Source organism: Pollachius pollachius (assembly GCF_949987615.1).
Source record: "Pollachius pollachius genome assembly, chromosome: 7".
In the NCBI taxonomy this organism is placed as follows: Eukaryota; Metazoa; Chordata; class Actinopteri; order Gadiformes; family Gadidae; genus Pollachius; species Pollachius pollachius.
In genome coordinates this window covers 24,323,095-24,444,990 of record NC_136940.1, presented here as the reverse complement: position 1 = coordinate 24,444,990, position 121,896 = coordinate 24,323,095, and the positions used below count along the sequence as shown (strand labels likewise).

The following is a 121,896-nucleotide window of genomic DNA, read 5'->3' as shown; positions in this document are numbered from 1 at the left end:
GAAGCCAATATGAAACTTTAACTTTGATTCTGAAGAAAGCATAAATTATATCAAAATTCAGTTTAGATATTATTGAAGATACGAGTGTGTAGATTTGTTATATTTTTTGAACGAAGGTAAATGGTTGAACAATGATTTAGTTACGATGTCTTAAGTGTCAGAGGCTGGCCAGACGGCTTTAATGGGACCAACTCAAAACGCAGCTGATATGAAACTAAAACTGTTATTCTGAATAAAGTATAAACGATATCGAAATTTCGTTTTGATATTATTGAAGTGTAGATTTGTCTTCGCTCGCTGTTTTTTTCCATCTTCACGGAAGTTAATGCGTCTTGGGTGTCTAGCCCTTTAGGCGGGAAACAGGTTAGCTATCAAAAAAATAAATGTTTTTGACTCAAGACATGTTGAGTCATTACAAGTCAAAGTCCGAGTCAAGTCTCAAGTCAATAGCAGTCAAGTCTAAGTCGAGTCGCAAGTTATGCGTAATTTTGTCAAGTCGAGTCTGAAGTCATCATGACTCGGGTCTGACTCGAGTCCAAGTCATGTGACTCGAGTCCACATCTCTGGTAGCAGAACATCAGAACACAAGGTACCGGTTCTCCAGCCCCACCGAGTCCACAGAGTGGTTCTATTTTGATCAGGAGCAGATTTAGCCGTGGCGTCTTTCGGAACCCTTGAAGACCCTTGACCTTTTCCTTTACCGTTGATTTGTCATTGCCATAAAGACATAACAGCTCTGTGTTTGGCGGACGTTATTATTTGTAAACTCTTACATATCCAAAAATTAAGTCAGACAACAATCAAACCAGACAACGGTAGATCATCTTTCTCTCAGCCACATGATATAGCCAAACTACCCAACAACCTTTCACGGCTTATAGTTACAATGTGTCTTGTACATGAGTACTATTTCACAATTGATAAAAGTACACATCTGAGCTCATCTATTTACAGCGTCCAACACGCAAATAACAATCGTTCTGTTTCGCGTCCCAGGTCCATTCTCGTGTCATCTCTGTCGCGTGGCATCGCTTTTAGAAACCTATCAAACAGACACCATGTGCTGATGCTAATAAGTCACGAATGTAAACCTTAGAAAGACTGCTTCGGAAACCACAATCTACATAAAATGTCCCACGACGTCGGATGCATAGAGTTCAGTTGTCCCGCCATAGAAAAGATCAGGCAAATGACCGGCAGTGACACTAACAGAGAGATCCATCCGGAGACCAGTGCTCGGTGGGGTAGAAGGAGAGGAGACATCAAAGTGGCCCCCGGTTCCTTCTCCTGGAACCTCCAGCCCAGCCTGACGTTTGTTCTTCATAATAATCGCTCAACACTGTTTTTCACCTTAATTCGACAAAAATGACCATTGCCGCTCCTTCTGCCAACAGGCGTACAAAATCGATTCCCCGGAAAGTATTTTCAAGTCAATAAACACATCGATTACTGTGTCCGTTTGGTAATGACATAAATATCCGCCTCATTTCCCTGCCCCTCCTTTGATTCATGCAGTGTTCCCACTCAACCTCTCTGGAACTCGTTTGTTCAAAGCTCTGCACCCGTTTAACAAAAGGGGTCGGGACGTCCCGTCGTACATAACATAAGCGCCCGATGTACAAACACCCTGCGTTTTCCATATGTACACATAAGCAGACACACACACACACACACTTCGATTTATCCAAGTACATACAGTAAGTAAGACCCTCTGCAATGAACCAGGCCAGGGGTGGTCTGTTCAACAGCCCTTAATGAGGGGGGTGGGGGGTTATCTCAACAGCACCTATATATATATACATATATAAAGTTAGGATGGGGAAGGGGGTCCGAGTTCACTTGTGCATTCCCTGTGACAAAATGGACAACCAATTTGCAGGTGGGAGGGCTTTGTGGTCATTACCCACACTGTATCCTCACTGGGACTGAGGGCGGCTTCGCCATGGCAATGCGAGATCACCAGCGAGATCCACTCACCCTCGCGGCGGGCGGGGATTTTATAAACGAGTTGTTTTTGGAATGTTTTGCCCGTAAGGGGAAGGGGAGTGGCGAGATTTGTCTTTTTGAAAGGCAATCTACTCCGTGGCCATCGTTCAGTGCAACTCTATACCCCTCTATCAAGCTGTTAGTCATGGGGTTTTTGTCAATGAAACAAGACCAACAAAAACATTACGATAAAATTCACAACTAGAAGACACTTGAGAATCATTAAAAAAAAAAAGTATTGGTTGACATCCTCCCCCTCTAATATCCCTATTATTCGATGACGTTCTGTAGTAATTAAATCGTAGTAATTAAATCATAGTACTTCAAAAGTAGGTAACAGGCAACAGCGGTAGCTACATGAGGTTCAACATCGAAACACCTTATCTCGTTTAGAGACATTAAAGACATGTAGAACCATATGAACTCCAAATACTCACAGGCTCACATACACATATACACAGTCACACACACACACACACACACTTGCTCTCTCTCCGACGTTGAGTCTCTACCAGGCTGATGAATCACAGTGCTGGGGGAAGGCTTGTCTTCATCAGGTGAGCAGTGGCAGGGAGACGGATACACAGGGGTGCACGAGACACAAGGCATAGCAGGCATCAGGCAGTCTGTTACAGGGTCGGACGGACGGACGCACAGGGACGGACAGAGAGACAGACAGGGCTGCGTCTTTCTTTCAAGTGCAATGCCTTGACCTCTATTGTAACTTTTTTTTTAAAATGTTTAATCTAAGTATAGAGAAACAGCATCTGCAGATTCGATCGTAAATCGATAAAATGACGTAGGTCATCTTGATTGGACGTAAACGAGACATTAACGATCATAGATAGATTCTATTTCAACGTGTTCTGTAATGTGTGATGCCTTGGCGCCCGATTGGACGGTTCGCCTGTCCGTCAGACAGGTCGGTCCTATTGTGCTTCGAGCGGGTGGGGTTTCAGTTCATTATCTATTGGCAGTGCTAGGACACCCCCCCCCCCACTGGAATGTACGTCACGGGGAGGCGGGATTTGGCAAACAATATGAAAGAAAGATCTACACACACCTTCCCGGAAGCATACAAAAAGAGGTGTGTGTTATTTGGAAATTGTTTTACAATGTTGGATTGGAATGGCTGTAAATTCTGTATCGATATATATTACTAAATGTCCTTCACTCTGTCATGGATGTCTTTTTTTTAACACGTTTTTGAAATGTGTTTGTGATTGATTGATGATATATCTATTACAATAAAAATACTTTTTTTGTGCGGTACGGACAACCAAATGCTTTGCATAACACAAAAACACAAAGCTGACTCACAGCAGACGAACGAACACGCCTTTGAACACGACCGTAGAGACGACGTCTCACACACACTCGGCGTGCTTCTCACGGCAGTGCCACATGGAGAGAGCGAGGGGCGGGGCTAGGGGGCGGGGTTTGGCCTTAGCTCCGCCCCTCCTCGACAGAGCGCTGGTCCGACTTGAGCTTGACGAACTCCTTGGCCACGTCGTCGTTGTTGCGCTGCGACAGGATGCGCAGCACGGTCAGGCCCGTCTCGTCCATGTGCACGCGGCGACCCAGCGGCAGCCAGCACGCCACGCTGCCCTTGGACGCCACGTCCCGCAGCTGCAGCACCGCCATGCCCACCGTGCGGTCCTCCCGCGCGAAGCAGTAGTCCTTCACACACACCTGCAGCTCGTACAGCTCCGGGCCCACCTCGCTGCTCAGGGCGCTGGGGGAGAGACAGACACGGACGGGGGACGCAGTGGGTCAATGTTCCCTATAGAGTTGTTCCGATACCAGTATTATCGGGTATCGGCGAGTATTGAAGTCACGTGACTCCTTTACTACACAGGCAGAGAACGTCACAAACACCGCAGTGTTCGCTAACAGTCGGAGGTGGAAAAGTCGGAATGGGAAACGCGTCATCTCCGACCTACGTGCGTTCGAGCTACCAAGTCAGAAAAACATGGGTGCAATGGACGCTTAACTACAAGAATACAAATGTATTATCATAATTATATGTTATAAATGTAAATGATACGTTTTGTCGTAAGTGAACCGACTATACATTGCTGTCATCGTAAGAGAACCCTTCACTAAGAACAAGTGCTATAGTAGTTAAAATGCCAGACGCTGTATCAGTATATACTCTGTATCGGCCGATACTCGTGTTCAGGAATCGGTATCGGGTAAAAAATGGTATCGGAACATCTCTAGTTCCCTTTGAGTTTTACTGATTAGCGGTTTTCTCTGCACCACATCGCTACGGGGCCCCCTATAGGCCAGGAGGTGCACTACGACCGGTCAGGGCAGCGGCCAACAGATGGATGCCCTCTCTGCCGTCGACTCACAAGGTGAAGGTCTCGTTGTACTTTGGAGCCCAGCTGTTGTTCTTGGACTTGGTGGCGTACTTCCTCTTCTTGTCACTGAGGTGGGGGCCGATGATGAAAACCTCCACAAAGGGCCGGAAGATTCCCTGGGTCTGCCAGCGCAGGTCGTTGGCCGCCACCACTGGGGAGGGGGGGGAGGGGAGAGAGAGAGAGAGAGAGAGAGAGAGAGAGAGAGAGAGAGAGAGAGAGAGAGAGAGAGAATCGAATTGAAACACATGAGGTTGAGAAGAAGTGTGATAGCTTTCTATTGACGCAAGCCGAGCTAGGATTCACACACATCTGTCCTCGACAGAGAAAGTCCTCCGTTTGAGGAGAGATCTCCACCACGGATAGAACAGAATCCATGGATTCTGTTCTAAGAAAGAAGAGGATCAGGTTCTCACTCGACATGAGAGAGTCTGACATAGCCAGAGGCGAAACACGATGTGTGGGTGTGGGGGCGTCTGTAGCCTCACGGTACACCTTCATGCGTACCTTTCACTGTGATCTTGTGTTCTCCAGTGTTGGGGTGCGTGAAGATCTCCACGTGGATGGAGACTTCCCCCACGGCGTCATCCACTCCGGAGCCTGAGGAGCGGCAGGTAGGGGGAAGGGTCAGAGAGTTACAGAGCCAAAGTCCCACCACAGACACCAGCAGCCCCAGTCTCCACCAGGCCCTCCTCTACAACCGATCCACTGGGGGGTACATATGAGGCCGCCCAACACCTCCATTTCAATGTCTGTGAGCTAGAGGTGGATCGGAGCGCGTCCATAGGCACCCTAGACCCATAAACAGGGCTTTGAGGGGGGTTTAGAGAAGCATGAGAGGAGGACTCTTGGTGGAAGGCTTGGGGATGTGCTGTGGTCTGTGTGAGGTGTGATGAGACTGAACAGCTCTGAGCGAGATGCCCGTTTATCAGTCACTCAATAAAAAGAGGATTCAAACGATGGATGAATTGTACATTATTTAGTTTTTTCCTGTGTTGTATTTAATACAATTTCCCTTCCACTCAGAGCTGTCGTCTTTGTTTTGATGCAGCGGTTTGCTAGTCGGAACCATGGAAGAGAAAGGATATCATTTCATGAGGTGCTCATCATCATCATCATCATGGTTCTTCCGGGATGGATCTCCTCAGAACATGCTCTGGAGGATCCAGGCAGGCAGGAAAGACATTCTTTGGTTAGGAAATGCACTTTAGGAATGGCATCAGGGACTGGGATGGGGAGCTAAGTGCAGACGTTGAATGTCTTCGGTCTCCGGGATGAGTTAAGGGACTGGTCCTACACCAGATGCTTAAGCTATGTTCGTTGGACGAGCAGATAAAATGAGCAGGTTTAGCAGTGAGAAACAAGCCCTCTGTCTCCTCCAACATAGCTTAACCCTTGGTGATCCAGGCATTGGGGGGTGGAGTTGTGTTGGTTGTGTTGGCAGTGTGACGATGGTAACATGCCAAAACCATCCCCTTGATAGGTCACTCTGGACGGGGGGGGGGGGGGGGGGGGGAGACAGGGTGAGATCTGGAGAGGGAACTCTGTCACTTCCCCCGATATGAAACTGGTGGTGAAAGAAATGCACGCACATTCTCTTAACGGAGATGCGATGACAGATGGATGTGCATTTTCTCTGTTTTAATTAGTCTTTCATCCAGTGTATCTCTGTGGGAGTGTGTGCGCATGTGTATGTTTGTGCGTTGGTGTGTGTGTAATGAACACGAGGGTGTGAGTGTGTGTGTGTGTGTGTGTGTGCGCGCACGACGCACACTGAAGCAGCCACCCACTAAGCAAGCCGTCTGAGGGCACCGCCAGGCACAGCCGAGCGTTCTTGGCACCGAGCGACGCACACGCGTCTCCCCGGGAGATCGCCGGGGGCTGACGGCCCCCCCCGTGCCAGGGGAGCCTTGGAGGGCAGCAGTCTCCATCTGGCCGCTCTATTCTATGGCCGGCGTTCATATAGCTCCTCGAGCACAGAGGGATTAGTTGGCCGAGAGAAGAGACGCAAGCAAAGGTTTGTTTTTCTCTCCGACAAAGATCGCTGCCAAAAGTGGAGATTTGAGAGTTTGGAGTTTGTGCACAAACAAGACATGACCAAACTTCAAAGTTTAGTACGCATGTGTAGGACTTTCGGTGTGCATGGATGAAGGCTTTCAAAAGCCACCTGGGATGATAATGGTATCATTTGAGGTGAATGGTGATTCAGTTGCAGAGGGTGGTGTTATCGATACCTTGATGTATCTCTCTCTCTCCCATAATTCGCTACGGTGTGCTGGGAAGACTTCTCCCTTGTGGTCGGTCGGATAGGATTTATTAACCTACAGCTTACGGCATTTGGCAGCAATAAGTGAGAGAGAGATTTGTAGGCGCTAAAATTGACTATCACTGCTTGCCTGATCTGCTCTTCTACTCAACAGAAGCTCTGCTCTGAAAGTGTTACAAGTTCTCTCTGTGCTGTTTGTGTCTCCTGGAGAATTATCTCCACACAATGTTGCACAACTTCCAATCCTGTGTATGCGTTTGTAAGTGTTTGGAGTATCCAGAGAGTCGTTGACATCGTCTGAGACGTCCTCCGAGTTTCTGCAGAGCGAGAAAAGATGAGTGTTTACTTGGACGCCCGTATTTAGCTTTCACAGCATCTAATGACTCAATTGAACTCCAAGAATATGTTAGAGAGAGCGCGAGAGAGACACAGAGGGAGAGAGAGCATGAGATAGAGACACAGCGGGAGAGAGTGATAGAGAGAAAGAGAGTGAGAGAGAGAGAGAGAGAGAGAGAGGGAGGAAGAAGTAGGACGTCATCGTTTTTGACACTCATCTCCAATGATAGATAGCCAAACCACCTGACCTCATACACTGTCTATGATTGGATGGCTCTGACGTGCACGGGGTGCACTAAACTGCCATTCCCTTTATTGCTGGAGGGAGTGCAATGCTGCACGTGGACAATGTGTGTGTGTGTGTGTGTGTGTGTGTGTGTGTGTGTGTGTGTGTGTGTGTGTGTGTGTGTGTACATGTTGGGGGGGGGTTTCAAACAGCAAGGACAAAGGCATTCATTCAATCTGGAGACTTTGCATGGGTCAGTCACATGATGTTTTCACTTCAGTGACACACACACACACACACACGCACACACACACACGCACAGCCCGTACCCTGGGGCCTTGTATGACCTCATACCATTAGTTGTGGGGTCTGCAAAACAGATGTGCACAGCTTTCTCTTTGTCCACATACACACACACACACACACACGTACATACACACATGCATACACACACACACACACACACACACACACACACATTCATTCACACACACATACACACATACAAACACACACATAGATTGTATGTATACTGTGCAGAAAGACACCAGTGTGTGCATTACCATGCCTGAATGAATAAGACAAAAGACAGAGAGAGAGAGAGAGAAAGATAATTAAATAGAGAGAGTGAGAGAAAGCAAGAGAGAGAGATAGAGTGAGAGGAAGTTGAGTGCAGTTGAGAAAGTTTTGAAAGGTGTGAAGTGAACGTGGAATCTACAGGGATATGCACGTCCTGAGATGAGTCTGAGCAGGCAGGGGGCGGTCTCAGGATGCACATGGTAGAGTGAGGGGGGTTTGGGGGGGCCGGGGGGGGGGGGGGAGCAGGCTCTAGCCCCGTGGAGCACTGGGGGGGTCAGTTCTCTGAACCTGGGGTCCAACATACCCTTCTCCGGGTACACATCCTCACTAGCAGTAAACCTCACCCCCTTGCCGTCGAACACTGGCCCGGGGCCAGGGAGCAAGGAGGTAAGGAAGGAAGGAAGGAAGGAAGGAAGGAAGGACAGAGAGAGATAATAAAATAGAGATTAGAGGGATGGGGCAGAAACAGAAGAAGTAGAGGAGACATAGATAAGATAAGATAAGCATTGTACTAAGAAGAAGCCTCTATTGGTTCTGGGGGCTTGGTGTATCACACACAGGTACAAACAACTCCAGCTTCTGATTTGTGTGCTGCAGAAGCCGGGAGGCTCTGGGATCCATCTTGGATCTATGTTTGAACAGTAGAGTGGGCTGCTCTCCTGTGGCTCTGGGGGGATTCATTTTACAGCAACACACAGCCTCCATGGCAGAGTTTGTCAAAGGACTATTTAGGGCTTGTACAACAGAGTGCATCATGGGATTCTTTGCTGGAGATACTCAGTCATGTTAAGGGGACTCAAGGGAGTTGTAGTCCTGTCAAATCCTGAACCAACATAAAAATATCGTAACCCAGGCCCGTGAAAACGTAGCTCTGCCACGTCTCGCTTGAGAGATGCTGCTGCAATTTCAAACACAAAAAACGTCTCCCCATAATGCCAAATCATTTCACGATGAATTGCTAAACAAAGCCCGAAAAACAACATTACTAGGAAGATTAACGAGCACTCCTTTACATTAACATTAACATTTAGGGCATTTAGCAGACGCTATTATCCAAAGCGACTTTCAATAATTACATTTGTCAGAAGAAAGAGAAACAAAATGTCGCTGTCGGTACAGTAAGGATGTTCATAGAACCAAGTGGCAAGCACTAACAATCGCTAGGTTGACCCATTCCCCGTACACAAGAAAGACAGCGAGGATAACACGCTACACAATGCTAGGCATTATTTTTAAGCGCAAGGACGCACGACATACAATTATTGCGTACATTTAGTTCCCAGTGCTCCTATGCTCCCAAAATGGCGGCGGCCATTGCGATCTGACGTTGTGTTTCGCCGGCTGAAAGTTCGGGAGTGAGGGACATGGGCGTACCTTGTGCGTTCTGGGACTGGACGAAGGTCCTGATGAGCTTGTCTGTGGCCTGCGTGTAGAGGGATAGGGCGTAGTGGAGAGACAGCAGGTCGGGACTCTTCTCCAGGAAGGTCTTCTTCAGACCCACGCCCCCCGCGTGGAAGTATTGCTGAGGAGGTCAACAAGAAAAAGGAACATCATGATCGCATGTTTAGAGAAGCATACTGCCTAGTGACTTTGTACCTGCTCCCTTCTAGCAAACATTTCAAGGTGTGGAAACAGATGGCATCACACGAGCACAAACACAAAGTGAAACTTGAAATCAGTAACGTGTGTACCTTTATGGTGTCCAAGGCGAGCTCAATCACAGCACACTGTTTGGGTGACAAGGCCTTGGCCTCCTCTCGGACCATGTGCTCCTGACGAGAGAAAGAGAGGGAGAGAGAGAGAGAGAGAGAGAGAGAGAGGTTCACAAAGACTGCCATGTTAAGCTGCATCTCATGCAGACTCTTGATAACATATAGGTGAAGGGTGAGAGCTGAAGTTAAGGGTGCTTCACCTTTAGCTTGGACAGCTGTCCCAACTCCTTGGCAGCATTGAAGATGAGCTGCGTACCCTAGAGGAGGAAAATGGGACCAGGGAGAAAGAGGGAGAGGCAGAAAGAGTGACGGAGAAAGATGGAGCGAACAGTTGTGAGGTGGAGGGGATGACAACGGGGAGAGGAAAAGGGAGGAAGAAGAGAGAATGAGACCGGGTAGTACAGAATAGGTATTTGAAGAAGAACAGACGAATCATTGTCTTCAGTAGACACAGGGTCGTCCTATACAGCCTAATAGGACACGCAGAGGACAGGTGCTACTCATGCAGTCCGAAACAACAGCTCAAGACTTGCCACGAACACTGGTGTTTGACTTGGTTGTGATTCCGGTATCTAGTGCGAGCAATCCTCACATGCACAGACTTGCATACACGGACCCAGAGTCGCAGGTAGAAGTTAGTTACTGAACTGAAGGTCAAGAGAGACATACAAAATGTTTACGCACAGGATTGGAAGTTGTGCAACGCGCACGCACACACACACACACCTATACATCTACACACACACACACACACACAGACACACACCTATACATCTACACACACACACACACACACACACAGAACCACACGTGGCAGGGCGCTGAAAGGAGTCAATGTGAGAAACACTTATTGCTATACCACTATACCACATAAATATATATAATGTATATATATATATATATATATATATATATATATAAAAGATAAATATATATATATAAATAAATACACCCCATCTTGTAGTTTTCTGTGTGTGTGTGTGTGTGTGTGTGTGTGTGTGTGTTTGTGTGTGTGTGTGTGTGTGGAGGCACACAACACACACGGGGGAGATTTCTCTTCTGGAGTCATACACTGTTCTCGACCAATAGGAGACGAGAGAGACGTCCACAGTGCCTCATGCTGGGGTTCAGACCCTATGGAGTCTGCAGCGGGTCACACTCTGCGTCTCACCCAGACTTCTGTGTTCGGGTCTGTACAGGACCACAACAATGCAATGCATTATGGGAGGGTTTGATTCCGCACCAAAGTGAAGTTAGTTTCGAATTGGAGAATGATTAATGCACACACTTTTTCTATGTTGTAAGTCCTTGCACTTCAAAATACGTGCAAGGACACATAGTACATAGTACTATGGTACTTAGTACTTAGCACTGTGTAGTTTCTTATCCTAGCTATCTTTGTTGTATACGGGGAATGGGTTAACCAAGCCGTTGTTAGTGCTTGGCACTTGGTTCTATGAACATCCTTACTGTACTGACAGCAGTATATCGTTTCTCTTTCTTCTGACAAATGGACTTATTGTCACGGCTTATTACTGGCGACAGAAGTAGCAATGAAACGCAGAGTGCAACCGACCCAAACGCTATAGAGACTCAGTCATGCCAACATATCATCTTTGTACGTTACTCTTTTACTTAACAGATCAGGCACAAGTAACACGAGGGGGGGGGGGGGGGGGGGTGAGAGAAATAGGCCGGGGATACAGATGTTGTTGTCTACCGAGTAGAGAGTTGAGGGCTTTGGGGGGGTTTCGTAGTGGGGGACGGAGACACAGAGAGACAGAGGTAGAGAGACAGGACACATGGAGCTGGAGGGATTTCATCCTTACATCGCTGTGAGACGCATTCTTCAACCTCCCCTGAAAAGAAAGCAACTTGTTAATACGTTTATGAGGTCATGGCTGCAGCCCTCTGATTGGCCAGTGTCTGAGCACCATCGGCTAAGTGGGATGGTGAAAATTACCGTGTGTATAAAGGCACACTATTATTAAATATTAATACGACTATGAATACACATTATGAATATGGGAGTTTGCTTCAACTACATTGAAGCAAACTCCCATCCTACATTCATATATATTTAAATGATCCTTTTAATTGGATCATTCTTGTATGTCATATCCCTGATTACTTAACACTACAATTGCTGCTACAGCAAAAGAGATCAATAATGTTTAAATAATACACATTTCCTTCTGAGCTAAACTAAGAGTGCAAGGTGTAGAAGAAAAACACAAATAAACTTGCTGTGTAAACTAATGACATTGTGTAGGGAAAGAGAAAACTACGGGAAACACAGAGTAAGTGTTTCAAAAGGGGTCTTCCACGACGCTGGAGAGTTTAAACCCAAGGTGGGTCTGACCAAAGCAAACCACCACCCACAATTTCTCCGGGATAGCCACATTGATCAACATATCCCGCGACATACTGTCATGAAATAATCATCATCATCATCATCATCACTGTAGACACAGCCAAACATGGAACCAAACTAGGACAGACCAACACCACAGGCCTGCAGAGGGACATACAGTACAGTACGGTGCAGTACGATGTGTACATGATACCCAGAGAGAGACCGGAGTCTCTCAGAGGCAAGCAACAAACCCACATAGGGAGTCACATTTCAAACAGGTGAGGGAGGTAAGGGGGAGAGGGGGGGGAGGGAGATCAGGACACCGAGAAACCAAGCAACCCAGGGGTCAGAGTCACCCCGCTCGAGGAGGCCACAATGCAAGGAGAAGAGGAAGAGGAGGTAGGAGGAGGAACGACAAGGCCAATAACGAGACGCCGGGTGAGGAAACCACTTCCTGGATCAGGAATGTGTTCAGGAAAAGAGAGCGAGAGAGAGCGAGGAGAGGCATCTGATTGGTGGGGAGGGTTGTCGGGGAGGAGGAGGAGGAGGAGGAGGAGGAGGGACCTATCCATACCAGTCAGGAATGCACCATGCTTCTGCCTCCATGTGGAGAGACAGAGGTGGAGGCAAACAGGGGGGTGTGGTGGGCGAGAGAGGGGAGGAGGGAGGAGGAGAGAGGAGATAAGAGTGGAGGAGGAGAACAGAGAAGGAAGAGGACAGAAGAGAGGAGGGAATAGGAGGAGAGAAGAGAGGACAAGAGGGACAGGACAGGCCCGTTTGGGTCAGGGTGTTCGGGGGGGGGGGGGTCATGTGGGATTGAACAGGGGAGATTTGCAGCCACATATAGCAGGGGACTGACCACTGTGGACGGACAGACAGACACACACGCAGGACTGCCGTACTTACAATCATCTGTGGAGGGAGAGCGGTGGGAGCAGGATGTGATAGTAACAACAACCAGAGAAAAGGGTCAGTCAAGCTGCAAAGAGCCCCACATCAGTCCAACGCTGAGCTAGAGAAGGGCCGCGGGCCCCTGGTGATTCATCAACTAGTGTATTGATCCTGGTGTTGAATAACATAGGGGCCAGTCGATCAGTTCTATCAGTAGCTATGCTCTTTTGCCCCCTGAATTTATGACTTTTCTACCCAATCTATAAAATAAACGTAAAAAGCAATAAATGTGGGTATGTGTAGGTATGTGCAGGATGTAAAATCGTATAACTGCTGCCAAATCGACGACTTGTGATGCAGATTATAACCAATGCAATTTCAATAAACCCACTTTATTTAAAGCTGACACTGAGTTACTGCTGCTAGTCATGCTAACCTCCAACTGAATTCCTGTTGACTTGTGAATGATATGAGGCTCTTTCCTTAATAACTAAACACACAAATAAAAACAGATATATCAAAAAAACTAAACAAAACAGGTGGCTGCTTTCCAAAATGTGTTCAACGTCAAATGAGCCCCAGTTATTTCATTGTTTACATCTTGGCAGAGTTTCGCTCGTCATGTATTTCGAGCGGAATAGCAGAGAGTACAGACATCTTGGAGAGCAGCCATGAGCTGGGGTTAGGATGGTATGGTGCACTGCCTCTTTCATTTTGTTCCTTGATTCTTTTTGTATCACGTAGGGAGTTGACCGAGGAAATGTATGCAGCAAGGCATTGTTTAGCATTTGGTCTCCGCCATGATAAGAACCCACATAAATCTCTGCATCATAAAATGTCTGCCATGGGTTCCACCTCCTCTGTCCTGTCTTCTTGCCGGTTTGAGATGTAGGAATGTGTAAGAATGTGCGTATGTGTGTGAATGTGTATGTTTATTTGTGTATGTGTGTATGTGTATTTATGTATTAGTGTGTGTATGTGTGTGTGTGTGTGTGTGTGTACACAGTTCTATAATGATTTAATGCTCCAATCATTACCGAGGCAGATCGAAAACCATCTCATCACATTAGTTTCCTGTCGAGTAACACAGCGACACTCCACCGTATAAAAGAGCAGAAAATCTGTCTTGAGTCATTGCCAATCCTGGAAACTGTGAGCAGTGCACGTTACGTGTGCATGTGTGCGTGCGTGCATGTGTGCGTGCGTGCGTGTGTGCGTGGGTGTACATTTCTGTATGTGTTTGTGAGTGTCAAAGCAAAAAGAGAACCCAATAAAGGCTAGATTCCAGTCTTTTCATGTGCCTGAGCTGGAACAGTCGTTCCACTTATTGATACGTACAAAATATCATGTGTCCCTTCGAGTGTGAAGCTACAGGGTGTGATGTTCAGCACGGCCAAGAGAGAGGCCGTGCCCTCACCGTCTGGTCTGTGAGCGGCGGCAGTACGATGGTCTTCTCCATGGTGTTCATCACCAGCTTCCAGAGCTCCTTCAGCACACGCTTCAGCACCGTCTTCTCACAGATCTTAGCGAACAGCGTGAGGCTGGAGGGCGGAGACAAAGGGGGAGAGGAGAGGAGAGGGGAGAGAGGAGGAGAGGGGAGGAGAGGAGAGAGGAGAGGAGGGGGGAGAGGAGAGGAGAGAGGAGGGGAGTGACGGGAGAGGAGGGGAGAGAGGAGGGGAGAGGAGGGGAGAGGAGAGGGGAGGAGAGGGGGGAGAGGAGATCGGAGAGGAGGGGAAGGAGGGGGGAGAGGAGAGGAGAGAGGTGGGGAGTAACGGGAGAGGAGGGGAGAGAGGAGAGGAGAGGAGAAGAGAGGAGGGGAGAGGGGGGGAGAGGAGGTGGGAGGAGAGAGGGAGGAAAGGAGGAGTACAGAGCAGAGGGCATAAAGATGGCTTGATTTCTCCTGCCAATATACAACTATAACAGCAGTGGCATTAAGATGCTCACACCCACACACACACACACGCACACGCACACACACACACACACACTCGACTCAGAGTGACACTAGAAGTGTTCTCCTCTCACTTGCTGTCCAGGAACTCCATGATGGGCTGCAGCACGTTGTCTGCGTCCTGGGCCACGCTGCTGGCGTTGCCCACGCTGGCTGTCCCCTTCACCTGCCCCAGGATGTCTCCCATCTGCTTCACATTCTCCTCGATGTGCGGCTGGAAGCTGCAGGGACAAACAGGACGTCTGGGACTGGGAGATCTACACCACGAGGTCTGACTCATCAGGCCTGTTCCAAAGCATAGGACGCTTCGAGGTTCGAGTTGTATTTGTCAAATGCACATTAACAGGGTGTGTGTGTGTGTACGTGTGTGTGTACATGTTAGGGTTGGGAGGGAGTGTTTCTGTCTGTCTGTCTGTCTGTCTGTCTCTGTGCGTGTGCGCGTGTGTGTGTACCTGACAGAGAACACTCTGCTGAGATCGTCCATGACGTTGTTCAGTTTAACCTGCAGATCTTTCAGGATGTCGCTCGCCTCCACACACAGCTGAAGAACACACACACAAACACACGCACATGCGCAAAAGCACACGTACACGCACGCACATACACACATGGTTTGTGGCTTGCCTATGAACTGTTAATTGGACCCCCCACACACGCAACCACATACACACACGCGCAAGCAAACACACACAAACACCCCCCCTCCACCCACACACACACACACACACACACACACACACACACACACACACACACTCCTTCCGCTCGGCTGTGCAGTGCCGACTGCAGGGGGGAGAGAGGGAGGAGATCCACTCACGTCTTTCCCTCCCATGGCTTCAAACATCTTCTCCAGCTGCACCCTCAGCTGCTGAATGTTGTTGATGAGGATGCAGGGCTGAGGAGAGAGGAGAACACAACACAGGAAGCCCTCAGTGGGGGGGGTCTCTCTCCTCCAGCCACCGGCTGAACAGAACCACCACCGGGGCGGGCGTAGCGGCCGGCACCGCCGCCACTCACCACTTTCTCCATGTTGACGTAGTTGGCGAAGCACTTGGAGATGATGTCAGCGTAGGACAGGAGGACGTTGCTGATGGTCTGCAGAGGGAGAGAGAGAGAGGGGGGGGGAGAGAGAGAGAGAGAGAGAGACAGAGAGAGAGAGAGAGATAGAGAGAGGGAGGGGAGAGAGAGAGAGAGAGAGAGGGGGGGGGAGAGAGAGAGAGACAGAGAGAGAAAGAGAGGGAGAGAGAGAGAGAAAGAAAGAGAAAGAGAGAGTAAGAGAAAGAGAGAGAAAGAAAGAGAGAGTGAGAGAGAGAGGGAGACAGAGAGAGAGGACCCATTTAATAAACAAAAAAACAAACTCATCTTCTTCTGAGTAAAGTAACCCTTCACTCACTCACTCACTCACACCATTGCGTCACCACCCGTGAAGCTGGTGATCCAGAAGGTTCTGCCTACCTTGGCGAACCTCTTCATGTAGTGTCCCACGATCTGCGGGTCGGGGCACTCCAGCTTGCGGATGATCTCGAAGCTCTGGTTGAGCTGGGAGAACACGTCCACCACGGAGCAGGAGAACAGTGCGTGCTCCGACGTCACCTGGAACTGCAGCGCAAAGGGGGGCGCAGAACACCGCTCAGGAACGCACAAAACACCGCTCAGCGTCGCACACAACACAAGCTCAGAAACGCACAAAACAGGGTTGCACAAAACAGCTGCTCAGTAAACACCCCAGGCATCTCGGACAGGAGATATATGGACATAATGTGGGGGGGGGGGGAGCTGAAAGCCAATGATTGTGATCATGGCCGACGATTTCCTTTTTCATGTGTTCATCATCTAGCCCTGTGACCGGCACCCTTCGGTGGTGCCGAGGTTACGCAACAGAAATGCAAATATAATTTACATCAAATTTAAACTTTCAAAAAATGTAGAATTTATATGATATTGTATCCGATTTTTTTAATCAGTTCATATTATGTTTTTTATTAGATGTCAGTATGGTTCCGTATCACTGCTGAACTTAAACTAATCCAGTAGATCCTAACAAGCTGACAGACTGACTGACAGACAGACAGACAGGCAGACAGACATGCCGTCTGCCAGCCTGACAAGAGGCAGCTTGAGTCCCCGGTATATTGTCTGCTGATTGGCTGGCGGCGGGCTGCCTCCGCTCTAATTGGCTGCAGTTGAGCCGGTACATGCTCCTCCAGGGTGTCTGAACATTGAAGACACCTGTCTGAGAGAAGGCCATTAATTCCCCAAACCCTGCTGTCGTCATGTTGTCTCTCTCCAGGAGTATGTTCCCAACCTGGGCACCAGAACTTTAAAAGTATCCCTCGCCCACGTTACTCCTCACACTTTTACTGCACCTGGTTAATCGGTGAAGATGCCTCGACAGAACCAGCCTTGTGAGCTAATTGCTAAGGAGACGTTTAGGAATAACAGTGAGGATGTACCCGGTAAAGGGAGAGGAGAAGGAGGAGACAAACCCTCAAAGGCGGGAAAACAGTGGGGTCGGAACAGAGAGGAGCAGAACAGACGAGCAGACCATAAGGGAGTAGGAATGAAACATGTTTTACCCCGTCCTTTTTGTCTCTCTCCAGAGCTCCGTGGAGGAAGTCTCGAGACACCTCTTCATTCTCATCCAACCACTGGATGACAAATGGCTCGAACCATCTACGGGGGGGGTCAGGAATAAAATTAGATATGTTTGATCAGTCTGCGTGTGTGCGTGCGAGTCTATGTGTGTGTTGGTGTGTGTGTGTGTGTGTGTTGGTGTGTGTGCATGCGTTGGTGTGTGACTGTGTCTGTGTGTGTATGTTTGTGTGCGTGTGAGCGTGGGTGCGTGCGTGCGTGTGAGCGTGCGTGCGTGTGTGTGTGTTGGGTGTACTCACGCAGGGTACTCGGGCACCCTGCTCTTGAAGAACGGCAGGTCCTTGCAGTACTCGTTGTACAGCCACTTTACTTTAAAGTGCAGGTTCATGTAATCGGCGCTCTTACACAGCCGGTTCTTCTCGTGCTCTGAGGGGAGGCAGACAAAGGGACACACGTCACCGCTGATTCTCTCCGGGTCCTGGGGGATATGCGAGGGATGCGAGGGAGCGAGGCTCCGTAGCGATTGAACTGGCCCTCACCCTCCATGGCGTACTTCATGTCCTGAGCGAACAGGTTCCACATCACCTCGGCGCTAATCTTCCCAACGTTGAGCTCCTGAGGAAACCTTCACATGGAAGAGACACACCGGACGCTGTTACAGAAGGGAGTCGATAGGACTGCTCTCCTGCCTAGGCGGAACCTTTGAGAGTCGTTTTAAAGGGTAAGTGGAGATAAGAATCCTACAGAGTTTCACAAGGTGAAAACAGACCTGTTCAAATGGGAGCCATCGTCAGCCAAGGTTTGCGTCAGATACAGCATATTTTGCACAGCATATTGATAATTTACATTAACATTTACAATTGGGGCATTTAGCAGACGCTTTTATCCAAAGAGACTTACAGTAAGTACATTTGTCCGAAGAAAGAGAAACAACAATATATCACTGTCAGTACAGTAAGGATGTTCATAGAAACAAGTGCCAAGCACTAACAATCACTAGGTTAACCCATTCCCAGTACGCAACAAAGATAGCTAGGATAAGCTACTACATAAACAAGCACTTTTATTTATTTTTAATCACATAGACAGTGTCTCTAGCAGACAGATAAAGCGTGAGCCGATAGAGAAGGCTCAATGAACATACTGGTTGAGACAAGGAGTGTAGGAGTTCTTGTCCTCCTCGATGATGGACACGATCAGGGTGATGAGTTTGGACCAGAAGTCCAGGTTCTTGATGCTGGGCCCTTGCTCCTCGGGGGGGACCACCCCCTGCTTGGCCTGGGGGGGGGGGGAGGGCAAAGAACATCAGGGTCCATGGAAACCATCGCCGTGACAACCGTCTCCCTGGTAGCATTTGTACACTGGGCCTAACGGAGTGAAACCCTTGGTGGTTGGTATGACTCCAATGGTCTCATCAGGACTCACACCGTCCTAAGAACAAGTGTTCCACCGGAGAACCAGACTCAAAGGAGCATCATGTGAGAACGAATGAAGAAGCACATTTTGCAGCTTTAATTCCAGGAAGCATCAGACACAATTGAAGACACTAAGTTAGGATAGTCCATGCATGATCCTCGAAATATCTCCACAAATGTCTGCTAAATTCAGAAGGTTTTTTTTTAGCACATTTTAACAGCTTTAATTCCAGGAAACATTAGACACCATTAATACACTACTAAATGTGCTAAAAGAAAACCGTCTGAATTTAGGAGACATTTAGCAGACATTTATGGAGATATTCTGAGGATAATATATTGACCATCCTAACTTAGTTGCCAATTCACGGCCAACTGCAGAACATTGGCTGAGGTTGACGCGGAACAGGGAACGACGATAACACAAAAATAAACTTAATCCGACAACGGCCAAGAACCAAAAATAGGTTTTATGGCACACTGGCCCACCGGTGTGGGAGTGGGTTGAGCCAGGGTAAAAGCACCTTGACATATTCTTTACAGAGCCTCGTTCAAGTTGTTCTCTGCAGACAGAGTGGTGTCTGCCAGGTGGAGTACTTGAAGCAGGGGCAAACAGGGACATTGGGACTGCAGGGGTTGAAACTGAAGGAGGGGATTCTGACTAGAGCATGTACATCAGGCGGCTGTGTTTACTGTGGGATGCATGGAGGCAAGCATGAATGGAACTGATATTTTAATGAGAGGCAGAAGAGATCAAACCAACATCCCCCGCTGGGGTTTTTGTGCAGACAGTGGAGTGAGGACATTATATAAAGAAACTCTGAGACTCAGACCCAGACAAATACACACACACACACACGCACACACACACACACACACACACACACAGTTCCCCAACGTTTCTCACCGGGTCTGTCTGGTACTCTCTGCTGTAAAGTTCGTGACAGTTGTTGAAGATGTACTCGTAGGTGGAGTTGAGACACGCTTTGACACAGTCCTTCACCACCTGACTGGCCCTGGGCGGCGACTGGAGCTCCTGGACCTGATCACAGACGACAGCAGGAGTCAGGATCAGGAATCTTCAGGGGGACTCATGCTCTATGGCCTATAGCGAAAGCCATGTAGATAACCGGTCAATCATTTCGGGAAATTTTAGTTATGCAAAAAGAAAATACGTGCTAAACTCAGTCACCAGGCAAGGACAAAGCTAGGTTTAGTAGTTAGTAGGTTTGAAGGTACTTTTTGATCCACACGTTCAAAGCAACTGCTGATTTCAGTCATCAGCATCATCAAAATGCATTGCCAAACACGAATCATGACCAAATCCAGAGGATCATCCCGCAGCGTTGAAATACCTTCTGCCTTCTGAATCCTGCTGGCCTGACCTTTGCTCAGGACTCGTGTCCTAAACACGTGTTCAAATCCGCCTCCGACAACTGCTAGTCGAAAACCACGGAACCTTGACGGGAATCGGGAGAACCCGATGCGAGAGGGAGGGGGAGAGTGAGGGGGAGAGGGAGGGGGGGGAGAGGGAGGGGGGGAGAGGGAGAGGGAGAGGGAGGGGGAGAGGGACAGGGAGAGGGGGAGAGGGAGAGGGGGAGGGGGGGAGAGGGAGAGGGAGGGGGAGAGGGACAGGGAGAGGGGGAGAGGGAGGGGGAGGGGGGGAGAGGAGAGGGAGGGGGAGAGGGGGAGGGAGAGGGAGAGGGGGAGAGGGAGGGGGGGGAGAGGGAGGGGGGGAGAGGGACAGGGAGAGGGGGAGAGGGAGGGGGAGGGGGAGAGGGAGGGGGAGGGGAGAGGGAGGGGGAGGGAGAGGGAGGGGGGGAGGGAGAGGGAGGGGGAGGTGGAGGGGGAGAGGGAGGGGGAGGGAGGGGGAGAGGGAGGGGGAGGGGGAGAGGGAGGGGGAGAGGGAGGGGGAGGGGGAGAGGGAGAGGGAGAGGGAGGGGGAGAGGGAGGGGGAGGGGGAGGGAGGGAGAGGGAGAGGGAGGGGAGAGGGAGGGGGAGGGGGACAGGGCTCGTACCTTCATCCTGAAGAAGGTGATGCTGGTGAGCAGGTCCACCGTGGACTTGAGGTCCTGCAGCCTCTCAGGACTGCTGGCGGGGAAGTTGTTCTGCGGCCAGAGAAGCGCAGAGTGTAAACCAATAGCGAGGCCTGTGTGCGTGAGGATGCACGTGTGTGCACGTGCCCCTTGAAGCCGTGACGGTGTGCACGTCTGTGTGTGTGTGTGTGTGTGTGTGTGTGTGTGTGTTTGTGTATTTGTGTGTGTGTGTGTGTGTGTGTGTGTGTGTGCAGGCGGGATCCTTGCGGTTTCTCTCGCCCCACACCCCCGGGCCTCCTTGGGATTGGGAGTGCCGTGCCCGCCCGTGTCGGCGGATGTGTCTGAGGAGGTGTGATCCTCGTTTGCACATCTGCCTGCTCGGCTGCGCCGCACCAAGAGAACGGTGCAGGGACAGACAGACCAACCGGACCTCAGAGGACGAGCAGAGGGTGAGACGTCTGCATCACGTGCGTCTGAACTCCCCACTGTGTGGTCGTGGTGGGGGCCGGGGTGTAATAAACACCAAGGGTTGACTTACTTCGCACTGAGTATCTCAGGGACTCATTGGAGATGGCAAAGTGCAAAAGGGACACACTAACAGTTTTCCTGGCAAACTGTTAGAGTCAAAGCCCCAGAGAGAAGCCGTGTTACAGGGCTGGTCTAGACCACGGTGTTATACTGAAGCAGGGGGAGAGTGCTTCCACCTGATTGCCTGCTGAGTCATTAGGAGCCCACAGGGGCCCCTGAAACGAACAGAGACCAGGGAGACTAAAGGCTTACAAGTGGCTCGCCTGACACGATGCGCACGCGCAAAGCGTGGAATCACTGCACTGGGACCTGGAGTTGTAGCAGAGCTAATTCATAAAGTCTTCATGCACTGTGGGTAATGGATAATGGATAATGGAAGGCCTTTTGGACCTTCATTAAAGGATTGTATTTCTAATGCTATTAAGGAATATGAATAGAACGGCCACAGCAAACAATTTGAAATATTCATTCAGTGTTCAGGGTTTTCTTACATCTAAAACAATATGAAACTGTCCTTTGTATAAAAATGTAATTAAAAAGAAATTGTTATTTATTTTGTAATCTAAAGAAATACCTTCACTCATGTAATGTTAACTCACAAATTGAGCTTATAGTTGAGCTATAGGCCCACACAAAGTAAAAGAAAAAGAGAGTTACCCGGTACATGGAAAGGTCAATCCTCAGAGAGTTATGGAGCTGGTCCAAGAGTTTGACAAATCTCTCTTTCTGTAAAAGGAGCAACAAACACGGTTAGAGACATCAGAAGGTAACCAATGGACTGCATTTATACAGCGTTTTTCTAACCATTGGCCACCCGAAGCGCTTTACCATATTGCCTCACATTCACCCATTCGTGCACACGTTCACACACCGACGGCGGTGTCAACCACACAAGGCGACAGCCAGCTCGTCAGGAGCAGTTGGGATGAGGTGTCTTTGCCAACAATTAGCAAATTAGCTGGCCAGTAAGTCAATACTATCCTACACTAGATAATATAACCATATGGTGCCAGAATGCAACTATATAACAGCTAAGAAGGCCACAGGGCTGATTAGAGAGAGTCCGCTGACGCTGCGTCAGATCATTCTCTGTATTTTAGGGTGTCTCACCCCGAAGTTGGAGGCAGCGAAGCGGTCTGAGGCGGAGACGTTGTTGGTGGCCTGGGTGGTGTGGGCGTAGTAGGCGTTGATGTTGGCCAGCAGGGTGCTCATGACCGCTGGTACGCCCGGACACATGTACTTAGAGGACAGGCAGGCGAAGTGGCTGCAGACAGACGGTCCACAGTTAACCTCAGACAGATGCACTCAAACATCATCCTTCAATCAATGAACATTTACACCTGCACTTTTTTAAAGGTGACGTATTATAGGACCAGGTGTGAGTGTGATTAGCCGTTACAAGCCGTTTTGAAAATCGGCCTCTTCTGACATCACAAAGGGGTGTGTCCACATAGATGATTGCTGGATAGATCTAACGCCTAATCACACTCACACCTGGGGGTATAACATGTCACCTTTAAGGAAAGCAGTAAATCAAGAGTGGCTCAATGTGACAGCGGCGTAATTTGATAATTTGTTAATTTACCAATGCTGTTCCTGATAAGGTCGAACCTCTAGACGTGAGCGACGTCACATTTCAACAGAGTTTCCGAGGGTCGATGGGTGGTGACTCACGTCATGGCCTGGTAGATGGACTCCACTCCGTAGCGCATGGCGAACTCGTCCACTATCTCCTGGGGCGTCTCCTCAAAGTACACCTTCCAGGCGTCGTCCCCTTTGGCGTCGGGGATCTTCACCACTCCGGTGTTCTGGATGTCCGTCACGTAGTGGAACAGGTTCTGGGAGACACAAGAGAGTTATCCTTTATTGTCTCTTTTTTGGGGGGGCAATTCTTTCATTGCTTTTGACCCATCCAGGAGCCGGTGAACACACACACACACACACACACAGAGGAGTGACCTCTTCAGAGGTCCACACACATGGGGGCACACACGGCACACACGGAGCAGTGGGCAGCCGCAGTGCCGCGCCCGGGGAGCATGTGGGGGTTTCAGGTGCCTTGCTCAAGCGCACCTCATCCGTGGATGAGGACGTAGGAGAGTGCTGCACAACTACTACTACCACCTCCACATTTTTGCCTACCGGTCGGGATTCAAACCGGCCACCCTCCGGTTACTGGTCCAACTCCTTAACCAGTAGGCCACGGATGAGAAGAGAGTTTTGTAGGACTGAGAGATTAATGTCCTGCAGACTATTCATTGTGTTCACATCCAATGCGATGTATCTGTATATGAGCCCCTTGGATCGCATACTGGTGGGGGATACCAAAAACAGACCACACTGCAACAGCACCAGGAGAGTAGTTATCAACGGACCAAGAACTGAATATTTTCTGAGCTGTGTTAGCTTATCTGTCCTTTATAAAAACTTTAAATTGTCTAAGGGCTTTGCCCTGGGAGTTGTCGTTCTCACAAAAGTCAACAACCCGCTTCCTCTCTAGAAGCACTCTGTTATAAAACAGTCAAGGGGACGGACTTGTTTGATGTGAAATTTTTCAAAGCGAGGGAGAGAGTGAGATAGAGGGAGAATGAGGGACAAATGGAGAGTGAATGAGCATACTTCGTGCAGGCAGGTGTATTGAACGTGATATGGAGCGACGGTCTCCTCTCCTTTGATCTCCACGTTGATGTGCATCCGTATGGCGCCCGACACCGCAGACTTATCCGTACGCTTGTCTGGGAAGAGCGCAGAGAAGCGTCAGAGCACCGAGCCTTTCATTTCTGGCTAAGCCGTCCAAACATTGCAGTAATGGTGTCAGGTAGATGAGCGTTGGCAGGAAGCTACTGTGTGTTCTGATATCGGTTCATATCCGTCCACCCATCCATCTATCATCCAGCCATCCATTCATCATCCATTCGTAAACCCATTCCTGAATCCATCTGTCCATCCGTCATCTATCCATTCATCTATTTATCTATCCATTCATCCATTCATCTATTCATTCATCCATCCATCCATCCATTTATCCATCGTCCTTCCATCCATTTCAGGAATGAAAGAACAGTATCTAGTTGTTTGGATGTTCCCAGCACAAAGAGAATCCCAAGTGTGTGTGTGAGTGCCAACGTAACCCGGATCTAACGGGACCACACCCACCTAGGTTGTACCAGACGTCCATCTCCCCGCTTAGCGTGCGGACCTCGATGATGGTCTGGCCCAGGAAGTCGTCCGACTCTCGCTTGAACTTCTGCTTCACGCGAGACTTGATGTCGTCGTCCTCGTCCCAAACGCGCACCTTGATGCGGTCTGAGGAGTTGTGGCACTCGCTGCAAAAGCCCAATCACACGCCGAATCAGTCCGGCGTCCCATTCTACACACACTGCATCAGTCCAGCATCACTCCCTAACATTATCCGACACACCAGCCGTATCAGTCCAGCATCACTACCTAACACAACAACCTACACACCCACCGTGTCTGTCCAGCATCAAGGGGCTAACAGAGAGCTACAAACAGCTACAAATCAGTCTTAACATAGGCCAACTCACACTTTATCAGTCCAGCAACACGTTCCTGACATAAAACTACACACACCTTAGCCTCACAACACAGAGAAACCTTTCTCAATTTGATTGCGTTTGGACTCACAAGTTGAAGTTCTCCTCCCAGACGGGGTTGAGGTTCCCGTAGATGGTCTTCGTCCTCTTCTTGGTCTTGCCCACCTGGACGGTGACGTAGGGGTCGCTGGAGCCGGTCTTGTCCTTCGCCTGGAGGCCCTGGGCACACAAAACTAACCCGGACGAGACACACGCACAGAAGAAGAAACTTAAGCTATTAATTAGTCTCTATTAAGATGCTGATTAAAAACTCAATTGAAGAGAGGTTTTTAAATGGTGCTTGAAGACGTTCGTTGAATTTGCCTCCTGGATTTCCCGAGGCATCCTAATCCCCGGTTTAGAGACATGGTTAAAACATGAGCATCACCAACTTTCATTTAGTTACTGATGGTAACCTGCCACAATGAACACATGAACCTCACCGATGAACACATGAGCCTCACCAATGAACACATGAGCCTCACCAATGAACCAATGAGCCTCACCAATGAACCAATGAACACATGAGCCTCACCAATGAACACATGAACCTCCCCAATGAACCAATGAACACATGAGCCTCACCAATGAACACATGAGCCTCACCAAAGAACACATAAACCTCATCAATGAACATGATCCTCACCAATGAACACATGAGCCTCACTAATGAACACATGAACCTCACAATGAACACATGAACCTCACCAATGAACACATGAACCACACCAATGAACACATGAACCTCACCAATGAACACATGAGCCTCACCAATGAACACATGAACCTCACCAATGAACACATGAACCTCACCAATGGACACATGAACCTCACCAATGAACACACGAACCACAACAATGAACACGATCCTCACCAATGAACACATGAGCCTCACCAATAAAAACATGAGCCTCCCCGATGAACACATGAACATATATATGGCTCACCCGTGATGCTGATCTTGGCCGACCACTTTGACGTGCCGTCCAGCACGCTCTGCTTGATCTGCTTCATGTGCGTGACGTGGGTCGCCTTGATGACGGCAAACACCTCCTGGATGAGCTCGAAGATCTCTGGCTTGTTCCTCTCGCGGATCTTCATGCGGTCCTTCAGAACCATGATGATGTTCTGCGTGCGGTCCTCCGCACCATGCTTGGAGCTCTTCTCCGCCGCCCCTGGTGGTGTGGAGGAGGAACATCTCCGCGTTTACGCCAGCACTTCGCACATCAGTACATCGGGTGCCGTACAGCCGTGGTTCTCAAAGCGGTTCTACTAGTGTACCCCATCTAAGATGCCATTTTAGCTGAGTACCCCCATCACCGGTACAACAGTTTTTTGGGAGAAGAACAAATAAAATTAACCTTAAAAATGCATGTGCATTCTATTTGGCGGTGTAAAAATGAAGATTAAAAGGATGCAAATACTGAGAATTTAATGAAAAAAATGGCCGTGCTATCCTTATTTTTTATAAATTTTTTGGTACCCCCTACAGTACTTCACAGTACTCCTAGGGGTAGGCATACCCCCATTTGAGAAGCACTGCCATGGAGTATGGCTTCCAAATTTGCCTTATAAACAAAACAAATCAAGCCCTGACAATAGCTGATCACAATGTCAGCGTAATCTAACCACATTTATCTCGGCACTGGTGATGATTCTGCGCAGAGGCCACGGGAGAGGTCAATAATTCATAAACCTGCCGGGAAAATACAGAGTCAAATAGATTACATAGAGGGAGGAGGGGCTGTCTAGGAAGACTAACTGCTTTTAATATCCTTCTAAGAGATACAGACCAAACAAAGAAGGAGACGTAGGCAGAGGATTACCTGCCGTGCCAAATGGCAGCGAGAGAGCGCAAAGATGGACTAGATACAGAGTCATTGCGATTTTAAATAAAGCTGCTGTCAGCCTGGAGCCTTCAAACAGCCACACAAAAACCCTTCTACTTTCCATTCTACATTCTTCATATATTCTGCATATATTAACTGTAAAGGATGTGTCCATGCAGGCAGGACATTCAAGAGGGTTCGGTGGGTTCTGCTCTCAGCCTGATGGTTCAGAACCACTGTTTGCTTTGCAAGATGCCCCCCCACACAACCCTCTCAAGCACTTATTGTATGTTGGACGTCCTGGCACTTAATGCCTGCCCTAATTGTATGTTGGACGTCCTGGCACTTAAAAACAGTACTTAGCATCATGTAGCATCTTATCCTAGCTATCTTTGTCGCATACGGGGAATGGGTTAACCTACCGATTGTTAGTGCTTGGCACTTGGTTCTATGTACATCCTTACTGTTCCGACAGCGATACATTGTTGTTTCTGCTTCTTCTGACAAATGTACATATTGTAAGTCGCTTTGGATAAAAGCGTCCTGCTAAACGCCCTGAATGTAAATGTAGCCTCCCTCTATCCGACAGAGGCCGGAGAGGAGGCGACGTGTCCCTTAGAGAGCCGCGTGGTGTCGTACTTTGGAGGCAATCGGCGTTGAGGAGGTCCTGGCACTTCTCGTGGCACTTGACGCCGCACTCGGTGCAGCGCATGCCCTGGCGCGCGATGCCCCACAGCAGCCCCTCGCACTCGTAGCAGTAGGTGGGCGTGGTGGCCGTCCACACCTCGAAGTTGTGCGGCGTGGTGCAGGAGATGGGGTAGATGAGGGCCTGCAGGGTCTTCTTGTACACGTGGCTCTTCTGCCGAGGTGGAAGAGCAGACGGGGATATATGGTCAATGGTAAACGGGCAGCATTTATGCAACGCTTTTTTTTAACCAGTGGCCGCTTAAAGCGCTTCACAATTATTGCCTAACATTCACCCAGTAATCAGTCCCTCCAGAAAAACGCGATTATGTGATCGCATAATTCAACGCATAATCAGCCAAAGTCTGCATATTCATGCGGGGGCCGCATTTTTTCAAATATGCCGCACTTTCACCGCATAAATTGCCGATTTCCGCGCAAAATATGCAGGGCTTGCATGATTTCATAATCCCCGCAATTTCGTTGCAAAAAAGTCACATATATCTTAGCAGAAATTTGAAAAATGTTGCGTTTACTTCACACAACAGCAGCCATTTCCCCCTGTTGCCATGGGAACGTTATGAAGTGACGTAATTACGCGACGTGAATGTCTTCGAAAAGCTGCATTTTCGCAAGTTCCCGCCTTTTTTCGCAAGTTCCCGCAATTTCATTGCATAAATATGCCGCACATTTCATCGCATTTTTTAAGAAAACGTGCCGCATAATCAAGGATTTTTGGCCGTAACAATCACAGAAAACCGCCGCATTTTTCTGGAGGGACTGAGTAATGCAAAATATTAGTTAAGTAAATTCACACACCGACGGCATTGTCAGCCACGCAAGGCCACAGCCAGCTCCGCTAAGAGTTTGGGTAGCACCATCGCTGGTGAACCTCCAGAAACCATTGCTGTTTCTGATTGCTAGATTGCTAGATACATATGTATACATACATATATGTTTATATATATATGTATGTTTTTTAATACAAATGGAGTTTGGTTGAGTGCGTAGTGGGTCACTGTGGCGGGCTACTGACCAGCTCTTCGTTGTGCAGGGTGCTCGATGTCAGTGCAGACGTGATGCCCGCCTTCCTGGAGTTCTGAACCAGAGACTGAGAGGAAAAGAGAACGCATCACTTCCTGTTGTGCACACAAGCCTATCGCTTTCAAAGGAGCTTTGATCCAAAACAGTGAGGTCCTCTAGGACTGGAGCTATCATTACCACAAACTTGTTCTCCAGAAGTACTCAGACACATCAGAAGATGGCCAAGAGAGAGTATAAAATGACTACTTTCTAAATAATACCGTTGGTGTTACTCACCATAGCCTGTGGCGGCAACGTCAGAAAAGGAGGAAAGGAAGAAGATGAATTTAGTGTAAATTTGGAGCATGAAAATAGGAGATTTTTGGGGAATGACAGAAAAGATATTCAAAGTTCAACACAATCACCTGCCTGTTGTGCAACGGTTAGGGAATTTATGATTGGAAAACAGTTGGTGATTCCACACTGTGTGCAGTTGGGTTATTGTGTACTCATCATTTAAGGAAATGCATGCAGAAGCATAAAGGGAGGTGAACCGCCTCAATAAGAAGGCTCTCAGGCTTCTAAATCATCTCTGAATGAACTGACTGTAAGTCCTTCTCCTCATGTCGTACCTGGACAAGCACAGCTGACCATTTATGAATGCGACAGTGAGTATGTGTGGACGTCTCTATTTGTGTGTGTGTGAGTGTGTGTAGTAAAAATCCTTTGACAGGTAAGGCTCTAGGGAGAAATAGAGCAAGAGAGAGGGAGGGAGATAGAGAGTGGACAGAGACATCACGTGTGTGTATGTGTGTGTGCGTGTGTGTGTGTGTGTCTGAGTGGCTGGCGTCAGTGTGTGCGACTGGCACCACTGTGTGTGGGACAGTGCGATGTATTGAACCTGACAGAAGGTTCTTGGCTATGAATGAGTACCGGCTGGCTGAGACAGGGCTGTTTTGTCACAGGTCTGTCTGCGGAAAAATCGATAAGGTCACAGGAGGAATCGAGGGTGACAGCTGAGTACCTGTCACCAAGGGAGACTCAGTCCCAGTGTCTATATCCGCCGGTGCACGTCAGTCACTGAACGAGATTGCAGGGGAAAACAAAGGAAGAAGGAGGCGTCCCTCCATCAGAGTGGATGCAGATTATGAGGTTGTTTTTTTTTCACACGAATATCCCTGCCCCTCACCCTGGGAAGCATTCATTGCTGCTTTGCAATGACAGATGCAGAAATATGGACGTAGCGTTCGGGACGTCACCCATTGGTTTGCACGTAAGGAAACCGTAGGTAATGCGTTAAGGCCACCGTCATGGCACGAGATTTTTGCAACCAGCAGAGAACCAACCTATCTATCTACCTACCTACCTACCTACCTACCTACCTACCTACCTACCTACCTACCTACCTACCTACCTACCTACCTACCCACCCACCCACCCACCCACCCACCCACCCACCCACCCATCCATCCATCCATCCATCCATCCATCCATCCATCCATCCATCCATCCATCCACCCATCCATCCATCCATCTATCGACACATTGAACCAGACTTTTGAAAATACATATTAAGGAGATGAACTACCCACTGTGATCCTAGACAAATGAAGGAAAACAAATATTATTTTTGTTTTACAAAAAAGTATTCCCATTGTTTCCCAGAGTAAGACGCTCTTTCTGCATCAAACCTCTGTGAGGGCCCTATAGGCTGTTAGAGGGACTACATGTTAGTCACTTCCAGCTGGGTTTCACCAACAGGTGGCATGGCTGGTGCTTGGTACATGTCTGTGTGTGTGTGTGTGTGTGTGTGTGTGAGTGTGGGGGGGGGGGGAGTGTCGATCAGAGGAAGACCCTGGGTCCGTGCACCCCTCTTCCTAACTCAACGGCTCTTACACCAACCCCCCCCCCCCCCCCACACACACACACTTCTCAGCACACCTGGGGGCTACATGACTCACTTGGCAGCAGGTATAAGAAGGTCAGAGACGAGTGCAGAGAGAGATGGAGAGAGAGTGCAGAGAGTAGAAGAGGACGAGAGGGAGCGCCGGGATTCATTCAGACATGGCTGAATGAGGATGAGGAGAGGATGAGGAGAGACAGCTGCCGTGAGACGCGCAGCAGGCCGGGTCTGGCCCGATGGTAATGAAACTCACCAGATCCCTGACCAGAGGCATGGCTTTCCTCTTCCTGAGGTCTGGCATGCTGTCGATGCTGTACAGAGCTCCGCCCACACTGAAACACAAACACAAATCCGTTCAACTCTTCATATTTAGAGGATATTATTGAAAGGTGGACCAAAACTGCCTTTGGTTTCGACTTTCCTTTGTTTTTACCTTTAATGAGACGATTCCTTTTATCACACTGCTTGATTTTCCGAGATAATGTAAAAACATTTTATATTCTTGGATGAGTTGTTTAGAATGAAAGATCGATACGAGAATATCAATATAAGGATGATCAGTAATGTAAATAGTTACTACTAGTAGTAGTTCATTAATGGTGCAGTTCCTCAGGATCAGTTATTTGTATAATATACAGGATACAGTCAGAGCCGAATCTATTTACCACTCAAACCATTCACTACTTTGTCTGTTTGTTCTTGCTAGCCGTCAACCTGAAGCCCAACCGTCAACGTAGGCAACAACAACGACAACAACAACAACGACAGCGTCACCATCAACATCCCCAGCCTCAGTTACGTACCCCGCGGAGAGGAGCAGCGATGCGATGCCCACACTCTCCCCCCGAGCCTGTGGACGTCCACAAAGGGGCGAGTGAGTGTCACACAAGCGCCATCGACCATCAGAACATCAACAGAACAGGATTGCATTGCACACAGTGTATTTTGAATACCCCCCCCCGCCCTCTATAGAACTACTAGCTTCCCATAAGTCAAGCCAGGCCTAAGCTAGTCTTAAGTCACATTATAACGCTTGACATTGAGAGTGAGACTTTTCTCTCATCTCTATATTTTATATATTTATTTCACAGACGAGATGTCTATAAAAGCGGCTGCCATGGCAACGGCGAGTGATCCCCCCGGTGACACAGAGGACACGCGACCGGGGGGGGGGGGGGCAGAGTGCTATGATGAGGGAGACGAGCGGGCACTGATCACGGCCGTCAGAGCGGCGCCGTAAATGACGCTCGTTACTGTGGGAGGGGCTTCTCGGCGTTCCGTCAGCGCCGTGTGAGAGACGGGGCGCGTGCTCTGTGCTCTGCATCCTCTCTCGCCCTCCAAAGAGGCACGACAATACGAGAGTGCGTGAGTCACGGGGTCTTTGGTTCTAGGGGGGTTTTGTGTGTTTGTGAATAAGATGTCATCGCTGAATGGTTTGGGTTTACCTTGAAGTGTAAAGCACTTTGCTAAATGAATACAATTCATTCTAGTAAAATAGACAGAGATGCCATTGCCGGCCCTGAGTGTAAAATGACAGAATTACACACTGCCCACTGTTGCTAAGTAACTATCACGTACACATGCGTACCCTATGAGCTACTAAAAGTAATGAACAGTCTAAGCCACACCCACCTGAAGTCTTGCTCCAGCCCAATCAGAACGGACAACATGCAAATCGACACAGGGATGGCAAACGACTGAAAAAGTAATATAATGGCAGACAACACAAGGGATAAACACAACCAATCATGAACAAATAAAGCAACAAAGCAACAACATCAACGCACACAGTACTGGAACCACTTGAGTCAAAGGAAGGAGTAGCACACTGACCAACACAAGCTAGAGAGAGAGAACACCCAGGGGCATGCAGGGGTCTGATTGGTCACTGAGCTCCAACACCACAGAGGACATTTAGACTGGAGAAGGGACAGCTACTAGTGGAAAGATCTATGAGCACACACACACACACAGATACACACACACACAAACACACACACACACACACACACACTTGGACACACACACACACACACACACACCACATACAGACACACACACACACACGTTGACACACACACACACACACACACACACAGACCACATACAGATACAGACACACACACATGTTGACACACACACACACACACACACACACACACACAGACCACATACAGATACAGACACACACACATGTTGACACACACACACACACACACACACACACACACTACCTCTTTCAGCTGTAGCCGTACCCTACTGCAGAGGCGGAGCCAGTTGGCCTTGGCCCTGGCTCCGCCGGGCTCCATCTCCATCCTCTTCGGGAAGCTGTTGGAGAGGACAGGTGTTGATCCAGAGGTTTTAGACGCCTGGATCCTGGATCCTGAACGATCTAGAATGTGCTGATATTTCCACAACATGATCTGACAAATCACCCATCATCATTTCTCCATTACCTTGTGGCGGGAGGAGTCTCTGGTATCTCCCCGGGGCCGAAGGGCGGGCTCTCCACCGCCGGGGGCCCCGGCTCCTCGTACGGCGCCTCCAGCCTGAGATCAGCCTCCAGGCCCTGGGGGGTCAGGGGCCCGGCCGCCGTGGGGGCCGTGGCGGTGGAGAAGGAGGGGAATGGGGGGCATGTGGAGGCGGCGGCGGCGGCGATGGCGAGGTCCGGCCCGCCGGGGGTGAAGGGCAGCTTGGGGGCCGACAGCGAGCCGAAGGGCGGTGCGGAGCCGTCGGGGCCCCCAGGAGCCAGGGGCCCCAGGAGGCCCGGGCCGGGGTCGGAGCCGGGGGGCGGGAGCGGACCCTGGGGCGGGGGGCGCAGGGACGCCTGCTTCTCCAGGGGGGGGCGTCCGGGGGCGGAGGCCACGCCCTCGGGGGGAGGGAACGGGGCGGGGCTGGCGCTGGGGGGCGTGGGGGTGTAGGGGGCCTCCTGGTCCTCGCTGAGCGTGCGCTCCAGCCGGTACGCGTCCTCCTCCTCCTCCTCCTCCTCCTCCTCCTCGTACGCCATCTCCCCGCTCCCGTTCTCGTAGCCGTACCCCGCGACCCCGCCTCCTAGCGCCGCCTCCTCCGCGGCTCCGCCCCCGTAGAGCTCCCCCTCCTCGCCGTCGTAGAGGGCCCCATCCTCGCCGCCGTCCTTGAAGTAGCCCCCCTCGTCGCTGAAGCCCCCGGACGGGCCCTCGCCGCCCTCCCAGCCGGGCGAGCCCTCCCCCTTGCCGTAGCTGACGGAGGAGTGGCAGGAGTGGTACGAGTCGTTCTCGTCGTAGAACTCGGGCCCCCGCGGGCTCCCCCCGTCCCCGGGGCCGAAGTCCTCGCTGAGCTGGGAGCTGCCGCGGCTCAGGTCCCCCGAAGAGGCGTAGCGGCTGTCGGACGGGCTGGTGGGGGGGGGGGGGGGGGGGGGGGAAGATAGTGAGGGCGGGAAACACACAGGTAACCGCAGCTGAGACGCACCTGCCTTAAGTCGGACGCCATCGAGGCAGAGGGGAAAGGGGGAGGAGTCCTGATTTGACATGTGATCAACAGGCTGGGGGGGGGGGAGAGAGTAGAGTCTGGTTCAGAGGGGAGGGGCCAGGGAGAGAGACGGCTTATCTTACCTATATGGGGACGAGGGGGAGAGCGTTTGGGTTAACTATTGGGGTGACGCTACTACTGCTGTTGGCGTGGAGAAGGGGGGGGGGGGGGGGGGGCGTTTTTGGGAGGAAAAAGTGGTAAAGTAGATGCTGGAATCCATCAACAACGCACACAACCACGTGGACACACGCGTTCGAACACCCGCACGTACGACAACAACTCTGACAGACTCATGGACAACATCCGAGCGCCGGCAAACACCGTCGTGATCGATCAAACCTGCCTTCACAAGCGGAACCGCTGGCCAGCCTTGTGAAACGTTATTTTACAATAAAGCCAAATGGCAACACTTAACGGTACATTAATTAACCTAACCATTCATTAACATTAGTTTATGCAGTTATAAGCAACGTTAAATAGCATTAGCACAGATGTGAGGGTTATATTTAGGGTAAGGGTGAGCCCTAACCCCATTAAAAAATGAATACCATAGTTAGCACCAAAACACTTGAAGTGAACATTAACACCATCCCCAGTAGTTAACTGTTAATTAACTGTAAGTTAATGCTTGTTACTGCATGAATTAAGGTAAATGAATGGTTAATGAATGTGAAGTGGAGCCTCAAAAATAAATAAGGGAATATTTATTTATATAATGAATGAGGCAATTAAGACAAAGATAAAGGCCAGGGCAATAACCTCAACAACATATATGCCTTGGTTGTCTTTCGGACACACAGACACACACACACACACACACACACACACACACACACACACACAGACACACACACACACACACACACAACCCCACCCCCATACTCACACACAAACACCATTGTTGAGAGTCTATTGATAACAGCTGTGCTATTGGTTCAATAATGGCTATAGTGAGAGCAGGGAGAGAGGCTTCAACTTAAAGATTGTCGGAAGGGGAATAGAGGGCCATAGATCAATCAAGCTAAAACCAGCCAATCAAAAACAAGACATGTGACTATCACATCCTTTCATCACTAATGGTGGTATCTCTCAGTTCTTCTTCCAAATGCTTCCCACAGACATACAGATGAACGGCCGTGATATCGTTCTTGCTCTAGTGTGAGAGGCGCCTCAGTCTCCTGGAGACTGAAGTGAATGACTGCTACGTGAAGAGGAAACGGAAATAGACTTTGGTACAGCGTTTGTGTGGCTAATGTCGCTCCATTACTGGGCCGAACGTCTCCTGCTGTCTTCCAACCGTGGAGGATGCTCTCTGCAATTATCGACTGCAGGATTCTGAGAATCACAGAGGACCATCTCCCCTCACGCTCCCACACACCGGAGGAGGGGCCGGTAATAACATGCTGTCATAGAGAGGAGGACCCCCCCACCCTCACTTGCACGCAGACAGGCACAATCACACACACACACACACACACACACACACACCACACACACACACTCAATCAAAGAGACCCAACCAGACAATCGCCCAACAATTACCACTCTGCCTAACTGTTAATTATCAGTGACACACACACACACACACACACACACACACACACACACACACACACACAAACACACACACACACCCAACCACACAGACACATACATACATACATAAATATTTTTTTAAACAGTTAAAATTAAGGATATACAGCATTAGTGTACAAAAAAAACATCTAGAGAGAGAGAAAGAGGGAGAGAGAGAGAGGGGGAGAGAAAGCGACAGAGAGAGACGGAGAGGAGAGAGAGAGAGAGAGAGAGAGAGAGAGAGAGAGAGAGAGAGGGTACGAGCACATGCATGGAAGCACAGCGAGCGAGGAGGACAGGACAAGTCCACCACTAACGTCACAGCGAGACTGAGTCACAGGCCTGACGGGACGGGACGGGACGGCAGGAGGAAGAGGAGGAGGAGGAGGAGGAGGAGGCAGAGCAGTGGGAGGGGCGGTGCAGAGACCCACCTATCGGAGAGCGAGCGCCTACTGTCTAGAGAATACTGCCGGCTGGTGCGGCGGCTCGACCCGGAGCCCGAGTCGAGATCGCTGCGCCCGTTGGCGGCCGAGTCTAAACTATCATAGTGTCTGGTAGGAGGAGGAGGAGGGGGGGGGGGGGGGGGGAAGAGGTAGGACAGGAGCGTCAGTAGAGCTAAGAGAAGAACTGTCCCCCACCCGCGGCGTCTCTCTGCCTGCCCTGAGCCGCGCCGGCGAGCCGAAGGGCTCCTGGTGGAGCGCCGGCTCTCGCGAGACAGGGACGCTGAGCGGCTCGCAGGCAGAACAGATGGATCCATGTTCTCACAGATCGTCTCCTCATACAGTATGGAATCAACTCATGGTTGGAGAACAGCGTCAAACTCATCGGACTCAAGACGGAAATAAGTTGAACTCTCGGACTGGGTCCGAGAGTTCAACTTATTCCCGTCTTGAGTCCGATGAGTTTCTGACGCTTGCGCACACACACGAAAACTCCCACACGCACACTAATTCGAAACCCCACACAGAGCCCTTTGTCTTCATGCCTGACCTGTATACAGAGAGCCCTGTGGGCCCTGCAGGCCGGTGGTAGGATCGGGGAGACTGGAGCTGGACGGTCGTCTTTCTCTTACTTTTATCTAAAGCGACCAATGGTTCATACACACATTCACACACCGACGGCGGAGCCAACCACACACGGCGACAGCCAGCTCGTCGGGGGGGCATATAAGGTTGGCTGTCTCGCTCAGGGACACTCGGCTAGGAGGAGCCAGGGAGCAAACTAGCAACCCGCTCTGCCTCCGGAGCTAAGCCGATCCGCGGCGTGGACTGGGACCGCTGTGCGTCAGTACGGACGGAGCAGAGCCGTACAACACCAAGGGGGAGGACGGTTCATCCATGGGCTCGCTCTCTTGGTGCTCAGTGAGCGACGCCGGGCTTCAGCCATGTCCCGAGATAATGGAGCAGTGCGTGTCGAACCGCAGTGCTTTGGAGGAGCGGGAAGAGCCTACGATAGCCTGCAATTTCGACGTTGAAAAGACGGATGGGTGGACTGTGACGTCATCAACGGGTCTCTGGAGGAACTTCTTGCAAGATGCAACGGGGACGCCCTGCGGTCTCAGAGGGAGGAGGGGAACGCGGAGACCTGAGCGTTAAGTCAGGGCAAACACAACCAGCAAACCAAAACCTTTTTTATTGAGACCTAGAGTGTCTAGGTCTCAATAAAAAAGCATTAATGAAGCGATCCTGCAATATTGTCATTTAAAATGGAACTCAACAACACACTTTTCACTAAGGGAAGTAAAACAATATATATGGAAATGTGCAAAAAACGTGGAAAAAATTTAATGTTTTGGTATTCTCGGTTTAGAATAGCTGTGTCTGAAGACTCAAAGACCCTACATGAGGACCCTCTAAGCTACGTCTCCTCTCCTGCGCCACAGAGGATCCGGGGGGGGGGGGCTACCTCATGGGTCGGCCGTCGTAGTCCAGGTGGTTGATGTCCTCGCTGTAGGAGCCCAGGGAAGGGGGCCCCCTCATGGGGTACTGGTGCATGGAGGCGTTGGGCTGGGAGGTGGTGTAGTAGGGGGGAGGCTGGCTGTTGCTGGTCTCGCTGCGGTAGTCGCTGTCGCGGTCGTCCACCGCACTGTCGGGGTCCTCGTCTGCAGGGAAACACGGCCGGATGTTGAGGGTCGTTTTTGGAAGGCTTTCGCAGGGAGGGTCGGCTGGGGTTGGTTTCATTTAGCAGACGCTTTTATCCACCGTGACTTCAAATATACATTTTTCGAAGAAAGAGAAACAACATATTGCTGTCGGTACAGAAAGGATAGGAGGTTAACCCATTCCCCGTATGCAACAAAGACAGCTAGGATAAGATGCTACACAACGCTAAGTGCTATTTTTAAGTGCAAGGACGTACGGTGTACAATGTCCACAGCAACATCCGTGCTGATAAAGCACGTCGAAGTATACCCGAGTTCTTTACAGAGCTCTGTTTCAAACAGGCAGAACAAGAGTGGAGGAATACCACGGGACTAGCTCAGATGGAGAAGGTTTAGCGCTATACTCACGCTGTTGCTCACCCCACAAACTCCAGTTACCTGCGGGGGAAACACAGGAGCACACAGGAGGGCTGTCGAGTTAAACACGTCACAGATAAGCCCAGAACGATGTTGAGGTCGAAAGATAGTGACGGCGATGATACAACGTTAAGAAGCCTCCGAAAATGCAACCCTAATCAGTGTGTATATTACCTGTGGGTTAGACGGTACGTCTAACTTGAATATGGGTACAAAACTGTTTTGTTTCGTGAATGATGCTTTCGTGACAGAGAAGACAAAGAAGAAAGAGAGAATGGCTAATCAAGAAAAGACTTAAAGATTAGATCAAAGTAAACGTAGGAATGGAGGGGAGGGGGATTAGTAGAGGCCGCTAAACAGTCCTCAGCTGTTCCGGAACCAACAGTCTCTGAAACACTGAGTGTCTCAGCCAAAGGAGACACATGTTGGGGCAAGTATAAACACAAACATACACACGCAAACACAGATGCAATCGCTCACGCGCATGTATGCACGCATGCACGCACGCACGCACGTATGCACACATGCACACACAGAGGGCCAGGCTGAAGGAGACACCAAAGCCTCTGCATAAGTATCGATGAGTCAAGCCTAATATTTGTCCAGCTGGTCCCATTGAATCCATCACCAGTCAGACAGAAAGAGAGACTGACAGACAGATAGACGCGTCATCAGACGTAGCATACCATGCCCTCTTTGGGTCCGGTCTTCAAGCATGCTTTCTGTTGCCTCACTCACTCCCTCACTCCCACAATCCCTCATTACCACCATCATTGTCTTCATGTCCCGACCGCCATTCGTCAAAGTAAACACGCCGCACAGCCATCCTCGCTCCCTCACTCACCCACTCCCTTCCGCCCTGTTCCCTCCCTCTCTCCATCACATCCTCCCTTCCTCCCTCTATCCCCCTCTCCCTCTACCCCTCACATCCTCCATTTGTCCCTCTCTCCCTCACTCCCTCCTTCCCTCCCTCTCTCTCTCCCTCCCTCCCTCCCTCCCTCCCTCTCTCTCTCCCTCACTCCCTCACTCCCTCTCTCCCTCCCTCCCTCCCTCCCTCCCTCACTCCCTCTCTCCATCACATCCTCCCTCCCTCCCTCCCTCTCTCCCTCACTCCCTCTCTCTCTCCCTCCCTCCCTCCCTCCCTCTCTTCCTCCCTCCCTCCCTCCCTCTCTCTCTCCCTCACTCCCTCACTCCCTCTCTCCCTCCCTCCCTCCCTCACTCCCTCTCTCCATCACATCCTCCCTCCCTCCCTCCCTCTCTCCCTCACTCCCTCCCTCCCTCCCTCCCTCTCTCTCTCCCTCCCTCCCTCCCTCCCTCCCTCTCTCTCTCTCTCCCTCCCTCCCTCTCTCCCTCCCTCCCTCCCTCTCTCTCTCCCTCGCTCCCTCTCTCCCTCCCTCTCTCCCTCCCTCTCTCCCTCCCTCTCTCTCCCTCCCTCCCTCCCTCCCTCCCTCCCTCTCTCCCTCCCAGCATCATTGTCTTCATGTCACGACCGTTATTCGACGAGTCTTTCCGTTCACGTTCCGTATACTGAACACATGGGGAAATCATCACAATCGTCGAGAAGGGACCACGTTCCCACCAATCCATGTCATTATTCATATTTCACTGTGTCTGTTTTATTCCATCTCTGCTGGATTTTGACAAAAGACCATCTCCTGTCATGGCACAGTAAAATCGAATGCAGTAAAATCTCTATTTGTGTTTAATTATACAAAATACAGTGTCCTGTACGTCAGCCAAGTTTGGCCATATTAGTTTGGACATTTTCAAGACTAGTTTCTTTTGTATTTTTTGGTGTCTTTACAGCAATTGCAGAGTAGAAAGTCTGTGTGGAATCTCCCCATCTGCCTCTCGTATCTATACAATTGTCTCCGTACCGAGCAGACCTGGTACTTTATCCGTCTCTTCCTGACCCTCCCTGCTAAACACTGCTCTCAGGGAGAGGGTAGGAGGGAGACTGCCCTAGACAAACAGTGTGCACTGGGAAGATAATGTAGTCATGCAGAGGATTGAGTGGACGAGAGAGGAGAGGACAGAGCACAAAGCACCAAGGAGGTAAGAAACTGACAGGGTGGATAGAGAGAAGAGGATCGACTGAGATAGGGAGCATGTGGATGTTTCTTTGGGGCTCATTAATACTCACAGCACTGCGTGGTCGGTGGCTGCAGAGGTCTAATGAGAACCGGGTTAGGGGAAACCAAGAACTTCCTCGGCTCAACACATCAGGTGAAGAAATCAAAGGGGTTTGGGGCTGGCGGTGGATGAGGGTGGAGGGGGCGGGAGGTGAGGAAGGGAGGAGATAAGAGACAAAAGGGAGGATGGATCCTTCCTCGATTCATACAAATCCGCCTGACTCACAAACAAGACTTTGATCTGAATCCCGACGCTTCTTTGGCCAAATTCATTCGACTTACTTTCCCCCCCGAGATCAATACGAACTAAGCCATGAGAACTTTGGACTGAATCTATACGGATCTGTACCACTTTTAGTCGGGAGCGTCTGGTGTCTTGGAAATGCCAGCTAGGTCGGCCCATCTGACACGATCACATAACAGCCTTCAGAGAAAAGAGTCAACATCCGCTCCGATAAAAAGAAGAAATGCCGGTTCAGTTTGATGGGATTCATGTACAACTTATTAGGATTCGTTAAAAAAAAAGGCGGGCACCCCTGATAGAGAAAGATGGGGATCTGAGTGTTGGGACGAGCAGGAGGTCAGTGTGGATGTAGGCCATGGGGGGGGGGGGGGGGGGGGGGGTGGGAAGAAGACAGGGGGCAGGTAAAGGAACCAGATCTTACGTCTTGGTCTCTCATGGCGTTGAGCTGTTCCAGTTTCTTGGCCCAGTACCTGGCCTCCTCCTCTGGAATATCTGCAGCAGCAGCACACAATGCAAGGGTTGGAAACCACAATCCCTCCCCACGCCTCGCCACCGCACTCCATTGAAAGGCAACAAAAGGGACCTTTGCTCTAAAGACGACGTCTTCTAAGCCCGTGTGACAAGAGGCAGCGGTGGCAGTGACGGCTGCAGTAATTGCAGTTTTCGTCTCTTTCTCTTTTTTCAAAGGAGAACCAAGAGAAATACTTTCTCAGAAACACTAGGAGTGACACTTACACCAAACCGCCAGCACCTAGTTAACACAGCAGGCTGAGAATAGAGCGATCATGCGCACTTTCAATAAAATAGCACAGGACTACAATACTATATAGACACTGTCTCTGAATAAACCTCCTTTAGTATTTTAGACACTTATAGGTGAGAAAGCTGTCTGAATCCGGAAGGATATGCTGATTAGGTATGACTGGAACAGTAAAACCTTACGATAAGGCTACATTAATTAACCATTATTTAATATTAGTTAATAAGCATTAACTAACATTGAATTAACGTTTAGTAATAATTAAGTTATGGTGTTCATGTTTACTAATATAATTCATGTTAACCAAGGTAGTGCCTGTTCATTTTGCATAAGCTATTCATTTGATAGAGTTATCCCTCACCCTAACCCCAATGCTATATTATGATGCTCCATTTTTGTTTTTTAAAGATTTATTTTAGGAGGTTTTGTATTTTTATTGTAGAGTGAGTAAGACAGGAAGTTATGGGAGATAGAGGGGAAGACACAAAGGACCACGGGCAGGAATCGAACCCCCGTCGCTGCGGTCAGGACTTATAACTTCAGTGGCTAAGGCTAATACTGGTTGATTCATGTTCCCTTATTATAAAAGGGACACACTGGGTTTACCTAGGGGCAGCTCAAAGCGGGTGTCCAGGAGCAATCTGTTGAAGGTGGGGTCTTTGGTTCCACAGATCTCGTTCTCAGCCATGATGACGTTGGAGTCCAGAGTGAGCCACGTGCCCGGTCCGTCCTGAGAGAGGACGACAACAACAGCCCCTGTGATGAGGAGGACCATGAGGATGACGACGACCATGACGACGATCCCGTAGTCCACCCTGGCTGCTGTGTCTCCGAAGCTGAACCACTAATCTCTCTTGACGTCTCTCACTGGTCGACGCTCGTCTTATTTCCCTTTTATTGCGATCGTGGGCCGATCACGGCCGTCTCTCCTGCGCTCTAAAAATAGACCGCCGTCTAATGACTGTGGAGAGGCAGGGTGTGGAGACGCTCCCACTTTGAATATCTTTCATTTTCTCTCCACCAACACTGTGATTACCATACCAACAGTACGGTCTGCAACAAACCACGGAAGTCATATTCATACGTTTCACCTCTGGACTTCCTATAGCAACAACACATCATTAGCATCCTATAGGGGCTAGGAGTTCGGAATACCGTGCACGCCCGTCACGGTGGATGTGGCAGGGCGGGGCTTAGGAGTACCTCATTTGATTGGCGGATGCTGTGCAGGGGGATCCACAGGGTGGCCACCATGGTGTCCCAGATCAGGCCTTTGTTCCACACCTCCACCGTCAGCCCCAGGTCCAGCCGGTTGATCTCGCTGCACAGGCAACCACAGAGCAGCGTCACACACAGGAAGTGACACACAGGATGGAGCAGCGTCAGACACAGGAAGTGACATACAGGACGGAGCAACCAGACAGCAGCGTCAGACACAGGAAGTGACATACAGGACGGAGCAACCGGACAGCAGAGTCAGGCACAGGAAGTGACACACAGGATGGAACAGCGTCAGACACAGGAAGTGACACACAGGACGAAGCAGCGTTAGACACAGGAAGTGACACACAGGATGCTGATGAGGAGATACAGGTAATGACATACAGGATGTGGTGAGGGATACATCCACAGAGGGATGGATGGGCAGACAGACACAGACACACACACACACACACAGACACACACACACACACACACACACACACACACTCAGAAAGATAGAGAGAATAACAGACAGACAGAAAGACAGACAGACAGACGGATAGACAGATAGATAGACAGACGGAAAGATGGACAGATAGATAGAAAGATAGATAGATAGATAGATAGATAGATAGATAGATAGATAGATAGATAGATAGATAGATAGATAGATTGTTAGATATATATATATATAGATAGATAGATAGATTGATTGATAGATAGATAGATAGATAGATAGACAGATAGATAGATAGATAGATAGATTAGATAGATAGGACTGTTTACTTTGTAAACAGTCCCTGGTTCCTAAGCATCTTGTGGAGATTGCGTCCCTCAAGCCATCCGGGAAAACTAAAAATAGCAACGGCTCTGAGATGAAAGCATGTCTTATATTTTTCTAAAGCCAGGGAAATAATCTGGTAAAGGGCTGACTGGGTTCCTTCTCGATGCCCGAAGAAAGCCAGGAAGAAGCAGAGACAACAGAGAAGTGAGAATGATGCAGATTGGAGTCATGACAACAGGACCCGTCTAACGCATAGACGTGGTATGCCTTGACGGAACATCTGCATCTTCTCCTGCTTGTTCACCAGTCAGAGTTTGGGCTTCTTAAAGCATGCTGAGGGAAATGCTTTAATGCCATCCCACACACGCACGCACGCACACGCACACACACACACACACACACACACACACACACACACACACACACACACACACGCGCAAACACAGCGAGGGAGAGAGAGGTTTTAAGGAAGGAGCAAGGCAGAGACAGCCTTTAGGTTGACAGCCGATGTTTGCTAAAAGCCTCGTGGGATCCTGCGGCTCTGTGAAAAGATCTTCTCCTCCCAAGGGACTAAAGAGCCTTTCCTCCAGCAGCCTCACCGCTCTTCAGATAAATAGATGGCAATGTTTTCAGATAGTAGTAGTAGTACTACGGCAGGCAGAGTGTGTCGTCGCTATTTAATAGGACCTCCCTCAAGCCTCGGTGGCCAAGTACACAACAGACGGCTTCACTACAAGCCAGAGGGATTCTGGGCTGGGGTGGTTTCCTGAAGGAGAACCTGATGTAAACCAACAAGGAACTCCTATGTGTGGTGATGGTCCAAGGCTGGGGGAGAGAGAGAGAACAGCAGGCCATGTGAGCAGCTGTGTGTGTGTGTCGGTGTCGGTGTGTGTGTATGTGTATGTACGTCTGAGAGAAAGAGACAGAGAGGGAGAGAGAGTGAATGAAAGGGAGAGAGAGTAATAGAAAGAGAAAGAGGGAGAGAGAGAGAGAGAGAGTAATAAAAAGAGTTGGAGAGAGAGAGAGAGAGAGAGAGAGACTCACAACATGAAGTCCTGCTCCCAGCAGGGCTGGCCTCCGCGCACGGCGATGGTCGTGCTCTTGACATTCTGAACCTTCAGCGTCACGTATGTGTTGAACTTTTCTGTTGAACAAAATAACATAGATATCATTAAATGCTTGTGTGTGTGTGTGTGTGTGTGCTCGTGTGCATGTGTTCATGTGAGTGTGTGTGCGTGTGTGTGTGTGTGTGTGTGTGAGTGTCCTTGTGTGTGCGTGCGTGCGTGCTTCCGCGTGTGTGCGTGCGTGCGTCCTGTGTGTGTGTGTGGATGGGAATGTGTACAGTTCAATTAGCCGTAAATACAGGTCAGCTGTAACTCACCTTGCGGTCCATCAAGCTTGGCTTTCTTCACTGAAAAACAGAGGAGGAGAAAAAGAATCCAATGAGATGATCCAGTGACTACCTAAGAACCACTAAACTACAGAGCAATCCGATATGCATCATATATATCTGTATGAGCTGCACCTCTTATACAAGATGCACCTCAGATTGTGTCTGTCAACCAGATTGTGTCTGTCTTATATGGGCCCTTCTACGGAAAGGTGTTTGGGTGGCATCTGGTGTGTGTATTTGTGCGTGTGCCTATAGCTTCACGTCGCTATAGGCCTTGTGTTTCTTCAGCCAGTAGTGTGTCTAGTTTATTGCAGTGGGTAAACTGTGATGAACCCGAAAGGGAGCCGGTTGACTGACAGCCTGTACATGTTGCCAGATTGACACCTTCACTGCTCGCATTGCCCCTCACTCTTGCTGGCTACCACTCGCTTAACCCCCACCCTCCAACGTGGTGGTGGTCCTACAGCTGATACCTGCGTATCACTGAGACCACTGAGCCTGACCCTAGCATGGTACTTTAGAAGGAAACCCCTGGTATTTCCATATCAAAGGATGCATCGGACCAGACGGAATTCCGACTCGCTCAAGAGACAGAAGTCTGGAGAACAGGGATTACCTCAACTAATCAGGTGTGAGATATATTTGTCAAGGTGGTTCATTAACATTAGATGGAGTGTAGGAGGCAGACTAAGGCAAAGGAAGCTCCATCTCTCCTTAAGGTGTCACTCTCAGACTTTTAGAGGGACGGCGACGACAGAAACTACATTCATTATTCATTTAATCCTGTGTTGAGACGGAGTGAGGCAGACTTAATTGTGGAGTAACTATTCATAGCCCACTTTCTTTCAATAACCCCTGTTGAATTCTTCCTTTGGTTAAATCTACATCTAAGAGAAGCACAGTTGAAATCTGTGCTTTTGAGAGGATATTCAAGGGAGCTTCTCTGAAGGGAAGGCTGTGGGGACCTCTGTACCGCTATGCAGACGGTACCTGTGAATGTTTGAAGAAGGTGGCTAACTCATTGAATTAATCCAAAACCACTTTGGGACATTCAGTCTGAGAATACAGAGAATATAGTGTATAGAGTTACAACGCAGCTACGAAGAGAAGAGATCGGCAAAAGATTCAAAATTCAAAAATATGCACATTAAACATACAATGTTCTTTCGTTTTCTTTACAGGGTTAGGGTTATAAATCCGACCAAAAGTCTAATTTGCTTGCGAACAGATGCATCAAAAAGATATCTTTCAAATCAAGCCATCTCAATCAAAATGTGTCCGCCACTCTCCTCCCCCAGCAGACTGTGAGTAGTGACTGTGAGTAGTGACTGTGAGCAGTGACTGTGAGCAGTGACTGTGAGCAGTGACTGTGAGCAGTGACTGTGAGTAGTGAATGTGAGCAGTGACTGTGAGTAGTGACTGTGAGCAGTGACTGTGAGCAGTGACTGTGAGCAGTGATTGTGAGCAGTGACTGTGAGTAGTGACTGTGAGCAGTGACTGTGAGCAGTGACTGTGAGTAGTGACTCTGAGTAGTGACTCTGAGGAGTGACTGGGGTGTCATGGAGAGTGCTTCAGTGAATCGCCCTGTGAGTCAGGGACACAGGAGCAGGCACCAGGGCAGCTTCTATAAATAACCCCTTCTCAGCGTGATAGTATCACATACGTTTTTTTTTAATCAGTTTGATGAGCGTCTCAGCTGCATGTGACGAGGTGGGTGGTTTGGAAAGCCACCGTGAAACTTTAAGCCCCCCCCCCCCCTCCGGTATTGGTCTTGCTGACTAGGCAGTGACCTTATCCTGTCCGGAATATCGAGAGGCTCTGATGTAAGAGAAGCCAATCATCACACACCACACCTCTTCTCCCTGACACCCTGCTGTCCTCACTGAGGCCGGCTCCGGATTCCCCTCTGCCACTCAGTCACTCAAACAGACTCTCCCCCTGCCATGTGGAGAGGGTGCGCGTGTGCTCTCTCTCTCTCTCTCTCTCTCTCCCTCTCTTGCTCCATTAATCTCCCTGTGCAGCCAAGCGCGGGCAGAACGAGCCTCCATCCCCATGACTAAAAATAACCACTTCAGTGTCACAGGAGTGGATCGGGGAGGGTCGTGCGGGGGGGGGGGGGGGGGGGGGGGGTACGTCTGTATGCGTGTGTGAGCGTGTGAGCGTGTGTGTGGGTGGTGGTGACAGTAGGAGGAGAAGGATTCTTTGCGCTCACAGGCAGAGACTGAACCGACAGGGCCGTGACTGCGAGGAGGCGGGCGGTGAGTAGGGGTGGAGAACTACATCAAACATAGCCGAGTGGCACCGGGTTCCGGCACGACGGCGCTCAACGGAGAGCAACGCCGCTCCGCCGGAGCGATTTGAAGAGCCTCGTGTTCTGTCCGTCAGCAGAGGCTGAACGCCGGCCACACCGTCCAATCGAGTCACACGCCACCCGCTGAATGGTTAAGGGGGGCTTTCGCTTTCATTGATTTTCCTATGAGCAGTTTAAAAGGGACCACAAGGAAATAAGCCTTCGGCATTATTGTGTCATCCCTGACTATTTATGTATTTAAGTGTATGACACAAGAGTGCTGTTACATTCTTTGATTACATACAATTAATCAATCAATCAATCAATTAATCAAGGACCGAGAGTTTCAGAGCAGATGTTCCGAAAGCCGAAACAAACAATTAAGGTTATCATCATGATGATTGAAAGGGTGACCGAGCTGGATTCGGGCCAAAACCTCATTTGTGAATATTTTACCTTCCACGTTTGTATTTGTGCATTCGACATGAAGGAATAAATCACTACTTCCATAGACATCATAACATGATCCTTGCACACATTGGTTGTGAATCAACCATACATTGCTAATGTGAGCCCGGTGAGAAGATGTGTTGTTAATGAGGTCCGTGCTCCTCTATGGACCTGTTGTCTGTTGTTCCGTGAGGACAGTGGTGGAAGTTGTGGTGGTTAGGGGGGGAAAATCCATAGTGTTTAATGCTATACTCGGGCATAGCACATGAAAATGGCCACCTGTTCGGCTGCCTTTGTTTGCTCATGATATCAAATTCTGGTTTACACACTGGTGTACACACACACACATGCACACACACACACGCACACGCACACACACACACACACACACACACACACACACACACACACACACACACACACACAAACAAACGTACAAACCATTCAATGCAATATGAGGGCTTTTCCTTTGGGAATAATGACTCAAAGTCTTTCAGTGATCACACATCCTAGAGAAAGTATGAACCATACAGACTGATGAGCAAAATAATACACCTGAACTAATAGGACAATCAAACATTTCAATGGCAAATGCTTACAATTCAAAAGATGGTTGCTATGCCAACACATGCAGTTGACAACGGACCTACAATGACTTTTCTCATTGCTGTCATTAGTCCCATGTTGCCAACTACACACTTTAAACGGCCATTATCAGTGCAAAAAATCGATGTATGTAGTGAAAATAAATATGAGTGTTGTTATTATTAGTATAGCTCGTTAAAATACAATAATACTATGACAACAGCCACATTAAAGTCACTTGTGGTTATTTACAGATGGATTGCACCTAAGACACTGGAGACCGAATCTCTATTGACTTCGCCTCAAGAGAATAACCTCAGACAAGCAAACAACCCCAAGACAGCGCATCAACACCTTCACGCCAACAACGTCCTATTCACCCATTGAACACAATCAAAGCTACTAATTACTCCTCAATCTTTGGGAGGTGACGGATAACCATAAGGTTCAGAACCCTTTATTAAACCCACAGGCCTACAGCCGGCAAGCTTTTGCTATGCGCAATTACGCACGAGCAGCTAACTAAAGTGAGAATGAAACAATAGTCACCAAATAAAATTGAAATATCTTAACGCATTACCAACCGCAGACAACTTCAACGTCCGACATAGCTGTCATTAAAAGTAATAATTAACTAACGATACGATATCCAATGGATATCCCCACATTTAAACAAAGCTGGACAAATATGGGTTCCAAGTAGATTTGCCATGTGTGTGCTCATATAGGCCTAGATGTGGTTTGTGATATTTTTTTCTCTAATCTGATAAAAAATATCAGCCTACAAAACGGAAGCATTGCTAAAATCTGAAATCTTAAAAAGTTAAAACAACGCGTAAATGATTCCCAAAGCTCAAGACACCCTCACAGGCAGTTTGCCCGAATGACCAGAGGGGTAAAGGGCTAAAACAAGGTAGTCTACTTACCACCGACACACAACAATGACATCTCTCCAATGAGCCTATGGTTGTAGACGAATTTCTTCACAGGAATGTGTTTTCCTGCTATAATCTGGAGGCTACAACACCCTTTTCGTAACGGGGAGGTCCACCGTCGCTTCTCTGCTTGGCCCTTTTACGCCTCGTCCCACGGACGACCAAACTGATTCCTTGTCGCGCAAGACTAAACACGAGTCTTTCGGATATTGGAGTTTAAAATATATTTTATCCGCCTGAATCAATGACTATCCCCCCACCCCCTATTCCCAGCTCTCCGCTCCCCGACACACAGCCATCTTGTTCAGCTTCAGCACCAGTGCTGCGAGAACAGCTACCGAGAGTGACGTCAGCGCGGTTGGGAGGGGGATCAAGCTGGCTACTACTGGAAATACCTGAATGTACTGTCACCCTGTCCAAAATGTATATTCATGATTATTCAGTTAAAATAGCTGAGTTAATGGAAAATATCGAATACATTTACATTTTGATATACGAATGGGTAATATGACAAAGTGTGCATTTCCCTGAAACGTGTAGTTATATTTTCTAATATACCTTAATATTGAATATAATGCAAATGAGCCATGTTGTAGACCAGTCATATCTTTGAACTGAGTCAAACACTCTACAAGTAGGCTACCGCCTCTGAAATTGGACTTTAAAACTTGAGTTTGTATAGCGTGGAACAATAGCTACCTCTAGTGATGGAGCGTATGACGATCAGGTTTGTATCCACGTCACTTCAATGTCTTGCGTTAAGGCACTGTGGAAGGGACTCAAAGGAATTTAACACAATGACTCTGGCGTCTCTGACGGTTGCACTTTAGACTTAACATAATGGCTTGGTGTCTACATACCATTTTAACAAATTAAAAAATATATTCCACACCTTTTGGCCCTTCCCATTCACAACTTTCATGTTTTGAAACTGAAATATTTTAATGTATTTATATATATATATATATATATATATATATATATATATATATATATATCCCATCAACAGCTTATAATTGGAAACTGCTGTTGAGCTATGGTTATATACACACACACACACACAACTAAATAACACGATGATTTGGCAAGATCGAACTACATCACCATAATTACGGATAAATGCACAGCACAGGAACACATTGAAGGAACTCTAAATTGCACAGAAAAAAATAACTGTTATTTTATTACAAATAGATGCAATGAATTAACTGAAAAGGTTGACAGATGATACAAATAATCTTGACAAATATAAATTCAGAGAGTCCCAGAGGATCTCATGCATGACGCCAACAACCTACCACTTTAATGTCCACCAACTCACAGGAATATAAGAACAATATTTGGTCATTTAACAACTCAGCCTCCGGGATTAGCACTAAATAGGGAGCATTCAGCCAGTCATTTGTTCCAATGTATGCTGCAGGTGCTCTTCATCAGGTAAAAGGGGGGGGGGATCATTTCGACGTGACACAGCTGACCGCTTTATATTGCTTTGAGGTATAGGCCTCAGGGACGTATGCCAACTACACATTAGTTCTCTAAAGTGATTACAAGGGCTGGGCCTGTATTCAACAGGCTGTGCTGTGCACAGCCTATGAACATAGGTTCACTGCTAACACCTAATACCACAAGCAGAGCTATTGAAGAAATAATAAAATTTGATCCTTTTTTTTTATTATTTTTTTTACATTTAGCGCTTTTATGAATAGTAGCTCATCACAGGTCCAGCCAAACCGCCTCTCCTCTGTGAACTGAACTGCGCATGCTTCCCCACAGACACAGCGGCCACGTACACTGACAAACAACGCTGGTCACGGTGTTCGCGTTCCACGTATGCGTGTCACATGCCGTGGAGGCGCGCCGATGCCTTGTGTGCAGCACGTGTGCTTAAAAACGTTCCTTTATTTTCCCTGCCGTGGTCAGCCACAACGTTCCTCCGGACGGCTCCAGGCTGGCCCGATCCTACCGTCTGCCTGCTACTGCCTCCACTCCCTTCTCCTCGGACCCGTACGGGGACATTGTGGCGCTGCCCCCTTCATAGCTTCTCACTGGAATGTCATTAAGGAGATGGCGATTAGTCCCAGCTCTACTAGTCCACACTTTACAGAGATGCGAAGATGAAGGGCTTTCATACAAGATTGGATGCGCCTATCCTATGTACATTCAGAGTGGTTCAGAGTTCAACAAGACTCTACATAGCCTTCCCCATTACCCCTCCATCCCCGACCCCCCACACCCCTCTAACGCACTTATTGTATGTTGTACGTCCTTCAACTTACATTTTTTACCTAGCATTGTGTAGCGTCTTATCCTAGCTGTCTTTGTTGCGTACGGGGAACGGGTTAACCTAACAATTGTTAGTGCTTGGCACTCGGTTCTATGAACATCCTCACTGCACCGACAGGCATATAATGTTGTTTCTCCTTCTTCTGACGAATGTACTTGTTGTAAGTGGCTTTGGATAAAAGCGTCCTCAATGCCCTAAATGCAAATGTGAAATCAACCACCCCTTCAGTTGTAAACAGTCGAGTTCGAGTGAATCCCTGTCTACTTGGGGAACAGAGGGGCCTCGGTTTACCTGTCCAGGTGAGACAGGACGTCCCGCACCTGGTTGAGCAGGGTGCGGTGCTTCACGGGGTTGCTCTCCAGCACCCCGCTCAGACGGCTCAGGTAGGAGTCCAGGGAACCCATGGAGGGGGTTTCGCCGGTGCCTGAGGAGAAACCACATCTGGGTGATAAAACCATCGTGAACATCTTCCCTGGCTTCACTAAAACCTCTGTCCCCAATAGAATCCGGCATAATGAACATCTTGAAGATGTTAACAACAGTGGTAATCCTTGAGCAAGATGCCTAACCCTTAAATGCTCACATTTATCTGAATGCAATCTATACATATGGATAAAGTCCTCTGCCTAATGTCCTAACGGTCAATAGCCTAAGGGCCTTCCCCCTCCCCCTTGTCTGAGTCTTCCCCTTGCCCCTCAATACAGAGGGGGGAAGAACGACAGAGGGGTAAGAACGTTACCCTAAGAAATGAGACACCTTTCCATTACCGCCACGTCATCATCGCTTGACGCTCGCGGACCGCTACGTCTACAGAGGCCAAAATATTACAGTCAACTTCACAGCACGAGTCTGTGAGTTAATGATAACAACTAGTAAGGCTTCATGGCGGCTGCCAAATTTGCCGGCCGGCTTTTCCCCAAAGCCCTCCCTTTCAAGTGTGATCCTTCGGAAGCTCCCTTTCCAGGGCTACGTAGCCCTACGTCTTGGCCCTAGCCCTTTACCCAGATGGGGATTGAGAGAGCCCTACCCCTCACATGAACACGCAAAAACACGGGGGTGGGGGTGGAAATTGGGATTGGCCCTAAATGTGGCAAAACCTGCCCTATTCTCTAGGTCTGGGAGAGGGAGCGTGCCTGCTCACCTGGCAGGGCGACCGAGGATAGGCTGCTGACCAGCGTGTGCTTGATGGCCAGCAGGTGCTTGTGGAGGGCCTGGGTGCGGAGCTCGTCCTGGCCGAGCTCCGCCTCCAGCCGGTCCTTGGCGCTGCACATGTCCTTGATGTGTCGCTGCAGCACGGCGTTCTGCTCCTCGAACTCCACGTTGGCCTTCCGCAGCCGCCGCAGCTCGGCCTCTCGCGCTGGGACACCATGGGAGGAGGACCAGAGGGGGGAGAACCAGAGGGGGAAGAACCAGAGGGAGGAGAACCAGAGGGAGGAGAACCAGAGGGGGAAGAACCAGAGGGAGGAGAACCAGAGGGGGGAGAACCAGAGGGGGGAGAACCAGAGGGAGGAGAACCAGAAGGGGGAGAACGAGAGGGAGGAGAACCAGAGGGGGGAGAACCAGAGGGGGGAGAACCAGAGGGGGAAGAACCAGAGGGAGGAGAACCAGAGGGGGAGAACCAGAGGGAGGAGAACCAGAGGGAGGAGAACCAGAGGGAGGAGAACCAGAGGGAGGAGAACCAGAGGGGGGAGAACCAGAGGGGGGAGAACGAGAGGGAGGAGAACCAGAGGGGGAAGAACCAGAGGGGGAAGAACCAGAGGGAGGAGAACCAGAGGGGGGAGAACCAGAGGGGGAAGAACCAGAGGGAGGAGAACCAGAAGGGGGAGAACGAGAGGGAGGAGAACCAGAAGGGGGAGAACGAGAGGAAGGAGAACCAGAGGGAGGAGAACCAGAGGGAGGAGAACCAGAGGGGGAAGAACCAGAGGGAGGAGAACCAGAGGGGGGAGAACCAGAGGGGGAAGAACCAGAGGGAGGAGAACCAGAAGGGGGAGAACGAGAGGGAGGAGAACCAGAGGGGGGAGAACCAGAGGGGGGAGAACCAGAGGGGGAAGAACCAGAGGGAGGAGAACCAGAGGGAGGAGAACCAGAGGGAGGAGAACCAGAGGGAGGAGAACCAGAGGGGGGAGAACCAGAGGGAGGAGAACCAGAGAGGGAAGAACCAGAGGGAGGAGAACCAGAGGGGGGAGAACCAGAGGGGGAAGAACCAGAGGGAGGAGAACCAGAAGGGGGAGAACGAGAGGGAGGAGAACCAGAGGGGGGAGAACCAGGGGGGAGAACCAGAGGGAGAAGAACCAGAGGGGGGAGAACCAGAGGGCGGAGAACCAGAAGGGGGAGAACCAGAAGGGGGAGAACCAGAGGGGGGAGAACCAGAGGGAGGAGAACCAGAGGGAGGAGAAGGTTAGGATGCGCAGACTTTTCTTCAGCTGTCGATGCATATTTTTTTTTGCATTTCTTTTATTGTTTACTGTGTTAGCAAACAGCTGCATCAAATTTCTTACCCCATCCCTAATTTATAGCAGTGATTACCTTTATTCTGGTCCAGAAACTCTTCTGTGAAAATAGGGATATCAAACCGGCTGGACAGGTCAGGCGCCTACAGAGCAAAACGAAGAAAAGCAATTGAGATATTTCTCAGCCAGGTCACAGAGGCGACTGGACAACATTATAGAGTAGAACAGTGAATGTACCCTTTGTATCCCGGATCCTGAGCTTGTGTTGATGATCACAGAGGGCGGATCCTCTGAACAGAGAAAACAAAGGTTAGTATGCACTTACATCACATTCAGTCGTTTAGCAGACACTTGATTCCAACAAGGGTGGCTGAGAACAAGCAAAGCAGTCAATACACATTTACCACACAATTTTAAAAGCTAGAGGGCCAAACTTCTGAAAAATAACAACTGGACGAAATAAAGACATAAGAATCAACAAGATAAGTTTACTATTTCATATTTTCAACTCTTTCCAACAAAGATGGATTTAGCTACAATTTAAGAGCTATAATTCAAATGTTATTTGTTATTGCAATAGCCATCCATCGGCTACTAGTGAGAGAAATCTCTGGTGAAACATCTGCTCCGGTTGACTGAGCACGGCTGCAGCACGAAACCGTTTAGATTTAAGACCGCTCCTGATACATATCTGACAACTGAGGGCATCTCTTCCCTGCTAGGTATGGGGCATCCGTCTTGCATGACAATCACAAGGGCAGAAATCCAACAATTCTGAACGGTGGAGAGGAACTTATGAAGGGAGGGAGCAAAGGACGGGATGCATTTCGATTTTCTTTTTCAAAATCTTCTTCTATTTCTCTCTCCCTCTCCCTTTCTTGAGCAGCACTGCTTAAGCTCCCATATTAATTTATTGATAAAAAGTTAACAGCAACGTTTCGACCCTATTTGGTGTTCTTCAAGCAAATGGTGAGACTGGTGAGAAAATGGTGAGATTTAATGAGGGGATATAGATATAGATATATATATACATACAAAGACTAAATGCCCCACTGCTTACCTTTCTTGACCTTCTTGTCCTGGATCTTAGCACTGGTGATCTGGTACGCCTCAGTCTGCTGATACTCCTTCAGGTCTCTGGCGTATTGAACCTTCTCCCGCTCCGCCTCGTCCAGATAGCGCTGCGGGACAAACCCCATACGGTCACTTCTGATCGTTCACAGCTCAAGATATTTAGAATATCCCGCCCTCATCCATTAGGGGGAATGGCAATGTCGGAGACTTGCAACTATTGAAAGACCTTTGGTTAACCTCAATAGATTCAGGTATGTGTGCTGTATGGGAGTATGTTTTGTAGTGAAAGTCTGGTTGTAGATCAGCAACCAGATACAACAGACAGGGGATCAGACATCTGGAAGATTACCTGCTTGTCGTTAGGGACCAACCGACTCCACTCTGCCCCAAGCCTCTTGGTGATTTCTGGGAAAGGCAAATCAGGGTATTGGGCCCGCATCTGCTCTCGGCGTTCATTAAGAAACCGGACATAACCGGTTACCGGTGCTTTGGGCCCATTAGGAAGAACCTTCTTCCTTTTCTTTCCTTTGGGCCAGCCTCTCTTCCTTGGCTGTACATGTGGGAGATTGACCATACTATTATTAGTATTATTATCATGAGGGCCATTGTGCCTGTATCTCCTGCTTTGGCATCAATATTATTCAAAGTAAATCATAGAAAATAAAAATAGACTAGTTTACAAATAGAGTATAGAAGTGATAACGGGCAAACAAAAAGTAGCACATGTTAAGAATGTTCACTGCTGTGCGTTATCATTATTAGATTGATAACGATTTTCTGAAATAAGGTGTCCCAAATAGTCACCTCATCATGGACTGGCTCGGACGCGTTTGCTCCCTTGGCCTGCGTCCCTTCGCCCTGTTCCTGTTTCACGCCGCCCATATCCTGCGTCCAAACAGAAAGCAAACAACCTCCATAGGGCAACTGCAAAAAAGGCCGTTCAATTTATGCGATGGGATACATTATGCAATAGTAAAATATTGACACTGGATGTGTGGTGGAGCACAATCACCTACATGTTAGAACAGTCATCTTTTAAGACCGCCCGTGTGTGCGTTGCTTTGATAACTTAACAGCGGGATATTTTCTTATAATTAAAGACTTGATAGCAACTTCATGATGGGAGGCTAACCAAACGAGCCTAGCCGGTTGGTTGGCTCATTCTACGCTGTTCGCATGGCACGTATAATATGCACAATAGGTAAAATGGTAATCGATGTTTCTTCCCACAGAGGGAAAATGCACAAACCACAATGTATATCTGTAGTGTGATAATTGTTTTCAATCTGTATTGCGTTTTCTTCGTAAAAATCTTTATACTTTTTTATCTAAATGTTTATTACTTACCCTATCATGAACCTCTCGACCAAGCAGGAAGAGTAACTGCAATGTGATTGGCTAAGGCAGAGCTTGGTCTTGATTGGTTGCTCACCCCCATCCCCCACCTTGTTCCCCTTTTAACGTGCACGCGCTTTACATGCGCGTTATGCGAGTTGGGACTTGAATAACGGGGTGGTAATTTGCACATTTTTAAAAAATGTATTAAAATGACTTATATTAACCACATGACATATTACACAATTCATTTTCGATGTTTGGCTGGATGTCAATGTACATCCGCTGGTTTGGGAGGTTGTTATGACAAGGAAACGCTATTCATTAAATTCTAATCTGAATTGAATGTGGATTAAAAGTGCTTGTTATGCCAAAGGCATCGGTCGTTTTTGTTCTTATAATTCAAATAATTGGAAATGATAGTGTCGAACAGTGGTTAAACTGAGTGCATAGTTGGAAACTTAAGTTTTCTAACTTGCTCAATATTTTAGGTTACACAAGGAATCATCCTTTAGCCCTCGTCATGGCATTAAATTACCATAGACCATTAACAGAGGAAAAATAAGATGGTACTATTTTTTCACATTTTTACCGAACCAAGAATGGATGTTATTGTTATAACCGTCTGATCGTGATGCCTTTGTGCTCAGAACTGCTCTACGCACCGGGTCGACTGATCTAAGATGGCTCCTAACTGGAGAACTTACTCCATGGGGGAGAGCATTTCTTTTTTTTTTTATTGTAGGCAGTCAAAGAATAATTCATTATTCAAAAAATATGCTAACATAAAAGCAGTGAGGTGGACCGTTTATACAGCCTGTAAGACCTCATTCCCCATTCCCATTTGAGCCCTGAACTCAAGATAAGCATTTCTGCTGTAGGCCTATGCCAGTGTATAGGAATATTATCATACAAAACGTATGAATACATACAATATTAGCACTCGCAGACCATAGCGTTATTGCCCCACTGAAACAGTTATCAGATTACCGTGTTTTACACACACAGAATTTGCATACAGAGACTTGTTTATATCAGGCCTATATCAAGAATATGTGCAGGTGTTGTGACGTGGTATGCACGGTTCTTCACGATTCTTTGTGAGGGAATATGGAGAGAATAGCATCACTCTCATCATTAACACTCTTGGAAGAGTTTAGTTTGAAAGAGTAGAAGATAAAAGATCTACACAAATTCCTTAAAGACACGTGATCCCTAACTGATGACAGACGCAAACCAATGTATATTTTATCCAACGCTTTCAGTGAAAATATACCCCAGCTAAAATATCAAATTCCTTGCTTTTCTTATAAATAGGTTCAAATAGGAGATCTCGACCTCGGAGCCAAGTCGATGAAACATGAGACGAGATGAAAAGAAAAGATATATAGCTAAATAGTAAAATAAGTGATTTTATTTTGGCTCAAGTTCCTTTTTCGGGATATTGTGGTGCATCCCACCTGTTGGTAATGAATATCATGATGTGGTCTAACAGGCATGGCTGTATTCGGAAAATAACTAATCGATATTCAATAGGGATTAAAGATTTATGGGATAGACTTCTAAACTTCATTTGGGTTTACCACACGTTGATATATTTAACATTAAGCCATTTTGAGTTCACAAGACACCCATTGCTTCGTCAATACTGACCGGTTAGCAAGGAGTTTATCCTGAGGCCATCATTTACGACAAGACAAAAGCCGAAACCTTACCGCCAATGCTGGAGGGGTGCGACTGTAGGGCGAGGCCTGTTGTCTTCATGATAGCGAAATTCAAAGTGACTAGGTTCATTAAGTAGCAAACACAGCCAGTGACTGATGTCCCGTTTCATATATATATGTATAGAATACAACCCCATTGACTTATTAAAATATTCTTGATTAAGCAGGGCAGACATGGATTTAATGAGTTACCATTTATGCATTCATCTGGTTTGCGCAAACACCTCCCCACCACAAAAAGTCTGGACAGAAATGCAATTTTTATTATTCCTTTATTTATGGTTTACCATTTTTTTTTGTGATTTCAATCCATTTGGCAAACAGTGCTCATTATGATTTGTACAGTCCTGCTCCAACATGAAGGTAATTTAATGAAATGGGTCTGGGAATGGTGGCATCCGTTTACATTTTGTCCAGGAAGTTGTCCAGCATGGGGATGCCTTCCTTGATTCCCTTGCGCTTGCGGATGTCGGTGACGACCTGGTAAGGCTTGGTTGTGGCGTCCTTGGGGTCTCCGGGGAGGATCTGCCAATGGTCGAACACGCACTGAGGGAAGGCCTGACCACCGGTGTTGGAGCGCAGGTCAGCAGTGAAACCTGACGGGACACGGGGAAAGAGGTCAAAGACCACCTCAAGACTGTCCTACCGTCGGGACATTACCGGCCCGAATTAAAATGCTGCCGTGACGCCAACGCGTTTGGGATACGGCCAGGCGGTCACGTCAAGGCGTTTCAGGACCGGACTTACCGAACGACTCGTTGACGGGCAGGAAGGCCTTAACAATGAACATCGGGGTTCCCATGACTTGGCACTCCTCGAACACGTGGCCACGTCTCCTGTTCAGCACGCCGTAGATTCCACCAACGACTGCCTCTGGGCACTGAAAGAACCCGCACAGCCAAACGTTAGCACATCCAACTAGCATTAGCAAAACCATGCAACCCTCATCCACCCACCGAAAGTTATCAGAGATAATTATATATAAAGTCAGACGACTTGCTGGTTTTTGCATTTTAGACGTGTATTCTAAACGGCAGCCGTCCATTTTATTCAGTCCTGCCATTTACACCAATTACCCATGGCGACATCTACGATGTCATTTAACATTAATCCGGCTTAAGTGCATTCTTCAATATTAACGATGCACCAGCCCTTCTCGAAGTTCATGATGGCGTCAAACATCGAAGGAAGAAAGGTTCATAATGTCGAACCTTCTTCCAAGCCAATCTACCATGCTCAGAGTCAAGGTTATCATCACTAGACATTCAGGTCAAAGTGAAGAATGGTTTATCTCATCACTTGCAGGAACTTCAGTTGCGTACAGCACCGAGACTGCGCCAGCCAACCGGACGGATGAGCCGTATTTTATTGCAGTCACATAAACGCCAGATATCAGTCAGGCCACGACAGGCCTGGCTTTGAACACTGAAGGAGGTCGAGGAACCCCGTACCTGGATCTCCACGAGGTACACGGGCTCCATGAGTCTGGGCTCAGCCGTTAGCTGGCAAGCGTACAGCACTCGGCGGGCTGTGGGAATGATCTGGCCACCACCACGATGGATCGCGTCAGTATGCAGGGAGACGTCATGGACGTCGTAACGGCAGGCACGCATGTTCTCTTCACAGAGGACACCCTGGGGAAGGCAGCACAACGTTACACACCTACAACATGCATTTCGGGACACTTCCGATGTAGAGCGGTTTACACTAAAAAGACAGGTCTACCAAGTGTGTGGTTGTTATGTGCAGCCCAACCATAGCATTTAAAAAAATAAAACAAACCTCCTTGGAGGCCCACTGGAAGCCGGCGACCACGCTGTCCTTGATCTCGTTCAGGTACTGCACTCCCTTGGTGACGTCCACCAACAGGTTGGGGCCGGTTCCGTCGGGTCCGAAGCACCAGATCTTACGGGCCTCGCCTGCGTCCCACTCGTATTTTTCTACCAGGTAGCGGGCGCGGGCCTTGAGCTCCTGGCGGGGAGTCACTTCTCCCTTCTCGATGTCCTCGGCCAGGCCGTCTTGGAAGGGGCGAGCCTTCATGAAGAGACGGTTGTGCTTGTTGGGCGACTTGGACAGACACATGATAGAGGACTCCTCGCTCACGGTCTCTCTGTAGGACACAACGGGGTCGGATTTCTGCAACAAACAAACGAAAAACACAATAAATTAGAATGAACTCACAAGACAGGTTAAATCCTGCATTTCCAAATTCGATCTTTAATCCAATTTCAATAAAAGTTGTACAGCCCTGGAGTACAGGCCGTATATCTATGAGCCCGGCCCGGCCTGATCCCTGTCCACTTTACTATTTTTGTATCTCAGTATGTTTTTATTGATATTAATAGTTTATACTAAGCTAAACAAATTCTAGGGTTTTAGGTAGCACACCGAGACCCGAGTACTGCAGTTCGTTTTTCATGTGAATGTTAAATGACAAGTGAAGCATCCTTGACTTTACCTTGAGGGGCACACAGGCGTGATCCTCCTCCAGATCCTTCAGGCAGATCTCAAGATGGAGCTCTCCGGCTCCAGCCACGATGTGCTCTCCGGACTCCTCAATGATGCACTGCACCATGGGGTCGGACTTGGCCAGACGCTTGAGGCCTTCCACCAGCTTGGGAAGGTCGGCGGGGTTCTTGGCCTCCACCGCCACCCTCACCACGGGGGACACGCTGAACTTCATCACCCTCATGTTGTGGGCCGCCTCGAAGGTGGTGATGGTGCCGGTCTTGACGAGGTACTGATCCACTCCGACCAGGCCGACGATGTTACCGCATGGCACGTCCTCGATGGGCTCGGTGTAACGCCCCATCATGAGAATGGTCCTGGAAAAATTAATTGGCCCAATGAAACACGACGTTGAAAAAAATATATAAAATAAAAATCATACAGCAAAAAAAAAAGAATAGTGCTGCAGGGAAGATTTAAGAGCCATAATTTAATTTGTACTACTTATTAATGGCCATTGGTGAGCTAAATGCGCGATGAGATCATCGTTTCAGTGCATGCCTCCATGGGGGCCTATTTTGATAACTCCTGGCTAAGATAGACATCGTGCATGTTCAATGAAAATACACCACCTCTCAATGACTGGACGGACGTAGCAGAGCAGACGTTTCCTCATAGTTCACAGTAAGAAAATCAAGCTGTTCCACTAGACGCTTGAAAATACTTTTAGACAACAAAAAACGAGTCCATACCTCTGGATCTGTTTGGTGTAGAGATCCTCCTTCTTTCCAGGGGTGTAGTTGGGTCCCATGATGCGAACCTTCAAGCCAGTGGAGACTGTGCCAGAGAAGACACGCCCAAAGGCATAGAAGCGTCCCTTATCGGTGGTGGGCACCATCTTGGAGATGTACATCATCAAGGGAGCGCTGGAGTCACAGTTCTTGATACCTAAGGGAGGGAAAAGTCTACCGTCAAGCCAGCTACAAGACCACAACAAACTACAACTCTGAAGTCCCTCTGCAATTACGGGAGAACACCATTAAGTGAAGCATTGGGTCAGAGCGTTGAGATTTTTAAAAACGGTCCCTCTTCTCACCCATGGCGGCCTCATCATCTCCAGGTCCTTCATAGAGCAGCTCACAGCGGTACTTCTGGGCGGTGACGGGGGAGGGCAGGTGGATGGCAATCATCTGAAGCAGAGCCTCCCCGGCTGGCAGCCAGCGACGCATCACGGCCTTCAGCAACGGCTTGCCCTCCTTGTCCTTGTCTTCGTTGTCAAGCTTGACGTCGAGTTTCTCCAACATGGCGGCTGCCTCTTCCTTCTTGAAGTTCATGATGGCATCGAACATCTATGGAGGAGAGGATCATGAGGTTGAAAGCCAGACACTGTGATCGCAACCACGTTATTCCAAGACGGTGTACCACGCTCAGAGTCAAAGGTTATCATCACTAGACAATCAGGTCAAAGTGAAGAATGGTTTTATCTCATCACTTGCAGGAATTCAGTTGCATATTTACAGCACTAAGACTACGTCAAATAAAACTTGGGGGGGGGGGGGGGGGGGGGGGGGCATCTTACGCAACAGCATAACAAGGCGAATTTTCTTACTAATGAATGTCATCACCTTGTAGATGGGGTCCAAGATGAGGTGGACGAAGGTACGGGACAGAGTGGTGTTCTTGGACCCGGCACTGGTCTTGGTGAACTTGTTGGTCTCAGGGTCAAAGAACCTTGAAAATAACGGGTGCATCAGGTAAAGCTTTTTGTCAAACTAGGGACATGACTAGATCTCGGCTAAGGGTCCCAGCGAGGATTTACCTTTCACCCCACAGTTTCTTCATCATGGCCTCGACCTTCTTGCATCGCTCCTCTGGGCTGAGGGTCAGCTCTCCCTTGGCGGCATACTTGGCGATGAACTTCTCTGCAAACTGCTTGAGGGTGAAGGCCCAACCGTGAAGTCCTGAGCCGAAGCCAACGGTACCAATCACTGGATCGATCTGTGAGGGGGTTCATATCGTTTTAGACTTAGACATTGTAATATTAGCCAAGATAAGGTTAAAAAAAAAAAAAAAGATGCCCAAGACTCACGAAGATGAGGCCCATGGGGCCACCGTCGTCTTCTCCGTAGGTGGAGATGATGACATTGACGGACTCAATGATACGCTGGAAGGTCTGGTAAAGCCTCTCAGGCTCCAGCTGCAGCTCCAGCAGAGCACGGTCCATCTTGTTCATCATCAGCACTGGCTTGATGCGCTCAGCAATGGCCTGACGCAGCACGGTTTCAGTCTGCACACAGACGCCTGTAAGAGAAAGTGGAGATTAAGGTCCTGACTTTACCAGTAGGGTACGGTGTGCTGGGCTATACCAGTTTAGTTACCTCATGCTAAAACCCTGTAACAATGGTAAAAATCGGTCCATTTCGGACATAAACTCTGTCCATACACGCCTGAAAAGTAATTTCATGGTAACTTTGGCGCTAGCACAGCCCGTTATGAATCTGTTGTTATTCATGCTGTAACCGCAAGTAATTCTCAAACCGGTTTGAAAAATGTCTCAAAGCCCTTTTAACTAATAACAGAAGAACATGCACAATTCATATCAACCCTGATGTATATGATCAGTGGTCTTTGCCAATTGCTTTTTTTTGTCTCTTTTGTCTTCCTGGCACAAAAGCAATGCCGATGTTAAGGGCTGGTATGTACAGGTACACAAAACTTTTGTTATATAGTAAGTAGTCAGCGATGCTTTGTCTTTCTGGTGAAAAGAAGAGCTGATCTAGCTACCATAGACAATGAGAGGATCTCATCTTCATCCCTGGTTCCCCACAACTTGTTTGGTTTTTAATACAACCAATTCAAACACTTAAAATAAACACACGATAATCCTTTTGCGGCATTAACGCCCATTTTTTCTTACCGGACACACAGTCCACCACGACCAGGGCGCCATCAGTGACACGGAGAGCAGCAGTCACCTCAGAGGAGAAGTCAACGTGCCCAGGGGAATCAATGAGATTGATCAGAAAGCCATTGCCATTGATGCCTTGCTTGATGAAGGCAGTGTCGTTTTCGTTCAGCTCGTAGAAGAGAGAGATGGCGCTGCAGCAGGAAGAGAAGTAAAGTATTAACCGTATGCTTTGGAGGACAGAACCAGAGTAACGTGTACAGGACTACGTCATCCATAATTTACAACAGAGCAGCACCATGACGACACAAGGGGGGGGAAGTAAGGACACTCACGTGGACTTGATGGTGATGCAACGCTCCTGTTCATCTTTGCGGGTGTCCGTGAAACGGGTCTCGCCAGCACGTGATGAGGCGATGATACCAGCCTTGGACACCAGTGAGTCGGTCAAGGTGGACTTTCCATGGTCAACGTGCGCAATGACGGACATGTTCCTGATGTTTGCCTTTTTGTCCATGATGGCACGGATCTGGTCTATTGTAAAGTTCACCTGTTGGAATTAGATTTGGATTAGCAGGAGAAATGGGTTTGTAATTCGTGTTCAATATTCATATTCAGAGATCATTGACCCGTTCCAGAGTACCACTACTATATTCACCTACTATCAGGTAAAGGGTGCTGCCAAATTACAGGCTCCTCAAAGCTGACTCCTCTGTTGTACATATTGAATACTCTGCGTTTGGGCATTACTCAGCTTGAATCCAGTAGTCCAACTATGCTATAGCATTAACTTCTGGGGGGGGGGGGGGGGGGGGGGGGGGGACACAACAATCCTAATTTCCTGTTTAGGATATTCTAAGAAAAATGAACTCATTCGTGCATGAATATCATTCGCAAATGTACACAGTTGCCAGTCTACACGACGTTGATTTCAAACATTTAGAAACACATAACAGTAGACGGCGGGACGGGTTTGTGTTCACCCATTACGCGCCCAGAGCCTCGCCTGTGCCGACATGATTGGCTGAGATAAATATGAAGCGAATACAAGCGATCCGCCCCGTTCTTCCAGATTGGAGTCCGCCTGCCATGCATGAGACTTGGGCATATCTGACGCAGCACTCCTAGAAAGATGTCAGGACTCGAAGCTTCTACTGCCAACGACAATTGGGGCCAACTACGCAGCGAAAAATATAAACGCCATCTCATTGCACCAAACACCGGCACTTAACATTCAGGCCATCACGCAGAATCCGCATTTAGTCGCAGTTGGCACACAGGCCTCAAAAAGGGCGTTAGGCATGCGCCATGTATATTTTGCTACGAGGTAGTAGGAAGCGTTTGGAAAAATGACAACCACTGGTCATTCGTGTGGTTTACAAGTTGATAACGGATCGATGCCAAGTAACGTGCTGATGGGGACAGGGACGTGTGTGTGTGTGGGGGGGGGGGGGGGACACAGGAGCCAGCAGCCCGGCCTCAACCCGAGCCGGCAAGACGTCATGAATAGGCCACGTGTACAGAGCTGGAGCCAAAGGCTAACATCGAGCGGTCTCTTTTTGTACCAACACGCCATTAGATCTTTGAAAGCCAGTGTGTGGCTGGCTTTTAGGGGCAACCCCGTTTATTCCCCATTGGTATGACGCAGGGGATACAGAATTCGGGGGTTTAACGTCCGTTGAAATTGAGCTGTGCTGCGACAACCAAGGCTAGACACAACCTGGCACCCGGTAACGTCGTCATGGCCCGAGACAACAATTTATCAAAATCCCAGCTGTTTAGATCAAATCTGAGATAACATGTATATGACTAGTCATAAGACAATCATACGTAGACACAACTGGCTAGGCAAAGTTCTCATTTTCTAAAAGTTCTAACAATAACCAAAATTCAAAATGGTGGCCATTTTGATATACGCAGCGTTCATAGCGGAAACAATAAGGACCCTGGACCCGTTTAAAAGCCCAACATAACACGTCAAGAGTGTCAGTCACGGTAGCACATAACCAGAAAGAAACCAAAAGATGTATAAAATGATTGTTGGAACGTACCATTTTGACGGATGGCGTTGGATTCACTCAGTTGAGGGAAGAATCCTTTATTACACTGCCCACCTCACGAAGGCACAGGCAGGGAAGAGACCGCTGACGTCAACAACGCCGTTTATATACCGGCGCCGTGATCGTGCGCGTGGTTACGTGGGGGTATTGTCAGAATGACTTGCTTCAGGACTCGGATCACGGTCACCCACCAACTCAGCACACAAACTTTAATGGGGCATGACAAGCATTTATTCACTGCAATATTATTATTGTTATTATACATTATATCGATTCAATATATATATATATATATGATTGATACATTAGTAGAATAAGAATGTTTATAAATTCTGGTTTGAATACATTGCTATTCCATTTCCTCACTAGCTGGAAGTGCGTAGAAGCCCAACATCTGCCCTGCCACCCGTGACCCGAAACAGGGTTCATTTTATTTGGAAAAAAGCTGATGCAGAGCGATGCAGTGACGTGGAATCTCAACGCACATTTCGGTGAAAATTCGCATCACTTGGATGCCAAAAAATGAAAATGCTTGTCCTAGATCAGCAGTTGTGTAGTACCACTTGTGACTAGGCCTATATCAACATAACGTAAATTGAGCTTCTATTTTGAGAATGTGGTTCACTTTGATGTTTGGTCATGATTGCCCTCCTGAATCGACAGCTATAGTGGCCTACTACCCTTGTTTATAATAAAACAAATGTTTTCAATAGTGAAAAACATGAGGGGTTTAGGCTTATCCAATTCTCTTTTACGTGATCGGCTATATTTAATTAGAACGATACGCGGCACAATGGAGCTTAATTGATGGACTGATCTCACAGAGGCAGCATGTATACAGGTTTAGCCTAATCCTGATTTTTTTTTTATTATAAACGACTAAACAAGACAATATCAATGAAACAAATAAAGAATGAAAAAGGGGTGAGGATTACATAACATAGGGAGGAGGGATACATTTTAAGATTGTACAATTCTTTACTGAACGTAGTTACTTCTATCCTGGAGACTGCCTTTGTTGAGGCTGCTCTATTGCCTTTGACTAATGGTCTTTGTTGTATGTCCTTTTACAGAAGTAGCCGATGTATAAGGCTATTTTACAAACATGGTATTTAAATCAAGCAATGTAAACAGTAAGATAATGGGGTGATTTTCCAATTTTATCATTCCAGCAATGAGAGGAAACTATGAAGCCTGAAACACCACCCACCATATTATAGAGGTTATTGTTTTGGTTTATGAGTAACAATGAACAATTATTTGTATCTCCTATCTATCTCTATCTATCTATCTATCTAGACTACTGCCACATGCGCACTCGGTGGAGTATCAATGCACCGCTAGCTAAACGTGTGTATCCCCGTCACGTCATGAAGGCAGGTGAAAAACCTGGGTGCATGCTGTTATAACTCCAATAGATGGCGCTATAACATTGTTTCCTATATCTAAAGATATTCCATGTTGAAAGATACTATAGAACCATACACCCTATTATACAACAGGAACAAAACCCAGGAGAACCATATTAGGATACTCACATTCTGTACAAACTCATGTAATATTACAGTGATTTATACACTGACGTTGGCCTATGGTGGAGCCTAGGTATGTATAGTTTACAAAATCCAATCGGATTATAAACATGTCCACAAAGGGGCTCTTTCTCCTTTGAGTTTATCAATCCCACCAGAACATAATAATATTATCTGCTTTATAATCGATTCTTATGTCACCTTCAACAATATCAAACGGTATGGAATCCGGAGGGTATTATCAGGCTCATCTCAGGGGTAAAATAAACAGATGAAAAATGACAGGCAGGTCCTGTACATATTGTTGCTTCTCATTTTGTACACATTATGAATGCTTGATTGTGATCTAAAAAGAAGGTAAGACAGGGATTGAGGTTTCATTTCTGCCCGTTTCACATGAAGGTTGCATGTTGTTTATGGGGACACTATGGATGTTATGTGTTACTGTCTGTCCGATTTTTCTGGAATCAGGGAACCTGTGGGAAACAGGTGTTTTCTTTATCCATAAAATATAATATTTCAATCACATCCGCCAGCCCTGAAGCGGGGAACCTCAACATAGCTGAAGATATCAGAATGTATGACGCACCAGCCTTTGTATTGACGTAAATAGATGAATGCACAATATCACAATACGTGTTTGTGGCCTTGCACATATTCTTGCCACAATCCACCCACCATCCCAGTGAAGAGAAAATGTCATTTAAAGGTAAGTGACAAATTTTGACGAATACCAAGGAAAATGAAAAAATATACAATTAATCAGAAAAAGTCTGACTTAAGCTTACTTTTATGACAAAGGAAAACCTATGGTTACCCAATCCTGGCAGTTTTTCGGTGTTTATAATAGTCATAATAATTGTATACATTTTACACTTCAAACTATCATTTTAGTAAGGACACTAGGTACGATGCTAAGATTTCATAACAGTTCTTGATAGAGAAGTGCCTTTACTGTCATAATCTTCATTCAGTGTTTGTGATGGTCATCCTACTTCCCCCCCCCCCCCCCCCCCCCCACACACACACACACACACACATTTTCTGTAACATGCACGCATATATATCCTGTATTATTTAATGCATGAACATGAACATGTTATATATGAACACAATATTCTGAGTAAGAATGCATTCACAGTATAGCAAGAATCCTAAAACTCCTATCTGAGCCCCCCCCCTGTAAGGTATGTGGGGATGCCCGCCAGCAGTCAGTCCAAGAGGCATCATCTAACCCCAACATCAGATAAGGCAAACAGCAAACCTTCACTGTCAAAAACATATTCTCTGAACATCCCAAAAGCAATCAATACTCAGACATAAAAAGGTAAGAAATCTGGTATCTGTGACTGAAGCAGTCACACAAGTGATGACATTTAATACATATGCCTTCAAGCAGAAAGAACACTCATGGCGCTTTAGATACCATCTAAAGTACAACAAATACAACGTAAAAGAAAAATCATTTCAAAGAGAAAAGTTAAAGCAGATAAAATAATGAATATGCCATTGCAGACATATATTGTTATAAAAAGCTCTGCCAAGCAGAAACTTATCAACCCCTGAATTAAAAGTACATAGTAAGTGTGTGTTTATAGCATCGAGTCATCAGCTGAAGGGTTTTCCATGAGCTAGCCTGGAGACCCTCCAGATCACCTGACTTCACATTCTATTACATCAGATCAGACTGGGCCTCTGGCCACCACCAGCGACCTCAGACAGACAGAATCCTTCAGTCTGTCAGGGTGGGAAAGTGTGCTGTTCAGTGGGTACACAGGATAAAGCGAATGGCGAAAACCAATTTCCCGCTAACAAGCTCTGCTAGTGCATCCTCTTGTTCTGGTTAAGTAGTTGTCATTGAGTTTATTTCTGCCATCTGGCTGTGTTTACTCTACCAATGTTAACTCTACCATTCGTTGCTTCAGGAGACACCATTACTGTTTTTCGTCATCTACGACGAAAGACTAAAGTTGTAGTTTAGGACTTAAACTACCCTAATTGGCCTGTTTAAGTCCTAAACTACGACAAGTCCCCGATAGACCCTGATTTTCCTGTTCAAGCCCTGAACTACGACGCACTGCCCGATAGTCCCTGATTGGCCTGTTTAAGTCATAAACTAAGACACAGTCCCCGATTGGCCAGTTTAAGTCCTGAAATACGACAGCGTGCCTGATTGGTCTGTTTAGGTCATAAACTACGACCCAGTCCCTGAATGGCCTTTTGAAGTCATAAACTACGACACCGTCTGTGATTGGCCCCGATTACATTATAATTTCTGGAAATCGATGCTGGCGTCAAGAGGGCCAGACAGAAGTCGAAGGTGAGGTCATGTGATCAGGATGGCCCCCAGGCTAGGCATGTGCAGCATGAAAAATAAAAGCTTCCTGTTGCTCGGTTGGGACCCTGGGAACTAGAATCAGACGCCCGGTGGCTCTAGAGTGTTCATAACACAGAAGCAGATCAGAGGTGTGAAGGGTGAGGAGATGCCCCCTGGAAATGCCTGTCCATCAACTCTTATATGAAGCCCTTCATTGGTTCAACTGTTCTGAACAACAAAAGTACATGGAAAGATCACACAACAAAGGGAAGAGTCACGGAAAATAAACAAACCTGGAAAGTTTTATTAAAAGTATCCCCAAAAATTATTAAACATATTCAATAGAACTGCATTCGTAACATTATACATACTCATAGTGTTCTTAGTTCTTCGACATTGCTTAGAGAAAAATCTGCATTATCAAAATGAAATGGGACAAATTGAGCTTAATGTGAGTAATTGTGTCGACATGCTGGTGTCAAAAACAGGAAAATGTCCTTTGAAAAAAAAAGTTGATGGAATGATTTGATGAATCCAACGAGACTAATGCATGCAAACACAAGGAAACAACAAACGCTGTCGCTAATTGAATCACGTGTGACAGTGATTAGGATACCCTATTACCCATACTATCCGAAAACGGTTTGATATCAAGTATATAGGCAAGACGGGCCAGGAGTGGCTGGACACAATGATTGACAGCAGGAAATGACAGGCCACCCCTGGCTGAGTAATTGAATATGGATTGAAATGACATGAGACTTTCTTAAGAGGACAGGTCTCGTCCCACACCAAACTGCAGGACAGGGTGTCTTGTCAATCAAGGCCAGGAGGAAACAATCTTGTTTCTGTTCTTCTGTTTTATTTTGCCGTTGGGTGTTCTTCGGGTATGGCTGTGCTCTCATTTTAGTAGCAGTGTATACGAGGAATGGGTGCTGAATTTACAGGACGGCTTTATTCAAATATTAATCTCAAGATGGTATCGGTCACCCTTAAAAAGGTGATTCCAAATCTAAATGGGTTGTACCTGTAAAAGGTTTGATAAATAAAAGTTCTTTCATTTCATACGTTTGTCGTCAGATCCATGGGATTTTGACCAAAGAAGAAGCCGATAACTCTTCTCCCATTTCTGCAGGGCAGAAGTGGGACATCCAGGTTCATTCAAGTGTTTCTCAGAATCTTGGATTATCCCTCTGGCATTGGTCTGGGGTGGCAAAATTTCACCCATTTTCTCATCAAGAAGTACAGATACTTCTTTACTTGCAGTGTCTCCCCACTGAGAACAGGACTGATACCCTGCCCATCTTCCAGTGCAGAGGGAAAACTTATCTGTTCAGACATGATCTTTGCCCACAACAAAATAACAAAAGCAAAACAATGTAGCACTTAAAGCAGTTTGATGAATTGTATGTAGTTGCATGATTTTTGACCTTTTTGGGTTGTGTCGTCATTGTTTAATGCACTAATTGTAAGTTGCTTTGGACAAAAGCTTCAGCTAACTGAAAGCAATGTATGTATTCTGAAATAATATTTCTGATTGAACGGCAGCAGACTGGAACTGATTGAAACACGGCTGGGGAAATCATAGGGAAATGACAAGAGGCGTGGGTCTGATATAGAGGAGCGGAGAAGGCGAAAGGCCAAGCGTATTTTAGTTGATACATTTCTCACTTTTTATTGAGTGAACCTTTTATTGTGACCTTCATGTTTTCAACATCATCAGCTCTGCAGTGTCACATTTCTTTATAAAACCACCAAGACTCTGTGACATGCACTGACTTTCCTACTCATTGAATTAAATGTGATCAAAGTACCAACCCTTACCCAAGGGAGGCACAAAGCCTTGGTGAATCCAGAGAGAAACAGCTTTTCCGAAAATGTATTCATAAGGTAAAGCCTCTTCTTATGGGTGAGGCTGTGTTTGCAGCATCATGCACGGTTGTAGACCACAGGTGTTAATCACTGCCTGGGCCAGAAATAGGTTAGCCATGTCACATAGGGAAACTGCCCACAAATCCACCCTGACCTGTGTGTTTCAGTAGAAACAGATACACATTGGTGTGTATCGGTGCAATAAATCGATCCAATATATTTCAGACATTGGCCTGAGAGTTTGTTTAAGTCTATAACATCCTATAAGATATGAACAACAAAAATCTTTCCATATGTGCTTGTGGAGGGTTTGAATCCAGCCGTGAAGATCAAGGAGCATGCTTTGATGTGGCCATGTTGCCTTACCCTTCAACACCAAGGAAAGGTCTTCCAACGTTTTGCTCACAATGGCAATAACAAAATAAAACTCATTCACTAACCACTTTCCACCCCTGAGGGGAAGCAAAAGAGAGATGTGTTTCAAACAGACATCGAGACAGTTATGTGTTGATTTTCTCTCCTTTCTGTTGTGGTGGGATGGCTGTTTTGAAGAGAAATCGCCCCCTTCAAACACCAACATGTTGGCTACATGTTGATCTCTAAGAAAAGTCATCTAGCACTGACTTTCGTTGTCCTCTGAGGTCTATTTGTGGCCACAATCAAAGCATCCAACGCAATCAATATAGCTCCAGAGAAAGATAAAAAAGGACAGATTATGTTATCGTTCCCTGCTGCTACAGGGGAATATAAACCCGCTTGTGTTGTGTGTGTATTCATCAAGGGCGCTATGAAAACTTGTGTTGCAATGGTGAAATTACCTATAGCCTTAGAGCCATCTCATCTCATTACCTAGAGCCATCTCATTCCCTCCAACGAGAATCTTTTCCAAATTAAAATCAGTGATCAAATTTGTAAGACTCCTGTAAGCCGGCAAGGGCAGGTCACCTTCTATATTTAATCTTATTCTTTCTATAAAGAAATTAGTCTGCTATATGAGCAAGGAGCTAATCCAATGAGATTAATGATTCATATAATGATGAAGGATTTTCAACTGTTGAATACCTGTTAAACCAACTCAATTCTGAGCCATCTTGAAATGTTAAATTCACAATTTTTTATGTCTTGAGTTTAGGAATAAAAATATTTCAGCTATAATGACCTCCACGTTTCAGTTGACCCCTGTTAGTGGAGAACCTGCAACAATTCTAAGAGGTAATACTTCAGCGCTTCTGCTTTAAAACATTTGACACATTGAGTGTAAAACGGAGGGCTTGGAGATACTTATCTGTAATAGCATTGGCGGGGGCAGCAGTCAACAGTTACGTTATGAGAAGAAATCTGCCCTCTTAACGGACATTCACTGGCTGCACTCAAGAGTACAATCCCAGCATGAAGATGGAAAATACAGAAAAATCCCCAACTGCTTCCAGCCATATATTCTAAAAGAATCAGGTTGAACAAAACCCAAATATCATTCTAAAACAAGTTACAGTTCATAAAATGACAATAATTATCCTAATGAGCACAAGATAAATTGAATGCTATTATAAAATAAGAACCTGACAGTTATGAGTTAATTTTGTACAAAATAAAAGACTGAATAATTAATCCGGTTTAAACTAAAATTTCTGAAGAATCCATTCAAAGCTTATTTCATTAACAGGAAAGGAATATTCACCACCTAACGGGAGGGAAGTTTACGAACCTTAGAGGCGTAGACACATTTGAATGCCCCGTTTATATTTGACAAACCTAAAGAGCCTAGCTCTATTTTCATTCAAATAAGATACATTTTACATATTCATAATTTTTACTCAGTTCTGCATCAACAGAGATCAAAATGTTGATAAAAATGCACTTCGGAGCCCTTTCAGTTTTAAATGAGTTACATTTGAGTGTATTCAATCGCCAGCAACCCAGCAGATGGCAACGTAAACGACAAGGAGATCTGCGTAACTCTTACGAGCAAGCTTTCAGCATTAGGATCGCGTGCCGCCCTTCACAGAACAGAACAACGAAGACTAGGCCCCAGCCTAATCGAGTAAAGGCTTGGAATCAACCACAAAACCACCTCTTTTTAGAATGTTTGACGTTTACAAATATTTACCAGCATGAACTTAAGAGAAGAAGTGAGAACAAAATTAGAAATAAAAAAATGCTAAGAGCAGTGAACTCACACACTGGAACGATGTGACACCTCCCAGCCTTGGGGAAAAATGTCATCAGAATTCAGCCGGAGCCCATTCAAGGCTACACTGTATATAATATTCTCCTCTAGGTGCTTCTAGGCCGATGGAATGAATGGATGGAGCTGGACGGCACCCTGCTGGGTCAGTTGTTGTGATGTCGCTGATCCGTAGCTATGGTGACGGTGGACTGATTAAGTGTCCTGGTTGGTGAAGCTACCCACACAGAACAACACTTCCTTCAATGTTCAGTGGAACACAGCTTGTATACAATAACCTGTGTATTCCACGAAATAGAAAAGCCAGAGAAGAAGAAGTGTACCGGGGGAAATGTCATAGGTCAAAGGTCACCACTGCTTCGGCTTGGACACTTGATTAAAAGCATTGAGCGGAGAAGAAGTTGGACATCACACGTATTTGTTACAACTTAGAGCAGCCGTTGCAAAAGGGATCGTTTTTCAAAAGCTATTAGAAACTGATGAATTTATCCAGACGTTTTTCTTTCCAAAATAATTCACAAATGAGAAAAAAATATCACATTGTTAACGGAACCTGTGAGGGTGTCTCTATTGAAAAGAGCAATTCAGTTAACACAGACAATGTGGCCAGAAATTGTGACATCGTTTTGTAGTGATTTCAAATGAACAATCTACAAAATTGAATAGAATAGAATACTGTTGTTCAACTCTGTTCAATTAGCTGATTTTATATGGGAGCAGCTTTCTTGCTGAAAGCGTGACAATACCTGGGACACTCACTCCCCTGTCCTCGATAGTGTTGTGAAGAAATAACAGACGTCTTCTTGTCCTCACACTACCTGGAATCCACTTTCAGCCGTACAACCTTTTACATGAGCGCAAACCCCCCCGTTTGAAAAAGAGCAGGGAATAGAAGTGACGTAACGAGGCTTCGGTTTCAGAAGCCATCACCCAACTGTGTTTTCCGTTGGTTCTCTTCCTACTTTGAGGGCTAGTTTTTTCAATTGAGGTTGGAATGCATTTGTAGTTTATTCTTAGTGACTTCAGAGTAGAGAGTGATGTGGGAAAGATAAAGGAAAAATACAGAGAGCCTTGTTTATGTTTTTTTTAGTGGGGAGGAAACTGTCACAAATCAAAATTCACATTAATATTTCAATCCTGCTGAAATCTGGGTTAACGGAGCGTTCCACTTCCTTCGGCTTCATTTGTTTCTACCAATCATCGGGCGGGAATCTTTCAGCACGTCATTAACACACAAACTTGGCCAAACGGTAAAATGGTGTCTGTAAAGTTTTCTAATTGTCACCATGTAGACTGGCCACTGTGGAAAGGCACTCATTAAAATCCCTTTTTGGAAGCCACATTCACTCGACCCAAATGAGTTTTAGTTTGTATAATCTGTCACGGTTTCTGAAACACGTTCCTCTGCCTTGCCACTTTAGGACAAGCTCAGCCACACGGCCCACTCTTATGCAGATCAGTCGGATTACTGTGTGGTAGTGGTGGGCATTACTCAGAGCGTCTGTATTAAAGGCCAAATATGTACGAATTCAGCAATAAAATATGTAAAAATGACTAGACCTATGTTATGTATTGCCTTTTCTTGAGTACTTACGTAATCCCAAATGTTTCCGAACCATTGCGAAACTCAGGGAAATCCATACTTTTGAAAGGAAATCATCCTGGGCAATTTTGTCGAGTCTTAATAGTGCGATTTCCCCTTAATCGGTAGCAGCCTCCACCGTAACACCATCCAGTGACTCTTCAGAAAGGTAAGGAGTATAATTATTAGAACATCACCTCTCCGCTGTTTCCTGGAGCCTGGAATTGAAGACCTTTCCATTTCAGAAATATCATCACAGATCCTACATGAAAGGGGATGCTATATAATGGGTATGTGGTGTTGGTGGGTTTTAAATGAACGCTAGGCTATACACTAAAGTCCTTTAGCATTCCACAGAAGGTGAATATATCACTTTGATGAGGAGTGAGGACTATATATTTATCAGACTGTAATAGCAGAACTTGGCTATGCCACTGTTATGTCTGATCGAATAGTGGTATGAACGTGGTCTACATTTTTATGAGATGGTAAACTATGGTTATTTCTACTCATCTGAATGCAATGTATTTGACCTCCCAGGGGCCAGCTCTACACTACGAGAGACTAGGCGTAAACTACAACCTCATTCCTCCAAACCCCAAAATCAACGGTCAACTGAACAAGCTGCACTTTTTAATACATTCTTCATTGAATGCATTTAATGTTAATACATTCATTGCAAAGCATAATTTTTAACAAATATCATTTTCTATAGATAAAAATGTCTTGTACTGTGTATAAAAACATTGCTTCAGTATTTAATCACTCATACTATTACTATATTTGAGTACGCAATGCCTTATAAAGAACACAGTATGGAACCATGTCATATATATTATAACAAGAATAAATTATAAAATGAACAAAGAAATTGCTTACCATTCATTCTATAAAAAGGAATATATTTCTAAAGAATATAACAGGATTGATGCTGATAACAGTAATTATAACTGTGCTGCCATGAACCCAGTGTGCTGGCCATTTGGGTCTGGGTATTGGTCAGGTATCCTGCTCACTCCTGCGATTGACATTGACACATCCAGTGAGGACCTATCAGTCTTCCTGCAACATACAGTATTCATATGTCAACAGAAGCACTTACTTAAATCTTGAGCTACAGAGAGGATATGATCAGCTGACAATATTAATGTGGCTGCATTGAAAGGGATGTCATGTGTTTTAGATTTGGGTTAGTACAAGTACTTTTACTTATTAATATTGAGTGCAGAAATCATTTAGCAATATATTTGTCAAGTTAAACCGTCTTCACTCTGTAAATACCAAGTGCATTCTTTGTGTGTGTCACTCACTATACCTACTTTGGTTTATTACAATGCTTTTGTGCTTATGACATGACAACCAAGGTGGTTTAAGACCATGAATAGGTCAATGAACTCCAATGCAGGAGCTTTCCAAAACAGTGAAAACTGTTACAGAAGGCTACATACCTTAATTAGTGATGTGATATTTCATATCGATCAAGCCTCCTACGACGTGCTATGATATAAAGTTATAACAACGTTCAATACGCTGAAAACTTTATATTTTGTACAATTGTTTTGAACACGGATAACAGTGCTTGACTAACTTAGCCAATGATGTACTTCTCCATATAACTAATCTACAGCTCATTTAAATTTAGCAGGTTCATGCCACTTTGACTGACATTAGTTAACCTGCATTGAAATGATATTACGTGATCAAACGTAACGTGAATCCATCTTTCATGCATTGGTCCTTGAACGTGAGTCGCGTCAGATCGAGTTTCACCGGAAACGACGTCATCAAACTAAGAATTTTGTTATGGCTTTGATTGAGAGAGCCCTCCCCCCTACCTTTAAGACATAATAACAAATGGGTTTCGCAATGTCCATGCTACACGCCACCTAGGTGATTGCCACACTCCATAGGTCTCCTCCAGATGAAGGACACAGGGTGGTGATGTGAGAAATCCGGTTTATTATAAGTTTGTAGAGTTGCAGTATAGAGTTGCAGTAGAAGAACATTATAATGGTGCTCCACTGCCATGCAGGAGAGCTGTCCCCGGGTGTGTCGAGATGGCTGCATTAACATTGTGTTTATTACAGTTTCAGGCCCATTTCTGCAACTGTGAGTCACACATCTGATTGTATTTGTGTTGCATTGTGTGGGGTGTTTGATGGAAGACCACATTCTGTCTCTTTCCTTGGCTAGTAAAATTTCAGCAACATATAATTGATTGGATTGATGTTCAATCATTTACGATTCATTCCTACCATTGCTGAGAACTCCCCCATCCTTTTCTCTTCTGATTATGTATTACCTTCTGGCGGGGTGACTTTTGCTCTCCAGAGTAATTAGCCTAGCATAGCATGCCTTATTGATGTGTGTCCTTCTAAGACAAGGGAAGGCATGCAGCAACCTTCAGACTTCATCTGAGCATTCTTTGATTCCATGCTTTCAACACGACGGAACCACAGAGAGATGAGACAGGGGCAACTCAATTGACTCTCTCAAATTCTCACTAAAATAACACTCTTCATTTCCTTTTTGTTTTAAGTATGTGTGTGTGTGTGTGTGTGTCCTTGTGTGTTTTTGTATCCGTGCGTGTGTGTACGCATGTTTGAGTGTGTTTCTGTATCCGTGTGTGTGTGTACGTGTTTCTGTATCCGTGTGTGTGTGTGTGTGTGTACGTGTGTTTGAGTGTGTGTGAGAGACTAATGTGTATGTATGCGTGTTTGACTGTGTGTGAGAGATTCCTGTGAGTGGCTGTGTGTTTGAGAGACTCATGTATGTGTACGTGTGTTTGAGTGTGTGTCAGAGACTCATGCACGTGACTGTGCCTTTCCTCCAGATCATTTCTGGCCCCTCATGTCATTTTACATTTGATACATGTCTTTGAGAAACAGAGAGCATAAAACATTTAATCACACACTTGATAGCTCTTACTAGATCCCCGTTTCAATGGAAAAGCTGATAACGCCACAGTGGTTTCTTACATGTTATAATGCTTAGATCTGTTTGGCATCTAGCACTGTCTATTGTTTTGTTTCTTAGAAGGCAGGTAAAGAGAATAAATAGCTCAAAGCCATTTCAGATGCTGAGGGTGGATTGAGCCGTGAAGTATCCCACGTGGATTCCACAGATTCGATTCACAGCAGGAACCGGGCTGACCTACATTGGAGCCAGACAGCCTTCATTTCCGGGCAGAAGCCAACTTGGGAATCAGTCTTTATTTGATATATTTCACACCTGTCGCAAAGTCCCTGACACTATTAAATGCAACCGTACCTGGTTGGGAGAAGCTGAGCCCAATCTTAGAAAGATATTAGGTTGTAGGGGTGTTGACTTTGGATGTGTTGAATAACCACTCAATGAAAAGGCATCAGGCGTTCTCTGAATAGGATCACAACATTGCTGAACACATCATTAATCAGTCCTTCAGTTCTTCCTCTACGATTCTGTATGAATCACGACACTCAATCAGATTTTATTGGATGTATCGTATACACCGATGTCATAATGACATTTTTTCATTAACATATATTGCTATTATTGTGTCAGAAATACTGCATACAGTCCAAGAGATAAGAACTGTGATAAGAAGGAGCCTTTTAGTGCCTTGTCAATCAGACCAGCTGACAACCCAAAGGGAGTAGCTGTTGGCACTCCTCTTCTCCACCTCCTCCTCCACCTCCACCACCTCCTCCTCCCCCTCCTCCTCCACCTCCTCCTCCATCTCCTTCTCCTCCACCTCCTCCTCCTCCTCCTCCCCCTCCTCCTCCACCTCCTCCTCCTCCACCTCTCCATCGTCTCCCCAGGGCCTGACAACCTGCGATAATTATGGCCCCAGACATGGGTGACAACGGGCACCTGTGTTTGGTAGCACGGTGCACGCGCGTGCGTCTGCCTGCTGCGTATGCCGTTGCTTTCACTCGTCTGATCCTGGCCTCTATTTCATGGCGAGCATGCAGATAAAGGCGTGAAACACTGGCTGGTATTCTAGCTCAACCTTTGTACCCTCCAGGGCTGGGAGATCGTTATCAGGGCCAGCGTAGCAGGGAAAGGTCAGCGCCGCCGCACCAGCAAACGAGGCTCCCCTGTTTCCCCCGAGCGCTCTCAATTAGTGGCTCAACAAACTTTTATTTTTCTGCCGCTGCTAATGGTCACAGCAGAGGGGCTTCATGTAGGGCCAGGTCCACGTCTACCCGAGTAGTTGTTCGGGACATGGAAGGGGGGTCATGACATACATGCATATCGTGGCTCGCTCGGTTTCTGCATGTCTTTATCCTACAGGTGACCCGGAGAAGACTGTATTCCCTGTTGTGGAAAAGTATGGGTGGTAGAATCATGCTACCACCTACATGTGGAGAATCGGTCTTTCTGCTTGTATGTCTGTCCGTCTATCTGTCTGTCTTTCTGCTTGTATGTTTGTCTATCTGTCTGTCTGTCTGCTTCTATGTTTATCTGTCTGTCTGTCTATCTGCTTGTATGTCTGTCAGAACTTCCGGTATTCTTCTGGTGGTAGTCAGGTTTTCCGGTGTGTGAATATATTGTAATGACGCTTTTGAGTTTGATTGTATTTAGGGTTTCCTGGGGATGGATGGTATTACCGGCGGCGAGACAACGTGGTGCTTAAAGGTTCATGTTGTGAAGATCGCTGGCAAGGGCCTGGAAGGCAAACGCAAACTAAGGCCTTCGTTTGTATTTGCAACTTCTGTTCTGGCCCCCAGAGCAGAAGCCTTCCCCTCAATCTTCTGACCAACAGCTGTTTGCTCAATAGTATTCATATTACAACCGCTTTTCAGTCATACTCCAGTTACACCTGACTGGTTGATATTTCTATAGTCCTGACCAAAGAGTGTTGCTTCAAGCCTTACGTTGCCTGTTCTGACTAGAGACACCTTTTGTCCACAGACTTCATCGGCTTCAAGGTTGAAATAGATCAACATGTATCCATCTCCAAATTCTTTGCGGTTAATGGCTACGTCTCTATCTTTCAGCTGACAGCCTGTAGCCTGAATAAGTTGGGAATAGTATCTGGTATACAAGTTGTTTCTAAAGTCAGGTTGAAAAGGTTAAGCTGGAAATGATTGTCTGTCACAGTAAAGGGCTAAACAATCGAAATGCTGAAATCTGAAATGATTCTGCGCATTGTTTCCTGTGAATGCTTCATTATCCACAAATTCTATAATAAGCATTGTGGTGGGAATTTGGCCCACATTAATCATTTCTCTATAAACTGAGAACAATAAAGAGTCATCCCTTCCTCTTTCTAACTGAGAGAGGTAAAGAAAGTTCACATTTACATTCCCACTGGAGCCACTATGTCTGATACTCACATGTAACCCCCCTCTTCCGAGACCTCCACTGGCTCCCTGTAATAGCTCGCATCAGATTCAAGATGATGGTACTGGCATACAAGGCAGTCCATGGAACTGCCCCTGCCTACCTCCAAGCATTAGTAAAGCCAAACACCCCAGCTCGATCCCTCCGCTCAACTACCTCAGCTGGACATCTGGTACCGCCATCGCTAAGAGCAAGCAAAGGTCGATCAGCAAAGTCTCAACTTTTCTCTGTTTTGGGACCTCAGTGGTGGAACGAGCTCCCTACCGATGTCAGGACCGCAGAGTCGCTCACCAGCTTCCGCAAAAGACTCAAAACTCACCTGTTCAGAGTTCATCTCGACTCTGCATAGAAACCAATGCACAGCCACCATTGAATGTTGTACGTCCTGGCACTTGTACATTGCACTTATTCAAGGTACTTAATTGTGTAGCATCTACAGTAGCTGCTATCGCTGCTTTACACGGGGAATGGGTTAGCCTAGCGATTGTAATACTTGCACTTGGTTCTATGAACGTCTTAACTGTACCGACAGCGATATATTGTTTCACTTCTTATGACAAATGTACTTATTGTAACAAATGCACTTATTGTAAGTCGCTTTGGATAAAAGCGTCTGCTAAATGCCCTAAATGTAAATGTAAATGATACTAAAGGCCATGCCAATCGACTGACTTCTTTGTTATGTAGATTCCTTTAACCTTCTTGCAGCCTTGCTTGCAGACTTGCAGACATGTCCACTTCTCCCATAGTGTACTGCAGTTAACTTGGCCTCTCCCGCCAATCCTAAACTCTCCACTATGGTCACACAGGTAACTCTCCCACTTACCTGTGTATTCCCTACCCAAAATGCAAACGTTTCCCTATAAGAATCTTGATCACCCATTGTCTCACGGAAAGTATCCGTGGTAACTTTGCTTCCTGTACTTTCCCATGATCATGCTCTAATATTAAATCAAATATCTCGCTGGCCGACGTGTCCTCCAAAGAAGTTTCTCTTCATCATCCTTGAAATATGAATCCTCACGATAATATAAAACGACACACAAATGATTTTAACCTTGTTGATATAATCACTAATCATTTCAAAGGGCTTTGCATATGTTCTCCTTGCATCCAGTGATGTCTCCCCTCCTCTCTGTTTGAAAGGCTAGATAGTGAGCAGCATTTGTCTCACGGGCCGCAAGCGCTTTTCACAACTGCCCTCTGAGGGTTTGAGAAACTGTTGTGGAAATATCAATCATAACTATAATATACAATCATATACAAATTATATTAACCTTGTTTATATAATTACTTTTCACATTAAAAGGAACTGCATACATTCTCCCTGTTTCTTATGATACATCCCTTCCTCTCTCTAACGGAGAGAGGTTAAGAAAGTTCTCATTTACATTCCCACTGGAGCCACTGTGTCTGATACTAAGGCCATGCCAATCGACTGACTTCTTTGTTATGTAGATTCCTTTAACCTTCTAGCAGCCTTGCTTGCAGATTTGCAGACATGTCCACTTCTCCCATAGTGTACTGCAGTTAACTTGGCCTCTCCCGCCAATCCTAAACTCTCCACTATGGTCACTCCCACTTACCTGTGTATTCCCTACCCAAAATGCAAACGTTTCCCTATAAAAATCTTTATCACCCATTGTCTCACGGAATGTATCCGTGGTAACTTTGCTTCCTGTACTTTCCCATGATCATGCTCTAATATTAAATCAAATATTTCGCTGGCCGACGTGTCCTAAAAAGAAGTTTCTCTTCATCAGAAACCATTGTTAAAAACATAGCAGACCATAAAACAAAAAGGGGAACCACACCTCATTGCCTCACACTGAACAGACCGCCGCCAGCAATGTTCCCGACTACCCACATTCCCCCCGAATTGTACGCTGGAGTCTCTTGATCCATACGTCTCATGAATCTTAAAAATATATTTATCATTTTTTGAACGGTTTGCCTTCAATATCTTTGGGTGCCATCTTGGTTGTGTCAGTTTTTTCTGCCCCTTTACTAGCCAGTGTGCACACAGAATGTGCCTCTCTGATGATCAGCAAGCTTCTCTGGCCATCGTCCTGGTTCCTCTGGCAAATGCTGTGCTGCAGTTCTCCCTTTCTTCCCCGTCCTCTTCTGTCCTCTCAGCCTTCTCCTCACCCTACATTCGCCTTCACTCTCTTCCACTCCATCATTCTCTGTCACAGTTTCTAGCTCACTATCTGCTACAAGGACAGACCCCTCTACAAGCAAGACACATAAAGGATTGCCATTAGCCTCTTAACCTGCTTACAGGCTAACATACAATATAACAGGATACTTGATAATAGCTTTGTTAAGCTCCTTTCAGGTGAAAGTGTTTCAAATTATTACTTGGAATGACTTTTAGTTGCCAAGATATGAGCTCACATCCTCAGTAATCTCAGGAGAGGATGTGGCTCTGATCCGATCTCTGTGGCTGATGTGTCTGAAACGAAGGGCCGTGTGTTTCATGATGTCAAGCTTTGCTAGGTATTTTATTTATTTGCGAGGTATTTTATTTATTTGATATATATAAAGTCAAATGACATTGGAGGTACAACGTAGACTAATCAATGATATTGATTAATTCATGATATACGATGCAATTATGCTCCAAGCTATATTCCTCGCTGACTGCCTTCGATCTAAAAAACGGCGGAAAATAGCCTTGAACATTCCTCAACTGTTGGGCTCACCTCACCTCTTTCTTCAAAATTTTGTGTCCCCAGTCTCTCTTTCTTGGGGAAAAACATGGCTATCGTGGTGCAAAGCGCCCCAGCATTAGCATTCGCTCAACTCACGATTTGCTTGTTTAAAGGGACTTACAACATTAGTGACTTCGAAATAAAGAGTTGAAAACAGATTTTCATCCGAGGCTTTTGGAGGGCCCTCCACCCATTGGGGTCCTGGGTACCCATCCCCTTTTTATGGTGGCGCAGTACAAATAACACAATCACAGAGATAACGACCATCTGGAAAGAAACACTGTCGTAAATAACACCTATTGGAAATAACCCCCTTCCTGATGATATCCCAAATAAAATGGACAGCAAAAGGGACATCACAATATATGGGATCTCTGTCTGTCTATTTGCCTCTCTCTCTGTCGGCCTAATCATTTATCTATCTGTCTGTCTGTCGGTCTGTCAGTGATTCTCTCTAAATATCTCTCTATTTGCTTCACTGTCTGTCGGCCTTATCTTTTATCTATCGTTCTGTCTGTCTGTCCATCAGTAAATTCATTCATCTATATATCTCTCTGTCTGTCTGGCCATCATTAATCTTTCACAGTCTTTTTCTTTTAGAAGAGAGCATCTTAAAAATCAAAGCCACTTCTAAACGATGTTTGATCCTTCTCCATTCTCTGTTCACGGTGATTTCTCCTTTTTTAAAGTAGCAGCAGAATCTGTGTAAAGATTGAGGCTTACCGTCAGGCGTTGCCAGTTAGCTAGTGTCTTATCCAACATCTGTCTTTATTTTATTACACCATGGATTACCTGAAGCCTGGCGTATCCAGGCTGCATGGAGAGCACTGGAAGGAGTTTATTTCATGGAGTTGGAGTCCCAGCAATCTCTGGAGCCTAGAGAGAGGCCCTCACGTTCAGTCACCACTTGCCATGCCTTTCAATGGATGCCAGGATAAGCATATTCCAATCCTCCGGGAGAGCAAACTGAATTTCATCATTGGCTTTTGAAGATACCGGCTTGACTTTGTTATTGGATCCGACCTCAAGAGATACTGCCACATTTGGATTGGTGGGCCTCAAATATCCAGCCGTGTTTAAGGGGACTGGAAGTCATTACGGGAATGGAAAAGACGTTCTGTGGAGAAATAAATGTGAAGGGCAGATTTATCATGACCCCGGAAATTGGAGAATGTTGTGGATTATTTAACCAATAGCTGTTGCATTCTCTTTGGTTATTTATTTTCACTTCTCTTAGAGTTTGCTTGTTTTAAGGTTGTGCCAAAGTATCAAACTTTTTAAGAGAACAAATACAACCTTTGTTCCCTCAACCGTCTTTGTTCCCTCAACCGTCTTGCTAATATCTAATATTAATTCAGGGGTTTACCGACTCCACATCAGCAGCTTAGATACATGAAAATCAAACGTCCTACGACACTATTATGTACAGATAATCTTTGGCACGGCGTGGAAAAGCTTCTTTTAACATGTTATGTCCTACCACATCTACCGACAAGCGATTGCCACTTTGTCACATAAAGGTAAACACTAGAGCCTAGCTCTTCCCTGTCCACACCTGGATGATGCTAAGGAAGGATAATTAACTATCCCTAGGGCAGTAAATATATCTCAGGCTCTTAGTAGGCCTTTGAGAAGGTCAAGTCCAGGGGTCTAATACACTCCGACTTCCTGTCCAAGTGGAGACGATATGGATCAACCAGCCCACTGCGGCCAGGGATCGTGTGACATGTACATGTGAATGACATCCCAGAAAAAAACTCACACGCCCCTTCTGGGAATTCCTTGTGAGACAGCTTGGAATGCAATAAATAAATGTACAAATGTGCACTAAGTAACTGTGTCCCTTGTCAAACATGCATTGGTGTGTGCTAGAGAGAGAGAGAGAGAGAGAGAGAGAGAGAGAGAGAGAGAGAGAGAGCGAGAGAGACAGACAGACAGACAGACAGACAGACAGACAGACAGACAGGTGGGAGAGAGAAACTACATTACACATGACTATATTGTATTTTTGGATGATTTAATTTTCTTCTGAACATTTGAAATGCTTTGGCACGCTTTCAATTGCAATGAAGCAATTTGAATCTTGAATCTTGCACCGTTCGTCGAATTCTAGCGGAAAAATATCATCGCAGTCCACCCTCTCCACTAGATGATCGACGTGCTGTTGGCAATAGCGTAATACATTAGCGGGTTTGGTGTCTCCTTGTCCCTTGTTTCTTTCTCACTGAGATGATCAGTGTAATTAAACCAGAAATCCATTTGAGAGAAAAGAGCACTCCATAACCCAAGGAAGCCTCTGTCACCCATAACATGGACATACTGCAATTCAGTGAATATGGCACTTAGTATATAAATAATAACAGTGTCAAGTTACACCCAAATAAAGAAAGGAAATACAATTCTGAATTATTGAATGTCACTTAGCGTTGCGGAATACATGATCTAACAATCCTAATGTTACTTAATCTCTAGTACTTTTCCAAATGGAGCCGACGTGGGTGAGCGAGATTGAGACATTTCCTTGACGTCTGAATGGCCATTCATGCAACTTGAATAGATAGTTATAAAAGTCGAAAGGCGTCGGCATTCAGCCATATTCAAAGGGTTTGTAAAGGATGATGGGAGATGAAAAACACGTTCTGGGCAGAAAACCATGTCAAAAGAATATTAATAATGAGCCAGGAAATTGGAAAATGTGGTATAAAAGGGTTATTGGTTATTTATTTTGACCTCGTGTTCTGAGTGTTCTGTCATTTGTATTACTGGCCTACCAAGTAAACAAACATTATGAGGTGATGACATTTGTTCACTAAACCTACGCTATCAAAACGTATTTTAGCTCGGGTTTCTGCTCACTCTACAACAGCAGTCTAGTTCTCTGAAGAGCAAGCGTCCTGTTGCAGGCACCGTTGTAGGACACTGTGTACAATAATCAGTTCCTGTTTTGCCTGTGCGCGATGGTCTTGCATTGCAACTCGCTGCTCGGCGTGATAAGCCAAGTCCATGGACATCGCTGACCTATAATGGAGGAAGTTATCTTCCACTAAATCGATAAGATAAGAGGGCTGTTGTTCTGTGCGACTGCGTGCGTGTGAAGACACGAGGTATGGTGGTTTGAACGATTACCGCCTCCGGGCAGTAAGGTTCGGGGGGAATGGGCTGCCAATCCCTCACTAGTTGCCCCCCACTGTGCCTCTGTGCCAAAATATTGACCAGTGGCCATCTGTTTCCAGTCAGACGTACCGGGTCACACACAACTGGGAACATCAAAATGAGATGAGACCCCAATCTCACACTGTGTATCTCACTACAAGTTCTACACTCAGACGTAGAAGATGAAGAAGTGTCGAGGTCTTGGTTTCATGCTAACATTGAATGCTTTATTGAACCTCTTTCATCTTCTTTTTATCTTGTGCTTTATTCTATCTGGCTGTTTTCTGTTTAACTAATTTTTACCTTGTGGTTTTAATCTCTTTTTTTTTTTTTTACCACAAAAGCCCTGCTAGGGACGGGTGTTGCAAATTAGCCTCCGCTATAAGCACAATGATACTGGCATTGGATAGCTGCTCTCAGTTTGTCTATTTACATCTGTCCCTAAAACCGTAGATAATAAATAAAGAAATAGTAATATTTTGAAGAACAAAGCCTTTAGTTGCTTGATTAAATAAAGAAAGGGAAAGGAGGCACGAGGCCTGTGGTTTTTCTGATGTTATGGTTAGGGTTAGGGTTAGGGGGAGAGGATTGGGGGTTAGGGTTAGGGTTAGGGGGTTAGGGTTAGGGGGTTAGGGTTAGGGGGTTAGGGTTAGGGTTAGGTAGGGTTCGGGTTAGGAAGGGTTCGGGTTAGGAAGGGTTAGGGTTAGGAAGGTTTAGGGTTAGGGTTAGGGTTAGAGGGTTAGGGTTAGGGGGTTAGGGTAAGGGTTAGGGGGTTAGGGTTAGGGTTAGGAAGGGTTCGGGTTAGGAAGGGTTAGGTTTAGGGGGCTAGGGTTAGAGGGTTAGGGTTAGGGGGTTAGGGTTAGGGTTAGGAAGGGTTCGGGTTAGGAAGGGTTCGGGTTAGGAAGGTTTAGGGTTAGGGGGCTAGGGTTAGAGGGTTAGGGTTAGGGGGTTAGGGTAAGGGTTAGGGGGTTAGGGTTAGGGTTAGAGGGTTAAGGCGAGAGGCAGGAGAGGATGTTGTTGATGATCCACATCCAAATGAAAAAAACACTTTGCGAATGAGCTCACTAGTCTGAACCCATAAACCAAGTGTAACACATCGACCCGTCGATTTATAATAATGACAATAATAATAATTACGAATATGATAATGATATCAACAATAACACAACGCAAAACAGATTCTTAGTAAAAGACGCCTCATGTCAAATCTCATGCGATTTAAAAGACAATACTTTATTCCGGCAGTGTTGGGTGCACCGAGGAATCGTTGAGATCAAAGCTGAGCTGACTGCGAGTTCCTTCCCTCTTACAGGCCTGAAGACTCCCCGCGCGCGGAGACAAGTTGTGATTCAGACATAAGAGCGGCCCCGTGGTGCCTGCCGATGGGTTTGGTGCAGAGGCTGATTTTGTACAATGGCTCAGCGCTGATGAAACAAGATTTGCGCTGTTGGGGCGTGACATGAAGGGAGACGCTCTATTTTGGACCCAGAACAAGCCTCAGAGAGCGAGAGGGTCCTTATACCCAAATGAGACGCAGCAGCAGAAGCTTTGGCAGCTAGCATTGTTATTACAGGAGCATGGTGCGTGCGCTGGCTAACGCATTGCAATCAGGAATTTAGGGGCAGCAGAACAGAGTCCTTGATTAATGCACAGTTTCACTTGAGGAGGCATGCCCTCTACCACATGACTTTATCTGTTCTTGATTACTTGATTCCTTCATTTATTTATTTATTTCAATATTCAAAGGCTACACACATTTGGAACTCCGTGGAACAACAATTAAATGAACAATTTCAGAAGGAAATGGGGTGAGTGAGGGGGGTCTACAGAGTTAACGTTCAAGCGACACCACTAACAGAGTATTCGCTGCTTTAATGACCGGTTTTCGTCAGAGAGGATGCTCTGATAAAGACAGCAAGTTCAGCTGTTAACCGTGGGGATCAAAGCTAGGTTTGGTTTGTTCTGTAGATGTTGTGGCGGAGCTGGGAGCCAATGGGCCGCTCTAACCTTAAGTGAGAGATTTTCACTTCAATTACGAGCACAACCCAGGCTTCTCTGCGTTTGGCCCTCGTTGAAGCATGCTTTGGGTAAGTTAGGTCGGAGGATCCTTTTAGGCTATATTTTCTAACTCATGGTTGGATAGAGAATAACTCAGCCCACTAAAGAAGAGCATGTTCTCCCAGGTGCAGACGGCTTTGATGTTTCTATTCACCTTAGAGACCTGATAGAGCTGATAGTCCTAGAGAGCCAGGACTAATATCCAGGTTAATTTAACTTCTTTATGTGGCCGTCCACATGATGGAGGCGGGACTGTCGTGTTAGCGTTCATCCATGTCTATTTGAGGTGGTGAATGGATTTCCTTTTCCTTTAAAAAAAATCTATCAGAGCTGGGTCAGCATGAATACACATGAAGCACGTTTGAATGTTCTGCCGATTTCACACGAGAAGAATGTGCGATGCCCTTTGTGAGACGCGGCACGTCCGCACGCGAGTCCCCCGCCCCTCATCCATATTCACCGCGGCTCGGCCGCCGCACACGTTCTCCCTCGTGCTTTACTTCAGACGCTGCACTAGTCATCCCCCAATTATTCAGATCGCTCTTCATGAGTTTTATTGGGTTGTCGTTTACAAGGAGTGACTTCCGCCATGTCCACAAATACAACACAGCACCGATATACCATGGATACAGTAGAGCTTTGAGATGACTGAAATAAATAGCCCAACAACGCTGCTGTTAATGTTTGCTTATTGTTTATTACATTATTGGGGTCAGAATGCAGCACTAAGGCCATTTGCACATAACTGGAGCTCCTCTTTAATAAAAGTTTTCAGAGAGAAATATAAATTGGCTTCTCTCTGGCTGTATCTCCCATTTCGTTTGCATGTGCGTGGCATGTGCACGCAACGAATCACGCAAGAGACGCATGATTTTGCTCTGCAGTAAAGTACCCACTTTGGGTTTGAGCTCTCTCTAGCCTTGCTGAGTGAGGCTGTAATCAAGGACAGAATGCTGCCTGTCTGGTTTAGTGCATCCGTTTCCACTTTATTCTCTTTAATGTGGAATATTTTCAGAATATAGCTTCTCATTGTATCCCAACTTCGACTCTCTCAGAACAAAACACGCCAATGCCTGTTGCAATCCAAGAAACAGGGTACACAGCGTTGGTTATTATTCCCCATACGAGCTGTGCTACTATTTGGGCGGGATATTTTCAACCTCCTTTCATTCTAATCTTGATATTCCTTGCAGTGACTGCGATCGAGGGGTTCCAGACATAAAAAAGATGCAGCACTGACAGCATCTGCAGAAGAGGATAATTAGAAACCACCACATGGTGAGACCAGTCGATCACGCAGAGCACATCAGACCCCTTGGTTACAGTTAGTTCACTTTGAGAATCAGACTGTCACACGCTTGCCTATTCCTTTTCTCTTTCTTTCCTTCTATCGGTGTTTCTTTCTTTCATGCTTCAAAGGCAAAATAAATTAAAACTAGAACAATTCAAATAGCAAATTAAAAAGGTGGGGGGGGTGGTGGGGGTTATTTCAGTTTTCTTTGTGAATTAACAGTTTTTGTCGGCAGGTACAGCTCAGATACAAACACAGTACCAGCGCCTGATACATCCCAAAATGTGCATTGGTCTTAATTGTACATGCAAACCGTGTGTGTTAGCTAGGCTACTTTGAACCTCCTTTCAAACCATCAGGTAAACATGATCATTTTTTAAAAATTACAACAAATCCTATATACTACGCAGTAGACAGGGGAATAACAACAGATGTTGTTGTGCTTCTTTGCTTTTACAAAAAATAAAATCAATGTATACATAGCAAGGAACTGTTGCATCTTTTTCAAATGTCATAACAAACAAAAATAAACACATCAGTCCTTATTTTATCAATGTCTAATCATCAGTCTAATATCATCTTACATTTAATAGTAATGTCAATATTATATATATATATATATATATATATATATATATATATATATATATATATATATATATATATATATATATATATATATATATATATATACATATATATGTATAAATTATAATATCTCATGCATTTTATTCATGTCGTTTTTGAAAAAATATCCATGAGTCATAAAATGCGAGGGCTCTTCAGAGTCACTCATTAAATGGACCTCACGCTCCCGTCCCCACGTCCACCAGACCGTCTCCGGGCAGAGGATCCACTCTAATTCAGATCACCGTGAGGAGCATCTGGCTAGCTCTGGGGGAGAAGATCTTCTGCAGAGGATCAGCGATGAGAGGACTGAGACAGAGAGAAAGACTGAGATACATATGCATATATAAATATACATATATACAGTATATATATATATATACACATATATATACATATATACAGTATATATACATATAAACATATATATAAATATATATGTATATATAGAGAGAGAGAGAGACTGAGATACAAATGCATATATAAATATACATATATACAGTATATATATATACACATATATACATATATATATATATATAGAGAGAGAGACTGAGATACATATACATATATAAATATACATATATACAGTATACATATATACATATAAACATATATATAAATATATGTATGTATATGTATATATAGAGAGAGAGAGAGAGAGAGACTGAGATACATATGCATATATAAATATACATATATACAGTACATATATATATACATATATATATAGAGAGAGCGAGAGAGACTGAGATACATATACATATATACATATAAATATATACAGTATATATAAATATATATACAGTATATATATATATATATATATATATATATATATATATATATAGCATCTGGCAGACTCTGGAGAGAGAGAGAGAGAGAGAGAGAGAGAGAAAGAGAGAGAGAGGGAGAGAGAGAGGGAGAGAGAGAAAGAGAGAGAGAGAGAGGGAGAGAGAGAGAGAGAGAGACAGAGGGAGAGAGAGAGGGAGAGAGAGATGAGAGAGAGAGAGAACAAAAGAGAAAGTGGGGCACTTCCCAATAGGTCTTCCTTCCTGATTATCCACCTGTCAGTCAGAAAGTGCTTGCATGTTTCCTGTTCATCAGGGAGATGGTGACCTATCGGACCCTTGCTAATAAACAATGGACACCGCCATGTCCATGTTTCCACTTCTGGGTAGTCTGGGTCGTTCCTGCTCACTGAATCACTCCCTAGCCAACTCTCTCCCCACTCACTTATTCAATCTTTTAGCTCACTTCAATCAATCTCTCTAACCTATGCTCTCACTCTCTCACATGCTCTCATGCCTCTCCCTCACACTCACTCGTTTGCTCACTCACTCACGCTTTCTCGATCTGTCATTCACTCAGTAACTCCATGTCCCTCTCAATTTCTCTCTCTCTCTCTTACTCCCGCAATTATTCTGTCACCTCAATCCCTCTCAATCTCCCACTCCCTGACTCATTCGCTCACAACTCTCTAACCTATTCTCTCACTCTCTCACATGGTCACACCTCTCTTTCACACTCACTCATTTGCTCACTCACTCCCGCTATCTTGACGTCTCTCATTCACTCAGTAACTCTATGTCCCGCTCACTCTCTCAAACTCTCTCAGTCTCTCACTCCCTCTCTCCGTCCCCTTCCCCCCACCCCCCACCCACCCAGCCCTTCCCCGGGTCCTGGGTGGTGAGCGGGCCTCAGACCTCCATCTGCACCAGCACCAGGCCGGGGGGGGCCTCGGCCACCTTGGCCCGGCGGGGCAGCCTCTGAGCCAGGCTACTGAAGGAGGGCGTGGTCCGGAGGAGAAGCTCCTTCAGCCCCGCCCGGAACTCCTGCCGCACCAGGCAGTAGAGAACGGGGTTCAGGCTGCTGTTGGTGTAGGCCAGGCACACCGTCAGGGGGAAGGCGTAGGCCTGGGCGTTGTAGAAGGCCTTGCTGAAGTGCACCAGGTCGAACTTGATGAGCACGGCCCAAAGGGTCAGCGCCTGGTTGGGCAGCCAGCACAGGAAGAAGGCCAGCACCACGATCGCCACCGACCTGGTGACCTTGGAGCGCCGCTTGTGGCGGCCCTGCTGCGCCTCCGGGCCCCCGGAGCCCGCCACGCGGCCGCCCAGCACGGAGCGCAGCAGGAGCAGGTAGCAGGCGGTGATGATGACCAGCGGCAGCAGGAAGCCCAGCAGCACCTTCTGCAGCTGGTACAGCCCCAGCAGCACCTGGGGGTCCCAGCGGCCCGCGTCGGGGAAGCGCAGCAGGCACAGCTCCTCGTCCGACATCATGGCGGCGGTGGTGGAGTAAACGGCGTGCGGCAGCGTGGCCAGCAGGGACACCACCCAGATGCCCAGGCTGGTCCACTTGGCGCGCGTGGCGGCCGTCCGCCGGCTGTGCATCTTGAGCGCCGAGGAGATGGAGTAGTAGCGCGCGGCGCTCATGGCGGTGAGGAAGAAGACGCTGGCGTACATGTTCATGGCGGTGACGGAGCTGACGACCTTGCACATCACCTGGCCGAAGGGCCAGCGGAAGTCCAGCGCCGTGTCCACGGCCCAGAAGGGCAGCGTGAGCACGAACTGCAGGTCGGTGACCGCCAGCCCCATCACGAAGCAGTTGATGGACGACTGCTTCTGGCGGTGGCGCGAGTGCAGCATGTAGAGCGCCAGCGAGTTGCCCACCAGCCCCAGCGCGAACACCACCGAGTAGACGCAGGCGATCAGCACCCGCAGCGCCATGCTGGAGCCGTCGCCCTGCAGCTCCGAGAGGGACTCCCTGGTGAGCAGCTCCAGCCAGCAGTGCAACGACAGGTTGGCCGACGCACCGCCGCTACAGTTGGCGACGTCCGCGCCCGCCTCCTGCCGTTGGAGCTGCCCCTGTTCGCACTGCTCCGGACCCGGCGCCTGAACCCCACTCTCGTTCAGCTGCATGGCGGCGGGGGCTGGCCGGCTCACTCACACATCCTCTGGTGTGGGAAAATTAAAGATGTGTGAGCAAAGGAGGTGAAAACGTGTCCAAAAAAGAAAAACTTATGGCTGTGGTCATTTTGGAAAACTCGTTGCTTTTTCTTTTTCTTTTTATCCTCAACGATGGCAGTGGATTCCAATTTAAACAAAGGCACATGTAGGTCCGTGCGATACCGACATCTTCACTCGCTCTCCATCCTCTTCATCTGACATCCCCTGCTGCGCGCCACCTTGTTTTATACGCTCCACGGCCGCGCGCAACAGCTAAGACTCGCCGGCGGAGCGCCGGGTGATTAGAGAGCGAACGTACCTACGATTGGAGGAGTCGCGTCTAAGTCGGAACAAAATGTATTTTGACGCCCAGCCCGTTCCGAGGTAATCGTGTGTTGTGCTTTGTCGGTTTGAGTCAAAGTGCGTCTGGGGAGCCACCTGACGCGCAGACCAGGCGTGCGTAAAGAGCAGTGATAAAGAAGACCGAGCGTCGAGCGTCGTTATAAACTGCGTTTTTCAAGTTGTTGGTTTCGTGCTTTTTCACCCATTGGTACATTTAATGAGACTGCTTTGTTTGCTTTGTGGACTGTGTTTGCGTTGGTAAGAAAAAAAGTTCGCATCCTTGAATTAGATGTTCAGCTCTTAAATATTTGTTGCCTGAATAGTCGGTGATTTAATGAATACTAGTGGTGTAACACAGATGGTGGGAGATGTGAGAGTCAATACGAAGAAAATGACGGAATTCATCACGATACAGGAGCCTCACATATTGATGGTATTTATAAATTGCAACGTTTTCAAAGGTAATTCAAAGAGAACGTCTCAACGAAATGTCAAACATACCAACACAATGTTAAGAGGTTAGAATGTTGACTTAAAGGTAGGCTATTTTATTTAACATTTCCAGATAACATATAAAAAACGACTGGACCTATGTTATATAATTTGTTGAGTTGTGTAGCCTACGTACCGTTAGTGGTAAGTGCACTACTCACTTGTTTCTAACCCAGAGAAATCCGTCGTTTTATTTATGGTTATGGTCCGTTACATTTGGTCACGGGTCAACGATTTAATATGCCCTTTGACCCATAACTTCCGGGGTAACACACCAAATCATTAAGTAGAGACCTTATTTATTGATTTTTAATTTCAATATTGATCTGATACTTTGTGATGTGATACTTTGACAAGTTGCTCATGCCAACAACCAAAGTAATGCAGTGTTTCCATCCGTTAGACAAGGGCGGGTAATTTACATTTTTTAATCTTATCCGTCCGTAAGGATGACGCCATTCCCAATCAATAGTCTTCCGCAAACATTTATTTTAAAATTGGAACTAAATTTACTGTCAATATGTTGTAGCAACTGCAACATATCAATATGTTGCAGTTGCTACAACATATTGATCGGCTCTTGCTTTCTCTCTCACGACACACTGACAATGGTCTGTGAAAAGCCCCTCTCCAAACAAATTCTTTATCAAAATATGATCATGAGCAGGAGATATGTTGACGTTGGCTTTCCCCTGCAGAATGCAGAGTTCACAAATCAACACAAGGGAGGCCAGAAAGGCCCAGAATCTCGAATCAATACACAGTCTAAAACTGAACGAGTTCTCGTGTACACATTGGTCTGCAATGTTGTTGGAGTGAAAAAAAGTCTGCCATAGTTTCCACCAATATACACATAGAAAGTCAGTTTAATCATTATAATATACAGTCTATGTTAATTCAGTGTATGTGTATATAGAGAGTGAGATTAAATGATGAATAAATAATTCTGTGTAGCCAGTAGAAAGCAGAATGTATCAAATCAAAATGCCATCTTTACCACGTGAAATAGCATACAGGCGAATGCACCTTCTATTAATTATAAAAATGTCAGGTTTCATTTCCCAATCAGTCATGGTTCACTCCTAATGGTTGAGACAGGGTGCAGACCGTGATCTTTCGCTCTGAAAGAAACACCCTCAAGGCATTCTGACCAACCTTGAAAGACACATCTGGATGGAAAGTTAATCCCGTTCTATTAATCTGCTGTGTGACGCCGTTCTTGTCTTCTTGAAAACCAACACCAGCCAAACAGACATTTAAGGTGCCAGCATGCAGGGCTTATTTTGTGTTTAAACATTAGTGACATCTCAAAAAGCACACGCAAACTGTAACGCATAGTGTTAAGGAGACAGTAAATAAAGAGCAATAATATTTTTTGTTCAATTATACTTTCAATAAAATAGGCTTTAATCCTCACATCCATCCATAAAGGCAGAAGCACACTGTGCATTTCATGTGTGCTGCTTGTTCGCGTGCGTTCCTTGATTCAGCACACATGCAATGCACAGTTTCTATGTCACCTTTGTGAAGATCCTGCTCGACAATGAGCAGGTGGATGACTGGCAGGAGGCCAACTGATAGCCCTGAATCCACACGTTGCCAGCCTAGATTTGGTGAAATAGAAAGCATGAGGGGTGACTCCACAACACTTGTGCAAATCAACGCAGGACAACACTAACAATACCGGGCTGGGGTAACACAACACTCAGACGACACGTATAGCGCCCTGGCAGGGCGGATGGTTGATTAGTATTCGAGGACAGACATGAACAATTTGAAGCTGTCAGGTGTTAATGTCTGGTTGGTTCTTGAAGTTGGGATAGAAATTCGACACTTATCTAGAGCTCTGCGCACGCACACACACACACACACACACACACACACACACACACACACACACACACACACACACACACACACACACACACACACACACACACACACACACACACACACACACACACACACACACAAGTGTGACTCAGCGCCTGGGCTCAAGCGATGTCACTGGGGGGCGTGTCTGTGTGTGTGTGTGTGTGTGTGTGTGTGTGTGTGTGTGTGTGTGTGTGTGTGTGTGTGTGTGTGTGTGTGTGTGTGTGTGTGTGTGTGTGTGTGTGCGTGTATATGTGTGTGTATATGTGTGTGTGTTAGGGGGCGGCATCATTTAAAAGCGTTCACTCTCTGCCAGAGAATTGCGCGGGACAATTTCCGTTTAGTTCCGCTCGGCCGTATTGCTCCATGAATTAACACTCCGTCTATCTGCGTTCGTCTGTCTGGCGCAGTAAATTACAAAGAGGTCCTCTCATGTCTGTGTGATCCCTGATCCCTGGGATGGCGGCAGACAGCTCGGCCACCCTCTTGCCGTGGCGGTGAACGTTTAAAGATGGAATGGAGCTACCTGCGGTGTAACTATGTTACTGCCTCTTAAACAACGCAATAACGTAGCGCCACCTTCCGAAAAACATTACATCATGACAATATGTACAGAACATACTCCTTATGTAATGTATAAGATCTATCAACCTGTCTATAAACTACCAACTACTGCCCCTGCTTCTACTATGGCCACTAGTAGGCCTACTACTATTACTACCAATACTACTAGTACTACTACTACTATTACTACCAATACTACTAGTACTACTACTACTATTCCTACCAATACTACTACTACTACTACTATTACTACCATAACTTGGCCTACAACAACTAGGCCTCCTCTTACTACAACTACTACTACTACTACTACTACTACTACTACTATTACTACAACTACTACAACTACTACTAATACTACTACTACTACCAGGGGCATAGGAATGAGTTTAACATTGGGGGTTACACATATCGGAAACCTGACATATCCGTTAATGGTTTGAACAGAAATATGTCATAAATTAACGACACTGAAAAAATTCACAAATATATTATATTCTACTAAAAAGATACATTTGTAAATGTAAAGGAAAACACATTTGGATGGCAGTAATGAACTCATAAATATCAAATCAATTCTTTAATTGCTCAATCATCCAGTTTTTTAGAATAAGAAGCGTGACAAGACGCTGTGTTGCGCTTTCAAAATAAAATATTTTTCTCCCCCCGGTATAATTCTTAGGTGGGACAAATGCGCCTGTCTCCAATATTGGAGGGGACACGTCTCCTCCGTCCCCCCCGGTTCCTACGCCCTTGACTACTACTACTACTACTACTATTACTACTACTATTACTACTACTACTACAACTACTAATATACTACTACTACTAATACTGCTCCTACTACTACTTCTACTAGTACTACTACTACCACTGCCACCACCACTCTATGCTTTCTATGGCGAGTGCGTATCCAGATGAGCTCAGCAGGCATCAGTCTCTTCAATCTTACAGCAGCACACTCTATTGATATTAATCAGATGTTATCAGGTCAGAGAGAGTCTGCCACACTTCAGAACACTATTTATGATTTGAATATATCAGCATATAATTATGATGCTGGATGATGCCAACGGAGCAGGCCAAAAGAAGCACCTCTTAAAAAGAGAGAGAGATGAAAAAGCCTCGGCAATATAGGGTCTTTTCTACCAACCCCTGAGAGTCTAATAAGATATTGATGGATGTCTTTCGCCTGGAGTTTCACTTCACCGCCTCTACCTCCTAAATTAGAAAACTATTCTGCTAATAAGAAGGTCCAATGGTGTCAAGGAATCTCTCCTCAAGCGCATTCAGGTGAACTGCTCCAGGCTCATGCCGCGGAATAAGTCAACTCACTTTTGCAGATGAAAATAAAGAAACAAGAAGAGAATGGGATGGTCTTCGATCAAAGCCTTGGCTTCCTTCCTGGCTGAACTCCCCTCAGTGGGACGTGGGGGCTGCTTCGAGGGGATTAAGGCACCAGAGGAATTAGACTAATCAAAGCGATAGGTTTAGACGCTGATAAGAGACACTGGCGCCCGACAGAGTCCTCTCTTGCTGATTAAAGACAAACAAGTGACTCAATGGGGAGGGGAAATGAGGCCAAAGCAGAGGAGATAGTTTGAGTCCGTCCCCAAGAGGATTGAGAGAAAATCCTGTAGGTTGCCCAATGCTACGGCCAAACATGAGGCTTAAACCTGACGAATACAGACGAAGGTGCTTCAATTTAATGGTGTGTTAAGGCGGCCTTGGGCCTTTTGTGGGGCCCTGGACGCGAATGATAATGGAGCGGCCTTCGAGTTAAGGTGCTCAAGACTTCCCTTCCTGTGCCTGTAACACACACAGCCTCCCTCTGCAGTGATTGGGAATACAAGGTAAATCCAGGTTGAAGTGGTACAGACACACACGGTCTTGGAGAGGTGTATATTCTGGTGTTTACTTTTCTGGGTTGAATGAAGTTTCCCAAGGCTATTTTGGAAGTGATTTGTGAAATGCACCCCAGCTGGAACACGACAACCCAATCTCCCCCAACCCCACCTCCCTTAAATTACAGCCAGCACCCAAAATCTTTTCAGAGTTTTACAATTTACCAGAGTAAACAAACCCCACGTCTCCACTCCTAGTCTGAGTTTGTTGGGTCGGAACGGCTGGACACTAACAACTTTGTGTTGCAAAAGATTATTGCACAAATCCAATTTTGAAGCTTTAGCATCTGAGGTCCGGTGATGTAAGGGTGGCATCAGTCCCTTGGTAAGTCAAAACGGGCTAAAATACAAGTTACAACATACTCTGAAATCAAAGCATAGAATTTTGCACTTTTTTTGAGTGGGATATGGGGTCTGTTGCCAATGAATGAATATGAATGCATCCTTATGAATGTAATGGCTTGCTGTAGAATGAATTTCCATGATGGTTGAAGAATCTTTCGGCTTTGAAGAATTCTTCCTCAACCATCTTCTTCTATCCTCAGTCAAAGAATCTTTCGTTCCCTTGATGTAAAAAAAATGTTATTGTGAACAATCCTGATCTAAAAGGACGCGGACAGGAAATGTAGTCGTCCTTAATGCCGGGCACATCACTTAACATTTAAAGGACAAGACCAGTCTATCACGCGGTAAAACGAGTTGCCGAGAGACGGAGAGGAAGAAAGCGGGGGATGATATGTGTGATATGTGTGTGTCAGTCACTCGATGTCCAGTAATAAAGCGGCTGTGAACCAGGAGGAAAGGGCACGGTGATGAGTGGGGGTGATGAGGCGCTGGGTTTCCTCTGATGAGAGGTTATCTGGATCCACCTTTGACCTATGGTCTTATGGTCTTTGCATACTGTATTTCTCCTACAGGATCAAACTTGCCTGCTTGTTGTATCGTGCTTAAAATTCCCTCGGGTTACTTTCATTGAAGTCACCTGTTTTCGTAAATCGTGCTCGTGCCGATGTCACACCGGTTTCAAAGTGAAACTATCGAGGAACTGAACACAATCCTTTTTCCAGTACTTTATTGAATTTACTGTACTATAATATTTACTGTACTACAATATAGTACTTACAGTACTATATTGTTCTTGGTTGATGGAGGATTCTTTGTTTCCCAACTAATATCTTTTTTGAACTAGAAAGCGTACAAATCATCCAAGAAATAAAGGAAATAGTCAAAAGTAGCAAATAGTAGCAGGAGTAAATAATACATACATAAACAGTTGTTTCAAGCACATTTCAAAAGAATCATTTCCAATATGAAAGTCAACAAGATGCAGTGAACAGAGATCAGGTCTGATTGTTATAATCGGCACGACAATATAAAACACAATAACAAATAAAAAAAAAAGAGAAAGAAATGAAAACGAACTAAGAAACCTCATTCAGAATACATAAAAGCATTTCAAAGGCAGTGAGCCAGTAATGCCGGTGGCTGTGCTGACAGCGGACATCAGGGGGAGCTCCCGACAGTACGTGGCTGGGAACGGCGGGGACCGAGCGGGGAGGGAAATGTTCTTCACATGTCGTCGGCGTGTGGCCGCTGGCGGGCTCGGTGGTACGCATCCAAGGTGACCGTGGCGATGTGCCCGGTAATGGGGTCCCCGGGGAAGGAGAGGCCGTCCTCGCCTTTGTGGCTCTGGTTGAGGGAGACGGACCCTAAATTGGACCTTCCGCTGCCCATTTTCCCCATCAGCGCCTCGATATCGTCACGGCCCTCCTCTTCCGGAGCGGGGTCGTCCCGGAGACCCGCTGTCGAGGGGAACGGGTGGTCCATGACCCGTGGGACGTGGGAGAATTGGAGGCTGTGTAGGGACCGTGACTGGACTGTTAGGGTCGAAGAGGAAGACGAGGAAGAAGAATACATCAGAGAGGGGTGGGGGATGGGCGACGATGAGCAAGCCTCAAAACCAGTTTGGACCGCTCTATTTATAGCTGTGCTGCTCCCAGCCTCAACAAACCTCAAAATCGCCATTGATTTCTCGTACCTGCCATGATGTTGCCACTTATCCATTATCAATTGCAATTTCCTAAGAAACGCCACGGAAGCAATGAGTGGCTGTCACACCGCCTATGGGAACTGTGTTTTACCGTGGCTGTTCTGTCTGGTTTTACACGATCCATCTTTGCTTGTCGTGGATCAAATCAGATTAAACAATTCAGGGTATTAAGTCTGGAAGGTTTAAAAGCTTTCGTAACCGAAGACTCCGGGACGCTGTATCCCGTCATGCACAATAACGCTGACAGACCCGGCCAAAACACACGGCAGCTCCCCCCCCCCCCCCCCCCCCCCCCCGGCTATCCCTCTTAGGGGGGGAAGGATATGCGACGATGGACAGGTGAGGGTCTTTAGAAGCAGAGTGTGAGAGGAGGGCGAGGTTGTAATCAGCTCCCCCGAGAGGCGGCGCGAGATGCTACAGGAAGCTTGTCAGGGAGGGGGACTGGGGGGACTCACTTCTGACAGGACCAATGTCTCCTTGGCTGACCTTGGTGTCGGAGAACGGCCGGAGGCTGGGGAAGAGGATTAGAGAGAAGGACAGCAGCAGCACCTGAGGGAACGACAGGGAGGAAACAGGCCAGAGTAGGATGAGAGTCGCATGAGAGGGAGAGCCGACAGGTGAGAACGCGTTGCATTCACACTCAGCCGAAGCCGGGACAGCGGAATGCAGTACAGGGACAAACTCTAGTGGATATTCTCTCTGCAAACACGGTTTCAGCTCATGGTTTGGCACATGATTCTTTTTTTTTTTTATTCTCGCTTTTTTATTTTGACTTGTTTTTTGTTCGACTTCATTAGAACTCATGGCACTGCAGGATGTGTTTAATTAAACTCTCTTTGTAGCCAAGTGACGTATGCTTGGCTTCATACATTTAATCGAGGGCTCTGAATGGCTCAGAATCAGACTGAAGGCTTCTTTATTAACTGGGAGCTAATTTCAGTCGAAACTCTGTCTCCTAATCTGCCTTATCACCATATACTTGGCTCCACGTTATGAATGCAATACACACTGCGTTTATTGTACGGTGGTTGTGGTTATTGGTTCTCACATAACCTATTGACGCAAGCAAGCAATGCTGATCTTTATTTGTGTTGCATCTGGTGCAACTGTTTGTCGCTTTGCACAGAGAGAGAGAGAGAGAGAGAGCGAGAGAGAGAGAGAGAGAGAGAGAGAGAGAGAGAGAGAGAAAGAGAGAGAGAGAGAGAGAGAGACAGAGAGACAGAGAGAAAGAGACAGAGCGAGAGATAGAGAGAGAGAGAGAGCGAGAGAGAGATAGAGGGAGAGAGACAGACAGAAAGAGAGAGAAAGAGAGAGAGAGAGAGAAGAGAGAAAGAGCAAGAGCAAGAGCGAGAGCGAGAGACAGACAGACAGAGAGACAGACAGACAGACAGACAGACAGACAGACAGACAGACAGAGAGAGAGACAGAGAGAGTGACAGAGACAGAGAGAGAGAGGGAGAGACAGAGACAGAGAGAGAGAGAGAGAGGGAGCCCTACCATAACACATGTCCCGGCCTGGACCGGTTTGGGGGTGTTGTTCATGACCAGCGCCTGAAGCCGGCGCAGCTGATCCATGAGCGTCCTGAGAAGAAGAACGGAGCAGAATATACACAGCGCTGGTGGTGGTAGAGAGAGAGAGAGAGAGAGAGAGAGAGAGAGAGAGAGAGAGAGAGAGAGCGAGAGAGAGAGAGAGAGAGAGAGAGAGAGAGGTGGTGGTGGCAGCAGAATGTACACAGCGGTGGTGGTGGTGGTGCTGGGATTCAAAAAGTAATCAGAAAGTCGTTTCAGGCCAATATCAGCAGGCCTATAGAATGGGGGTTGAATTGAAGTCTGGTCTCACGTATTGCATTTCTCCAGCTGAAACACCTTCCTCTGCAGCTCCTGGTTGTGGGAGTTGAAGTTCGCCATCCTAGAAAGGAGGGGGGGGGGGGGGGGGGGGGGGAGAGGGGTCATTGGATATACGGGGTCAACAGACCAAAAACATCTGCTGAACTAGGAAGCACTTTAGGTCGCCATGTCATATATATATAGATATATATTATATCTATATATATACATGGCAAATGTTCCAACATGGAATATTTGTCTGAATTTCCTCTTCCAAAACGATCTTAACCCAGAGCCACGACGTGTCACCCTGATATTGAAATCCCCTGGCGCGCTGCGGCCTGCATGGCGGTGGGCTCTGGAAACAACCCATAGAGACGCAGCCCGAATCCGCCGGCTACACCGTGGGCCACCCACCTGCTCTCCAGCCCATCGATGTAGTCCTTCTTCTTCTTACGGCTCTCCTGGGCCGACTGCTTGTTGCGGATCTTCCTGCGGATCTTCTTCAGGACCCTCTCCTCTTGCTGATAGACGGGCGGTGGGGGGGTGACACAGGAAACAGAAACAGAGAGGGGACCAAGGCTGCATTTAGCAGGGGCTTTTATCCAAAGCGACTCTCAATCAGCACATTTGTCAGAAGAAAGAGAAAACAACAATATATCGCTGCCGGTACAGGAAGGATGCTCATAGAACCAAGTGCCAAGCACTTACAATCGTGTACAGCAAAGCTAGCTAGGATAAGGATGCTAAACAATGCTAAGTACTATTTTTAAGTAGTATTAGTATTTTTAAGCACTTGTATGTACAACATACAAGTGCCTATATTAAGTGCAAGGACGTACAACATACAATAAGTGTGAACATTAAGTGGCAGGATGTACAACATTCAATCAAGTGCATCAGAGGGGAGGGGGGATAATTACTAAATAAATAATTATCTGCTAATTTATATTGTGCATGATGTAAACACAACACAACTTACATTTACATTTACATTTAGGGCATTTAGCAGACGCCTTTATCCCAAGCGACTTACAATAAGTACATTTGTCATAAGAAGTGAAACAATATATCGCTGTCGGTACAGTAAAGATGCTCAAAGAACCAAGTGCAAGTACTAACAATCGCTAGGCTAACCCATTCCCTGTATACAGCAGTGGTAGCAGCTGCTGCAGAGGCTACACAATTAAGTACTACGAATAAATACAATGTACATTAAGTGCGACAATAAGTGCGTGCATTAAGTGCCAGGACGTGCAACATACAGACTTGCATGCAACATACAATAAGTGCGTAAGAGGAGTGTGGGGCGGTGGGGGTAGGCTATGCAGAGTCTCAGGGTCAGGCTGGTTACCTTGGTGAGCGGTAGCTGGCTGGGCAGGATGACTCCCTCCTTGACAAGGAGCTTCTTCTCGTCGTCGTTGAGCACCAGCTCCTGGATGGACTGCTGGGTGGGCTGCTGGAGCTGGGTGGGGGAACAGTACACCAGGAGAACACGTGTGAGGGATCCACGCTGGTTTAAAAGCCCCGCTGATGCAGAGGTCCACTTTTCAAGGGCTTTTTGGATTTCTAAATGTTTTTCAGCATATTAAGTGGACTTAATCGTCCTTCTTTTACCACTCAATTCCCCTACTTATCATTTCTATCATTACCATTCCTAAATCCTCGATAGATGGGTGAACTGTTTACGCTTGGCTATCACTCTGGCCCTGATTTCATGCACTTTTCACTATTTTACTCTGAACGTTTGATCAGTCATAAGGACCGGCTAACCCACCCGCAGGCCTAATGGATTAATATTAATTATGTGTAGTCACAGAAGACGCTCTTCTTCACAGAAGATGCTCAACTTCATCAAAGTCTTTGAGTGCTTTTTGAATGACTGCGATACAATCGTGACGCATTGCGAGCAGATATAGATCCAATGGGAACACAAACTTTCCCGGGCTGATTTCAACAGAAATCAACGGCTGTTCTGCTATGAGAGGACAAGATATGGGAACGTGACGTTGTGGGTCGCGTAGCATAGGAGGGGAGCGTACCTATGTTCCCCGGGTCCTATGTTCCCCGGGTCCTATGTTCCCCGCTTTGTATGTGACCGGGGAACATAGGACCTTATGAGTAAATCTTTTTTTCGTAGGATGGTAGGGGCAAGTACCGCCTTTTTCGCCTCTGATTCGCCTGTGATTGGTTAGAATGGCTCTCCTCCGATTGGTTATGGTTAGGGTTAGGTTTAGGGTTAACCCTCACCCTAACCCTAACCCTAACCCTAACCATAAACCTGACCCTAACCCTTTGCACCCGGGGAACATAGGACCTGGGGAACATAGGGATGACCCCCATAGGAGCTAGCGTCCAGCTAGCGTCCAGCTAGCCTCTCACAGTGTACGTGAATCTGCAAGCAGCATCACACACGTCTGTCGACACTACACACCCTCCTTATCCCCTCACGTTTCTGAAGGTTAGTGGCTCCAGAAAAACATTATGATTTGTTGACACATACACACAGACACACACTCACACACACAAACACACACACCGAAAAAAACACACAGGCAAGCACACACACAAAAACACACATACAAAAAGAATACACACACACTCACACAAACGCACACACACAAACACACACACACAAAACACCACACACGCACGCACACACACACATACAAAAAAGAAAACACAGGCACACACACACACAAATGTACACAAACACACACACACACACACACACACACACACACACACACACACACACACACACACCAACACACACACACAAACAGTTACGCACTGGCTCCTGGGTTCCGGACAGCAGCAGGTCTTTGACAGTGAGAGGGAAGGCGGAGGCCGGCGGGGATGGCTGTAAGGCACCAGGGTAGGCCGTGCTGCCCATCCCTCCAGGTGAGAGGTCAGCCTCCCAGCCATCTGTATGCCCGCAGAAAGATAAACAGGTAAACACAGGCCCCACAAACCCCTGCTCCTCTGGTCTCCCTCCTACCTGTTGGTTTTGATTAAATCGAGTGGCGACGGTGGTTTACAGGGCAAAAGGTTGTCTGGTTATCATTGCAAGATGTAAATTCATTATAGATTCCCTGCCTGAATCCTATCTGTGAATCCTTTGCTGAAAGGCGGCTTGCTTGTCACATAAAATCGTACAAAATGAAATTGGATCAGTCACTATTGTAGACAAGCTATATCCCATTTCATCTCAGATTATCCTACTTTAGCATCCCTGCCTGCTTCCTGTTTATTGAGCATGTGCTTACTTGTGCTGACTTATAGACAAAGGCTTCCTGCAAACCCTGGATGATTATGCTGTTTTGTGTGTGTATTTATCAAAGTATGTGTTTGCGCACGCATGTGTCTGTGTATGCGTGCGTGTGTGTGTGTTTAGATGTCTGTGGCTTTGTGTGTGTGTCAGTTTTTTATACTTGTGCGACTATTGGACTGCATCCATGTGTTTGCGTGTTGATAAATGTGTGTGTATGCATGTGTGTTTGTGTGTATGCCTGTGTTTGTATGTTCATATGTGTGTGTGTGTGCGTGTGTATCCATGTGGGCTTTTAGGGCAAACATGGGTTGGCGTGTTGAAGTCTGTGTGTGGTGATCTTGATGCCTGTGCATGTGTGTCTGTGTGTGTATCTGTGCATGTGTATGTGTGTGTCAGTGCATGTGTGTCTGTCTGTACATGTATGTGTATCTGTGCATGTGTGTGTGTGTGTGTCGGTGCATGTATGTGTGGATCTGTGCACGTGTGTGTGTGTGCGTCACTGCATGTGTGTGTGTCGGCGCATCTATGTGTGTCTGTGCATGTATGTTTGAGTCTATTGCCATGCGTGTTGATCCTCTGGCCGTGTGCGCGGGGGACCTACTGAGATCAATGGAGTAGGGGCCCCTGGGGGCCGCCTGCACTGTACTGCTGCTGTACTGCGCTTTCACAGGGGGGCTCCCCGGCCGCGGGGGGCTGTCCATCTGGTCCGACAGGGGGTCCTCGCTGATGCCGCTGTCGCTCTGGGAGGGCGACCAGAGGGGCGAGCCGGAAGCAGAGTCGCTTCCGCTCAGGAGGGCGCTCAGGAAGTCGTTGTCTGCCACCCCCGCCGCCTGCAACATCTGCCGGGAGCGAAGGGAGAACCAAAAAGCTGTTAGTCTGCGCCGCGCGCCTGGAGCGCCCGCGACGAGGGGGGGGAGCTGTGTGCGTTCAGGCAGATAGTGCCCCCCCCCCCCCCCCCCCCCCCCGATAATGGACTGCAGGACGAGAGCAGATACAGTCGGTGATGTGGCGCAGTGTGACCGCCGTCAGGGACGAGGGAGGCGTGCGCAGTTTGTGTCCAACGCACGTTAGGGTCCTGGGTCAGCCAGGTGAACTGGTTCCCATGGTCTCCCGGTCCCTCGTGACGCAGGATCCCCTCGCTCTGGTCAAACAGCCAGTCCAGCCACTCCACCCCGTCGGAGGCCTGAGATGACGGGACGGCGTTTAGAGACACAGCGCTCCGTCCGCCCGACCAGCCTCGGCAGGGAGATAACGCTGAGGTAGAGGCTTGTAAAAGCCCTCCCTCTGTACCTTCTGTGCCCCGCGCTATCTGCTCTCTCTGGACTATTTGTACCCAAACTCAGAATATCATAGTGTCAAGTGTATTGGTTTTTTAACTGTTAACATTTTTACACTATTTTCATTCACAGAGTATTAAACATCCGTTAGGCAGAACCAACAGGGTCAGAAATAAGATTCACAGAATGTGTTGCCTGTCCGCTCACCGAATACAAACACACTAACTGTACTTACTAACACACAATGAGATGATAATAATAATAATAATAATAATAATAATAATAATAATAATAATAATAATAAACAACACAATATGGCAAAGAAACTCAGACGTGTTTACCTGTTCTGATCGGTGGGACATTGTTGTCACTCCTTGGCTGGTCGACGAGAGATCCCCAAACAGAGGGAACATTTGTCCCAGACCACGGGACGCCTCTCTATACTGTAATACTCATCCTGGGTGCCGGGTCCAAAGTTGAAACTCCAACACAGCACACCCTGGCCAGCTACTACCTCTGTCTCCCCATTGGCTGCGGGACGAGATAGCGTTTGAGTGGCAGGTCGAGAGCGAGGGAGCACAGAGAAAGTTTGTTCATCTGTAGAGGGAGAACGATCGAGGTGGTTAGGATGCATTGGGAGTATTGGGAAAGAGAAGAATTATGTGCTTTCCTTTTGCCTTTCTTTTACAGATGGATTATTGATTTGAGGAAAGATATCATCGATTTCTATAACACTTTAGTTGACCAGCATTTGTTGCATAATGGTGAATGGAGTTACCATGGGTTCATGTTTTAAATTTAAGATACACTTCTAAACGTTCCCAGTTTCCAAGTTTGGTCAAGATGGAGAGATCCATCTTAATCATACGAGTCTTGGGGTTAAAGTATTCACATCCATCAAAGTCAGCTGAGGCATGGACAAAATGAACAACAACATTTATCTCTTTTTCATTATGTAAATAGTGGACCAGAGTGGATGGATGTATTGAGAAATATTCCCAGGATGCAATGACTTGTCGATGAAAATTAGAAAATTGTGAAATTGAATAGCTGCAGGGGAAAAGTTACAAAGTGTTAAATTTCAAAATGCGAAGATTTTCCTCAGCGGTGATTTTTCACAGAGATGCAAACGGCATCGCCACGACAACCAGTTGGGAACATTCATTATACAGCTGATGTAAGGCTTTCATAAGAGGGCCATTTGCTTAATCATCTTTGTGTTGCCTCAATTTGTGATCGACAGATTTAACCAATATTTATTTACATGAAAATCTTTGAGATTATCACTTTAAGTCTTTACTGAAATATTTGAATACATTTGAATGCTTGCTCCCTCAACCATGGAATCATGAAGGCAAATCTCACATGGCTTATTGTTTATTTGTGTTTGTAATCACATTGCAAAAGCTCACAGCTTAAAAGATTTGCAATTTTAGAAGAAATCTTTTAAACTAGAAATCCACAACAACAAACCATGGTGATGGGCTGTTGTATTTGGCACTTTCAAACCGTTGTCCAAACTGTCAGACTGACCTTAAACAACATTAAACAAATAAGTTAGCAGCCCAGATAGGTTTTTATCAAGGATTGATTAATCATCAAATCATGACTGTTGCAGACTGTTAAAGTTACCAAAATTGTTGTAATTTCCATCAAACAAAAGACAGCAACGGAAGCATCTTATCAAAGGAGAATTACAGTGATCACAAATGGGTTCTTTTTAAAATGTAAAAAAAAAAATATTCTGACTCATGAAAAGAAAATATTGACAATTATATAATATTACTATTTATAAACTTTGTTCTTCCTAAAAACATTTGGAATAACTTCCTTTGCATTTATCCTGAAATTATGTGAATAGTCAAGTAATGAGCGAGGTGCTTGATAATGAATCAACAGATCAGATGTTTATCTGATTTACCTACAATAATAAACTATACAGCTAGATTTCATATTGATGACTCAGTCCTATTGACCTCACCTTGTGATAACGCTGATTGACTTGGATGTCACAAGGTATCTCTTTCCCAACACACAGGCACCAACTTAGGCTGTTCTTATCAGCTGTTTCTTTTCTTTGCTTGTTATGGGTCTTGCACTAGAAGCGGTCCTTTTCTCTGTCTCTCTGTTTAACAAACCGATGAAGTGGCTTTCAGTCCGAGGGGAATCCTCTTCTGGTCGTTCCAAGGTCTAGACTGATAATGAGGGAGACTCCGGGGGGATCTGCCCTGACAAGCTTATACCATGGACCTATAAAGAAAGGCTTATACTCAGAGCTAAGTCAACGCCATCTTTAAAATCGCCCTCAAAGCAAACGAAGCCACCATTATACACTTAAACCTCATTCCAAACCGGCATAACATATTAAGTAGTTGCTGATTTGTGAACTTATTTGTATTTTTATTTTACATTTTTAGGCTAATTGTATTTAATAAATGTAGGAATAGGGGTCAGGACAGAAAACAGTCTTCAAATGGACAACGCCTCTCTATTCTAACTTAAAACAACCTAACTTTACCCCTGGTCACAAGCCGTTGAGGAGTGAGCGCTGTTTTGGAAAGTGTTCAGTTTCTGAAGCTTAATTGTTTCTTTATTGGCACGAATATGAAAGGCCTGGGAAATATAAATTGAACCCATTGTTCCATGCTGTTTAGATTGTCCATCCTTAAGACTGAGGAAACCTTGCTATTCATTCTCTATCTACCATCACCCTTTCAGCTTTCGTTGAAACATGAAAGTCTTAATTAATTTGCCCTTACTTTCGTTTTTGCAGATACGTTAAAGCAATTTCATTCTGTTTTTGTTTCTAAAATTCGATTATGAATACGGAAGTAGGCTATAGCTTTTTAAATAACTTTACTATCAAACGACATGGCTCCAAAACCAAAACCATATTTATTTTCCCCTTTCTCACATTTTGCAATGCACAAAATGTATGTGGGCATATTTGTCAAGAAAATAAAACGTCAGCCCAAGCCCATCGCCTTCTCTCGGAGGCAGTTGATCGCATGCCAATGCATACAGATTCAAGGTTATATAAACCGTCCGTTTCTTTCCCCTTGAAGTGTCAATTCGAGGGGAAAATATTTTGCATTCAGGGAATTTGCAAAGAAGGCCTAAATCAATAATAATGTGTTCATCAACCACATCACATCCAAATAAGCTTGCAGCTCGGCTCCCTCATTGACACATGCCACGGCCTTCTGTATGGCGATGACGAGCGCCAGCATCACTTAAACCTCGACACCCATCTGCGACACTTCATTCAGCCCCCGCTCACGTTGCACACCTCGCCTCAGAAAATTCCCACTTCTGGCCGTTTGAAAAGCCTGCGTGTGCTTGGCTTTTGGCGACAGTCAAGGAAACGCGCTGGTGTCTCTCCAGCCATTCCCTATTCCAACGAGTGTCATTAATTTAACTTCCAGAGCACAGTGGAGGTATAACAAGCATGCATAATGTATCTGAAGTGGAGTCGGTTCGAGTCTCTGGTCTGTGGGGCTGTCATGTCGCCGGACCTAGCGCTATTATTTCCCCATTTGAATGATACACTCTACCCTCGTTTCATTTTCCATAAATTTAAAAATGGGGTCAGACCGCGCCGTGTCAGAACGGGCCCGACCGTAGCTTCAAGAACGATAATGTAGATCTAAATGTCAATCATGGACCCTAAATGTCAGTATAAAATTAACTACTCGCCAGCTGTAAGCCTTCTAACGTGACGTGATAATTACGAAATGCTGCTAAATGGTTTTGCTCCCGTTGGGAATGCCACATCCTGTAAATACACCCAATCTTGCAGAGAATATCTCATAGATTAAAGTATGTCCATCATGGCACATTGTGGAGAGATAAGGTTATGGATAGGTTAATAGGCAGTATGCTGCTTGACAATAACACCACTACCCCAGCATATTGTCCTGATGCACACATATCTATTTATATCACGATCCCACTCAGCCACACACACGCACACCCCCACGCTCGCGCGCGCGCACACACACACACACACACACACACACACACACACACACACACACATACACACACACACACACACACACACACACACACACACAGCCAAGATAATGAGATCATGCACCCTCTTCTATGTGTTCACTTCGCATCTATACAAATAGAATATATACATTGCATATTTATATCTTGATGTACCGAATGCCACAGCAAATACATTAAAAAAATTTATATTATTATTTTCATTCAATGAAATGGTGGTGCTATATTATTTTGATTACTGCTCGGACATACTGTAGTTAGGGCAGGTTATGGAAGAAACCCAAGCAGAGAACAGAATACCGTTTCCACCTATAGGTTATAGTGTGCAGGTGCATCTTGCCGCCGAGTCAATATGTTTAGGAGAACGTCATGAAAGTAAAAGCACACACATTAACAAATTGTCATTTTTCCCTGGCTAAATGTATTCTGAAAATGTGACGGAATAAATAGTGTGTTTTAGTAATACAAGTGTGAGGTCGGTTGTCTCAATGTATTCCTTTTTTTCTTGAATGGAAGGAGAAAAAAGAAAAACCATACCTAACCTAGTAGGCATACACATCCTAGAGTGCAGTAGGGAGGTATTATGCAGCTGTGGGATTTAAAAATAAAGTAATTAATATCATACTAATGTATCAAGTGTTAAAGCCTTCCTTTGTTTAGAGGGTGTTAATGCTGATGTTTGGCAATTTGTTAAAATTAATGGTGGGACTTAGCTTCTCAAATGACTCATTAAAAGCTAAATGCTCCCATTTTTTAAGAAGCCAACAAATTTTATATTACCATGCTAATGAACGACTGTGTGCTGGTCTCTTTGGAGCCAACTTCTCAAGGAATTCTAACCAAGAAGGACGTCAATCAGCAGATGTTGCAGTGGCAAATCGCACTGTGGTGTTCGTCCACCGGCCAGAGAAACTCACCAAGGAGTGACCCAAGAAACTTTGAATGTCTGTTGGCAAGATACTTACCAACCAAAAAACAATGACCCACTCAAAGATTGGGTTGTTCCTCCCGAATGAACAAAATCATTGATCAAAGGTAAAAACATGATTTATTCTGCCTTCTTAAATTTCTTATTCACATGTTTCTAACCAATTCATGAGACAAAATCAATGACAATGAAGGCCCAACATCTTTGTTTGAATCCTATTCTATGTTAATAATGTTTATATACTTCATGTTTCCACGATGAGCGGATATTTGGACTCCGAGGCGTCTACCTACCCTGGCTGATCAATGGCTTCCCCCTGATCATCTGTTAACAGAGCTGAATGCCCAGGCGGTTAGGGGAGGGGGACATTCCCTTCTTCCTGACAGGGCAGAGAAGGTTTTGGTTTTAAAGTTGGGGTCTGAGGAAGGAACGGGCGCACATAGAACCACATCCCTGCTCTCTAGCTCTGATCACGTCTCATCATCCTATGAAGCCGTCCGTCCCTAAGTCTGTCTCCAGTGTGATATGCCTTCATCACATCACACCCTCATTCTCTCAAGCAACACCTCACAGTCGAGTGCACATGCATTTGGTGCCAGGGGACACCTTCCACTCTCTCTGCTTATAAACCCACTAAGGACAGCGATTTGGTAGTATCCCCCCCACCACACCACACACCCCAAATCTGTGAGAACCTCTCTTTCTACAGGGTCTAATTTAGATTTCGTTTTTTCCTTATTTTCCACCGTCTTCAAACACTTAAGTAGCTCTGTCAGGGATCTCTCCTGTCATTGATTAAACCCTTTATTGAATACAAAGGTCATACAGTTTAATTTGGCGGTATGGTGCCACTTTATTGTGGTGCTCTCTACTGTAGGTTTTAAGGCATGACTCAGACACAGAATACCAACAGCATAACCACATCTGACAAAAGGGAGCACTATACAATCCCCCATGAGTAACATCAGACCTCTCAACCCATTGTGGAGGATACACGCAATACAGAGCAGAACCAAAGCAAGATGGAGGCCGTGGTGGTGGTGGAGGTGGTGGTGGTGCTGGTTGGGGGGAAGCAGAGTAGCGTGTTTGAGATGGAAGGTCTTAAAGCGACTGCCTATAAGTGTACGTGCGTTTTAATGGAATGCGTTATGCGTTGTGTGATGAGTGTCCCGCCAGAACTATAGCTACACCCACGATGTTGATGTTTTTTTCTTTTAAAAGATCAATCTCAGAGGGCTTCACAGGACCCCATCCCAAAATAGTTTGAGGGCCTCCCATAACCCCACAACCTTCAAATAGTTAAGGACCAACTAACCATATGAGGAGGCAAGAGGGAACTAATATGGGGTATTTTTAGCAGAGGTGCTAGAATAGTCCAGTGGTGTTTAAAGAGAAAAATACAAATATTCCTCAGTGTTAGTTAGTGTCATTCTGTGTTGATCTTTCCTGAATGATGAATTTGTATCGTCTTCTCAGCCTCAACATATCAGACATGTAGCTGTAACAGTGATGTTGGGCAGGAGTAGGTCTCAATAAAACCAGACATCCACTCAATCTGTCTTAGGATCTACTTTCCCTTCACCCTTCTAACCTTTGCATCTATTTCACATTAGCTCTTGGCTGTGTCTGTGTGTTATGACATTGAGCCATATGAGTAATCCGATGAAGAGGGTGATTAAGAGGTGGTTATCAAGGTTATTAAGACATGGGGACAGTTATGACACAACACATTCCAAATGTAGGTGTGTCCGCGTGGAAACAGAAAACCCAAACCCATTAGAAACTAAGTGAAAGCCATTCACAGCAACGCACTGCATCATGGGATACGACTGTCTGGAAGCATGCTGTTTTGTAGACTCATTACCTTGAGTGAGAACATGGGGGGGAGGGCAGTTGTTAACGACCGTGAGGTTAATTAAAATGCAGGGGATCCCACGCGGTGAAGTGTAGAGGGGGGTCTTCAGGGCTTGTTGAAAAGACCCCAGGTCCAGAAGTCCGAAAAGAGCAGGTCGCAGACAGAAGGAAGCCCCGTCACGCTATTAAGCTGGCCTGCTGGGGCCCACTTAAGTTCATGTAAGGCACCACAAGGTCTACACGGGCCAGTGTGTCTGCAACTTGCAGTTGCGGCAGTACAACTAGCCTTCGATGAATGGCCATATATTCAAGAAGGAGCTTCAAGGTAAGCAGTTGTTAAGAGATGTCCCTTCACTTCCGCTCTGAACTCTGAACACTAGATGACTGAACGGCACCCGGTGGTCCAGCCCCCCCCACCATACCTATACAAATGTTGTTTCCACTTATAGTGTGGTCATTTCGTCCTGCTTCCCTGCCATTGGCTTCCATGGCAAATAGGCAATGTTCAATAAATATAATAAGGCTGGGGAAATAACTAAAAAAAAAAGGTGGGCAACGACTCCTCCTCATAGCCTACCACATTCTACCCACTTGAAGTTCATCTAAGACTTATTCTTGATCAGTGGGCCAGAGATGGAAATCGGATTCAGTCCACCGCTTCCACCAGTCAGCCAGACACGTCTACCGCGTTCGTTCAGCCGGAATCACTGCATCCTTAGCTATTCGCAATCAATTAGCAATCCGTACACTTCGTACAGCCGTATTGCCAGATTGGGCGGGAAATCTGGCCCAAACTGGCAACACCGCCGGAGGACAACACCCGCAGCGGCGTGCTTCGAAGGGGATGCGTTTTGGAGACGCCACCATGGGTAATCCCGACAAAGCTTTCTGTGACCTGCTGTTACAGCGAATTCAATTCGCATTTCCAACCCCATCCTGAAAAAAATGTTGACAATAACAAAAGCCTTGTTTCTGTGCAGCCGTCCCCCACTGCGTTATTGACCGGGGAACATCAATGCGCGCCCCCGCGGCGTGCGGCCGTCTCGCCACACTCATGCTGCTATCGAACTTCTCAGAAATAAATAGACCAGAACAAATTTGGTGTTTGTACTCGCGACAATATCTCTGCCGCGTTCGTAGTGGACACCCCCTTCGATAGCTCAGTTGGTAGAGCGGAGGACTGTAGTGGCTAATGCTGAAATCCTTAGGTCGCTGGTTCAAATCCGGCTCGAAGGACTTTTCCGCCCTTAAACGACCTGCACAGCCACAATGAGGTACTTCATGTAATTGGTAGTACAATGTGACTTTTGGTCTAATTAATTTAGATTTCACAATAATTACGGTTGAATTTGTTTATATTAATTTATGGAGGACAGCGTTGATGTAGGTGGGCGGGGCTAACCTCTGCCTCGAGCGGAAGCCAGCTGCGCGCATGTCCGCAACACACAGGCCGACCCTATCAAACATACTGCTATAACTTTGATGCTGCACTTTATAAAGTACACTTTATAAAGGTGGAAATACAAACCGTTTTTAATTATCCTTATCATTATAACACGCACATGTATGGGAAATGGAGGACCCGGACACAAAAACAATTAGTAAAATAATTAATCAGTCGATACTAATAGGCGTAGAGGATGGATGGCAAATCAAAGCTCGCTTGTTCTGTGTATAAAAAATGATTAATTCTGCAGATGCTCTCTCTGAAATCCGGTAGAGGGAGCAGTAGGCTTCTATATTTATCAATGCTCTTCCTGGCGACGCCACAGGCCTACAGAAGAGAAAAAGGAAGATGCTGTAAAAAGAGATCTGCACTGGACGTAGATTCAGTGGCATAGAGGACTAACTCCACCTTCCGACCTTCCTATATCAAAGACATATGTTGGAAGTTTGCTATATCTACAAAATAATAATCCTAGCTCTGCTTTAAAGCGTTAGTTTAAGGCGAAAGTAAACGCTGAAATTAAACATGTGTTTATCAGGCCTATAGGCCTACACAGAATGTATGTGCAATAAATAGGTGGTGTATTGATGGTAGGCCTACAGATTGTTTAGAGATCATAAAATATAATGCTTAAATAAACCCAACGTATCGTCGAATGGGCATCGTAATGATGGGCAAGGAATGACGTGCTGCCTGTCTGTTGACCTCTATGAGGTCTAAAATGAGATAGGCCTACTGTTTATGTTTGCGTTGTTCAAGTTCAATGTGAGTTCAAATGTAATGCAAATATTCCAATTAATCTACCCGCCAATTATATATATCACCGTTTTATACTATCCTGCAGTTAGGCAACTGCCATTTCAATGACTTGCTTTATCGGCTTTTTGTGTGCTGCAGTTTCTCCCAACGGCCTGTGGGTGTCGCTCTAGAGCGGCGCATATCGCCCCTTCACGTGTTCACGCTGCCTCCATCTACACCCTCTTCCTCGTACTGCGTGTTGTGTGTCGGATAGAAAGTCAGCCTGGTTTCCAGCTGAGTGCTTGCTCTCCCACAGTGTGTGTGCGTGTGTGTGTGTTGTCATTATTATCCACTCTGCTCCCAGCTCAGAATGGCCAGATTCACTCAGACTGAAACCAGAAGGCAGCAGCATCCACAGCAGCACCAGCCAGCTCACTCCAGCCTGGTTTTTGCCGGACCGGGGGCACCACCAACCCAACAACCACTCTTCCTAATCCCACATCAGCACCAGTACCCTCCGATCACATTTCCGAAACCCATGAACGGGTCAGAATCCATTTCAATTCATCCGGAAAACGGCAACATGAAAGACCAAGATGCCATTAAGCTGTTTATCGGGCAGATCCCGCGGAACTTGGAGGAGAAAGACCTGAAACCTCTGTTTGAACAGTTTGGGAAAATCCACGAACTGACAGTGCTGAAGGACCGCTACACCGGCATGCACAAAGGTAACGTGTAGCTCCTCACAACAGTAGGCCTGCAGCCCTGTCGCCTACTCACACGTCATTAGGCTTCTGCCTCCAAAAGTGTTGTAATGCTAAATCGATCTATGCACAAGTTGTGTTCCCATGTCACCGCTATGCTACTTTTATTCGAATTTATGGAGTGGTGGACTTCCAAAAACCTGTAACCGAAATAAATTGAATGCACATTTTGTGTATTGCATAATTACATAACGTGGTGTAGCCTCCTCACCGGTTGTGTAATTGCCATCGCGGTGCGTTCCCCGTGCCTGCACTCACTGCCTGATATTCCATGCAGCCTATTCCTGTTTTTTTTTTAATTTAGGAAATTCTCAGACCCGAATTTCACAGCCTGTTTCATTTTGGTTATCACCTACATTTCGCCTTAAAAACAGTGCTTCAAACTACGAGGGATCCCAAACTATATGTCCGCGTATCGCCCGTTAGGTTGTGGCCGTTCGCTGTGTTTATTATGGCGCTCCGATAAGTGGGGCAGAGGCGCTCCGAGAATGCATTTTTAAAGACCCTCTCCTCCGCCAGTCCCATCCTTTTGCGGGCCGAGAAGGGGCGGCATCATTAATTAATTCATATGCTTTCTTTAACATCACCCCCATGTGCAAAAGGGAACGAGCCGGTTGCGATTTTGAGGCGAGGAAATTCATCTCACGCCACGATATCTCCCAAATAGTAGAGCGAGAGAGAACTCTCTCAAGATGACGGACGTCGCCACAGCGCGAGCGATGATGGTGCTCCGTGCGTGGCGAAATGGCAGTGCTCGTGGGAAGGGGTTGTAGAGTGATGGACTCCCTCCCTCTATTCTGTTGTATTATATTATATTCGATTCTAACGTTATATTCGATTCCAGCGTTGATTCTTCAGATATGGACGACCTTTATGTTCTAAAAACAGAGCCCCCCTCTTCATATGTGTTGTAGGCCTGCACAATCCTTCATAGCCTCGTCTACAGCATCGACTACAACCACTGCTGCTATTGCTAGACTTATGCTCACTAATTAATTTCTCAAGTTTGGTGTTTACATCATCTGAGGGGTGCGTTGATGGGGACTGTGTGTATATTCCCAACATCCTATATCCTAAATTACAACTTAATTTCCATCCGATTATGACCTATAGGCCTACAATAAAGTAAGCCAAAGTAATAACGTCATTCTACATTAAAATGTAATCGTCCTAACCCATGGGCTGACACCATTTCCTAACCAATAGGTTGGAATGAGCCTGATCTAGTTAGAAAGTAAGTCATGGGCAATAGGATACTCCCACGCTGGCCAATCAAATCCAGGAGAGATCACATCCCTCCTATCCCCCTTCTCCCACCCTAATATCCAAATCTGTGATGTTATGGAAGCAGGATACTCCTTGCGTTCAGTTTCACGTGTAGTGCTGACAGTCATTGGTACAGCTTTAAGCACACTGAAAGAGAAGGTATTTTCTGAGGCTGAGCATCACATAAAGATTATCCTCCTCTTGTGGGTGAATTTGACATACAATTAGTTTTAGAATAGTTCTTATTTGAATTGCTGGAAATCCCTAGTACCATTAAAAGGAGTCATGACAATCATTTACCTCCACCATATACTGAATAGTACATAAAACATTATGGCCACATTATGAACATATAGCCTTGTCAGCTACTACTCTCGTTAGCTGCCGATGCTGCGATGAGACAGGGCTGCAGGCTATAAGTCAGTCCCTTGTTTACATTGGAGTGATATTTAGGAAGTACAAACCATCAGTCCACATCATGCTGATGCATTTTTTGACACGGCGTGTAATCAGAGTAGCACTTAGTTCGTGGACAGAAACGCGTTCCTCCCCAGTGTTGTGTCTATTTCCCAAAGGTTGTCACATGAATAGACAACAACCCACTAGTCGTTGCAAGAATGAAAACCAGCATTTGGCTTTTCGTGGCCAAATTTTCCAAACGGTGGCTCCAACATCAGGCAAGAACCAGCCAGAGAAACTGTAGGCACTGGTATGCAGTTGAGAATTAGGGAGGAAATTGCCTTTCAAAGTTTTGAGTAATTTCGCAAAAAGTGAACTTGTAGGATTAGGATTGCTGAGCTGTCTTTGAGTCTCTCTGCATGTTTTCCTACGAGGGGAGTGTGCAGTGCATAGTAATGGCTACTAAATCATCCAATGTGTACACTATGTGCACGCCTTCTTTTCAACACAGGGTACACTCAGTGGGAATAATAGTATCGTCATTAAATTGAGACAATTTCCAACGTTCTCGTTCTTATGCATTGAATGTGTTTCGTATTAAACATACGCATGTATCGAAGTATAAATTACTTTAGTACTGTCTGATCCAGTTCACTTTTCTATATATATATATATATATATACAAACTTTAACCTAATTTTGTTAACCAAGAAGGTTGTGGTTGGGTTGGCCAAGTGTTTTATTGTTGACAGGCTGTAACTTAAAATGAAACCCATTTATAAACTGATTGCCTAGCTTGAATACAAATTCTTTCATTAAAGTTATTTAGTACTTGCCCTTGCTTTGGGCTATTAGCCGAGTAAAATATGGAATTATTCATGCAACACGCATGAACTCGATTATATGAATTGAGAAATCCCCTATAGCTGCCCATCTTTGGGATCAGGCCATCAAACTGTATAGAAACACATTGAAAAGAGTACATGGAAAATAAAATAAAATATACATTTTATTAATGAACGGTAGTGATTATTGGCTATCGGTGTATATTGTTAATTTACAAAGTCAAGATTTCTCAGATAAACTTGCTTTGCTCGCTTGATATATGCTTGCTTAATGATGCAAAAAGGAACCCTTTGAATGCTTTTGATTGTTAATCCAGATTGTTTGAGTTTTCAAGAGAGCTTTGCTCAGTGCAGTAGCTTGATTAGCTTGTGTTATGACTTGAACTCCTATTGATGCACCTACAGTACAATAGACACATTTAAAAATGGCAATTTTTTACATTACATACATACTCTCTACTCAAGATATGAGAGAGAACAGCCATGAATTTTCCTCAGTATTTTCTTTTTTGTTTCTTTTTTTATATGCCCCTAAATAATCCCAGAAGTTTTCGAGTAATACAAATTATTTAAAAAAGTAAGTGTCTGGAGCAAGTTCACCACGTCCTCCTCAAATTCTATTTAATTTCCTTATCAGTTATTCAAAAATATGTTGGGTTTAGCCAAATGTAGTTTATTATAATTGGATTAGTACTTAATGAGTCCTGCCTACGCATATGCCTACAATTAATCAAGCAACCATTAGAAGTCAATCATTTTGAATGCTGCTATTTTGTCAATTATCTTAGTAAGAAAAAGACGCTGTGAGCCTTGGAACTTTGATGTTACCGTCACGTGGAATCATCGTCCCCAGAAATGGGCACAGATCTTCGACATAGTACATATGTGGCTTCGACGATGACATCCGAATAAGAACATACCTCAACAACGACAAATCCGCGATAAGTCCGATGTGTCCACAATCAGCCCACCTTCCCTTTAATGCGTCCATGCCTTGTTGCGTTTGGGTTTTTTTCATTTTGGTGTTTATCCCCTATTCTCTTTACTCTCATTTTTTTTCCTCTTGGTAATCCACGAGGGAAAACATGGAATTATTTTGTAAAGCGCGATAATAATGTGTGGCCATGATAACTTCACTCCTGAGGATTAGTAAGTGTGCATTGTCTGGAGCGGCCGTCTCCTGGGCCGAGGCTGCCCCTCCGCCCCCCTTCAACAGTGGCTGCCTCTACCAATTAAAAACTGCGGCCTAGTCCGCTTCTTCACATGATTAATTCTGCCCACGCTGTCGATGGTCTGCCAATTATTGTCGTCCCAAATTGGTATTAGTAGGTAAAGGATTTCCTTATGTTGAATTCATCAGCAGGCTTTGAAAACGGCTCCCGATATCACTAATGAGATTTCTGTTTTTTGCTTCTCTTACATAAAACTCGTGGACATGTTTTGGTGCATTCATGCACACGCTTTACAAAATGCAGGGCTGTGGTTTGACCCAACAAACAAAGCCTAAATTCTAGGGGGCTGAAGGCTTCTGATTGAGGGTGAAGCTGACCGCTTTGCTCTCAGACCTCCGATCTATAGCGGCCGGTGTGTCTCTCTGACCTGGTTGACCTGTACTTACACAGAGGTTCAATTTGGGAAATGGAGGGAATTGAGAGCTAGAGATGAGAGCGGGACGGAGCTAAAGGGAGAGAGAATTATGTTTTTGATCGTGATTCAGCACCCTGGGCAAAATGGGCAAGGCAGACTGGCAAGAGCAAGCTCCGATGTGAGACTCTGAATGGCTTGCCGAATCAGTGTTGGGCTATCATTGTGATAACGCATTTCTAAACAGACCTGCTGATATTGCTGTAGATCCCGGCCAAGCAGAAGCATATTAAATCACAGAATAATCGAATGAAATATTTATTCTGGCTTTTATTTTTTATTTTCCCTCCAGAGCCTCTCTGATGGATTAAGGCCCTCTGTGGGCTTTTCCGCACAATAAGCGCACGGCGTAGAAGGATGGCTCAAAACGTGCATTATCAGTCATGTGCCAGAAGTACCCGCTTCCTGAGAGGTTGCTGTTGACTAAAACTAATCCCGTATTCCTTTGTTTTCCAAGGCATCTCAATACATCCATTTTGGTACGATAATAGCCTGTGTGTCCGTTTGGAGTGCGCACTTAGGGAGAGAAACAAAGATCACACTGGATGCTGGAGGACAGGAACACCTCGGCGAGAACAGATGGAGGCAAATTCACTTACCCACAATAAAGCCAGCATTACACCGGCGCATGTATATGGCACCTATAGGCTCTGTGATGACATTCCAGACAGTCCCCCCCCGGATTGGCAGAGCTCTGTCGTTTTCCTGCTTTTAGTCTCGCAACAAAAAACGCCTTGTGAAGTTTTTACGCAATATACTTTTTTTTTTTTTACACGGTTGAATATCAAGATTAAACAGAGTCCATGCTTGTGAGAGCGGTCCATGCGCCTGCTGGTATGTCCAGTGATTTCATTAGTCTTGGTCCAGGGTAGCCTCGTCTGCCGTGCGGCTGGGAGCCACCGCTCCAGAGCTGGCTAATGCAATAACGGAGCGGCGTCGGCGTGGACACTCTTGGATGTCTGTAAATCTTATAATAAGCAACAGGACTTTCTGCTCATAAAAGATGCAGTAGCTCAGCCGGTGCTGACAGGTGCTGTGAGTCTCCGCGTGGGGATTAACAAGGCGCTCTCCCCTTCTCTTGTTTTATCGTATCTTTTATTTTTTATTTTATCTTTTTTTTCTGCGTCGGGGTCCCTCGGGGGGGAAGAGCCTAGTGCGGAGGAGGCGCGGCCCTTGCATCTGTCCACCCCCGCCACTACCACGATCACTACCACCGCCATCAACATCACCACCACTACCACGATCACTACCACCGCCATCAACATCACCACCACTACCACCATCACTACCACCATCAGTACCACCGCCATCAACATCACCACCACTACCACGATCACTACCACCGCCATCAACATCACCACCACTACCACGATCACTACCACCGCCATCAACATCACCACCACTACCACCACCACTACCACCGCCATCAACATCACCACCACTACCACCATCACTACCACCATCACTACCACCGCCATCAACATCACCACCACTACCACCATCACTACCACCATCACTACCACCGCCATCAACATCACCACCACTACCACCATCAATACCACCGCCATCAACATCACCACCACTACCACCATCACTACCACCATCACTACCACCGCCATCAACATCACCACCACTACCACCATCAATACAACCGCCATCAACATCACCACCACTACCACCATCACTACCACCATCACTACCACCGCCATCAACATCACCACCACTACCACCATCACTACCACCATCACTACCACCGCCATCAACATCACCACCACTACCACCATCACTACCACCATCACTACCACCGCCATCAACATCACCACCACTACCACCATCACTACCACCGCCATCAACATCACC

General features: G+C 46.4%; 7 protein-coding genes across 7 annotated transcripts in view; 1 reads left to right on the top strand and 6 right to left on the bottom strand.

The window, feature by feature from the left end:
- Positions 1 to 2,440: 2,440 nt before the first annotated feature.
- Positions 2,441 to 32,826, bottom strand: LOC307077870 (protein unc-13 homolog A-like). The gene is made up of 32 exons (XM_079739359.1): positions 32,729 to 32,826; positions 32,507 to 32,600; positions 31,076 to 31,122; positions 30,526 to 30,604; positions 28,383 to 28,457; positions 27,302 to 27,521; positions 25,781 to 26,008; positions 24,886 to 25,027; positions 24,394 to 24,563; positions 23,857 to 23,972; positions 22,912 to 23,075; positions 22,348 to 22,501; positions 21,895 to 21,963; positions 20,692 to 20,781; positions 19,581 to 19,715; positions 18,403 to 18,536; positions 17,798 to 17,883; positions 17,558 to 17,684; positions 17,243 to 17,339; positions 16,122 to 16,265; positions 15,660 to 15,761; positions 15,484 to 15,561; positions 15,119 to 15,207; positions 14,741 to 14,887; positions 14,133 to 14,256; positions 11,298 to 11,327; positions 9,669 to 9,725; positions 9,448 to 9,528; positions 9,131 to 9,278; positions 4,857 to 4,949; positions 4,344 to 4,503; positions 2,441 to 3,721 (listed from the first exon to the last, which is right to left on the bottom strand). The coding sequence occupies exons 2-32, from the start codon at positions 32,585 to 32,587 to the stop codon at positions 3,433 to 3,435; spliced, it is 3,756 nt and encodes a 1,251-aa protein (XP_079595485.1). The 5' UTR covers positions 32,588 to 32,600; positions 32,729 to 32,826; the 3' UTR covers positions 2,441 to 3,432.
- Positions 32,725 to 50,667, bottom strand: LOC307078323 (protein unc-13 homolog A-like; the record flags this gene model as incomplete). Its single annotated transcript, XM_079740066.1, has 12 exons — positions 32,725 to 32,841; positions 32,917 to 33,643; positions 35,786 to 35,905; positions 37,260 to 37,455; positions 37,864 to 37,893; positions 40,016 to 40,044; positions 40,641 to 40,740; positions 41,615 to 41,738; positions 42,212 to 42,329; positions 44,040 to 44,139; positions 44,377 to 44,458; positions 50,629 to 50,667. 12 exons carry the CDS (start codon positions 50,665 to 50,667, stop codon positions 32,725 to 32,727), a joined length of 1,782 nt encoding a protein of 593 aa, XP_079596192.1.
- Positions 49,804 to 55,830, bottom strand: hmg20b (high mobility group 20B). The gene is made up of 9 exons (XM_079740659.1): positions 55,807 to 55,830; positions 55,264 to 55,344; positions 54,809 to 55,009; positions 54,446 to 54,566; positions 53,623 to 53,675; positions 53,462 to 53,528; positions 52,077 to 52,292; positions 51,227 to 51,359; positions 49,804 to 50,696 (listed from the first exon to the last, which is right to left on the bottom strand). The coding sequence occupies exons 2-9, from the start codon at positions 55,339 to 55,341 to the stop codon at positions 50,684 to 50,686; spliced, it is 882 nt and encodes a 293-aa protein (XP_079596785.1). The 5' UTR covers positions 55,342 to 55,344; positions 55,807 to 55,830; the 3' UTR covers positions 49,804 to 50,683.
- Positions 55,831 to 57,773: 1,943 nt separating this feature from the next.
- Positions 57,774 to 65,021, bottom strand: LOC307078050 (elongation factor 2b). The gene is made up of 13 exons (XM_079739632.1): positions 64,923 to 65,021; positions 63,207 to 63,421; positions 62,884 to 63,065; positions 62,056 to 62,267; positions 61,786 to 61,964; positions 61,592 to 61,697; positions 61,063 to 61,315; positions 60,719 to 60,914; positions 59,977 to 60,343; positions 59,301 to 59,654; positions 58,970 to 59,152; positions 58,266 to 58,398; positions 57,774 to 58,114 (listed from the first exon to the last, which is right to left on the bottom strand). Exons 1-13 carry the CDS (start codon positions 64,923 to 64,925, stop codon positions 57,921 to 57,923), a joined length of 2,577 nt encoding a protein of 858 aa, XP_079595758.1. The 5' UTR covers positions 64,926 to 65,021; the 3' UTR covers positions 57,774 to 57,920.
- Positions 65,022 to 91,290: 26,269 nt separating this feature from the next.
- On the bottom strand, positions 91,291 to 92,508 carry rxfp3.2b (relaxin family peptide receptor 3.2b; the record flags this gene model as incomplete). The annotated part of the gene is made up of 1 exon (XM_079740650.1): positions 91,291 to 92,508. The coding sequence occupies one exon, from the start codon at positions 92,506 to 92,508 to the stop codon at positions 91,291 to 91,293; it is 1,218 nt and encodes a 405-aa protein (XP_079596776.1).
- Positions 92,509 to 99,278: 6,770 nt separating this feature from the next.
- On the bottom strand, positions 99,279 to 106,499 carry creb3l3a (cAMP responsive element binding protein 3-like 3a; the record flags this gene model as incomplete). Its single annotated transcript, XM_079739394.1, has 10 exons — positions 99,279 to 99,586; positions 100,215 to 100,308; positions 101,257 to 101,341; positions 101,600 to 101,668; positions 102,004 to 102,110; positions 102,941 to 103,051; positions 104,381 to 104,514; positions 105,462 to 105,699; positions 105,927 to 106,043; positions 106,479 to 106,499. 10 exons carry the CDS (start codon positions 106,497 to 106,499, stop codon positions 99,279 to 99,281), a joined length of 1,284 nt encoding a protein of 427 aa, XP_079595520.1.
- An 8,989-nt stretch (positions 106,500 to 115,488) lies between these two features.
- The window catches only part of celf5a (cugbp, Elav-like family member 5a), a gene marked incomplete at its 5' end in the record, with an annotated part of 173,267 nt that continues 166,859 nt past the window's right edge, over positions 115,489 to 121,896 (top strand). Inside the window, one exon of the mRNA XM_079740585.1 lies at positions 115,489 to 115,846. Coding sequence (XP_079596711.1) covers positions 115,489 to 115,846 — 358 coding nt within the window. The remainder of the gene's footprint in view (positions 115,847 to 121,896) is intronic.

Excerpts from the sequence above, each read along its gene's own strand:
- hmg20b (XM_079740659.1), bottom strand. The coding sequence starts at position 55,341 with ATGGGCGGCGTGAAACAGGAACAGGGCGAAGGGACGCAGGCCAAGGGA. Across the intron at positions 52,293-53,461 it reads GTTTCTGGACCAGAATAAAG|CGCGAGAGGCCGAGCTGCGG; the intron begins GTAATCACTGCT and ends ATGGTGTCCCAG. Across the intron at positions 51,360-52,076 it reads ATCCTCGGTCGCCCTGCCAG|GCACCGGCGAAACCCCCTCC; the intron begins GTGAGCAGGCAC and ends GTTTCTCCTCAG.
- LOC307078050 (XM_079739632.1), bottom strand. Across the intron at positions 60,344-60,718 it reads TACACCAAACAGATCCAGAG|GACCATTCTCATGATGGGGC; the intron begins GTATGGACTCGT and ends TAATTTTTCCAG. Across the intron at positions 59,655-59,976 it reads ACGCCTGTGTGCCCCTCAAG|AAATCCGACCCCGTTGTGTC; the intron begins GTAAAGTCAAGG and ends TGTTTGTTGCAG.
- LOC307077870 (XM_079739359.1), bottom strand. The coding sequence starts at position 32,587 with ATGGAGATGGAGCCCGGCGGAGCCAGGGCCAAGGCCAACTGGCTCCGC. Across the intron at positions 31,123-32,506 it reads TACGGCTACAGCTGAAAGAG|GCTCGGGGGGAGAGTGTGGG; the intron begins GTAGTGTGTGTG and ends GGACGTCCACAG. Across the intron at positions 4,504-4,856 it reads ACACAAGATCACAGTGAAAG|TGGTGGCGGCCAACGACCTG; the intron begins GTACGCATGAAG and ends CCCCCTCCCCAG.